The sequence below is a fragment of the Eubalaena glacialis genome, chromosome 2 (assembly GCF_028564815.1).
Source record: "Eubalaena glacialis isolate mEubGla1 chromosome 2, mEubGla1.1.hap2.+ XY, whole genome shotgun sequence".
Taxonomy (NCBI): domain Eukaryota; kingdom Metazoa; phylum Chordata; class Mammalia; order Artiodactyla; family Balaenidae; genus Eubalaena; species Eubalaena glacialis.
This window is the reverse complement of record NC_083717.1, coordinates 38,713,257-38,833,524: the sequence shown is the minus strand read 5'-3', so window position 1 is coordinate 38,833,524 and position 120,268 is coordinate 38,713,257. Positions and strand designations below refer to the sequence as shown.

General features: G+C 47.2%; 5 protein-coding genes across 7 annotated transcripts; 1 reads left to right on the top strand and 4 right to left on the bottom strand.

The window, feature by feature from the left end:
- Nucleotides 1–5,032: 5,032 nt before the first annotated feature.
- On the bottom strand, nt 5,033–21,876 carry KIF7 (kinesin family member 7). Of its 2 annotated transcripts, none has more exons than XM_061179949.1 (19): nt 21,788–21,876; nt 19,256–19,607; nt 17,783–17,983; nt 17,011–17,404; nt 16,231–16,750; nt 15,616–15,732; nt 14,816–15,043; nt 13,754–13,893; nt 13,240–13,355; nt 12,606–12,758; nt 11,165–11,367; nt 9,883–10,080; nt 9,372–9,497; nt 8,999–9,175; nt 7,656–7,871; nt 6,741–6,947; nt 6,377–6,575; nt 6,145–6,291; nt 5,033–5,941 (listed from the first exon to the last, which is right to left on the bottom strand). In XM_061179949.1, the coding sequence occupies exons 2-19, from the start codon at nt 19,581–19,583 to the stop codon at nt 5,568–5,570; spliced, it is 4,044 nt and encodes a 1,347-aa protein (XP_061035932.1). In that variant the 5' UTR covers nt 19,584–19,607; nt 21,788–21,876; the 3' UTR covers nt 5,033–5,567. The 2 variants fall into 2 exon arrangements, with proteins under 2 accessions (XP_061035932.1, XP_061035933.1); XM_061179950.1 differs by having other exon boundaries at nt 8,999–9,172.
- An 8,908-nt stretch (nt 21,877–30,784) lies between these two features.
- Nucleotides 30,785–41,726, bottom strand: PLIN1 (perilipin 1). Its single transcript, XM_061181773.1, has 8 exons — nt 41,682–41,726; nt 38,735–38,939; nt 36,988–37,070; nt 35,510–35,774; nt 35,030–35,202; nt 32,818–33,012; nt 32,159–32,404; nt 30,785–31,126 (listed from the first exon to the last, which is right to left on the bottom strand). The coding sequence occupies exons 1-8, from the start codon at nt 41,724–41,726 to the stop codon at nt 30,785–30,787; spliced, it is 1,554 nt and encodes a 517-aa protein (XP_061037756.1).
- Nucleotides 41,727–46,488: 4,762 nt separating this feature from the next.
- PEX11A (peroxisomal biogenesis factor 11 alpha) lies at nt 46,489–52,877 on the bottom strand. Of its 2 annotated transcripts, XM_061181771.1 has the most exons (3): nt 52,690–52,840; nt 50,316–50,431; nt 46,489–48,510 (listed from the first exon to the last, which is right to left on the bottom strand). In XM_061181771.1, exons 1-3 carry the CDS (start codon nt 52,743–52,745, stop codon nt 47,939–47,941), a joined length of 744 nt encoding a protein of 247 aa, XP_061037754.1. In that variant the 5' UTR covers nt 52,746–52,840; the 3' UTR covers nt 46,489–47,938. The 2 variants fall into 2 exon arrangements, with proteins under 2 accessions (XP_061037754.1, XP_061037755.1); XM_061181772.1 differs by lacking the exon at nt 50,316–50,431 and having other exon boundaries at nt 52,690–52,877.
- A 61-nt stretch (nt 52,878–52,938) lies between these two features.
- On the top strand, nt 52,939–101,402 carry WDR93 (WD repeat domain 93). The gene is made up of 17 exons (XM_061181770.1): nt 52,939–52,963; nt 61,760–62,104; nt 62,730–62,922; nt 64,774–64,838; nt 71,913–71,991; nt 73,987–74,102; nt 76,905–76,943; nt 79,873–79,957; nt 83,481–83,652; nt 85,847–85,917; nt 86,492–86,578; nt 87,623–87,742; nt 88,073–88,286; nt 90,085–90,148; nt 91,836–91,992; nt 92,356–92,557; nt 101,094–101,402. The coding sequence occupies exons 2-17, from the start codon at nt 61,778–61,780 to the stop codon at nt 101,191–101,193; spliced, it is 2,091 nt and encodes a 696-aa protein (XP_061037753.1). The 5' UTR covers nt 52,939–52,963; nt 61,760–61,777; the 3' UTR covers nt 101,194–101,402.
- Nucleotides 101,403–106,585: 5,183 nt separating this feature from the next.
- MESP1 (mesoderm posterior bHLH transcription factor 1) lies at nt 106,586–107,986 on the bottom strand. Its single transcript, XM_061181769.1, has 2 exons — nt 107,264–107,986; nt 106,586–106,938 (listed from the first exon to the last, which is right to left on the bottom strand). Exons 1-2 carry the CDS (start codon nt 107,984–107,986, stop codon nt 106,864–106,866), a joined length of 798 nt encoding a protein of 265 aa, XP_061037752.1. The 3' UTR covers nt 106,586–106,863.
- Between the last annotated feature and the right edge of the window lie 12,282 nt (nt 107,987–120,268).

Genomic DNA, 120,268 nt, shown 5'->3' with positions numbered 1-120,268 from the left:
TTAAATGCACCAACATTTGCATTATAGTGGTCCCAGAAGGAAAAGAGAAAAGGGGTCTGAGAAAATATTTGCAGAGATAATAGCCAAAAACTTCCTTAACATGGGAAAGGAAACAAGTCCAGGAAGCACAGAGAGTCCCATACAGGATAAACCCAAGCAGGAACACGCTGAGACACATATTAATCAAACTGACAAAAATTAAAAACAGAGAAAATATTAAAAGCAACAAGAGAAAAGCAACAAATAACAAGCAAGGGAGTTTCAGCTGATTTTTCAGCAGAAACTCTGCAGGCCACAAGGGAGTGGCATAATTTATTTAAAGTGATGAAAGGGGAAAACCTACAACCAAGAATACTCTAACTCTACCCAGCAAGGCTCTTGTTCAGATTTGACGGAGAAATCAAAAGCTTTACAGACAAGCAAAAGCTAACAGAATTCAGCACCACCAAAACAGCTTTACAACAAATGCTAAAGGAACTTATTGAGGCAGAAAAGAAGGCCACAACTAGAAACAAGAAAATTACAAATGGGAAAGCTCACGGGTAAAGACAAACATACTGAAAAGGTAGAAAATCATCCACACACAAATATGATATCAAAACCATCACTGTGAGGAGAATATAAATGCAGGATATTGGAAAAGCGTTTGAAATTAAGAGACCAGCAACTAAAAACAATCTTGTATATATATAGACTGCTATATCAAAACCTCACGGTAACTGCAAACCAAAAATCTACAATAGATACACAGACAAAAAGAAAAAGCAATCCAAACACAACACTAAAGATAGTCATCAAATCACAAGAGAAGAGAACAAAAGAGGAAGGGAAGAAAAAAGACCTACAAAAACAAATCCAAAACAACATGATGGCAATAAGAACATACATATTGATAATTTCCTTAAATGTAAATGGATTAAATGAGCCAACCAAAAGGCAAAGACTGGCTGAATGGATACAAAAACAAGAACCATATATATTCTGTCTACAAGAGACCCACTTCAGATCTAGGGACAGATAAAGACTGAAAGTGAGGGGATGGAAAAAGGTATTCCATACAAATGGAAATCAAAAGAAAGCTGGAGTAGCAATACTCATATCAGACAAAATAAACTTTAAAATAAAGACTGTTACAAGAGACAAAGAAGGACACTACATAATGATCAAGGGATCAATCCAAGAAGATATAACAATTATAAATATATATGCCTACAAAATAGGAGCACCTCAACATATAAGGCAAATGCTAACAGCCATAAAAGGAGGAATTGACAGTAACACAATAATAGTGGGGGACTTTAACATGCCATTTACATCAATAGACATATCACCCAGACAGAAAATTAATAAGGAAACAGGCCTTAAATGACACATTAGACCAGATGGGCTTAATTGATATTTACAGAACATTCCATCTGAAAGCAGCAGAATACACGTTCTTCTCAAGGACGCATGGAACATTCTCCAGGATATATCATATGCTGGGCCACAAAGCAAGCCTCCATAAATTTAAGAAAATTGAAATCGTATCAAGCATCTTCTCCAACCACAATACTATGAGATTAGAAATCAATTACAGGGAAAAAAAAAACTGTAAAAAAGCACAAACATATAGAGCTAAACAATATGTTACTAAACGACCAATGGATCACTGAAGAAATCAAAGAGGAAATCAAAAAATACTTAGAGACAAATGACAACAAAAACACGATGATCCAAAACCTATGGAACACAGCAAAAGCAGTTCTAAGAGGGAAGTTTATAGCAATGCTATCTTACCTCAGGAAACAAAAAATTCTCAAACAACCAACCTTACACCTAAAGCAACTAGAGAAAGAAGAACAAGTAAAACTCAAAGTTAGTAAAAGGAAAGAAATCATAACAATCAGAGCAGAAATAAATGAAATAGAAACAAAACAATAGAAAAGATCAATAAAACTAAAAGCTCGTTCTTTGAAAAGATAGGCAAAATTGATAAAACTTTAGCCAGACTCATCAAGAAGAAAAAGGGAGAGGGTTCAAATCAATAAAATTAGAAACAAAAAAGAAGTTACAACTGACACCACTGAAATACAAAGGATCATAAGAGACTACTAAAAGCAACTATATGCCAATTAAATGGACACTCTAGAAGAAATGGACAACTTCTTAGAAAGGTACAACCTTCTAAGACTGAACCAGGAATAAATAGAAAATATAAACAGACCAGTCACAAGTACTGAAATTGAAACTGTGATTTAATAACTTCCAACAAACAAAAGTCCAGGACCAGATGGCTTCACAGGTGAATTCTATCAAACATTTAGAGAAGAGTTAACACCTATCCTTCTGAAACTATTCCAAAAAATTGCAGAGGAAGGAACACTCCCAAACTCATTCTATGAGGCCACCATCACCCTGATACCAAAACCAGACAAAGATACCACAAAAAAAGAAAATTACAGGCCAATATCACTGATGAACGTATATGCAAAAATCCTCAACAAAATACTAGCAAACAGAATCCAACAATACATTAAAAGGATCATACACCATAATCAAGTAGGATTTATCCCAGGGATGCAAGGACTTTTCCATATCTGCAAATCACTCAGTGTGATACACCACATGAACAAACTGAAGAATAAAACCCATATGATCATCTCAGTAGGTGCAGAAAAAGCTTTTGACAAAATTCAACACCCATTAATGGTAAAAACTCTCCAGAAAGTGGGCCTAGATAATAAAGAATTAAAATATGACATATGACAGACACACAGCTAACATCATTCTCAACGGTGAAAAGCTGAAAGCATTTCCTTTAAGATCAGGAACAAGACAAGGATGTCCACTCTTGCCACTTTTATTCAACATAGTTTTGGAAGTCCTAGCCTCAGCAATCAGAGAAAAAAAAGAAATAAAAGGAACCCAAATTGGAAAAGAAGTAAAACTGTCACTGTTTGCAGATGACATGATACTATACGTAGAAAATCCTAAAGATACTGCCAGAAAACTACTAGAGCTCATCAATGAATTCAGTAAGGTTGCAGGATACAAAATTAATGCACAGAAATCTCTTGCATTCCTATATACTAACAATGAAAGATCAGAAAGAGAAATTAAGGAAACAATCCCATTCACCATTGCAACAAAAAGAATAAAATACCTAGGAATAAACCTACCTAAGGAGGCAAAAGACCTGTACTCTGAAAACTATAAGATGCTGATGAAAGAAATTGAAGATGACACAAACAGTTGGAAAGATATACCATGTTCTTGGATTGGAAGAATCAACACTGTCAAAATGACTATACTACCCAAGGCAATCTACAGATTCAATGCAATCCCTATCAAATTACCTATGGCATTTTTCACAGAACTAGAACAAAAAATTTTTTAAATTTGTATGGAAACACAAAAGACCCCAAATAGCCACAGCAATCCTGAAAAAGAAAAACAGAGCTGGAGGAATCAGGCACTTTGACTTCAGACTATACTACAAAGCTACAGTAATCAAAACAGTATGGTCCTGGCACAAAAACAGACACATAGATCAATGGAACAGGATAGAAAGCCCCAAAATAAACCCACGCACCTATGGTCAATTAATCTACAACAAAGGAGGAAAGGACATACAATGGAGAAAAGACAGTCTCTTCAATAAGTGGTGCTGGGAAAACTGGACAGATACACCCATTAATAAGAGAATGAAACTAGAACACTCTAACACCATACACAAAAATAAACTCAAAATGGATTAAAGACCTAAATGTAAGACTGGATACTATAAAACCTTAGAGGAAAACATAGGCAGAACACTCTTTGACATAAATCACAGCAATATCTTTTTGGATCCACCTCCCAGAGTAATGAAAATAAAAACAAAAATAAACAAATGGGACCTAATGAAACTTAAAAGCTTTTGCACGGCAAAGGAAACCATAAACAAAATGAAAAGACAGCCCACAGAATGGGAGAAAATATTTGCAAACAAAGTGACCACCAAGGGATTAATCTCCAAAATATACAAACAGCTCATACAGCTCTATATAAAAAAAAACAAACAACCCAATCAAAAAATGGGCAGAACAGCTAAATAGACATTTCTTCAAAGAAGATATACAGATGGCCAAAACGCACATGAAAAGATGTTCAGAGAAATAATCAAAACTACAATGAGGGGGGGCTTCCCTGGTGGCACAGTGGTTGAGAATCTGCCTGCCAATGCAGGGGACACGGGTTTGAGCCCTAGTCTGGGAAGATCCCACATGCCGCGGAGCAATTAGGCCCGTGAGCCACAATTACTGAGCCTGCGTGTCTGGAGCCTGTGCTCCGCAACAAGAGAGGCCGCAATAGTGAGAGGCCCGCGCACCGCGATGAAGAGTGGCCCCCACTTGCCGCAACTAGAGAAAGCCCTCGCACAGAAGCGAAGACCCAACACAGCCATAAATAAATAAATAAATAAATAAACAAACAAACAAACAAACTACAATGAGGTATCATCTCACACCAGTCAGAATGGCCATCATCAAAAAGTCTACAAACAATAAATGCTGGAGAGGGTGTGGAGAAAAGGGAACCCTCCTACACTGTTGGTAGGGATATAAATTGATACAACCATTATGGAGAACAGTATGGAGGTTCCTTAAAAAACTAAAAATAGAGCTACCATATGATCCAGCAATCCCACTCCTAGGCATATATCCGGAGAAAACCATAATTTGAAAAGATACATGCACCACAATGTTCATTGCAGCACTATTTACAATAGCCAAGACATGGAAGCAACCTAAATGTCCATCGATAGAGGAATGGATAAAGACATGGTACATATATACAATGGAATATTACTCAGCCATAGAAAAGAATGAAATAATGCCACTTGCAGCAACATGGATGGGCCTAGAGATTATCATACTAAGTGAAGTAAGTCAGACAAAGACAAATATCATATATCACTTATATGTGGAATCTAAAAAAATGATACAAATGAACTTATTTACAAAACAGAAACAGACTCACAGACTTTGAAAACAAATTTACAGTTACCAAAGGGAAAAGGTAAGGGGAGGGATAAATTAGGAGTTTGGGATTAATATATACACACTACTATATATAACATAGATAATCAACAAGGACCTACTATATAGCACAGAGAACTCTACTCAATAATCTGTAATAACCTATATGGGGAAAGAATCTGAAAAAAATGGATATATGTATATGTATAACTGAATCACTTTGCTGGACACCTGAAACTAACACAACACTGTAAATCACCTATACTCTAATATGAAATAAAAATTTTTTAAAAAGCCAAAAGGTGGCAATTAGGTATCGCAGCTTAAAGGAAATGAATGGTAGGAATCTGCATCTTTTTTAAACAGTTCTGGGCTGTGGCCCAAATGTGTTGACTCCAATTAGAAAGTCCAGTTCTGGACTGTGGCCCAAATTTTTTGACTCCAATTAGAAAGATCAGGACCTGATTCAGAGTTTGAGGTAAGGACTCCCTCACAGAAGGGAGCGTCGACATCACAACTTTCAGCAGGCTCCAAATCTCCCTCCAAGACCGGCTCTGCCCCAAGAGCCTACAGGGGGTTTTTTCTGACATCAATCATCCCTGGGCTGGTCCTTCGCAGTTCCCGCCGGGGCTTGGGCAAGGGCCCGAGGTTCCAGGGCAGACCCATCTCACCCACAGGTAGCATCCGCCCCACCAAGGGTTCAGCGGCCTCCCGCTGCCGTAGCTCCTCAGGGGAGCCCTGCTCCTCGCTGCACAGGCTCGAGCGTTTCCATGTCAACGGTAATGGGGCATGGACCAAGTCCCGCATCTCCTCACGGGCGCGGGGCACACCCTCAGTGACGGGGGGCTGCCACAGAGGCTCAGGTGCTGGGTGGGGCTCGTCTTCACTTCCAGGGGCTTGTCTGTTCTCCGGGCACAGGGTCCTCTTCTCCCCACCTGTCACTGGGAATAACAACATCCTTGTCAGAAATGGAGTAGAAGCACCGTCCTGAAGTCCTAGCTTTCCAATGCCCCAGTGCAATAAGCAACATGTGAAATGACCCAAGAGCTGAAGTTAGAGTGGTTTCTAAGCTTTCCCCAAAACAAAGAAAACCTGACGTCAGGGCAAAGCATTGGCCAGCCTGGTGACAGCACATAACAATTACCCCTGCTCTGGCTGGCAGCATTCAAACTACTGAGCTTCTGTTTCAGTTCCTGGTTGATCCACATGTGGCGGCCCAGCTCCTTCTCCAGAGCTTGAATTCTGGTCTCATACTGCCTCTTGCTGTCTGCTAACCCTTCACCAAGGTGGTCTGGAGGGAAAAGGCAGAAAGAGGTGGCAAGGGGCCACAGGCAGGCAGCAGTCACCAGGGCCTTTGGGGCAGGCCTGGGCCTCACCTCGACTCTGCTGGAGGAGGAGCTGGATGCTCTGCTCGTGCTCCTTCTGCTGCAGGGTCAGCTGGCGGTCCATCTCCAGGCGCTGCCGCTCCAGAGCCACCTCCAGCCAATAGACCAGCCTCTGCTGCTCCTCCAGCTGCATCTCCAGCTCCGAGAAGGCAATCTGCTGCTGGTGCTGCTCCTCTCGGAGAGTCACCACCTGTCCCAAGGCCCAGCCAGGCTCAGGCCCAGTGCCGGCTCCCTTCACCCAGGGAATCCTCAACCAGGGGCCGCAGGTATTTGGCCAACTAGCCACCAACGCCATCAACCTTCTCCCACCGAGTTCCAGAAGGAGGAGTCAGGGGTTCGTGGGCCGGTGACCCACCTTGTCAAAGTACTTGCAGAGTAGGGCTCTGGTCTCCGAGGACGAGAGGTAGCTGAGCTTAGCCATGAGGTTCATCTCGCACTGGGACAGCAAGGAGGCCGAGGCCCGCAGCACCCGCTGGCGGCACGTGATGGCCTCGTTCTTGTACTCGATGGCAGCGTCCAGGGCCTCGATGGCCTCGTCCAGCTGGAACAGTGTCCGCTCCTCCTGTGAGGACACGGGATGTATGGAGATGGAGTACTGGCTTCCTGCTCCACGGAACGCCCGCTCCCTGAACAGGTCCTGGGCAGGCTTGCAACAGTCACACGCAGCCATGACTCAGCCCGTACGTGTCCCCTCGTCCTAGCGCAGAATCAGCACATGGAGAGAGGGGCCCCTGGCCACTATGGCAGGAACAGGGATGCTTCCATCTCAGCCTCAGCCCGGGGGGGTGTGCAGGAGGCTGGGGCTCGCCAAGAGGCTGCCCTCTGGAGCACGTGGCCTCTGGCGTGACCTGCACTCGGGAGACCCTGCACTGAAGGGAAGGCGTGCTGGGACCACAGAGGCACCCAGGATCTGCTGGGGTCCGCTGCTCTTAACATGGGCTTTCTCTGCTGTCAGGAGAGCAAACCTGTGTGGCTATGAGGTGTGCTGACATAGTCCCAACTCTCATCCCACGTTAGGGAGCTGAGAGGTGTGAGCACATGATACATACACGAGGTCAATGTGCCGCAGGACGCGAACGAGTCCAGAGTCCAGCTGGGCAGGACCGAGGGCAGCCGTGTGTCTCAGACACGGGGGCTGGAGCGGGGGGGGAGGGCCAGTTCTGTGCGCTCTTGGTGGGCTAACACCCGGGAGGAACGTGTGCGTGTCCAAAAGCAGCAAGGCCCACACCCAGCGTGGAGCAGGCGGCCAGGGCCAGCCCGCGGGGCGCACCTCAGGCGATAGCAGGCTGCCCTGCCTCAGCTTGCCGTCAATCTCCAGCCGCTGCTTCAGTAGCGCGTCCTTCTCCTGGCGCAGGGCGTCGATCTCCCCGCGGATCTGCTGCTGGCTCTGGGCGCTGCCCTGCCGCAGCTGCCCGCTCTTCTCGGAGAGCTCCTTCTCCAGGTGCTCCAGCCGGCTGGACACACGCACAATGTCCTCGTTGAGGGCCTGGGGGCGGCACAGCTAGCGATTAGGGAAGAAGCAGGCCCCATCCTCCCCAGGGCGACAGGGATGGCCCAGCCCCACCATGGGATGCTGAGGAGGAGTGCTGCTCAGTGGGAGGCCCGACTCTCAGCTCTGCATAAGCCGGGGAGTGGGGGCCTGTGGGACCCAAGCCTCTGAAGAGGGGCCCCCAGAGACGGCCTGGAAGGAGGATACAGACAAGCTGAGGAAAGGGCAGTCCTGACAAGAAGGGGACGACCCGGGCAGAAACAGAGCGGGGTGGTGGTGGCCTGTCACTGCGATGACGTGACTCCAGCTTGCGATGGGAATTATGGGGAATCAGTGGCCAAATCCGAAAGGCCCTTCTGGGAACCTGATGTGGGAGGAAGTAAGGGCTCTAGTGGCCGAGGGAAGTTCCAGATAATCCAGCTGAACTCTCTTGGACTCCATGAGGGCAGAAGTGGGTCTGGAACCCTGTGGGAATCTAGCCTGAGCACCCGCTCCTGAAACAGGCTCTGGGCTTTGTGTGTGACATACCCCTTCTCTGATCCTCATGGCCACACTGTGATTCCATTTGACAGAGGAGGAAGGTATGGCTCAGAAGCTTCCTGCTCAAGAGGAGGCAATGAAGCCTGGCGGAGCTGGGTGGGGCCAGGTTCGTCTGCCTCCAATGCCAGTGAAGGCTCTTCCTCTCTGGCCTCTCCATACCTGTGGTTCCCTGTTCTGCCTGCACAGTCCCAGAGCAGGTGGTTAATGAGGTAAAATGAATTGTGGGATAGATACTTGGAGAGGTTCTTCTACCCACACAGCAGCACCTTCATCACAGACACCCTAAAGCCCTAGAATTCTTGAGCGATCCATAGGATACAGCCTGACCTGGCTGGAACTTACCTGGCAGGGACATCACCTAGAAGAACCGCACCTGTCTAGAACTCACCTGGCAGTGTTATCAACTGGAGAGATCTCACTTGGAAGGACCTCACCTGATGGAATCTCACCTGGCAGGACCTCACCCAGCAGAAACTCAGCTGGCAGGCTCTCTCCTTGCTGGACCTCACCTGGCAGGGCCTCCCATGGCAGGGCCTCATCGGGTAGGGCCTCATCGGGTAGGGCCTCACCTGGCAGGACCTCACCTGGCTGGACCGCAGGCGCTTGCTCTCCAGCCCCGTCTTCTCCTGCATCAGGGCCTCCTTCTTGGCCAGGATGCCCTCCCGCTTGTGGAGCTCCTCGCCCAGCTCCTCCAGCGCCCGCCGCTGCTGTAGGACCTTCTCCATCTCCTGGTCCAGCCACTTCTTCTGCTCCTCAATCTTCTGAGGGACAGTGGAGGAGGCGGGGAGGGAATTCAGCTCTCACCTCTGGCTGCATGGGTGGTGCGGGCGGCCACCCGGGTCAGGTGGGGAGAATGGTGTACCCACCAGCTGACCCCCTGGGGACTCTAGCAACTGGCCAGGCTGCCCAGCCAGGCTGTGGGTGCCCCTGGGGGTGCAGCCTCAGCCCAGGCCCCACCTGCTGCTGCTCCAGACTGACAACAGAGCCGTTGCTGCCGCTGCGCCGCTTCCTCTGAAATGCCGCAATCTCTTCTGTCTTGATCTTCAGGATCTTTTGCTGCTGCTCGTGCTTCAGCTCCAGCTCCTGGGGATGTGCAGGGTGAGAAGCTCAGTGGGCAGGGCCGTGAGTGGTACCCGCATCCTCCCAGAGCCTGTGATCCCCCAAGCCCAAAGGAGCGCCTACCCTGCTCCCAAGACAGCCCTGCACGGCAACCCCCAGCCTCGCCACCCCCAAGTCTCGCTGGGGACCCGCAAACAGAAGCAAACACTCACAAGACGCCAGTCCCACTGAATTCTCACCCTAGTCCTGAGTTTCCTATAACTCTCCTCATTTTCAAGTAAAAATACAAACTCAGGGAAGCCAAGTGAGCTGCTTTATAAGGTCACGTGGCTATAAGTGCTCCCCTGGCTGTGTGCCCCGCCTGGCCTCCTGGCTGGGACACAGGCACCCCACCGCCCAAGCGCCTGACCTTGACACGGTGCTGCCGCTTGTTCATCTCTGTCTCCAGGCGCCGCTTCTGCTCTGTCTCCTCACGAAGCCGCCTTTGCAGCTGCCCCTGCTGCTGCCGCATGAGCTGCACATTCCTCTCCAGTTCCTGCAGCCGCTTCTCGCTCTGGGCCGACAGCGACACCAGCCGCTCTGTTGCCTGCTTCTTCTCCTTCAGCACCTGGGACCAACACAGCCTCCGCTGGGCCACGCGTGGGGGCTGCCGAGAGCCTGGCATGGTGCCGGGCACTCAACAAGGGCAGGCAGGACAGAAGATCGACACATAGAGGGACAGACAGAAGGGAAAACAGGCAGATGGATGATGGACTAATAAAAATATCAAAATTATAAGAATGTCAAAATACTACGACGCTTATTATGTACCAAGCGCTACATCAAGTGCGCTCAGTATACTAAATGATCCTAACAATCTGATGAAAAGGTTTTAAGGGTTTCCTACTTAACAGATTAGGAAACTGAGGCACAGAGAGGTTAGGAAACTTGACCAAAGACACACAGCTAGTAAATGGCAGAGCTGGGATTCAAACCCAAGCAGTCAAGGCTCCAGAACCTGTGCTCTTAATCACTCTACTGTACGGTCTCTTGGACAGCTGAACTGAGAAAAGAAGGAATGAATAATGGATGGACAGCTGCAAAGAAGAATGGATGGCAGGGTGGGTGGACAGATGATGGGATCATATAAAGGTAAAAAACAGGAGGGACAGATAATGCAAGGGTCGATCAAGGGGAATAGAAAGACAAATGAATAGACACATAAATGGACAGTTAGTCATACCAACTGATAAAAGGACAATCGGATGGATGGATTAGATAGACACATGGACTGATGGGTGGACGGACAGAGGGATATGGTTTGCAGAGGTGGGTAAATGGAAAACTGGAAGAGTAGACAGATGGAGGGAGGCGGGGGGAGCTGCAGGAGGGAGGGCTGGTTTCTCCCGATGCCCACCCCTCACCCTCACTGGTCTCCTAGATGGTCTTCGGGCAGGTCCCACCTCCCTGCCTCTTCTGTGTTTAAAGCTGAGCTGACTCCCAGCACCGCCAGCTTCTATCTAATGCCAGCCTCACCCTGAGAGACCAGGAGGGCGTTAGTGCCACCAGCCGGGGCTGCGGCTGGGGCACGAGGGCCTGAGCACCCACAGGTTCCACAGTGAGCTTGGGCTCCAGGGCTCACATGTCTTGATCCCAGGACCCCAGCCTGGGAGGCTGCAACCACCACCCGCAGGATCCAGACAGGTCAGTACCTGCACTTGGCTCTGAGCGGCAGCAACCCTCTTGCGGAACTCCTGGAGCTGCGAACGCTCGCTGGCGTCCTGGGGCTCCTTGCCCTCAAGCTCGCGCAGCTGCCTCTGGCCTTCACTCAGCTCAGCCCGCACCCGCTCTGCCTCCTGCTCCAGCTCCCGGATGCGCTGGCTGTGCTGGCGGTTCAGGGCCTGGGCCGCCTTCCCTGGAAGAAGAGGCGAGGGTCGTGTCAGCACAGCCCCTCTGCCTGAAGGGCATCGTAGTTTGTTCCCCTGGGAGCTTTTCCAGACCTCTGTCAGCCCTGGACACCTACATGGATTTTGCCACGACTCTGTACCCCTAGAACCATGATTTACTTAATATTTTTCTTTAAAAATAGCCTTATCCATAGCAGTGACCCAGGGAAAATATGGGTTTACTTGTTTTACTTTTAACTAACACATGCTAAAGTAAATATGTAACTTGAGCCTGCATGCAACTAAGCCTCTAGAACTAACGTCCATTTGTAGGAAATATGGAGGACAGAGGGACAAGCTAAATGACACCACAGGAAGCTAATAGACAAACCCAGAACATTTGGGGTTTGGAACATTCTATAGGATGACTGTGAAAAGGTGAGAGAAGGGAGATTTCAGAGAACTAACGTGCAAATATAATGTGTGGACAAGCCCGGAGCTGCACACAGACACTGCTGAGGAGCTGCTCCTGCTCTGGGCACTGAGAGGGCATTAGTTCTGTTAGATGTGCTCATGGCATTTTGGTTAAAATGTTGAAAAAGAGGCATACTGAAAGGTGTAGGGATGAAATGACATGCTGTCCTGGATTTGCTTCAAAACATTTCAGCAAAGAAAAAAGGGAGAGATGAAACAAATGTGAGCAAAGCTTGGACATGCTAAATCTGGTGATAGGGACTCTCATATGTCTGTTTGAAATTGTTCCCAGTGCATTTTGGAATAAATTTATAACTATTAAAATTAAAAAGCTCAACTAGTCACTACCGAAAATCATCCCCTGCTCGTTCACCGGTATCACCAGTAGTAGACGTAGATGATTTGGGGACGCTGTTTGCTCCCCAGGACCGGGAGATTCTGTGCCCAGTGCGGTGCCTGACACACAGCAATTGATTAATAATATTGGGTTGGCCAAAAAGTTCGTTTGAAAACCCGAACGAACTTTTCAGCCAACCCAATAATAAGAACTAATGCTTCTTGAAAGCCAACCTAAGCACTTCACTTGAATTAGCTCATTTCAACAACCTATAAAGCAGGTTCAGTTACTATCTCCATTTCAGAGAGGAGAAAACTGAAGCACAGATGCGTTATCCTACCTGCTCAAGGTCACATATCTGGAAGAAACTGAGCTGGTTTACCAAACCTATGCCACCTGGACCCCGCTCCTAACCACCCTCAGGTGGGAGGCCAGCCCAAAAGCCCTCCCCCTCACCTGTGCGGACCAGCTCGCCTATGAGCTCCTCCTTCATGCGGATGTTGATGGCCAGCTCACGGATCTTCTGCTGGGCTTGGGCCAGCCACCATTCAGAGGCCATGGCAGTGGGGGCCTGGCAGGGCCGAACCAGGGCCTGGCTCCCACCAACCACTGTAATAGGCTGACTGTCAGGGCCGCTGTCCCAGCTAACAGTGGGGGGGGGGGAGGGGAGGGGGAGGGGAGGGGTGGGGGAGGGGAGGGGAGGGGGAGGGGAGGGGAGGGGAGGGGAGGGGAGGGGGAGGGGAGGGGGAGGGGAGGGGAGGGGAGGGGGGGAGGGGAGGGGAGGGGGAGGGGGAGGGGGAGGGGAGGGGAGGGGGAGGGGGAGGGGAGGGGAGGGGGAGGGGAGGGGGAGGGGAGGGGGAGGGGAGGGGGAGGGGAGGGGGAGGGGAGGGGGAGGGGAGGGGGAGGGGAGGGGGAGGGGAGGGGGAGGGGAGGGGGAGGGGAGGGGGAGGGGAGGGGAGGGGAGGGGAGGGGAGGCGTATGCCCTGGCCAGGGGCAGCCAGGGGTTGTGTGTGGACTGTCTGGGGTGGCCAGTCCAGGACCATGAAGGGGAAAAGGGGTCAGGACCCTCTCTGTGCCCTACCCAGCTTACCTCTGGGCCCCGGGATGGTTGCACCCAGCTCCTCCAGGCGAAGCTCTGGGCCCTTCCTGTTGAGTGGACTCCCTGGGCGGGCCCCCATCCTCTGGCTCCCCTTACTGATCCTATTCCTGGAGGGCAGAAGTGGGAGCCTGTATCCCTCCCCAGCCCCAGCCCAGCTACCTCCTGGGCCCAGGAGGGGAAGAGAGGCCACCAGGGTCACTGTGACCCCAGGATGTCAGTCTGGCAGAATTCTGAGGCCAGCAGCTGAGCTTAGAGGGTGCAGGGCAGCTGGGGGAACCGAGGGCCACCTTGGAGGCTGAGAACCAGGAGGTCTGGGCGCATCCCCTCAGCACACTCACCCCAGCGAGAACTCTTGATTCAGAGCCCACAGTCCCTGCCTGCTCTCCCCCAAGGGCCGGCCAGGGTGACGCAGGTGAGGGCACCCTGAGACCCCAGTGGGATCCTCCTCCTGCCCAGCCGGGGCCCTGAGCCGGTCCTTGTCAGGTGGGCCGTGGGTCCCACTCACCTGCGTGGGTGCAGGATCCGTCGGGGTGGCTCCTCCTCCCCCCCCTCCTCCTCTTCCTCTGATGCAGCTGAAGAGCCACTTCCCAGCCTCTCTCCCTCTGCCAGCAACTTGGCTCCAGCCTCCCCGCCATTTGTCACCTGCTAGGGGAATGCCAGGTGTCAGGATAGGAAGCTTCTAGGGCATTCTCCATCAGCCATCTCCCACCACCAAGTCTTTGCTCCTACCTACACCCCACCTTGCATGCTCCTCACATCTCTACCTCTTCCAGCCCTACCTTACCTTCAGGATCTAGCTCAAATGACACCTCTGGGAAGCCTTTCCAGTCTCAAGTCGGAGCAGGAGCTTCCTCCCGCTTCCCTCGCTCCTTCCTCTTCTCCCCCTCTTCTCTTCCCCCTCTCCACCCCTGCTCCGGCTCCCATAGCAAAGCTGGCACTCCTCGGGGGACAACTGGCCCTTTCTATCTTGCATACAGGTCAACTGCACCAAGTTTTATCTCACCAACAACCCCCTGCTAGAGTAGGGGGGCTGCATAACAGGCTTCTGCCAAACCCACGTCCTCCCTCTCCTCAGTCCCTCAGGCCTTTAGAGCTGAGATGACCCAGCTCTCAGGCAGATGCAGGAGCAGCCTTTGTCCAAAAGGCTCCAAGTGACAGAACTAGAAACAAGAGACCAGGCTTGAGGAGCAGATTAGAGCTCACGGAAAAGTGAACTTGCAAAGGAACGCATCCAAAGACGGAGAGGGTGTGGCCTCGGAGGTGATGAGCTCCCCATCCCTGGAGGTATGTGAGCTTTCCATTCCATACTGGAAGCCAGAACCCCCTCTATAACCTCCTCACTCTCAGCAATCTCCAGGTACTCCAGGGATGCTCAACAGCACCGGATCCTTCTGAGAAGCCCTACCCAAATTCTGGCCATTCCTCTAGGAACACCAGAAAGGGGCATCTCATAGCTGGTCCCATGAAAGCATGGGGTGAGGGACACATTCCCCAGCATCACCTTCCCCTGCCAGAGCCTGCCCAGGTCAACAGGCCCAGCAGACACCCAGCCTCGCCACCTCCTCACCTCTCCCCAATTCTCAGGGCCAACTTCATCTCCAGGAAGGCAGGCAGGGGGCACCATGCCCAGCACACAGGTGTGGGCACCCCCCAGGGGGGCCGTGTGAGGCCGGGGCATAAAGGACTCAGGAGGCAAGCCCTGCAAGAGCCCTGGGGCCCCCCAGCCAGGCCGCACCAGCTCCAGCCGCAGCCGCAGCTCTGCCATCTCCTCCTGTTGCTCACGAAGACGGTCGCTCTGCAAGACACGGTACAGGTGCTGATGGGGCAATGCGGATGTGCGAAAGGTGGGGTGCAGGGATGCTGAGAGGCAGAAGTGCAGGAAACTGAAGAGCATGTCTGAGGCCACCCTGCCCTCTCTGTGCTAAAATGGAGGAGGGCCAAATACCTCTGACCACCTCTTGGTGTCCCTCCCGCGCACACACACTGCATTAGTTCGGGTTCAAACTCACCCACCCTGCCACATCCTATCACTCCCTCCATATCCATGCCATTCACTGCCACCAGAGGGCGCCAGGAGCAATGCTGACCCAGTTACCCTGGGACAAAAGGAAAAGCCCAGCTCTGGAGTCTCATCCTGCTACCCCTCCAGTCCCACTTCCTATCCATGCTCATGACCATCCTGCACACCCACCGGCGCCAATGTGTTCCTCACCTCCACACTTTTGCTCATACTGCGCACCCCGTATCTCTACCCATCCTGCCAGAACCCTCCCCTGGCTAACTTCCTCTCATCCTGACAGGCTCAGCTCCGTTTCACCTCCCAGCAGAAGTGCCCCACCCCCACCACTGTGGAAGGGGGTGTCCCACCTGCAGTTTGTACTGCTCCATGGCGTCCTCCAGCGCAGCCAGAAAGTCTCGGTTCTCCTCCTCCAGCCGGGCCACCTGGCTCTGCAGGGCCAGCAGCTGCAGTGCCCCCTCATCTTCCTATGGGGCCGGGAGAGAAGCTTCAGGGGCAGGAGCTGACAAGCCTGCCTGTCCCTGAGACACCTCAGCCCTCTCCCTGCCCTGCCAGAGGTTCCCCTAGCCGGGCTTGCTACTCTGCTCCAAGCCCTGCCTGCAACAGGGGCTCGAGACCCCACCTGGCCTGCAGTCCCCTCCACAAGCCATTGGGCCAGCTCTTGTAATTATTAGTCATATTTTCATTAACAATAACATCACTATTATTAGGAACAACTAACCTTCACCTGCACTTGTGACACCTTCAGTCCTTACATCACCAGGAGGTAGATACTAATGCTATCCCTATTTTACAGATAGAGACCCTGAGGATTGGAAAGTTATCAAGGTCACCAGCAGAAGTGCCTCTGAATCCCAAATGTGCTCTGCTAATGAGCAAGGGGCAGGGACACAGCTAGCTGTATGAAGACTTTCTTCCTTCCCCGTCCCCTCCCCACCCCCAGGCCACACCTGACCCTTGGCCACCTTTCGTCCGCTGGGTCCCTGCATGGCCTGCTCCTCGGCGGAGGCGCTCTCGATGCCGCTGTCGGGCCCGGAGGCGGAGCTCAGGGCGCTGCGCTCACCCTCGACGGCGCACAGCCAGTCGCGCACCTTGCGGGCGGCGGCGCCGGGCAGCCCGGGCTCGGCCTGTAGCTCGCGCAAGAGGCTGTAAGCGGCGTCGGTGCGGGCCCGGTAGCGAGCGCACTCGGCGCCCAGGCGGGCGGCGGCCGCGGCGGGGGCGGCGGTGGGGCCCGCGGCGCGCCGTCCCCGGTGGATGATGCGCGTCTCCGAGCGGTGTCTAGGCGGCCCCCGCGGGCCAGCGGCTGCCTCCTCGGACGCCCGCTCTGCCTCGGGCCGCCAGTTGACAGTGGCGCGGTTGCAGATGTTCTGGGCGCGGCTGGCGTAGTTGAGGGTGTTGAGAGTCTCATCGAAGTCCGAGGAGGAAGGGCTGACGCAGGCGATCATCACTGTCTTGGCATTCCCGCCCAGGGAGTCTTTGAGGATCCTGAGGGCACCAGGCGAGACGCGTTAGGGGCCCCAACGTGCCAGGGCCAGAGGTCCAGACCCCAAAACGGGTCCGATCCTCGGCGTGGTTCCCCATGGGCCGGATACCTCGAACCGCGTGGACGGCACGCCCCCGAAGCCTGAGGGGGACCCATCTCCTAGTCACCTCCCCCCAACCCCAAAGGCCAGACAGGAGCTAGAACAGACTAGCGCGGCTCTTGGGGCCCCTTCTCCGTGGGCCTGCGGCCATCGGCGGCTCACCGGGTGATCTTGGAGTCCCGGTAGGGGATGTGGCTGCCGCGGCGCTGGGGGTCACCCAGGGCGCTGATGACGTTGCCCAGTGCCAAGAGGCTGCTGTTGATCTGGATGCTCTCCTTGAGCCGCTCGCCTGTGCTCCCTGTCTTGAGCACCCTCTCTGAGCCCGCCAAGTCCACGAAGTGGAACTTGGAGATGAGCAGCTGGCCCGCGACAGGTCGGGGGAGGCGGCTGGGGGCGCGCCCCCGCTGCTCCAGGGTCACGGTGAACACAGTGTGTGAGCGGCTGGAAAGGCGGTTGAGGTGTGTGGCCCCCGTGTGCCGCGCCGCATTGCCCATCTCCAGGAGGCTCAGCACCTCATCCAGGCCCTCCACATCCACCTCCTTCACTCCACACAGCACTGCGGGCACAGAAGGCTATGAGCCCAGGGCAGGGGCAGCCTGAGACTGACAGCCAGGAGAGCAGGCAGAGCACGGCTGGTCCTCTACAGCTCTTCCTGACTCAGGGGTCCCTTCCCCACACCCAGGGGGTCCTGCCCATACTGGCTGGGGCTTGAGGGGGCTCCAGCTTCCCCACGCTCACCTCAATGCCTCTCACTCTGGGCACACCAAAGTATACTGAACTCAGTAGAGACGGGAAGCGAAAGCAAAACTTTCCAGAGCTTGGTTTCCCAGTTAGGAGGTACCCCCACCAGACAGGTAAGCCACACTAAGCAGGTAAAGCCTCCCCAAGCCAGGTATCCCGCTCCCAGCCAGTGGAGGACCCAGGAGTTCCTCACCAACATTCCCACGATCATCTTCCCGAAGCTGGATGTCACGGCTGGCGGTGCCCACCTCCAGCAGGTCTCGGAACTCCTCCTTGTACACTTCCAGGTAGGACACGTGCACCAGACAGTCAAGCAGGTCATTCTCATCAATCAGCTTAAAGGTCTCAGCCATGGCCCGTGGGATGATGCCCTGCTCGTCCTCGTGAAGGGAGGCTGAGGAGACACCGCAGGGCCTCCTGCCACCATGCTTTCAGCTGGACATGGCGCCCAGAAGGCCCAGAGGCCCCTAGCAGCAGCTGGAGGATGGGGCTCCAGTGTGGAGAAGGAACCAGCAGAGGCCAGGATGGGCTGGGCAGCCTGAGCCAGGCCATGCCCCAGGGTGGTCAGGCAGAATTTCAGAGTTGGAAGCAACCTCTCAAGGTTCAACCAATCCCTTTCATGATGTAAGCATCCCCTCCACTATAGCCCTGCCAGGCGGTCAGATACCCTTTGCTTGATTACTCCTGGAGACTCATTACCATAGTCTATGCTCAGTTATCTAAAGGACTTCCTAAATTTATCCCAAGGAAGTAATAAGAGGATATTCAGAACACATTCTTCCTCATAACTCAATAAAAATGTAAACATCCTAAGTGTCCATCCTAACATCCAAACAGGGGATCTGGTTAAATAAGTTACCTTATACTCACAATGGCATGCCAGGCAGCCATTAAAATTTTTGATTGAAGAATATTTAATGATACAGAGAAATGTTCATGATATATTGTTAAGAAAATAAAACAGGATACAAAAGAATGGGTACACTATAATACCATTTTTTAACGTATACTAATTTTCACCCAGAAAGACTGAAATGCTAACAGGGTGAGTGATTTCTGAAAGGCAATTATCAAGTAAGTTTTATTTTGTGTATGTGTTTTCTGTATTTTCCTAATTTTCCACAACAAACATGTACACTTTTAAAACCTAGGATAAAGCAGTTCATGCTCCTTAAAAGGGGGCAGTTCCTTCAGTTGGCCCAAAGCATCTCTCCCAAAACTCTGCTCCAGAGCCTCATGGAACCAGCCTGCTTCCCTGCTATGCAGCAGCCAAAGCATATCTCTTCCAGGACAGTTCCCCTTCCAACCACTCTGACTAGAACATGGATTCCTGACCCCCAGCAGCCATCCTAACAACCTCCAGAGACAAGCCAACTTCCCATGCCCTTCCTCCCCGTGAGGTCCCCAGAGCCAGACAGCATGGTCCCATCTCTATGGAATTGAGAAGGTCACTCACCTCCAAGGACTCTTCCTGCCTGCCCAACCCAGCCCACTGACACAGCTGGTCCCACTCTGGGCTGCAGATGTGTTTAGGAAACCTGCCCCTCCCCCCTCCACCAGCATCCGCATCTTCAACAGGGAATGGCAGCAAGAGGGCAGGGGCAGAAATTCAGGAGACACTGAGAACCCTCAACAAGGGCAGGGGGCCTCAAGCAGGGTCACTCACCCACACTGGCCTCCCCCATGGTGTACGTCTTCCCGGAGCCTGTCTGACCATAGGCAAAGACGGTGGCATTGAAGCCCTCAAAAAAAGCCTCGAGGAGGGGTTGCACGCAGGCCTGGTACACAGCCTCCTGCCCGGCGTCCTCGTCCAGCACTACGTGGAAGCCAAAGTGGCGGTTCCGGCCCAAAGTGACTCGGCCGTGCCCCAGCTCCACCCTCAGGCAGCTCTGGTGCCCGTGCAGCAGCTCCTTGGGCAGCAATGGGCGGACTCGAAGGGCCACCCTCACTGGGGCCTCCTCAGCCCCTGGCAGCCTCTGGGCCTCCAGCCCCATGTTGAGGGAAGGCTGTTCCCTGCCCTGCGAAGAGAGGAAGAGGCCCCTGCCATCAGCACCTGGACTCACCTTGCAGGTGACCTGGAGCCAGATCCTGCAGCTCCTGACCTTGCAGGGATTAAAAGGGAGGGTGGTCAAAACTCAGAACATCCTCCGTGCCCCAACCTAATGCCCAGATACTACAAGGGCCACGATAAAATCCTACACAGTAACATTTCATGGCTCCCATCACTGGCAAAATAAGGCCCTAACTCCTCCACCTGACATCCAAGGGTTTCTGTGTTCTAGCTGCATTCTTCCCCTGGGACCCTATCTCCTAGAAGGAAGACACACAGACACACACACAAGCAGCACCACACCAGGGATCTCTTTTCCCTAACACCCACTGGGTTTTCCATAGTCTCTGCCTTTGTAACCTCACATTCCCTGCTCCACCTTCTTAAAAAGAGTCAGCACAGGACAGGAATAAGGATGCAGACGTAGAGAATGGACTTGAGGACACAGGGAGGGGGAAGGGGAAGCTGGGACGAAGTGAGAGAGTGGCATGGACATATATACACTACCAAATGTAAAATAGCTAGTGGGAAGCAGCTGCATAACACAGGGAGATCAGCTCAGTGCTTTGTGACCACCTAGAGGGGTGGGATAGGGAGGGTAGGAGGGAGACGCAAGAGGGAGGAGATGTGGGGATATATGTACACATACACCTGATTCACTTTGTTATACAGCAGAAACTAACACACCATTGTAAAGCAATTATACTCCAATAAAGATGTTAAAAAAAAAAAAAAAAGCAGATCCTTTGAGACCAAGCCCCCACCATCAAATACTGCCAATCCCATCTTCTAAATATCAAGTACACCTGCTTCTTTCCATCCTATTACCAAAGCCCTGATCCTGCCCACCGACATCTCGACGGAATGACATTTACCAGCCTCCTCACTGGCCTCGGCCTCCCTGCACCTCCCTATGCAGCAACCGGGGCATTTTTCAGAAATGCAAATGTGCTCACATCACTCTCCTGCTTAAACTCCCCCCAAAAGAGACTCCCCAATGCTCTTGAGATTCAAAACCTTAACAGGAAAAATAACTTTTAATGGGCCCTGCCTACCTTGACTACTTACCCCCTATACCCCACCTTTCCTCACCTTTCTCCGCCTGCAGCACACTCAGTGTTGCCCAAGACTCCTCATCCCTCCAGGCTTAGGCTGGTTCCACCTTCAGGGAGCCAGGGAGGGGCCTCTGCTCTGTGCCCCCACCACTACACACACACACACACACACACACACACACACACACACACACACACACACAATGCCCTGTGGTTCTCCCATCAGCCACTAACCACTCCCTTCCCTTGCAAAAGCCAGATTACCCGTCGTTCCCCCCCACGTCCCAATCTGGGAGCTGGGAGGCAGGCACCCTCCTGTCCCCTTCGTGCTGCATCTCCAGCACCCAGCACAAGATACGACGCTTAGTAGCTGCCCAATAGTGATGAATAATCTTCATCCAAGGAACCTTCCCATCTCCTTCCTCCCTTCTCTTATCGCAGTCCTCACCACTCCCTACCCCGACCCCCAGGTCACAGCACTTTATTTTTCACTACTTAACGTCTCTCAGCAGCTGTAACGGTTCGTTTGTTCATTCAATCATCAGCCCCTGCTGGGTGCCCGGCCCTGGGGCCACAGCGGTAACTGCCACGCGATACTGTGGGCGCCTTCGCGCACCCCTCACCCAAAGCTTTTCCAGCCCCGTGCGGTCCCGGCTTCTCCGCACCCCGGCTCGGGGCACAGTGCTCCGCGCACCAAAGGCGCCCGGACAACACCGGGGCGGTCGGGCGCCGGGGGTAGGGGAACCGGAGTCGGAGGCGCCAGGCACGGGATAGGAGCTCACGGAAAGTTCGGAGAAGTGATTACAAATGCGAACCCAACTCTCGCAGCGTGGGCGCTCGCTCCTCCTGGCCAGGCCCGGAAGGCCGGCCTTAGGCCCCCGACTTAGGAAAGGGGAGACTCCCACCCGCCCAGACACGGACCTCCAGGAGGCTGGAAAGCAAGGATGGGGGAGGTCCCCGGGCTCGGTCATTGCTCCCCAGGCGTGCCGACACCATGCCACCCGGTCCAGGCCTGCTCAGGGAGGGGGCGAGCGCGCGCCTCCTCCCTCCCACCCCGGTCCTCGACCTCCACCCCTCCCCGGCCCACACCCACCTGCTCGGCTGTGAGCGTAGTCCCCCCGCGGGGCAGTCAGGCTCTGAGCCCCAGCGCGGCGCGCGCGGATGCCGTCACCGGGACCCCCGCCCACCAAAACATCCCGCCCCTCATCCGCAACTCCGCCCACCTGGGTGCTCGGGGGCGGAGGCACGGGCTGCGCGGCGCCGCGGAGTCTGTCCGCAGACGGGACGGGGCGGGGCGGGGCGGGGCGGGGACAGGAGGGGCGGGGGATTGGGCGTGGCCTGCGCTGAAGTGCGGGGCCCCTCGCCCCTGGGCCCGCAGCCCTGTGTGGAGTCCCCCAGCACAGCCCGGAGTCGCGAGCACTACTCGCCGAATTCTGGGGACACAGCGACCAACAAGGCCGCCCGGATTCTCCGAGCTGGAGAAGCCCACCAGCTCATGGAGCGGGGAGCCTAAGTTTTATAATGCGAGTTGTAACAAGTGAGAGAATGAAAACTAACTAGGAGACATTTTCGTTCCGGGGGGGGAGGGTGGATTTTCTAACCCTGAGACTCCGGTTAAAGTGGCCTAAAAATCAACTACTCGTGGTTCGTTAGTTCGTTCGTTCATTCAAGTGCAGACCTTCCCTCCTTCCCGCCATTGCTACCTTCTATCGCAGCACTCCCCACGCCCCATCAAAAGTCAGCAAAGCCTCCACCCCTTTTTTCATCTGATTTCACTACCCCTTCTAAAGCTGAGAAGGATTCATCCCCCCTGAGATATTCGGGGTTGGGATGGGGGCCCCCTCCCGGAGGTGTGGCCGAGACCCTGGCTGCACCCTGGGCACTCACACCAGGCAGGGGGTGGATGGATGAAACCACGAGGGAGCTCCTATTCAGGCCTTCTAGCATTCTGGGCAGAGAGCAGGATGGCTGCTGCCCCCTGCTGGGGGCAGCCTCACCCCAGGGCAGGCCCTGACAAAGTCTGGCCTCACAGTTCTGGCTTGTAAGCCCCCAGTTGGGAATGGGCATGGGATCCACTAGCCCACTGGTGGATTACACTGCCACCCAGCCTTGGGTTCCTGGATGGACAACTGCCCCTAGAAGAGGCCACTGGGAGTTGGGGGCTGCTGTAGAGTTCTTAGCCAACCTCTCCAGCTGGGGAGGCAATTTTGTGGGTGAACAGCCAATGGAAATCCTGCAGAGGTATTCATCCTGCATCTACCTGGGCGGGTGCTGACCAGGAAACTGCCCCCAAACATCTCTTCCAGCATGCCCCCCACCATCCACCCCATCGCTCAAGCCATCTTTGACTCCTTTGTTCTCCTATCTACCACCAAGCCCTGATTCCCCCTCCTCAGTAGCTTCCAGTCCAAGCAAGTCTCTTCATCCTCCACATCCTTGCTGCCCAAGCCACCGCTATCTCTTGCCTGGGCCACTGCAAAGCCTTATCACTGGTCCCTCTTCTGCCCTAGTAACGCATGCCAATTTTTTAAAAATGTTTTTAAAAAGCACAAAAGTACAGAAGGAGACAGGTAAGAACAGTCATGTTTTGGAGGGTACCCTTCCAACTATTACTCTCCATGTTGCTTAGTCCACTCAGGCTGCTATAACAAAATACCACAGACTGGGTGGCTCATAAACAGCAAATATTTATTTCTCACAGTTCTGAGGGCTGGGAAGTCCAAGATCCTGGTGCTGGCAGATTCTGTGTCAGGTGAGGCCCCACTTCCTAGATGGCCATCTTTTTACAGTGTCCCACATGGCAGATGGCACAAGCTAGCTCTCTGGGGTCTCTTTTATAAGGGCACTGATCTCAATCATGAGAGCTCCACCCTCATGACCTAATCACCTCCCAAAGGCGAGCCTTCAAATACTATCACACTGGGGGTTAGGATTTCAACATATGAATTTGGGGGACACAAACATTCAGACTATAGCCCTACGATATACAAGCATGTGCATACATATATAATATATACAAGTATGTTATACATATTATAACTTGTCTTACTAAACTGTGAGGTCCTTGAATGGAGTGTGCTTTATTTATCTCCAAGTCTCTCTCCCTTGGCCCAAGACCTGGCATAGTCACTCCATGAAGGTTTTTGGTCAAGTTATTTTAGAAAGGAAGGAAAAACTGTCTGCATTAACAGAAATATGGATGTGGATCAATGTGGCTCATATTTTCATTTTGTAGGCACAAACGACAGAGTGGTATGTAGAACATTTTTGGAGAATGAGGAAGTATCCTCATGATGGCATCTCCTTACGTCAAGCCTCCAAACTGGATAACAGACATCCTGTCCTCAGTTCAGAGTCCTTTCTACACTCATCCCTGTTTTCACTCTCAGCCCTAAACCACCCCTCCGCCCAAAACCAGCAGAAACTTGCATCTCCCTACATCCAAAAATGCTTCCTCAGTTTTAAGACGCTCATTTTAACATTTCTGAAATTGAGTTGCATCTTGTAGTCATTGCCAAGGGAAACTTGGCACCAGGAGAGATGATATAGGAATGTCCACGTGCTGCCTGAAAGAGATGGTCCCTTCACCTCTGTGACCTCTGATGGATTGGTTGCATTGGGAGCATCACGCATGGTTGAATTTTAATGAAAATCTAGAAACGTCTTTGCGACTTAAAATGTCATTAGAAAAATCAAACTTTGAGGTAGTAACGAAACAATTTATTATATATACAGAAGATTGCCTGTCACAGACAGGCATTATAATTAAAGGCTGTAGAAACTGCCAAGTCTCTTAGGATAGATCTATATTAGGAAATCCTCAGCCTCAAGGAGCAGAAACCACACTTTGAAGTGGCTTGAACAATAGGCCATTTGTTATCTCGGTGAACAGAGAGACCAGAGGGAGGAGGGTTCTGGGGCAGGTTGAGTCAGTGACAAGGGACCTGGCTTTTCCATTTCTCCCCTCTGCCATCACCATCAACCATAAAACATCCAGAGGGGGAAGAGAGCATTGTGTCACACAGCACTGTCTTTGGATCAAGGGAACTTTTCCTAGGAGCCCTACCATCAGCTTTCCCTCACATCATGGCTGAGGCCTGTCCACCCCTGAAGTCATCACTGACAAGGAGACAGAATAACTATGGTTGGCTTGGAATATGCACATGAGATGAATATGCATGGATGTTGGGAAGTGTGATGGTTAATTTTATGTTTCAACTTGACTGGGCTGTGGGGTGCCCAAATATTTGGTCAAACATTATTCTGAATGTTTCTGTGAGGGTGTTTTTGGATGAGATTAACATATAAGTTTGAGTAGAGCAGATTGTGCTCCCCAATGTGGGTGGCCCTCAGCCAATCAGTTGAAGGCCTGAATAGAACAAAAAGGCTGACCCTGTTCCAAATAAGAGAGAGTTTTCCTGCCTGTCTTTTCACTGAGACTTTGGCTTCTTTCCTGCCTTCAGACTCAAACTGAAATATCAGCTCTTCCTGGGTCTTGAGCCTGCCAGTCTTTGGACTGGAACTAAACCACTGGCTCTCCTGTGTCTCCATGCTTGCTGACTCAGCCTGTAGTCCTCGGGACTTGCCAGCCTCCATAATCTTGTGAGCTAATTCCTTATAATGAATCTCTTTATATATATATAAATATAAAAAATATATATGTATATATAGTTATATATACAGTTGACCTTTGAACAACACAGGTTTGAATTGTGCAGGTCGGCTTATACTCATATATTTTTCAATAAATACATACTATATTACTACACAATCCCTATTGGTTGAATCCGCAGATGCAGAACTGCAGGTACAGAGGGCTGACTGTAAAGTTATGCTCGGATGCTCTCTTCTTTTTTTTTTTTTTGGCCCCGTGGCCAACCAGGGATTGAACCCAGGCCATGGCAGTTAAAGCGCCGAATCGCAGACCACAACACTAACAACTAGACCACCAGGGAAACTCCCTCGGATTTTCAGCTATGCAGAGGGTCGGCACCCCTAACCTATGCAGTGTCCAAGGGTCAATTGTATATATATTTCCTACTGGTATAAATTTATATACTTCCTCTTGGTTCTGTTTGTCTAAAGAACCCTAATACAGGAAGTCATCCATAATATCCACAACCACCTCCTAGGAGTTTCAAAGCTAAGAGAGGCTGGTCAACTGATTCATGTATCATGAAGAACCATCATTCTGGTACCAAACATTCATCTGTTAGAAGCTGCCAGAAGCTATGACCCTTCCTACAATATATAATTCAGTTTAGGAGAAACCAAAAATTCAAGCATGTGGGAAAAGTAGATGAAACCCCAGTGTTCTCTGATATGCTATAGAACTACACTGTTGGTCTGAAATATTCTAAAGCAGTTGGGGTCCTCAGCTGGAATGATTCGGAGCAGCCTGTTATCACACAGTCAAAAAAGATTCATTTAGACTCAATGTGAAGAAGCCTAAAACTAAACTTGGATCTTTATGTATGTAAATGTAACAAAAGGTGATCATGATCGATGAAACCTTGGTACAATTATAATTACAATTTTGTAGTACTTAAGTTTAGAGAAAAGAAAATTGAAACTTTTGTTACAGTAATTTTAAAGATTTTTGTGATGTTAGAGTTCACTGGAACTATCAATGTGAATTGATGACCTTGGAAAGAAATGCCTTTTTTCTAGCTGTCATTAGTGGGTGTGCAATGTTTTTCTGTCTATCACCAATATTCACATGGAACAATCAAATATGCATACCCAGGGTCCAAATTGTGCTACCACTATTCCTCTTTAAAAGTAGCTGATCCCATGGATTAGGTCAAGAACAGGAATAATTTTTTTGTGGTCGGAAAAAACATGCTTTTAGAATGTCTGTTGTCAACTTAAAGGACAAAGGCCCCAACTTAAAGGGGCCAAACTGTGACAATCTGAGCATCAAAAGAGCAAATAATAATTATAGTTAATTGAAACAAGCTGAGTCTGTAAATTTTCCTTTTGTAGAATTTGACAAGCTGACTTTATTATTTGTATGGAAAAGCAAAGAGCCAGAAGTTGTAAAGCCCTCCTACAGAAGGGCAATGTGGGGGGCTTGCCCAACCAGATATGAAAACAGATTTTAAACCGTTGTAAGTCAGACAATGTGCTAATGCCACAGGAATAGATAAATAGAACACATTTGGAAACTTGATCTACAAAGGAACTGAGAGTGGGGGGAAGCCAGACTATTCCATACATGAGGCAGAACCTGGTCCCTCTGTTCCACCTAGATGCAAGAAAGCATCATTCAGGCATCAGACATCAACAGGTCAGAAGCTTCCAGCTGACTTCTATGAGAAACTCTTAGCCTTCCCACAGTGTACAATTCAATTAAGGAGAAACTAAAAATTCAAGAAATTAGGAAAAGTATAGGATAATCAGTTATCCATATGGAAGAAAAAATCAGATTCCTACTTAAACCATACATAAAAATTAATTAAATGTAAAAGACAAAACTATGAAAATATTTGAAGAAAATACAGGGGAATATCTTCATGACTTCATGGTAGGGAGAGCTTTAAAAACAACTCAAAATTGCAGAACATAAAGGAAAAGAATTATAATTTTGACTAAGTAAAAATTAAGAACTTTTGTTCATTGAAAGAAACCATAACGAGAATGAAAATCCACACACTGGAACAAGATATTTGTGATGCGTAGAGCTGATAAAGGATTAGTATCCAAAAAATATTAAAGTCTTCTAAAAATCAATGAGAAAAAGAAAAACGACCAATAGAAAATTGCACAAAAGTTTTGGCAGACACTTCACAGAGGGGAAATACAAACATTCGATAAACATAATAAACAATGTTCAATATCATTGTGATTCACGGAATTAAGTCCACAAAGACATGCCATTATACACACTTCAGATTTGCAAAAATGATAAAACCAGACAATATCAAGTGTTGGTAAGAATGTTGAATAAGAGGACTCATATACTTCTGGTGAGAAGGTAAATCAGAACAACCAAGTTGGAGGACAATTTGGCAATATCTAGTTAACAGTACACATACTTTATGACTTAGCAATCCCACTCTTCATCATATTCCCTAAGCAACTCATAACAATGTTTACTGCCAAAAGTATGTAATAGTAAAAATAGAGGAACAACCCAAATGTCTGTTGACAGGAGAGTGGTGTGGCAGAGATTGTAAGTTGCCCCCCACCCCCAGAATCCACTTCCCCTCCTTTTACGACCTCAGATTTTTAACCAGATGCATAGCCACCCCAAATAAAGACTATATTTCCCAGCCTCCCTTTCAGCCAGATGTGGCCATGTGACTCTAAGTTTTTTCTAGTGAGTTATAAGCAGTTTAATTTCTTCTACCCCCTTGCTCTTTTCTGTGGCTGGACTATGGAGCTGATGACTTTTTAGTTTGTATCAACATTTAAATATTTAAAATAATTTGATTAATGCATTTTATAAGTTTGATTGAGTAAAAAGTGCTTAAATGTTTAGGAAAACTATGGCTAATACAATGAGCATTAAAACCCAAGTTGTAGAGATATCTCTCTCCAGGCTCAGAAGTCCTTTGGATATTAAGATCCTAGATAAGTATGGAAGAAAAAAGTGGTAAATAATTGCATGGATAAATGTATGTCTGTAATGGTTGTTTTTCCATCTCTAAAAGCTGTGATTGAGTTGGAGGTGCATTTTATGAGCTGGAATAGAAGAGAGGGGACAGAGTATTTCTCTGGAGAGGGACCTTGGCATCCCAGTGTGAAGGGGAAGTCTTCCTGAGGTCCAGTGCTACCAAAGATGAGTGTGGATGAGCCCTCACATCCACACGAGCAAGAACATGTTCTGTTCTCAGAACAAAGTCCCACATCCAACCTGGAGCCAATGAGGCAAATTTCTGCCATTTAGAGGAGAGGCTTTGCTCTCATTTCTCACCAAAAAGTATTCAGAAATACTGAGGGCCAGGCTCAGAGCACTTTGCCATCTATTTAATAAAAAAAGAGACTTATATGGCAAACTGTTTGCTTCCTGGGCTGTCCTGTACTGGTTCCCAGCACCCTGGCTGAGGTCCAGGACAGGGTGAGGGGTCTGTGTCTGGCTAATGGGTGTATTGACTTCTACAGTTCTCCTGGGTTGCTCCTGGCAGGAGGAGCCACAGGACTATGCAGGAGTAAACAGTCAGGAGTGTGGTTTCTGGAGCTCCAGGAAGAAAGCAGCATGGGCAGGTGAGGCCCAGGATGGCTGTGTGTTTCTCTCTACGCAACCAGGCCTGAGGCCAGTTCTCCAGCAGCTGCCCACAGGAACCCTGCCAGGGCTAGCCTGGTACTGTCTTCTTAGCCATGTCATATCACCTTCTGATGGCCCCTCTTGCCAGATCCATACCCCCTCCCCAGGAAACTGCTGAGTGTGGTGTGGATTGTGAGGGTTGGGTGGGGGGCCCAAAGCTAGTTCAAGGTTATGACCATGTCCATATGTGTATGTCCATCAACACTCCCCTCTCCTCATTCTGGGCATCCTCAGATTCCAAAACCACGGATAAAGGCCAAGGACTCATTACACCAAAGATCTGCCAGGACCCAGAGTCAGTTACAGGGAGCTGGAGTCTTAGGTGTGCCACAGAGTGGGGGCCAAGAGGGTGCTCATGGATCTGAGGGGGACCTATAGGGGGTGAGTGTGTATATATAGATGTCTAGAAGGACTGACAGAAGTGTCAGAATTATCTGTGCAGCTGCAGATGGCAAGAAAAACTGAGTTTGGTTTGGAAGGCTACTTGGCATTATCTATCAATATTTAAAATGAACGTACCCTTTCACTCGACATGTCATGGTTCCAAGTTATAAATTTACCCTATAGATATATGCACACATCTACATGAAACATTTGTATAAAGGCATTTATTGTAGCACTGTTCGAAGGAGCAAACAATTGGAAACAACATAAAAGTCCATGATTAAGGCACTAGTTTAATCAAACATAGCACATCTATATTATGAAGCACTTACTGTGTGGCTGTTAAAAAGAGCAAGGAGGATTTATGATACTGATACAAAAAAGATTTCTAAGATGTATTGCTGAGTGAAGAAAGCACTGAGTATAACCTCCCACAGCTTGTGTAAACAGTGGGGAGTATATACACATGTGCCTGCGCATGCACAGTCCGTAATCGGAAAGATACAGAAGAGACTGGCACCATGATTGCTTTGGGGAAGAGAAACCAGGGAACTCAGGGAGGAAGGCACACATCCTTTGGTAGTGTTTGAATTTTTAACTTATATGTATGCATTTCCAAATGTACCAAATATTAACATTTTCAAAAATAGGGCTTGGAATGAACTGTGGCTATAGAGTCCAAATATATGGTCTATACTGTATAACAAACGATCACCACTGTCTCCCAGCACTGGGGGCGCCAGCATTCGAGAGGTGGACGGAAGGGTGAACATGCAGGTGGAAAGCAGTAAGGGTGCAAATGGAAATGTAGCTGTGAACAGGAAGGTGGCGCTACAGAGCACAGGCCAGGACAGCCTGTGAAGAGTGTGGGGTACTCAGAAAGTGATGCTCATATGTATATAAACACTCAAGAGCTTTTGCACCTGATTGCTGTTCCCCTCAAAGTAGTCTTCTGAGAGCCTGTATACTCAGAGGAATCTCTGCATTCAGGGCTTAAAAATGTGCCAGGATCTACTGCTTGAACCTTTAGGGTGGTGACACATTCACTGGTGGCAAATATTTGTCTACAGAGGATGGATGTAAATACTGGAAACAGTTAAATGTCACTTGGCCACAAATTTGGTGAAAGAAGTGAGAGGTCAAGTTAGGCAATTAATCTTTTGGTAAAAATAACAAGGCATAGAATTAAAGCAGACTGCTAGTCTGATGCTTCTCAAAAATGGGCTCTGACAGCTAAGCCCAAAAAGGATGCTCAGAAGATGATGTGTGCCTTGGCAGCATCCTTGGAACGAGGCTCGGGACCCAAGGGGACTACTTGGAAGAAGTCAACGCTCATTTGGACGTGTAGGTTCTGTTTGTTTGCAGGAGACAGCAGCCCCAGCCCTCGGCCGGGGCGGGGCCGCGGGCCGGGCCGGGAGGGCAATGGGGACAGCGGGCTCAGCTCTTCTTGCGCAGCTGGCTGTACTGCGTGCGGCCCAGGATGGGCTCCATGACGCTGGGCCGGAAGAAGCTATCGCTGACCCTGCGCGCGGGCTTCTCGCGGGGCATGGCCGGCAAGGCGGTGCGCGGCGCGGCGGCCGTGTCCACTCGGTCCTCCGCGCCCGGGCCCCGAGCGCTGCGCAGGCTGCCGCGGGACGGCGCGGGGCGCGACGCGGGCTCCGAGCCGGCGGGCGGCGCCCCGGACCCCCTGCGCTCCGCCTCCGGGCTCTCGGCCTCGGCAGGCGGGTTGTCGATCTCCCGGAATTCGCTCTCGGGCTCCATCAGCGACAGCCTGGGGAGCTGGGGGCCGGCAACCACGTTAGGACCCCGCCTTGGCCCTCGTCCCTGCGCCTCCCACCACCGCCTCCTCTGTGGCCCTAGCGGTCACGCCTCCCGGGAGCGGCTGTCCGGAGAGCAGAGGCCGGGGTGTGGGACAGGGATGGAGGGTGCGGGGGAGACCGCTTAGGTCCTGCCCTCCCTGACAGTGTGCACAGTCCAGACCCCCAATGCAAGGCAGACAGCCACCCTCTAAAGTTTCTGGACCCCTCGGGTCTCCCTCGGAGGTTCCTCAGTGGGAGGTCAGCGGCTTTCCTGACTCTTCCTTGGACCCGCACCTTGCCCCTGCCTGGGTCAGGGTACCCACGCCTGGCTCTGTTTTGGGCCCAAGGTGAACAAGCTGGCTGCCAAGACCCCTGCCATGCCTCTTGGTGAGAGTGAGTGGCTGAGTAACCCATTCCTCCTCTACCCTCACAGCCTCCCTCAACCCTCAGCTCTAAGGGGCCTCCTGCCCTGACCAGCCCTCCTACTGACTGCTCAACCTGTAACTTGCTCTGGAAAGGGACCCAGGGACCCCCAAAGTGATAGTACTGGCACTCCTTGGGGTTTTCCTGTTGGTGACAGGTGTTGGAATTGGCATGGGGGCAGCTGCTGTCCCCTGGAACATAGCTGACCCCGCAGGGTGCCCTGGAAGCCTCCCTGCAACCCTTTCCCAGGGAGCAGCATGCAAACCTGCCAGGTCCTTCAGTTGGGAGCTGAGGGGTGAGGACTTGGCCACTGGGACCCCCAGATTAATGGTGGGTGACCTCCCCAGCAGCAGGTGGGAAGGACAGATGTGGGGAAAGGTCTCAGGCCAAGGCCACAGGTCTCTGTACTTTTGGGGCTGTGAAGGCCCCCAGTCAAGGCCATAGTATGTCAAAATGTTTCTGGGGCACTGAGGATCAGAGACTGGGGAAGGGAGGGCAGCTGCAGCCCCTTCAGTCAAATCTGCTTTATCTGTCCTTTCGGGGGTGGGGGGGGAGGGGGAGGGTTAGCCGGAAGGGTAGGGGGACTCACCGGCACATAGTGCACCACCGTGTCCACGACGTTGTCAGTAACGCCCTTCAGGGCATCAGACAGGGACATGGCCCTGCCCTTGGTGGAGGAGACAGCACGGGCTGGCATGAGATGCAGCAACCACTCTGCCGTGCCCAGCACAGCCGCAGGCGCCCACGTCACAACCGAGATGGTGCACTGGAGGGCCTTCTGCAGGGTGTGCGCCACACCGCCCAGGAGGCCTTGTGGGCCAGGCAGGGCTGCTCCCTGGGGGCCAGAGCAAGGTCAGTGCCTCCTCAGCAACTCCCCTGACCCTTCCCCTCTCCTCACCATCCCCAGAGCTAGAGGGGAAAGAACGTGGATACCAAACTGAAAAAACTATTAGCCTGGCTCTTGGGCAGGTCACTTCTGCTCTCTGAACCTCAGTTTTTTCATCTGCAAAATGGGGATGACAATCTCTGTCCTGCCTATTTTATGGGGTTGTTGTGAGGATCCTCTGAGAGAACTTTGTTAGCTGGGCGTTTGGGGGTGAGGTGAAGAGCACTGCACCCATGTACTGCATTCCTGGGCCTGGGGACAAAGACCCTTGTTTCACCCGGGGCCTCTGCTTCTCACCCCCTCGGTGGGCTGTGGGACCTCCAGGTTCCTGCATCCCACTCGGCTTCTGCTCTCTCCCTTACCTCACTGAGCTTGTTCTCCTCCGTCTCTGATTCCTCCTCCTCCACCTCTGTCTCCTCCCCCTCTGTGTCCATCTGGTCATTGTGGTCCTCCTCCCGGGTGGCGGTGAGGTTGTGCAGCCAGGGCACCCGCACCTCGCTCGACCGCCGGGACACCACCTGTATGGCCGCCGATGCGCCCCACTGGGCCAAGCTGCTCTGAGGGTGGGAAGGTGGCGGGCTGCTGGTTTCACAGCCCCTGCCAGAGGCTGGGCAGCCCCAGCAGGCAAAGCCCCTCACCCCCAGGGTCAGGGTTGGGGGAGGCAAGCAGGGCCTGGCCCCAGCAGACTGTTCTTCAAACTTTTTATGGAGTGGTAACTTACACCCACTAAGGTGCACAAGCTTTAGTATACAGCTCTGGGAATTTTTAGAAATACACACCTGTGTGACCATTACAGATCAAGATATAGACCATTTTCGACACTCCAGAAGACTCCCTGAGCCCCTCACCCAGTCAGTACCACCTAAGGGTGACCACATTCTGGCCTCTATGACCATGCATTGATTTTTCTCATTTGTAAATGGACTCACACAACGTGTTTTCTTTCATGAATAGCTTTTGTTCAACGTTATGTTGTGAGATTCATCCATATTACTGAGTGTCAGAGTAGTTCCTCCTTTTTCATTTCTGTGTCATATTCCACTGAATAAATATACCACAATATACCCATTCTACTGTTGGTGGACATTTGTGTTATTTCCAGTTCTTGGCTAAGGATAAAGCTGATAGGAACATTTCCGGTGTGTCTTTGGGGGACATAAGCTCTTATTTCTGTCGGGTGGAATTGCTGAGTCATAGGGGATATGTATGTTTAGCTTTACTACATACTCCTTGCAGACCTTTTAAAGAGTGAAAAAAATCAAGTGGGCTAGAGGATCCCATGGGAGGAAACTGACCTGGGTAGGTGGGCTGGTGTCCCATGGGGCACAGCTTGGCTCATTTCAAACCCCTAGGGAACCCCACAAACAGAGTCTCCTTGTTATACATCCTTAGGGGACACCATTATTTTCTTTTTAAGATTTTTTTTTTTTTGATGTGGACCATTTTTAAAGTCTTTATTGAATTTGTTACAATATTGCTTCTGTTTTATGTTTGGTCTTTTGGCTGCAAGGCATGTGGGATCTTAGCTCCCTGACCAGGGATCAAACCCACACCCACTGCATTGGAAGGCAAGGTCCTAACCACTGGACCGCCAGGGAAGTCCCTGGGACACCATTATTTTCTATATGAACGGTGGTGTCTGAGGCTGTGCTGTACAGTGGTCCCCGCCCACTAGGGGCTAGGCCAGGGCGCAGCGGTTAGTCTAGCCCCCATGGGGAAGTAGCCCCCCAGTGCAGGTGACAGAGGAGAACTACTACTGCTGTATCCCTACTGGAGCTACAGAACCTGGCACATAGTAGGTCCTCAGCAAACATCTGCTTGAATGAATGAGCCAGGCCTGAGGATGCTTTTAAAAGTACCACCCTCTTGATGGCTGAAAAGTGGTTATCTTGTTTGCTGACATTTATGCGTTAATGCTTTTATTTCCTTTTTTTTGTGGGGGGGTGGGAGGGCTTAGTTTCTTACTAAAGTTCCTATGAAAAAAATCCAGGCTATCTCTGCTAAAATACACAGAGAGGTGGAGGTGGGGTGTGGTGGGGAGTAAGCCCTATCTGGGCCTAGAAAAGGCAGCTTTACCTTGGGTGCAGTGGGATGCAAATTAGAAGCCTCTAGAAGGGAAACCAGAACCCTGGGGGCAGTCAGAGACACAGCCCAGCTGGGGCTCTCTTCCCAACAGAATGGGTTTTGTGCCTTGCTTATTTACAGATGACACTCCCTAGTGCCTAGAGGGCAGATGGGGGGTCTCTGCTTCCTCACAAGTGGGAGGGCCCACTTGGGAGGATGAAGGCTGGGGGGAGTGGGGGGGACTCAGAGGGAGAATGGGAGAGACAGAAGAGGGTGGGGGGCAGGACCACCCTAACAAGCAGGCCTGCCCTCTCCCCTTGCATCCTAGAGGACTAGCCCACCACCCCACCTAAGGCCTCTTGTCCTTAGACCTAAAGTCCCCACCCAGGCTGGAGGAGAGGAAGTTCCTAGGACAGGAAGCAGAATTGGGTAGGGGATGGGAGGGACCAGGAGGCCCACAGACAGGGTTCCCAGGCCGTGGGTCAGTCAGAGCTCAGGGCAGACACTCACCAGGGGCGCCACACCTGGGATCCACATGGCCAGGGCCTGGCCCTGTTTCAGCACCCGGGCTGTGGTCTGGAAGGTGTGTTGAGAGAGAGTGTTGGCCAGGGTCCCAACCCTGCTCACGAGGTCCGGCTTGGCCTGGGGAGGTTTCTGGGCATGCTGGTGTCCTGGAGCAGGGGCTAGGTAGGATTTTGTGAGGGGAAGGAAAGGAAAGCTGATCAGAAAGGCGCTGGGCAAAGCTGGGTTGTGTCTAGGGTTGGAAAGTGGTCATCCTAGCTCCACCACAAGCTCGCTGGTGATTTGGGCAACTCACTTTCTCCACTTAAAAATGGGGAGAGAGGGCTAGGTGAGGATGGATCCATCTGAAAATCTTGCTGGGCCATCCCTGTTCCAGAGCAGGGGCTAGATGAGCCCTGGCTGCCTCTTCCTAATTCCCAAGCAGCATGGGTGGCCAACTCACTCCCCAGGCCCCCTAATGGCAGATACCTGACTCTTCCTTGGCTGGAGGGAGGAGGAACTCTACCACCTTCTCAACACCACCCAAGGCCAAGTCGGCCCCTCCAGAGGCTAGCTGGCCAGCTCGGGTGTTGGCAGCAAATTCGGCAGTGTCTTTGACCATCCCCCAGGCGAGCTCACAGCCAGCCAGAGCGGCCCCTAGGACTTTGTCTGAAGTGCTGGCGATGGGCACACTGATGCTGTTCCTGGCACTGCGAAGGCGGGTAGAGATGGTGTCCTTCAGCTCAGAAGCGATCTGGAGGAAGTGGGGAGGGAAGTCAGGCATGTGGATCTGGCAGACCCTGAGCCCAGCTTCAGGAAAGCCTCATTTAAAGGGGACTGGCACCAATATTTGGGCAGCTTGATTAAGCCGAACTTAAAAGGAAAAGGGCTCCAGTCCTTCCTGTGCCAACCACTTAGATCTCCTGGCTTCTTTGCACCCCATTTCTACCTGTCAAGATCCTAACCATCCTTCAAGAATGCCCCCCAAAGTCCACCTCCTTGATAACACCTCATGCACACAAGGCATCTCCTCTTCCAAATTCCTCTACTGTCTGCTCTGTCTTGCCCTCAGAACATTGCTCACATTCCTATCTGCACTTATGTGGACTTATAGATGTGGTTGATCTTCCTACAGGTTCTGCATTGAAATAACGACTTTCTCTCCTTTGCCTTAGGAGCTCCTCTGTGACAAAGACGTTGCCGTTTATCTGGAAAAATAAGTGAAGAGCAAAGGCCTCAGAGCCAAATAGACCTGCTCTCATGTGGCCTCCACTTAAGGCTGTGTGGTCAGGGGGAAGTCACTAGTTTTCTCATCTGTAAAATGGGGATACCCACCCCTATACCAGAGGGTTGACAAGAGGATTAAATGAGAGGGCTCTATAAATCATATGTCATGACCCCTGTCATAGGGTAGGGCTCAGTAAATGTTTGTGAGATGGGTGGTAGTTTGTCAGTGAGATGGATGGCGTCTGAGAGTGCAACTTATTCCCCCAAAGCACCAGACACGGCCCTTACCATGGCAAATGCCCAATGAATAGCTATCCAGGTGAAGTGACATTTTCAGTCTCATGGTCCATAAAGTGTTGGATCTTGAGGACATGGGACTGCAATCCTCGAATCTGATGAGTGTGACCCATGATCTTAGGTGGCTGTAGTCACCAAACGGTCCAATGCAGGCCAAAGAGCAGGGAATCAGAAGCAGTGGGCCCTACCCCAAGCTCCTGTTTGAGTTTGCCTCTGGGCTGTGCCTGCTGGTTTCAGAAAGCCTGCCTTCATCTGGCCCCACAGGGAGAGGAAGAAGCCCATCGTGTGGTCTTAGGGACAGGCAGCTGCCACCAGCCTTGGAAGGCATTTGCCACAGAAACAAAAGACTCACATTTATGCATCATGGGCTCGTGCCCTCTCCTCAACTGGGAGGCAGTGACAACAGAATGTGGGGAGCCTTAGAGAAGAGGGGAGGGGCTCACCTTTTCAGGAGGATACTGGAGGGCCGGGATCTTTTCCTCCAGGTGGTCCAGGCCTCGGCAGGCCAGCTCGTTGGCAGCTATGACTGGAAGCAAAAGGCCATGGTCGGGTGAGCCCTGCCCCCACTGTGAGAGCCCAGCAGGGGCCTCTGTGCCAAGGAAGGCACCTTGGAGCCCTCAAAACCCCCAGCCCTGCTACCCCCAAAGCATCTGGGAATCTGAGGCCCTCTGCCACCTTTAGCCACCATCCACTGTGACTCCTTGAGAGCAGGATGTTTTCCCTCTGAGCAGGAGCTCTGGAGTCATGCAGATCTGCACTCAAAGCCCAGCACCTGCGTCTGCAGTGTAGCTTCAGGCAGGTCACAACCTGGCTGAGCCTCAAGTTCCTCACTTGTAAAATGTGGATTAATGTGGACAAACCTTGCAGGGTTGTTGTGAGGAGGAAGTGACAGAACCTTTGTGAATCACCAACAGATCCTGGTCTCTCCTCCTCCTACAACCCCTCTTTGGGTGAGTGCTGGGTGAACACAAGCGAGGAGAGCAGAGGTGTCAGGGTGGAGGGGCAGCCGGGCCCTAGGGTGGGAGCAGGCCTGGCACTGCTTAATTCTAGAGATGAAAGGCTGTTCTAGAGTTCCAGATAGTCCATGGCCCTTCCTTTTAACCTCTAGGAGTGAGATGGTCAACACTGGGAAGAGGGTCACAGGGAAGAGAAAGGGGCAAGTGCCAGAGGATGCAAATGTTCCCGGGAGGTACTGCCCAGGGGCTGCCGAGGACATCAGCTCTGCAGACATGACCATGGAGATCACAGTTTTAAAGGATATCTATATATTCTTTTTCATATTTTCTTTCTCCAGATATCCTAGGTTTCTTCACAAAATTCTCAAGCAGCAGAGAGCCCAGATGACTTGGCTGACTTCCGATTGGGCAAAATGAGACCCAGGGAAATTATTTAAGGAGTTTGCAGGCAGGGAGGTGGACCCAGGCCCAGGTCTTCTTTATAGCTGTCCTCTCCCGTTTGCTGTGCCAAATCCTCAGATACCCATAACTCTGTAATCAGGACTGTGGAAGGTCCTAGACTTCTGGAATTTCCCTCAGCCCTGTCAAGAGCCATGCCGTGGAGACCATATTTTCCGATGGGGCAGAACAATTTGAACAGGGGCAGGTCTGGTAAGTTGTCCTCACCTTCAGGGCCCTGACTGGTAGCTCTCTGCTGCCCCGGCCTGTCATGGGGCCGATACCATCAGCTGCTGGACCCAGAGGGCTTCCCCTCCCCCTCCTCTCCCCCCATCCCTGCCAGGCTAGCCCTAGTGCCCACTGCCTCTGCCTCTGTGCCAGACTCTGCTAGTTCCTGCTGCTGCTGCTGGATTTGGAGCCAAAGTGGGTGTCTGGTCTGCCATGGGCCCCCACTCCCACCACCGCCCTCATAGCTCTGCCCACCCCTTCTCCTGCCAATTATGTGGCCCATCATTGTCATCCTAGGAAAATGCCAGCTGGGCTACAGATGAGGCGTCTATAGATGAGAAGAGACCTATATCTATATCTACATCTACATCTATATTTATATCATCTATATCTATAGATGAAAAGACTATGTAATGGGATGTAGATAGTCAGGAAGGCAGTCAGACAAACAAAAAGGCAGACAGACAAGCAAGCTATCAAATAGACTGATAGATGGAAAAAAGATTGGCAGGCAGGCAGTGAGCATCAGTGAACAGGCAGGCAGCCTCTGAGTGCCACAAGGACTCACACTGGGTGGACAGCCTTCGGACCACCGGCTCCATGCTCCAGGCTGCCAAGCTGGTGGCGCTCTGCACGCCCTTCTCGTACGCACTGCATACAGAGGTCACCAGGGGGTGGGCTTCCTTGGTGCTGGTGTAGGTCTTCTGGAAGCACTCACAGGTGCTGCTCACCACCGGCAGCTGCAGGACCCGCTGCAGCACGTTCTCCTGCTCCTGGAGAGGAAGGAAAGCAGGTATTGAGGTCATCCCACCTCCTCCTCCCACCTCCTGGGGAGGCAGCCCCAGGGCCATGGAGCCCATTAGGGCTGGCCTGGGTCCAAGTGACCTAGGAGGAACCCAGACTAGAGAGGTCTCTGGAGGCCCCACAGCGAAAACAAGAGCCAGGCTGCCATGCTGTCCTGGTCACAATCCTGGCTCTGGAGAGCTACTGGGCAAACTCTGGCCTCCAGGGCCCCCCCACTCCCCGCAGCCACCCCACTTAAACTTAATGGTAGGAGCAAGTGTGTCGGCGCACCTGCCTGGAGTTTGAGTCCACCTTGGATTGGTAGCTTCATCTGAACATCTTTCTGGTCTTTTTGGGAGACTGCCTCCCTGCCTCCAGTGCTTGTCCCACTGCCTAGGATGCTCCCCTTCCCTCCCACAGTCCCTTCCGTCTGGCAAAATGTCACTCCCTCAAGACACGGCTTGAGCATCGCTTCTTGTGTGAAGCTTCCTGACTCTCCTCCTTCACATCAGAAGCCACCACTTCCCTCCCTGGGTTGTTTCCGTACTCATACATGGTGCTCGTCTTGATCATGTGTGTACTTGGCTCTCTCCCAGGAGACTGTCATCTCTGTATCTCCAGGGCCTAACCTAAAGCCTGCACAGTAATGTTAGTTGAATAGGTGAATCACAGTCAGGGCTGCACCTAAGGTGTTAAGTTTAGATCTGCCCAACCGCACAGAATCACAGAATCTTAGGCCTCCAGGGGCCTCTGTAGCAAGAGTGCTTCCCACAGTCCCTCTGGGAGGCTTGTATTTGGATGTCTCCTTGCATGGAGCTCACCCCTCATAGAGTGGCCTATGCCCCTTGTTGGACAGCGTGGCTGAGCTGAAATCCGCTCCACTCTCTGCCCTGTGGAACAATACTGAGGAAATCTGTTTCATCATTCATGGGCTGGCCTTTCACACACTTGAAGACAAATATTTCTCCCTTTAGTAGTCCCTTCTCCATTCTAAATAGCTCTAGTTCCTTACTTAGCTTACAAACGGCTCAGCGCCCTGATCTGCTGATTCCCTCCTCTGCACACACTACAGTTTGACATCGCCTTTCTGAAAAACATAGCACTCAGACTTGAAGACAGCGTTCCAGGTGTGGTCTGAGTGTGTGGGGTATAGTGAAACCATCACCTCTCGTTATTGGGGTGCTGTGCTCTTATTAATGCATTCTAACCTCAACAGCAGGCACTTAATTAAACTTTAGATCACCTAAGAATCTTAGTGGAGAAACACTGATTTTTGAGGTAAAAAAAAAAAAAAAAAAAAGTGGATTCTAATCCTGCAGAGGGTAACAACATTTACGCAGTGCCATTATGCTCCAGGCACTGATTGGGGTGCTTTCGTGATATGACCTCATTTAATTCTAACAGCGACACTCTGAGGTCAGCATTATCTCCAGCACTTTGCCAATGAGACAAAGACTCAGAGATGTGAAGTGACTTACCCAAGATCACACAGCTAGTAAGTGGCACTGCCAGGCCAACTCAGGCCTGAAACAGCATGTCTGAGATTTGCTTCAAAATAACACAAGGTTGGGGAATGAATGGGGTGAGGATGAGGCACAATTGTCCATGGATTATGGTTGCTGGGGCTAGTGAAGGGTATTATATTTTTCTGTTTGTTCTTAGGAATATTAAGAATTCTCCACATAAACATCCCAGGTCTGACTCAGATGTTCGAGCTCTTTCTGTAGCTTTGAATATGCACTGTTGCATAGTTCTGCTCTAAAGGTGAGGACCTAGCTTCTTCTGTTTGTAGGCGGCTGAGTTAGAAGACCCATCAAGGAGACCTGATGTACACTAGACAGCAAGCTACAATATTTCAGCTTTTGGTCTTGCAGGTGAGTTTGAAATTTGAACTAGAATAAGATTATGACTGTAAATAAGAAAACATTTCTTTAACATTTTGGACAGAACCTTCAGGAGTTGTTTTAGGCAAAGCCAAAGAAGGAGAGAGGTCCTGGGACAGCAATAAACTATCGATACCTCTTAACTATGCACTTGACCATTTTATGCCTCTCTGTGTTCTATGATCCAATAAAAAACTTAACATGGCGATTCCTAGTACAGAGGTTAAAGCCTAACTTGGGACAAGATGGGTATTATATGGGTTCACAATTTTTAAGTTTCACTATTTGAACTGTACCTAAATTAGAGAGGCCTTGCCAGGAGGCATCAGTACACCTAAACGTGTCAAACCACTCTGAGTCACACTGAAAACCAGGTCAGACACACAAACTGGACACACTGCCCCTCTAACCCCTTCCCACATACATAATGTGCACCGCGTAACTCTAAGAGGTGCCATTTACATAGACTGCACCATACAAGAAGCCTCTGGAGTTACAAAATGCAGAGGCTCCGTCCCAAATATACATTTCGCCTGGGTGGACAAAGCATGGGCTTCTGTTTCAGGCTTTAGAATATAGTAGTTCCCTTCCTCTCCTTTCCCTCCCAGCCAATTTTTCTGTGCTTTTTCTCCGAGGTACTTAGTTTTTAATAGACATCTTTTTTCCCCCTCACATTCTCTAACAGCCTTCTGCAAAAGGTAGTGAGGGCAAGAATAACTAAGACATAATGATCAATGAGTTACGAATATAATCTAGACATATCTTGCTCTAAGCCCCCTGAACTTCTCCTCCCACCTCCTTCCTCCCCACAGAGTTGTCCACTGTCTCATATAAGCCCAAGTTACTTACAGGGCGGTCTTCATCCAGCAAGGTTGGACCCTTGTTAACTGCCATCGGAGCTCTTCAAGCTGCAAAGCAGAGGGTTCCAGGTCCATGAGAAAGTCCTCAGCCTGAGATTCACAGGGTCAGTCCCCTACCTCTCATGGCCATCAGGGGGGCCCAGGCTGTCTGGGAACTCAAGTTCCCTGAAGAGAAGGTATTTGGAGGATGAATGTCACAGACAAGTGGCCAGTCCTTAGAGTCCCATAGGGATGAGTTGTCCCGCAGCCCACTTGTCAAGACCGTAGTTTCTTATAAGGATTCAGGGTAAGAAATAAAAAATGAAAGTAGCTTTAAGAGATAAGAGGTTGTAGATGAAGTTTAGGAGCTCTTAGATGAGGGTCCAAAAGAGACGAACAAAGTTTCAGATTTAGTCTCTCTTTTTTTTTAAATGAAAAAGTTCTGCATTAATTCCTCTTTTTAAACAAGCAAATCTGTCAGTCATTCCCTCTGTGCTCAACCAGAGGAGAAAGTAGTCATTCTTAAAACCAGCAATTTCAGCTCTGTTCTGGAAAACTAGTGGCCCCAGAATATCTACTCTACACTCTTGGTCATTCACCCTGAATAATCTCTCCCTTAGTGGTTTCCCTGCAGGCCTCTTCATCCTCAGTAAAATTCCCAGAAGACCCTTACCCTCAACTTCTTTAATTCTCAGAAACAAACCAGGTAAGGTTGTCCCAGGATCCCCACACTCACTCCAGCTGATGCCACCTCAGTCCCACGGAGCCCAGGCTGCAGAGCGTCTCCTCCGGTGGAAACAATTCCAGTTGCTCTGGGGAGTCTTGAGCAAAGCTACTAACACCTCCCAGCTAGAGGAGGGCAGAGAGGAAGAGAAAGCTGGGTCATGGTTATTTGACCTAGCGTCCCCTGGGCATATCTTAACTTCTGTAAGGAGGTTTAGCCAACTAGGAGTTAGATTGCACAGCTGTAGGAAACCAGACTCAAAGGAGTTATTATTCCATGAGATAGCTGTTCTGTAACATATTTCTGGCCCCCAGTTCTCACGAAACTGTTTTCCAGAAAGAAGATGTTGGGATATATGTCATTAAACTCATAAGCTCTAAAGTTTTATAATCTTTGGCTCCTTTTCCATTAGAGGGTCCTACGGAACCGTTTTCAACCCATTTCCCTCATCCTTATTTTTTACTATCAAGAATGAATTTTGAACAGTAAGATTTAAACCGACACAGGAACACAGTTTACCTGAATGTATTAGTCTTTGATTATGAAGATGAATTGCTCTCAGTAAGAAGAGAACCAGAGCTGTGGTTTACTCCTTGACAATCTAGGCTTTGAGGGAGCAATTTCAATCTCTGCAAAATCCTGGATTTCAAGAAAGTTTATTGAACTCTACCTGGTCTAAGATGCCACCAGAATATGCAGTGGGAAAGCCAACTGGATTTTGTCAAGTTTGGAAAAGTGACAATGTTGACCAAGGTTCTGTTACTGATCAACAGCATCCAGACAACCACCTATCACCTCTCATCCCTTCCTTAGCGATGAATCAGGCAGGAGCCCAGGTGCTAATTCCTGGCTTCAAAGATGATGGAGGCTGTGGTTTTCAGCCATCGTTTTCAGATTGTCTAATAAGGGCTTTTTAATTAAAATGGGTAATAGGACAAACCTTTTTTTCCTTATTTTTTGTAGAATCATATCTAGTGTTGACTCTCTGCTAAGTTGTATACTGTGGGCAATAGGAGAAAGAGGCAGGGAGTGGGGAGACTGATACAAAGGATCTATTTGGGTTTTTTTTGTTTTTATTTTTGGCTGCATTGGGTCTTCACTGCTGCGCACGGGCTTTCTCTAGTTGTGTTGAGCGGGGGCTCCTCTTTGTTGCAGTGCGCGTGCTTCTCATTGCAGTGGCTTCTCTTGTTGCGGAGCTCAGGCTCTAGGTGGGCGGGCTTCAGTAGTTGTGGCGCGCAGGCTCAGTAGTTGTGGCTTGGGGGCTCTAGAGCGCAGGCTCAGTAGTTGTGGCGCACGGGCTTAGTTGCTTCACGGCATGTGGGATCTTCCCGGACCAGGGCTCAAACCTGTGTCCCCTGCATAGGCAGGCAGATTCTTAACCACTGCACCACCAGGGAAGTCCCCAAAGGATCTATTTGTGGTAGATCCTTTGTATCAATCCTGTATCTAGGATACTGATAAAGCAGGAGAGGGAGGAAAGAGTCAAGCAGAGTCTCCAAAAGGAGTAATAAATATGTGATACATTTAACACTTATTGATCCAACCTGGGCTTTTAAAATATAAGACAATAATGGAGAGGAAGAGAAGTATCGAAAAAAAGTGGCCTCAGCCCTCACCTCACTTCAAGGTTCAGGACAAATTATCTGTGAGGCTGTGTCGGGAGAGTACCCTGGGCCAAAGGGCAATGTTAAGATTTTGAAGCCGTGGCTTTGGGCCAGAGGGCATACAGGGCTCTGTGTCTGAAAGCTCTGTTGACAAAGCTCGTTCTTTGGCCGCTTCAGCTGGGCGTCCAGGATGTGGGTGAGAGGTGAGAAGTAGTGAAAAGGTCTAAGGGAGTCCCTCAGGAAGGGTCCACTTTCCAGCAGCAGCTTGAAGGACATAGGTACCTTGTTTTCTTCCCCAACCCTACATGGCCCTCCCAACCCCGTCCAACTACCACATGAGCACAGGGACCTTGGTCATCTTGTGCACAAATGGATCCCAAACAAATCTAAGAATGGCACTCAAGCATTCGTTGTTGAATAAACAAATTCTCAGGCAACAATGTTCAGTTGTCAATGTGCTGGCCCATACATCTATTAGAAATGTCTCTGGACAAATATTATATCACTTACATGTGGAATCTAAAAAATAATACAAACAAATCTATATACAAAACAGAAACAGACTCACAGACATAGAGAACAAACTTATGGTTACCAAAGGGGAAGGGGGGTAGGGATAAATTAGGAGCATGGGATTAACAGATACAAATTACTATACATAAAATAGATAAACAAAGATTTACTGTATAGCATAGGGAACTATATTCAATATCTTTTGTAATAACTACAAAAATATTAGGTTTGTAATAACCTAAAGTGGAAAATAGTCTAAAAAAATACATATATATCACTGAATCACTTTGCTGTACACCTGAAACTAACACAGTATCGTAAATCAACTATATTTCAATTTAAAAAAAAGAAAAAAGAAAACAAAAAATACACTTAGTAAGAATACCTACCATTTGGGGTGGGGATGTGTGGGGAGGAGAGAAATAGGTGAGGGAGATTAAGAGGTACAGACTTCTTACAGTTACAAAATACTTGTGTCACAGGTATGAAATGTACAGCATGGGGAATATAATAAATATATAATATCTTTGTCTGTTGACAGCTGGTACCTAGATTTATCATGGTTATCATTTTGAAATGTACAGAAATATTGAATTACTATGTCGTGCACCAGGAACTAACATTGTGCTGTAGGTCACCTTTACTTCAAAAACAAACTCATAGAAAAAGAGATCAAATTTGTGGTTACCAGAGGCAGTGGGTGGGGAGAGGGGAAATTAGATGAAGGCAGTCAAAAAGTACAAACTTCCAGTTATAAGACACATAAGTGGGCTTCCCTGGTGGCGCAGTGGTTAAGAGTCTGCCTGCCAATGCAGGGGACATGGGTTCGAGCCCTGGTCTGGGAAGATCCCACATGCCGCGGAGCGACTAAGCCTGTGAGCCACAACTACTGAGCCTGCGCGTCTGGAGCCTGTGCTCCGCAATGGGAGAGGCCGCGACCGTGAGAGGCCCATGCACCGCGATGAAGAGTGGCCCCCGCTCGCCGCAACTGGAGAAAGCCCTCACACAGAAACGAAGACCCAACACAGCCAAAAATAAAATATAAATAAATAAATAAATTTTTTTAAAAAAGATCATATTTAAAAAAAAAAAAGACACATAAGTACTAGGGATGTAATGTACAACATGATAAATATAATTAACACTGCTTTATGTTATTTATGAAAGTTAAGAGAGTAAACCCTAAGCGTTCTCATCACAAGGAAAAAAATTTTTTTCTGTTTCTTTAATTTTGTATCTATATGAGATGATCGATGTTCACTAAACTTACTGTGGTAATCATTTCATGATGTATGTAAGTCAAATCATTATGCTCTACACCTTGAACTTACACAGTACTGTGTCAATTATATCTCAGTAAAACTGGAAGAAAAAAAAAGAAATGTCCTTGGTTTTTAGAATCCCTCATGAATGAATGTGGAGGCCTGGAGGTGGGGATGGTTAGTTATAAAGGACAAAGATGCACAGGGAAGGAGGTAGCAGGGCACCATTTAGGTTTTCACAAATTCTAGAAGAGGTGGCATTTCCCAAGCTCTCCACCACCCACCCTAACTTGCAGAGGACAAAACTACCAAGATGGACACCACTGTAAAATGCCATCACAGATTCAAGGCCAACTTCTCCAGGCAGAATCAAAAGCACCACTGACAGGGATGATATAGAGGACCCTCTCCTGGCTAGCAGTCTGGATGAGATTGTCTTAGAGGTCTCTTTCAACCTGGACGTTCTACATTTAAATCTTCCTTCATCCTTTTCCTGAGCTTGGATCTTCCAGCCAAGAGCTTATTTTACCAGAACTCACTCTACCAACTGTGTAGACTCTGATTATCTTTGGATCACCTTATTTTTAACTCTTCTCCATTCCCAGAACACATTCACAGATACATGAATAAATTTTGTCTATAAATTTATTAGACATAATTTATTACAGAAGATCTGGACAAAGCAAAAATAGTTAAATTTTTTATTTGCCCTGATCTAGCAGCTTTTATTTCTCTTAAAATTCCTGAAATGTTCTTTCTCAAATCCCATATCTTGATTGGACACTTTAAAAATAGAGAGCCAAGGACCTGAGTCTACTTTTTAAGAATCTCAATCACATTTATGGGAAATTTACTTAGTGCACATTTCTTTTCTCCTTTCCATCCAGTCCTGTCAGATGGCTTTACTGGCAGGACTGACACTGACCTCTTACCTGATGGTACCCTATTTCTCTACCTCACTTGCCTCAAATTAAGAGGATCTGTAATCACAAATAAGAACCCAACATCCAAGATGAGAAGTAAGAACACGAGTAAGTGGCATCGACTCATCGTTCTACTGTCCTCTTCTCTTGCCCCTTACTGCTCTTCTCCACCTCCCCCAACCACCCTACATAAATAGGGTGGTTGTCGAATATAGTAGAATTTCATCATATTCGTGAAATTTCTTAACTGCACAAATTTGGATGAAAATTAACGTGTAAGTGCCCAAAATGTTATATGGTTTTAAATAAAACAATCCTGCTGGTGGATCTAGATATAGTTTTAATTTTTGTAGAATAGAATATAAACCACTGACCAACAAAGGTTCTAAAAAAGGCTTTTCGCACAGGATTCTGGAGAGTCTTGCACTTCCACTCAATCAGGAAGGCAGTGAAATATGGAAAGAGCACTGGATTGGGAGTCAGAGAAATGAGGTTCTGTCCTCAGTTTTAACCTCAAGTCTCCTCATCTGTCACAGGGAAACCTGCAGGCACCAACTGTAACTTTCCACATTATTTTTACCTCAAGTCCTTTCTATCTGCTTCTGATTTTTTGTTTCCTTACTGCGCTACCTAAAGACACAATTTATACCATGAAGGTGCCTGATGCACTTCTGATTTTACTACTGGACAGAGGAAAGACAGGAGCGCAGTGATGTAAAAGCCAAGTTAAGAGGCTATAAACCCAGCTCTCCTCCATCCTGGCACTGGCAGCTATGGAGGAAGTGGGATAACTGATCAGAGAATAAGGGGCCTCTACTAAATCTGAGAGAGGGTGTGTATCAGACCTACTGTAGTTGGGCAATAGTGAGGCACATGGCCCAAAAGTCACTTATATTAGTGCCCACTTGTTAGTTTGGATCTTTTTCAATTTTTCTCTTAATTTTTATCCATTCAGCAACCACTAAGTTCCTAATATGCACATAAGAGATGCTCGATAAATGTCAGATGAAGGAAAAATACTCAGAAATTCAGAAGTCACTCCAGCACTCTAGAAAACACATAAACCTTCACGTTCTTCCCTCCACCGTTCTTGGCCCCACCTCTGTTCACATCACAGGTCACTCAGTGCTCATGTGACTAAGTCTGTAAGCACAGTATGACATGGCTGTGCCTAATGCAAATGTCCATTTCACTAAAAGGTTGTCTTCAAAGCAGGTACTAGTCTTCAGCCTGAAACCACCTCAGTGGGTCTTCAGTTTCATCTGAGGATACGCCACAGTGATGATGCCTGCTATAGAGGACACGAGACCTCCAAGGCCTATGATGCCAGGATTGGACTTATAGATCCCCAGCTGGTCCAAAGGGTTCAGGATATCACAGAAGTTCTTCACTGTGTCCAGGAGCAAGGGAGGATGCTTCTTCAGAGATCGGAATAAGAGAAGAAGAAAGGACTGGAGCCATTCTGTTTCCTCATCAGCCACGCTATACACAAGAGGATCCTGGGATGGTGATTTCTCCTTCTTCGCTCTGTCGTGTGCAACCTGTTCCATCTGCAGGGAGATTTCATACAGATCCCTGACCAGGCTCAGCAGAAGAGAATAGTAGTAATGGCGTGCAGCCCACATTCGCCATTTCTCTTTGTTAATGCCAGAGGCGAGCCCTACGCTCCTCACAAAAAGGATGGTGTCACAGATGAAATAAATCACACGGTTCAGGCTGGCTAATATTAGGCAGATGCGGGGCACTTGGTCAGTGGCATGAATGCTCTGCTGAATCGTCTGTACAGCATGTACCACATTGCCTAGTCTGAACCCTGCAAGAAGAACCCACAAGAGTTAACAGTTATTTAATCAGTATTTAATAGGATTTTACAGGCAGAATCCCTGTATCAGGGTGAGAGGTCAGCACTGTTTTTTTTAACAACTGACCGTCCTCTGAGGCTCAGTCTTTGCTCAGGAAAGGAGGACTGTACAGTATGTTAAGGACACCTAAAATGATCCTGGAATGTAAAAAAGACAGTGACTCTTTAAACTTATTGCCTCCATTTCAATGACTACATTAACAATGACTTACTACACACTTTAGGCAAAGGTCAATCATAAGTGTGAATTGTTACATATGAATATCACCAGCTACATTTCTTTAGAAGGAAGGTACTGCAAACTACATGAACTCCAGATGCAACATTCTTTTGGAGAGTCTGATACCTTACACTGTACTTACTTTCCAGTTAAAAGATTGCTTTAAAAAAAAATACCATTATCATACTGCCATTTCTCTGGTCCAAAGCCCCTTTGGCTCCCTACTGTCAAAAAGACAAAGTAGAGATGGTACGATTTAGTGGATAACACAACTAATAATACTGTCATATGTGACTCCTAGTTCAATTAAATCAACCATTGCAAGGGCATGTCCTTTATCTGAGCATGTAACTCAATTAATCAGGGACGCATCAATCAATAAATATTTACTGAGCACCTTCTCAGAATAAGTTATAGTCCTAAACATTATGGAGGATACAAAAGAACTACTTTCCCTAAGTGACTATATTTTAGACTCAGCAAACGTTCAGAAGTAGCTACCCTCAGGAAACTTATGATCTCAGAAAAATGTTTTGTATTATTTTATCAAAAATAACACAAAATATGTAATGAATAATCCTGGTTTCCAGTTCTGGCTGTTGCACTAACTTAGTGACCTTGGGTAAGTCCTTTCTAGACTTCAGAGACTAGTGATCTTTAAAGGACCTTTGAGCTCCAACATTCCAAAGAGCCTGAGAACTTCTAATCTTGGCTTTCCAAGCCATCCAGAAAAGCTCCTTCCCATCCCTCTGCTTGACAATGTAAGTCTTGTCTCCATCAAACTAGTTTTCTCATTGATCCTCAATACAATGGTTTGCCCAGAACAGTCCTGAGCCTCCACTAGAGGAAACCACCCTTCAGGAATGTTCTCCTAATCCTACTCTCTCTTGCCACACCTCAAGTTCCACCTCCTCCAAACATCTTTCTTTTTCTCTACCCCAACCAACATATTTGGTACTAAATCTTAGATCGTTATACCATGTGATCTTAGTTCTCCCATAAAGCTCAGGGCTGTATCTATATGAAGCAGGTACTCAAAGTGAATTAAATGAGTACAAAACACTGACCACTTTTTGGCATTAACATGAAACAATCCCACAAATGACTTAAGAAAATGTATCCATCCATTTCCTCTAGCAATCCCTTAAGAGAAGGGAAAAAGGCAGGGGGTCAAGGATATAGCTACTCTATTCTTTGAGGGTTCCCAGGAGCCAGAAGCTCATGTCAAAGATTGCCAGAACATTTTGTGATTCTAAGAGCTAAAGGGGAACTAACACATTGTATGTCTCACTGGTTACGATTAAGCAGAAAGATATGATGTAGCACCAAATGTGAACATAGGAGGGTGTTTGTGAATGGTGTGCAGCAAAACATTCAATCCTTTTGACCTGTCGTTCCATGAGGGCAGCCTTACTGGTGAACTTCATCAATAAAGTTGATTGACTAGAAAATCGTGACCTAGGAAATATTTTGTGAATTACAAGGTCTGAGGATTCTAAACCAGGAGCCACTGTCCCTCAAGGGACAGGGTACTTACATTTACGGCCAGTGCTCACACTGGACTCCAGTTTCTTGAGCTTCATAACAACCTCCTGTTTGTCAGCTTTAGGCTCTAACAAATATCTAAGCAACATGCATGTGTACTGAGTGGCTCTGAAATGGAAAAAAAATGAGGAGAACGATTTACAAACCAAATAAGATTTGACTCATGAAGTAGGGGAAGGAGAAACATGTCCTGCTAAAAGCAAAGTTTCCAAGACAATTTCTCATGTAGCAGCTCTTACAACAGCAAAATTCTGCAACAGTCACTCCACAGGGCTAAAGGGTAGAACATGTCATGGAAATGCAACACAAAGGTAATGAAAGAGAACTCTGCAATAATCCAGTGAACAGCTCTTCAGAAGGCCTCTTGCTGGCACAGAGAAATGGCTATAGTCAAAGCAGTAAACTGCACAAAAATCGACCTCATGTTAAGTCTGCAAAGATCCATATTCTTTATTTCTTCCAGTGTAAATTTCTAAAAGATTTTCAGATTTCTAAAAGGAAATTTTTTTACCAACTACTTATGTGACAGGTCACACACTCAAACCAGAGCCAAATGAGAAGTCCACCATTTGCATATTGCTTAACTTTTTATAAAAGGACCAAATACACACCAATACATAAATAAGTACAGATTTGTCTTTCAAAACTAATTAGTATTTTATATAAAATACAGACTCCTGTTTAATAATACTAAATATTCAATAGTGATTATTGTCATGAGTACAAATAGCAATGCCTTACCAACAGAAACATAACAAATAAAAAATTCTGTATCACATAAACATCTAAATGTATTTGGCAGTCTAGTAAATAAAGTAGGTAGATGCCTGTTTCCTACTGTCCTGTAACCGCATTTGAATCCCTTTATGCTATAAATATTATTCTCAATAAAAATATAGCACATTTTCCAAAATGGTGAACTTGTTATTGTGCATGAAGTAAAAAGAAACAATCTCTCCTTCTCTTTTAAGTATGCTTCCTGGATACAGGGCTCAAGCTGGTCAGGTCAATGAATCCCCCTTTTTCAGATCTGGTCTAATAATAGGAATGTGTCCAAACACAAGGCATTATTTTCTGAATGCTAGTGTGTTCAAAGAAGCTATAGATCACCAAGAGGATTAGGAAATGAATACTAGAGATCTCACATCTTGCTGAATAGGTATATACTAAACAATTAATTTAAAAAAAATTTTTTTTGCCCCACCACACAGCATGTGGGATCCTAGTTCCTTGACCAGGGATCGAACCCGTGCCCTCTGCAGTGGAAGTGCGGAGTCCTAACCACTGGAACGCCAGGGAATTCCCCTAAACAATTATTTATTAACCAACCTCACTGATAAAATTTGCAGGGTACATTCTAAGTACATTGGATTTGTAGGCTTCTATTTTAATGAAGTTTGTATATAATGCAACCATTTTGAAAATCTATCAAATTAATTAGAAAGATAGTATGGCTTGGTAGTTAAAGAAGTGGGCCCCAAGTCAACTGTGTGGTTTTAAATCTCTCAATTCAGTCACTTAGTCCCTATTAACCTCCTTCTGCTTCAGTTTCCCCATTTCACAGAAATGGGGATGATTTAGAGAATTTAACCTAATAGGGTCGTGTTGAGGGTTAAATGGGTTAATAGTTGTAACACACTGAGAACAACGTCTGGCATTAAGTCCGCTTCCAAAAGTCTCATAATTATTGGGGCTACTATTGATCTGTGTGTATTAGCACTTGCACACCCAGAAGAAGGAAAAGCTGTTAAATAAAACTGCAACTGTGACTAATTTCTTATTATTGAGCAAGACTCAACCAAATTCCTAAAAGAAACATTATGAATTAGTATTAAAGCCGTAATCTCTTTAATATTTTCGTGTACCTTAGAGGTGCAGTCAGTTCTTTCTGAGGCTCTCCACACTGTATTTTACAGTTCACAAAACTATTTCACATGCGCTATCTCAATGAGATAGACGGGACAAGAATGGAAGATAAATACAAGTGTTGGCTTCGCTAGTCATAAATGTCAACCCAGAGTTTCTCTTAAATAATTCCTCGGAAGAATGTTGGGCGGAGAAAACCCAGTCTTTCTCAGGTTAGGAGAGGAGGGTTCGTCGGCTGGTTTAACACTGCCAGCGCCCCCGAAGCGGCTGCGGGACTTTGGGGCACGAGGCTCGGGACCGGACGCGGTGCGTTCGGCCCAGCCCCACTGAATTTAGGGTGAGGAGGGGCTCCAGGACCACACTCCCTCCGGGAGCCGGCAGCGTCCTTCCTGCTTTCGTCCACTGGGCTACTACCTCCTTCTCCGGATGCCGGAGAACAGGGAACCTTGTACCGGGTTGAGGGACGGAGAAGGGCTAGAGGCCGCGGGCACCAGACTCACCTGAAGAGTCGGTCCCGGCCCTGGGTCTGGTTGGTGAAGCGGATGAAGGCGTCCATGGCACCCAGCCCAAGGACAAGAGTCGCACTGGGTTCTTTTGCGAGTTCTCAGGAGCTGCTGACGGGTCCCCACGGAACTGTCGGTCTCTGCCAGCCCGAGGAGCCGAGTCTCCCCACCCCCGTGGGGGCGGGTGCACTTTCCGAAGAGCAACTTCTCGGGCTTCCGGTTTGGGGCCGGAAGTTGTGGTTACTAAGGCGACGTCAAGCTGCCGGCCCAGGTGAGCGAAACCTCGGCTTTTGCCCTCGGGTGCAGCGGCTCCTCACTTGTCCCAGGACTCTCCTCTATCTTTAGCATCTCCTAGAGGGGGATCTGAGGGACCCCGTCTCCTCAGCGTCGGCTTCCCTGGGACGCCCCGCGCCTCCCCGCAGATCCCGGGTACCCAGGGACCCCCAGCGGAATCCCGAATGGAGATTCCAATGAACTTTTGCTTGGGAACTGAGGCGCTTAATCATTTCCCAGCTCTGTGCCTCCGTTTCCCTTGAACACCACCAGCTCCAGATCTGGGGAAGGAAATGGTTAGAGCAGAAATAAGCCAATTCATGGAGTGTATTTTAGCAGGAGAGCTGGGTAAAGTGAGAGAATTTTCTGTTAGGATTATTAACACTGAAAGAAGATTGCTACTTGAGGAAATTCTAAAAGGGTTAACGTGAACAAAGTGGGGGCAAAAAGAGATTAAAATGAAATTGCACCACTGAACGTTCCTTCTGTGAGGGCTGAAGACATGAAGCCCCACTCATTCCATAGCAGTAATTTTATAAAATGTACAACATATAGTCACAAAGTAAGGTCATCTATTTTTGTAATCTTTATTCCCGTGGTCAGGCCTGCCCCTAACATTTGCAGGCCCTGGGTAAAAGTACAAATAGAGACCCACAAACCATATGTTTAAATGTTTAAATTTTTAAATCAAGGTAACAAATTGTTGAATAAGCTATGTTCTTTTCTCCTACCTGGACATATGTACCGTCATAATGATCAAGAAGTCCAGTTTCACATTCAGGATTCTTGGACTCCTTGGAATACCTGGAAACACAGCTAGAATATGGTACTGTGGGGAGAGCTGATCTCCAGTCCTTTCCCAGCCCTTTCCACCCCATTTCTGGCTCCCACTTACATCACTGAGAGGGGCCTTGCATACATAGTGTGGATACTCCAAGCCACATGCAAGTTCTGCCCATTATCCTGCAAAGCGCCATGCCTTGTCCACCTTTCAGGTCTAGGGGTGCCCATATTAGCACCCATTTCTCTGCCCTCCAGAGAAAGCTGGGAAAGAGGCTCATGCAGAACCTGGCATCGTTTGGGCAGTAAATTCCAGGGGTACAGGTACCCTGAACATGGTCTAGACTCCAGAAGAGGGGCAGTCTAGGCTTTGGGTGGGGATAGCCTCTTTACCCCACGAATTACTCATCCTTTGCAGAGGGGAGTGCCTGGAAGAGAGCCAGAAGTATTCTCTTAATTCATGTCCCAGAGCAGGGCAATACTGCAAGCAATAAGAATTTCAGTGCTAGCACTGTACCAACTACAGTGCTAAGCTCTAGGCCTAGGGCAATAGATTAATGAGGGACACAAGAAAAATAGGAAAGTACAACACAGTGATGCGTTAGATGATAGAGTTGAGCACAGGATGCTCCTAAACACAGATTTATATAGTTTGTTTTCTATACCTACAATTCTGCCTTTTCCACTGTATCATAAATTGAATCATTTAGTATGTAGCATTTTCTGATTTCTTTCACTTAGCATAATGCATTTGAGTTTCATCTATGTTGTGTATGTCAGTAGTTTGTACATTTTTATTGCTGAGTGGTATTCCATTGTATGGATGTACCATACTGTGTTATCTCTTTATCCACTGAAATACATTTGTGTTGTTTCCAGTTTGAGGCAATTACAAAGCTGCTATAAATGTTTAAGCACAGATTTTCATATGAAACATGTTTTAATTTTTCTTGCATAAATATGTAGGAATGGGATTGCTGAATCACGTGAAGTGTATATTCAGCTTTGTAAGAAACTGCCAAGCTGTTTTCCAAAGCGACTCTACTATTTCGTGTTCCCACTGAATATGGGATGTGAATATGTAGGAGTTTATCTATTCACCTACGATAAACATTTGGGTTGTTTCCAGTTTGGAGCTCCTACAAGTAGAGCTGTAATGAATGTTCATTTACAAGTCTATGTTTGGACATATGATTTCAGTTCCCTTATATCACACCTAGGAGTAGAATGACTGGCTATTGTGGTAGGTGTAAACTTAACTTTTTAAGAAATTGCTAAACTGTTTTCTACACTGTACTCTTTTACTTTCCCAGCAGCAGGTGGAAGAGTTCCAGCTTCTCCTCATCCTCGACAACACTTGTTATGGTCTATCTTTCTAACTTCAGGCTTTCTAATACATGTGTAGTAGTAGTATGGTCTATCTTTCTAACTTCAGGCTTTCTAATACATGTGTAATTATAATTTGCATTTCTCTGACGATTGACCATGTTGAACATCTTTTAATATGCCTGTTTGCCTTATGTGTATCTTCTTTGGTTAAGTGTCAATGAAAATCTTTTTTCCATTTTTAAAAATTGCGTCATTTTCTTATTACTGAGTTTTAAGAGTTTTCAAAATATTCTGAACACAAGCACTTTATCACATATATGACCTACAAATATTTTCTCCCAGTCTTTGGGCTACCTTTTATTCTCTTAAGTGTCTTTTGTAGAGCGTAAGTTTATTTTTGAAAGGTTTAAATTATCAATTTGTTCTTATAGATTGTGCTTTAATGTCGTATCTAAGGAATCTTTGTCTAACTGAAGATTGCAAAGGTTTTCTCCTGAGTTTTCTTCTAGAAATTTTATACTTTTAAGTTTTATATTTAGGCCTGTGATCTCCTTTGAATTAATTTTTGTATATAGTGCAAGGTATGGATTGGAGTTCTTTTTTTCCCATATGGATATCTAACTGAGGCAGCATTATTTATTAAAAGGATTATCCTTTTTCCACTGAATTATCTTTGCACCTTTGTCAAAAATAAACTGTCCATACCTGTGTGGGTCTAATTCTGTATTCTCTATTCAGTTTCATTGATCTATTTGTCTTTTTTTTGTGTGTGTACCTCTTCATTTCCCTCACCTATTTCACTTATCCTCCCACCCCCGTCCCTTCTGGCAGCCACCTGTTTGTTCTCTGTATCTATGACTCTTTTTTTTTTGTTTTGTTTTGTTTTGTTTGTTCACTTGTCTTGTTTTTTAGATTCCACATATAAGTGAAATCACACAGTATTTGTCTTTCTCTGTCTGACTTACTTCACTTAGCATGGTACCCTCTAGGTCCATACCTGTTGTTGCAAATGGCAAGGTTTTATTCTTTTTTATGGCTAATATTCCATTGTGTATATCACATCTTCTTTATCCATTCATCTATCGGTGGGGACTTAGGTTGCTTCCGTATCTTGGCTATTGTGAATAATGCTGCAATGAACATAGGGTGCATATATCTTTTCAAAATAGTTTTTGTTTTGTTTTGTTTTCTTTGGGAAAATATCCAGAAGTGGGATTACTGGATCATATGGTAGTTCTATTTTTAATTTTTTGAGGAACTTCCATACTATTTTCTGTAGTGACTTCACCAATTTACATTCCCACCAACAGTGCATGAGGGTTCCCTTTTCTCCACATCCTCACCAACACTTGTTATTTGTTGTCTTTTTGTCTTTTTTGATGCCAATACCACACTGTCTTGATTACTCTGGCTTTGTAAGTCTTGAAGTAGGTAGTGATGGTCCTCTAATTCTTTCTTTTTCTAAGTTATCTTGGCTATTCTAGGTACTTTGCATTTTCATATGAAGTATAACATCAGCGTCTTAATTTCTAAAAAAAAATGCCAACTGGGATTATCATAGGGATTGCTTTGATTTTATAAATCAATTTGGGGAGAATTGACATCCTAAAAAAGTTGAATCTTCCAACCCATGAGTAAGGTCTCTCTCTCTCCATTTATTTAGGTCTTCTCTTAGCGGTATTTTACAGCTTTCAGGATACAGGCCTTGTACATCTTTTGTCAAATTTAACCTTAAGTATTTCATATTTTTATACTATTATAAATAGTATAATAAATAGCATTTTTAATTTCAATTTTTTATTGCTTGTTGTCAGTATGTAGAAATATAGGAGGTTTTTGTATATTGAACTTTTATCCTGCAACCTTGCTAACCTCATTTATTAGTTCTAGTAGATTTTTTAAAAAAGATTACATCAGGTTTTCTCTATAGATAATCATATTGTCTGATTATAAATAAAGACAGCTTTACATAGTTCTTTCCAGTCTGGATAAAACAGTCCCACACCACCCAAAAAAATTCCCTCATGCTGTCCTTTTTAAATAACATCATCCCTCCACTTATAACTCCTGCCAACCACTGATCTGTTCTCCATTACTCATTTTGATTTTCAAGAATGCCTTATAAATGGAATCACTGCACATAAATTTTTAGACTGGTTTCTTTTATTCAGCATAATGCCTTTGAGATTCATCCATGTTTTTGTATGTATCAGTAGTTCTCCCCTTTTTATTACTGAGTAGTATTCCATTATGTGGATATAACACAGTTGGTTTGTCTATTCACCTGGTGAAGGACATTTGGATTGTTTCCCATTTGGGGTAATTATAAATAGAACTGCTATAAACACTTTGTGTACAGGCGTTTTTATGCCCACAAGTTTTCTTACTCTTAGAGTAGATACTCAGGGGTGGTATTGCTGGGTCATATGATTAATATATGTTCAACTTTATAAGACACTGCCAAACCCTTTTCCAGAGTGGTGGTATCACTTTGCATTCCTAACAGCCATCCATGTATGACAGTCTGATTGCTCTGCATCTTCACAAGTATTTCATACTGTTAATATTTTTTTAAAAATTTGAGCCATTGTAGTAGGTATGTAGTAGTGATTGATAAGTTATTAAGAAATATTTTCCAATATTTTGAGGTTTTGTATACTTCTAAATATCTATCTGTTATTGATTTCTAAAATAATTTCTGTATGATCAGAGAACATAATTTGTATGACTTGAGTACTTATAAATTTATTAAGACTTGTTTATGGCCCAGAATATGATTTTTCTTGATAAATGTTTCAAGTGTACTTAAAAAAGAATTTGTATCCTGCTGTTGTTGGGTAGAGTGTTCTACAACTGTCAGTCAGATCAAATTCGTTAATAGTGTTCAAGTTTTCTGTATCCTTGCTGATTTCTTTGTCTACATGTTCTATAAATTATTGAGAGAGGGTATTGAAATCTCTGACTATAATTGTGGATTTGTCTATTTCTCATTGAAATTCTATCAGTTTTGCTTCATGGATTTCAAAGCTCTGTTATTAGGTTCATTAACATTTAGGACTGTTATGTCTTCTTGATGAATCGACCCCTTTATTGTTATAAAACATACCTCTTTATCCCAGGTAATATTCTTTGCTCTGAAATGTTCTACATATGATATTAATATAGCGACTCCAGCTTTCTTTAGTGTTAGCGTGGTACATCTATTTCTACTCTTTTAGTTTTAACCTGTATGTGTCTTTACATTTAAAGTGGATTTTTGGTGGCAGCATATATGAGTCTTTCTCCTTTAACTAATCTGACAATTTCTATTTTTTGACCGGAGTCTTTAGACTATTTACATTTGATATGATTATTGATATGGTTAGGGTTTCCTATTTGTCTCATCAGTTCTTTGCCCTTTTTCCTCTTTTTTACATTTTTAATTGAGTATTTTTATGACTCCATTTTTCCTCTTTTGTTGGCTTATTAGCTATAACTCTTTGTTTTATTACTTTAGCGGTTGCTTTAGGGTTTATAGTATGCATCTTTAACTTATCATAGTCTACCTTCAAGTGATATCGGTATACTTCTGTTTCTCCCCTCCTAGCCTTTGTACTATTATTGTCATATATTTTTCTTCTACATATGTTATTAACCCCACACTACATTATTATTTTTGTTTAAACATTTTAGATATCTTTTAAAGGAATTTAAATAGTAAGAGAAAGTCTTTTATATTTACCTACATAGCTATCATCCAGTGCTTTTCATTCCTTTGTGTAGATTCACATTTCTCTCTGATGCCATTTTTCTTCTGCCTGAAGGCCTTCCTTTAACATTATTTCTTATAATGCTGATCTGCTGCTGATGAGTTCTTTCAGGTTTTATATGTCTAAATAGTCTTTATTTCACCTTCATTTATTTATTTATTTATTTATGTTTGTTTGTGTGTTTGTTTGTTTGGCCTCACAGCTTGCAGGATCTTAGTTCCCCAACCAGTGATTGAACCCGGGCCCTCGGCAGTGAAAGCACAGAGTCCTAACCACTGGACCGCCAGGGAATTCCTTCACTTTCATTTATTGAAAGATATGCTTTTTGGCCTGGAATTCTTAATTGACAAATTTTTTGCTGTCAGTACTTTTAAGATGTTGCTTCACTGTCTTCTCGCTTCTGCTGTTTCCTTCAGGAAATCTCTTGTCCTTTACTTTGTTCCTCTATGCATGCCTTTCTATCTCTGGCTGCATTTCAGATTTTGTCTTTATCACTAGTTTTGAGCAGTTTGATCATGATGTGCCTTGGTATAAATTTCTTCATGTTTAATTTGCTAGGATTTTTCTTCTTAAATCTGTTGGTTTATAGTTTTCATCAAAATTTGAAAATTTTTGTTCATTATTTCTACAGCTTTTTTTGGTCTCTTCCCTCCTTTGGGAATTTCAATCACACTTATACTAGGCTACTTCAAGTTATCCTACACCTCACTGTCTTCATTTTTTTTCAAAAAATTTTTCTCTTTCTTTCATTTTGTTTCTATCGCTATGTTTTCAAATTCACTATTCTTTTTTTTGGCCCATCTAATCTGTTTTGCTCTGAAATCTTGTTATTAATCTAATCCAGTGTATATTTTCATTGCAGACATTATATCAATAGTTTTCATCCTTAAAAGTTCAGGTTGGGGTTTTTTTTTAAACATCTTCCACATCTCTACGTAACATGTTCAGCATTTCCTCTTGATTTTTGAACATGTGGAATATACTAATCTAGATATATACTAGAATTATATATCTGCTAATTCTAATGTTCTGTGTTGATTATGAGTAAGCTTCAATTGATTGAGTTTTTATTATGGCTTGTGTCTTCTTGCCTTTCTGCATTTGAGGTAATTTTTTTAATTGGATGTTAGACATTGTGAATTTTACTTCATTGGATGCTGGATATTTTTGTAACCAAGCAAGGGCTTATGTGCCTGTGGCGCAGAAAGTCAAACTCTGACAGTGGGTGTTTGCAGCAAAGTAAGGGTTTATTGCAGGGTACCAAGCAAGGGAGTGGTCTTTGAGATAGGGATATTTTAAAGGGGAAGAACAAGGAAACTGGGTTTAATCATCATCTTGTGACATTTCTTAATCAGGGTTTCGGGAGTCAGGATGTCTCTGGTTTATGATTCTCTGGCCAGGTGGTCCATGGCTCGGGGGTCTGTGAGTTCATCTTGCCCTAGAGAAACAAGCTGAGTTTATATGTTAATGATGATATCTATAACAGCAATTTTAGTACATTTACGATGTTGTCAACAACTGCAATCTTAGTCATCTGTTCTGGTTTATTAGTGTCCAATTAGCACAAGATTGAGGTCAGGGAGGACAAGAAAGGGATTGAGGTCAGAGGAGACAAGCAAGGGAATAAAGTTTTGGATAGATTAATCACAAACTCAGTAAGGGAACTTGGTTTGAGGGGGGCTCGGTTTCATATTTGTATTCCTATAAATATTCTTGAGTTTGTTCTGGTATGTAGTTAAGTTACGTAGTAAGTTTGATCTTCTGACTTCCAAGATTTGGTGGGCAATACTAGAGCAGCGTTTATTCTAGGGTTAATTTTTCCCACTACTTGGCTATGCTCTTCGGAGTACTCTAACCCAATATTTGTGAATTATGAGGTTTTCCGTTCTCACTGATGGAAACAGGCATTATTCCTGGCCCTGTGTGAGCTCAGCTTACTGTTCCCACTGATGATTTCAGGTGATTCTTTCTTTTCAGACTCAGACCCAGATAGTCTGTCCTCACTTTGCACTGGAAACATCACAAATGTACTCTAGCAGGTGAGAAAAGATGATGGCAGCAGGGCCTTTATAAGACTTCCATGGCCCCAGGGTACTCCGACAGTGTAAGACCCTATGCCACTACCTACTAAGCATCTTAAAATGTACCCCATGTTCCACATTAAATGCCTTTTTTAAACTGTAACATTTGAAAATCTTTTTATATTGTACAGTTTTGAGTTTTATAAAGTATAGGTTGCTTGTTCTTTTCTTATAGACTTAAACATTATGCACACACAGAGTGGAGTTGATAAGTTGTAAATACTTTTGTAAATATTTAATTATTTTGATTTTGTGGGGGTTTTTTTCTAGTATTTTTTCAAGTCTCAAACATTTCTGCAGGCCCTTGAAGAATCTCATAGGCTCTGGGCACTGTGCCTACAGAGCTCCTGGATGGGAGCAGGGGGAGTAGAGAGGAAGGAACAAATTGGACAGCAAGGATTGGATAATGCTTGAGCTGCATCTGATTGGAGGGGAGGGAAAAGGAACTGGAGAAGTTGTTGCTCCCTACCCAGCTAGCTTCAGCACAACCATTTGCAGAGATGGAAGAGCCAGGAGAAGGCACAAGTTGTAGGAGAAAGGGTGTATTCTATTTGGGACAGAAAGACAGCCACTGTCTTATCAGGAGGTGAAGAAAGGCAACAGGGTGCCAAATTCCTTTCCTTTTGTCATAGGGCACATCGTCTTGAGCTGGTCTGGAAGATGTGAATAGTCAATACCTGTCTCTGCTAATACCCTTATTAATATGAAGAGCATATCTTAGAAATGTGGCAATAAGGAAGATGCCAATCTCTAGAATAAATAGTTCCCATAGGCTAATATGCTAAGGAGGATGATGCGCTGTCTTATGATAACTTCCCTTTTTCTCAAAGTACCTTGGCTTACTTCCTTGATCAGTTTTTCAGAATTTCATAGATGTTTCCAGCACCACCTTCTGTGATGACATCTCCCAAAGGAAGTCGAGCCCAGAAGCTGAAGCTGCCCACTATTACACGAAAGGGGACTCTGGAGGTGCCGTCCCCTACAGAGAAGGACTGGTCTAAGGATGATGAAGAGGATTGGGTCTTCAAGGGTCCAGATCAAGAGCAGGATTCCCTACCTCAGCCTTATCGAATGATCAACAAGCTAGTGAACTTTCTGTTTGACCACTCGTGGGAAATTATTGAGGAGAGGGAAGCATCGAGGAAAGCTGAGCTCAGCCGCATCCAGCCCACCATCTACCCTCCACTTCTAGAAAGCAAGGTATGGAGCGGCTGACAAGGCGGCCTTGTTTCTGAATTGAGTGTTAATAAATGATAACACCTGATTCAGGGAAGGAATTACTACCAGGAACCTTCATTCAATAGGACAGTGCATTTTTGAAAGATTATAGGCATGCTGGTGTTGATTAAAATAGATCTAGTAATTGCCTGGGGAAATGGGTGTTCTGGTTAATTGAAGATTATACAGATGTATCTTTTACATCCTATTGTTATTTAAAAATCTTTCAGAGTGTATTAATCACTCCCTTGCTTGATGGTTGAAAATCTGCCAGTGTGTCAGTTATAGCTCTTACCAGTGTTGTAGATGAATAAAGTGAAGGGAATGGGGCCACTGGTCCACTCACCACAGGGCCTGTGGTCACGCTTAGTGTTGTGAATGAGCATTTATTCTCAACTTCTTTGTTTTCTCTGGCCCCTTTCCCCTAAGAGTAGAATGCTATGACTTTCTTGATGTTTGGGCAAGATATTTAGATGGGCACTGTGTTTGGACATGATACTATAACTAGGAGGGACCTGCTTCCCTCTTTGAAAAGTTAGCTCATATTACTTGCAGATGGCGATAACTGAAAAAATCATTCCTTTTTTCTATGTTTTTCTTTTCCCAGCTCAACAAAATGCCAAATTGTATGGCTATTTCCCAAGACTATGTGTTTATTGGAGGAACCAAAGGATTCTCCATCTATAATCTGTACAATGCTAAACGAATATATGTTTGGGAGAAACTTAAGGTTGATGTCACTTCCATCTGGGCCACAGATTTGGGGAGTGAAATACTTATTGCTTCTGTGGATGAAATGGGTACACGTTCTTCATCTTCCTTTTTAGCCTAATTTATAGGTACCTGTAGACTGTTGTTCAACTTAATCTCCTTTCCAGGCATGGGAGGGGCCAGACCTGGAGAGTTCTCCCTGGTCATGTAGTATTAACTAACATCTGCAGGACAGTATGGTGTGCCAGGCACTATTCTAACATTTCACACATGTTGGCCCATTTCACCGTCACAACAGCCTTAGTAGGTAAATACAGTTTATTATTCTTGTTTTTCAGAAGAGGCAACTGAGGCATGGAGGTTAAATAACCTACTTGAGGTAATGCAGAAAGTAAGTGGCACAGGCAGGATTTGAACCAGGCAGTGTGGGCCCAGAGTCCACATCCTTTCCAGCACTCAGCAATCCTGCTGCTCATTTAAGCCAGGTTTGCTTTTCTTCCTCAGCCTGAGGATGACCAAGGCATGGGGACCATAGTATAGAGAACTATGGACAGTGTCCTGGAAGATACGTGTCTGCAGGAGAGTGACCTGACCCAACTGGCATTTTAGGAAGAGCACCCTGATAGGAGTTTGCAAAAGTCAAATGGAGAGGTAGAGAGACCAGGAAGAGCTAGTGCATTCATTTAGGAGAGAAATTAGGAAGGTCTGAACCAAGGCAGGGGCTGTTAAAATGAAAAGAAAATTGTACTGTAGTTCTGTAAGATGTTAACATTAGGGGAAATGAGGTGAGGGATTATAAGGGAACTCTGTACTATTTTTGCAATTTTTCTCTAAGTCTAAAATTAGTTCAAAATAAAAAGCTTAAAAAATGAAAAGGAAAATATAGTGGAAAAACTTGGTGAGTGATGGAATATATGTATGGGGTCAGGGAGTAGGGCGGTATGTGAGGGTAAGTGAAGAAAAATGACTCCTTTCCTCCTTAAATAATGGGGTGGATGATGATGCCATTACTTGATAAGCAATTTTAGGAGAATAAGATTTCAGGGGTCTGTTGAGAAATTCCATTTGAGCATGCACAGCTTTGAGGCACCTGGAGGGGGAATGTTGATACTCAGGAGGAGTTTGGTGTAAAGATAGGACTGCATTTATCACACTGCATTATATCTAGTTAGTTTCCTGTCTGTGTGATTCTCAATGTGATGAATTTGAGGGCAGAGACTGCCTTGGTTGTCCCTAGCACATTTGTGGTCATGGAGCAGATATCCCATGAATGTTTATTGGGTTGAGTTAGACTTTCACCCACAGTGATCCAGATACCTCTGCAAGGTCGGTATTATGGCTGTAGGGGCAGGTTATGAGTGTCTCGGAGGCACCTAAAGAAAGAGTCAAGAAGTCATGGTGGATGATGATCACATACTAGAGCCCTTAGGTTAAATGAGAATGAGAATGACAAAATTACTTACTGTATCAACAAAATTAACTGCATGAGGAGCTTGTTGGGCTGTGAGAAATGAGGCACATAGAAGAGTAAGATGTGATCCTTTCCCTCAGAGAATCTGTGAACTCACTCGAGGAATAAAAAACACTCACAGGAAGCAGTTGGATAACAATGTGAAACACTATGGGATGATGTGCTAAAACAGATGAATAGAAATCACGAGTGGATTGGTGTGGCCAAAGTGCTTACAAGAGGACTCTAGAAGAAGACGGTAGGGCCAGTGTAGACCGAGATGACCCAAGAGGAAGAATAACTTGAACATTTCAAGTGAGGGGTGGAAGAAGACAAGGAGTCCAAGATGATCATGGGCAGTGGAGGGGCCAGGGAGGAAGCCTAATAATGCATGAGTTTATCATGATATCTCAGAAAGTCAAATATAAAATTTCAACTTTTCTTCGGTTCACCTGCCTGTCTTTCATTCTTACTTATTTTTCTGTTTCAGGTATCATTAGACTATTTTATTTTTATAAGGATGGTCTTTACCTCATCAAAGCCATCAATGAAGTGGTAAGCTCATGTTCTTTCATCTGTAGCTGGGCCAAAAGCTGTAGCAAATCAAGTTTACTTTTAACATGGAGGCAATGACAGCCATCCTAGAGTAGAAAGAAATAGAGACCTCCCTGGCCAGAGAGCCTCCTCCAAAATATCCAATTAAAAGATCCCTCACCATCAGAGGGTACATACTGAATGCCTTGGATTCATTTTCCCGGTTGTCAAGAGAAGAAAATTACCAAGGAACTCTGGTCCAGATTGAGCACCAGACCAACATGTCTAATAACTACTTACCAGTCCCTAAATTTTCCAGGCTGCTTCACGTCCTGTTCCCTTGTCCATGCTGTTCCCTTTGCATAGAAGGCTCTCCTTGTCTCCCTACCTACTGTGTGTACCTCTTAAATTTCTCTCATTCTTCAAGACCAGCTCAAATATCCCCTCCTCTGAGATGCTTTCCCTGATATACCCAAGAGAAGTTGATCTCTCCCTCTTCTGTGCCACCACCATATAGGAAAGAATTTCCATCACAGTGTTTTCTCTACCCTCCACACTTATTTGTTTATATGACTGCTTCTTCTCCTGGATGTAAGTTCCTTGAGGGCAGAGGACATGGCTTATTCACCGTATATTTCTTGTTCCTAGTACATTGCCTGCATACTATAGGTTCTTAGAAAGTGTCTTTTTTTTTTTTAAATTAATGAATCCAAAAAAGAGGCGGTATTGCTCAGAGTATATTTTTAGTTGTAGTTTGTTTTATAAAAAATACTATTGATGGGCATCAAAGCAATTCAGTGGGAAAAAGAAAGTATTTTCAACAAATGATGCTGGAATGCTGGATAAACAAATGGGGGAAAATGAACCTCAACCCTACCTCACATCATATATAAAAATTAATTTGAGATGGATTATAGACCTAAATGTAAAGGCTAAAAACATTATCCTTTTTGAAGAAAACACAGGAAATGTTTTTTGCAACCTTGGGGCAGGCAAAGATTTCTTAGGACATAAAAGACACTACCCATAAAAGAAAAAAACTGAAATTGGACTTCATCGAAATTAGATACTTTTAATTCCTCGTGCCATATACAAAAATTAACTCAAAATGGTCACATATCTATATGAAAAATCTAAAACTATAAAACCTCTAGAAGAAAACATAGGAGGAAGTCTTTGTGACCTTGAGTTAGGCAAAAATTTTCTAACTACAACACCAAAACCACATTCCATACAAGAAAAAAATTAATAGATTAGACTTCATCAAAACTAAAACCTTGTGGGCTTCCCTGGTGGCACAGTGGTTAAGAACCCACCTGCCAATGCAGGGGACACAGGTTCGACCCCTGGTCCGGGAAGATTCCACATGCCGCGGAGCAACTAAGCCTGTGTGCCACAACTACTGAGCCTGCGTGCCACAACTACTGAAGCCCGCGCGCCTAGAGCCCATGCTCCTCAATAAGAGAAGCCACTGCAATGAGAAGCCCACGCACACCAACAAAGAGTAGCCCCCGCTCGCTGCAACTAGAGAAAGCCCGCGTGCAGCAAGGAAGACCCAACACAGCCAAAATTAATTAATTAATTAATTAATTAATTAATTTAAAAAAGATGCTATTAGAGTTCGATCAGTATCAGGGGCAGAGAGCGGACCCCAGAGAGCTCTGAGAAAGCCCACCGCCGCCCTGCCTAGTGGCCCTCACACCCCAGGAGGAGCCACAGCTGTCACAGCCGGCCCCAGTCACCATGACCACAACCCTGAGCAAGGAGGTGGAGACCCAGCAGCCCACAGCCCTCCACACTGCCCACACCTGCACCACCCGTGCAAGGAGCTGCGCCTGCTGGTGGGGACAAGGAGGTTATGGCAACAAAGGTTTGGGGAACAGTCAGATGGTTCCTGTGAACAACAGATACGGTTTCACCACCAGCAAGGACACCAAGGAAGATGTACTTGGACAACAGACTGCCATAAAGAATAACCCAGGAAGTGCCTTTGCCGTGTAGGAGATAGACCGTGGAGTGTGATGTTGTTGAAGGAGAAAGGGTGCAGAGGCCCTGTATGATTCCAGTTACATGAAATTTAAGGATGGTTGAAACTAAGCTATGTTGGTGAGGAAGAGCAGAATGTTGGTTGCCTATAGAGGTGTAATTGACTGAAACAGGGCACTAAGGAACTTATACCTTGACTGTGTGTTAGTTACATGGATGTATACATATGTCCATATCCATCAAGTTGTACATTTAATATCTGTGCCTTTAACTGTTTTTATTTTTTATTTATTTATTTTATTTAACAAAGTGCTTTATTCTTTTTATTTATTTATTTATTTATTTTATTTATTAATTTTTGGCTGCGTTGGGTCTTTGTTGCTGCATGCAGGCTTTCTCTAGTTGCGGCAAGCAGGAGCTACTCTTTGTTGCAATGCGCGGGCTTCTCATTGCAGTGGCTTCTCTTGTTGTGGAGCACGGGCTCTAGGCGCATGGGCTTCAGTAGTTGTGGCATGCAGGCTTCAGTAGTTGTGGCTCGTGGGCTCTAAAGTGCAGGCTCAGTAATTGCGGCGCATGGGGTTAGTTGCTCCGCGACATGTGGGATCTTCCTGGGCCAGGGGTCGAACCGTGTCCCCTGCATTGGCAGGTGGGTTCTTAACCACTGCGCCACCAGGGAAGTCCCTTTAACTGTTTTTAAATTTTATGTAAAAAGAAATCTCTCTAAAAAAAATACAGGGAATACTCATCAACTGATTTTAGGATACTAGCAAAACTGTGATATCCAAACTTGACAGGGACATTACAAAGAAAGTAGTGTTGGTGGATTAGAACACACCAAAAGTGTTAAAAAAAAAAAAGTTAATTCATTACATATATTTTTTTTAAGGACTTCATTATTACCTCTGGAAGTTGCTAAGGTACAAACAGTATTCTGAAAACTGATTAGAGAGAGCATCAAGCATTTATCTTGACTTTCCCATATAGGCTGTATTTCAGGGTAATCAAATAGTTGATGATGGAAAAATGGAAAGATTTTCTTTATAGAAGAATTCTAACAAATGCAGAAGGAATGATAGAATTGGGGGATATCAGTTTTGTAGCCATTTTGAAGAGTAATGGTCTAGGTAATGACCAGTGCTGATGGGGGACTTTATAATTGATGAGCCAGGATGACACCTGTTGTCAATGATCACCATGAACATTATTAAAAGAAAGAACAGCTAGCTATTATGAGCCTCCTCATGTGATGCCGGAGGGAGACACCAAACACCTGTGGAGTATTCTGGCCTTTTGTTTTAATTGAGCCTAAATCTAATCAAACCTCTAGAACTGGTTGCTGGTTTACAGGAAATACATGTAAACAATGCCATGGGATGCAATCAGTCCAATCCAGAAAGTGAAAAATTACACAGGACAAGTGACCTGGTTTATTCAACAAAAAAATGGTGGAAAGAAAAACAAATAGGGTAACATTTATAAATTAAAAGAGACTTAAGAGATAAATTAACTAAATATTGGGTTGGCCAAAAAGTTCATTTAGGTTTTTCGTAAGACGTTACAAAAAAACCCGAATGAACTTTTTGGCCAGCTCAATACAATACATGGACTACATTTGAATCCTGATTTCTCAGTTTTGATAGTGACTTTTTAAAAAAAAATTTTATTGGAGTATAGTTGATTTACAATGTTGTGTTAGTTTCAAGTGTACAGCAAAGTGAATCAGTTACACATGAATTCTGATTTGAACAAACCAGTTGTGGAGAGGTATTTATTAGACAATTGAGGAAATTTGAAAACAGACTGGATAGTAAGTGGTATTAAGGAACTAGGATTAATTAAATAGAAATAGTTAATGAAGTTGGGAGATAATAAAACAAGATTTGTCATATATTGATAACTGGTGAAGTTGAGTAATGGATACATGGGGTTCATTACACTATTTTTTGTCTTCATGTGCATTTGAAATTTCTATAACCTACAAATTGATATTAAAATACATAAATAAAAATATTTTTTTAATGACCATACTACCCAAGGCAGTCTACAGATTCAATGCAATCGCTATCAAAATACCAGTGGCATTTTTCACAGAACTAGAACAAATAATTTTAAAATTTGTATGGAAATACAAAAGACCCCGGATAGTCAAAGCAATTTTGAGAAAGAACAGAGCTGGAGGAATCACAATTCCTGACTTTATACTACAAAGCTACAGTAATCAAAACAGTAGGTATTGGCACAAAAACAGACACATAGATCAGTGGAACAGGATAGAAAGCCCAGAAATAAACCCGTGCATGTATGGTCAATTAATCTATGATAAAGGAGGCAAGATTGTACAATGGAGGAAGGACAGTATCTTCAGTAAGTGGTGCTGGGAAAACTGGACAGCTACATGTAAAAGAATGAAATTAGAACATTCTTTAACACCATATAAAAAAATAAACTCAAAATGGATTAAAGACCTAAATGTAAGGCCGGATACTATAAAACTCCTAGAGGAAAACATAGGCAGAACACTCTTTGACATAAATCGCAGCAATATTTTTTTGGATCTGTCTCCTGGGGTAATGGAAATAAAAGCAAAAATAAACAAATGGGACCTAATTAAACTTAAAGGCTTTTGCACAGCAAAGGAAACCATAAACAAAATGAAAAGAATGGGAGAAAATATTTTCAAATGATGCAACCAAGGGATTAATTTCCAAAATATATAAATAGCTCATACAACTCAACATCAAAAAGACAAACAACCTGATTTAAAAATGGGCAGAACAATTGAATAGACATTTTTCCAAAGAGGAAATGCAGATGGCCAACAAGCACATGAAAAGATGCTTAACATCACTAATCATCAGAGAATGCAAATCAAAACCACAAAAAGATATCACCTCACACCTGTCAGAATGACTATTATCAAAAAGAACACAGGGACTTCCCTGGTGGTCCAGTGAGTAAGACTCTGCGCTCCCAACGCAGGGGGCCTGAGTTCAATCCCTTGTCGGGGAACTAGATCCTGCATGCATGCCGCAACTAAGAAGTCCACATGCTGCAATTAAACATGCCACAACGAAAATCCCGTGTGCCGCAACTAAGACTCAGCGCATCCAAAATAAATAAATATTTTAAAAAAACAAAACAAAAGCCGTTTAAAAAAAAAATAAGAGCACAAACAACAAATGTTGGCGAGAGTGTAAAGAAAAGGGAACCCTCATACACTGTTGGTGGGAATGTAAATTAGTGGAGTCACTGTGGAAAACAGTGTGGAGGTTTCTCATAAAACTAAAAATAGAACTACTGTATGACCCAGCAATTCCACTCCTGGGTATATAATGGAAAAAAACCCAAAAACCCTAATTCGGAAAGATACATGCATCCCAATGTTCTTAGCAGCATTATTCACAATTGCCAAGATATGGAAGCAACCTACGAGTCCATCAACAGATGAATGGATAAAGACATACACACACACACACACACACACACACACACACACACAATGGAATACTACTAAGCCATAAGAAAGAATGATATTTTGCCATTTGCAGCAACATGGATGGACTTGGAGGGTATTATGCTAAGTGAAAAAAGTCAGACAGAGAAAGACAAATACTGTTTGATATCACTAATATGTGGAATCTAAAAAATATAACAAACTAGTAAATATAACAAAAAAGAAGCAGACTCACAGATATAGAGAACAAACTAACACTTACCAGTGGGGAAAGGGAAGTGGGGAGGAACAATATAGGGGTAGGGTACGGGATTAAGAGGTACAAGCTATTACATATAAAATAAGCTACAAGGATATATTGTACAATATGGGGAATATAGCCAATATTTTATAATAACTATAATTGGAGTATAAACTTTTAAAATTGTTAATAACTATATTGTACATCAAATATACTCCAATTTTTTAAAAAAGAAAGTGAGGGACTTCCCTGGTGGTCCAGTGGCTGAGACTCCGTGCTCCCAGTGCAGGGGACCCGGGTTCAATCCCTGGTCAGGGAACTAGATCCCACATGCCACAACTAAGAGTTCACATGCAGCAACTAAAGATCCCATATGCCACAACTAAAGATCCTGTGTGCCACAACTAAGACCTGGCGCAGCCAAATAAATAAATGAAATAAAAATAAAAATAAAATGAAAGAAAAACAAAAATTAAAAATGTTTAAAACTCATTCTCCTTAAATAATTTAGCGGGCTCACCAGCCTAATTAGTATAGCCACCTTATGTTGCTAGTCTTAGAGCTCCTTAAAGGTATAGCACAACCGTACACATTGAGTCTTTTTCACCTGGCCCAAAGTTTGAGCAGGTTTCATTCTAGGGTTACATTCAGTCTCTACTTAATATGGACTGAATGTTTGTGGCCCCCTAAAATTCATGTTGAAATCCTAATCCCCAATGTGGGAGGTGATTAGGTCACGAGGGCAGAGTCCTCATAAATGGGATTAGTGCCCTTATAAGACCAAGAGAGCTCCCTCAACCCTTCCACCATGTGAGGACACAGCCACAGGTGGCAGGCGGTCTATGAGCCAGGAAGCTAGGTCTTACCAGACACTGAATCTGCCAGAAATCCTTGGAAATCTTGGATTTCCAACCTCCAGGACTGTGAGAAATAAATGTTAATTGTTTATGAGCCACCCAGTCTATGGTATTTTGTTTTAGCAGCCCAATCAGACTATGACACTACAGTAGCCTAGACAGAGCCTTTTTCCAAGCAACTGACCAGAGTTTTCAGTGTCATGTAGAACTTGTTTCAGCTCATTTTGAATACCTGAGTGGTGGCATAGGTCTGTAGGGTTTGCAAACCTGACCAGGAGATCAAATAGTATGAAATCACTACAAATCATCAGGAGTATTTAAGAAACCAGGAAATAAGTCCAAAACCCTTTAGACAGAAAACTGAGTTCCACTTCTTTACTTACAATCTTGTCTAATTCCTGTACAAAAGTGGAAAGTTTGAAGCAGTTTGAGGCATCTTTTTATGCCTCAAGTTTTAAAAGGATTTATTTCCCTGGTGTGAACTACCAAAAGCCCTGAAATAATTCTCTTCTGTCATCAGGCTGAACTTCCTCTCTCAGTATCTCTCTTCTTTTCAGGATGATACCAGCAAGCAAACCATCTGTATAAAGATGGAGATTTCTGAAGGAGGGGACTTTGCAGCCTTCCTCCTACAAGGTAAGATTAACCAAAGGCTCTTAAGAAGATTCAGATTTGCAGTCTCTTCCAGATAATCACTTTCTCCAAAACCTTTTAAACTTCATTTATTTATTTAGGCTGTGCCGGGTCTTACTTGCGGCACGCCGGATCTTTGTTGTGGAATGCGGGTTTCTTAGCTGTGGCATGTGGACTCTTAGTTGCAGCATGCGGGATCTAATTCCCCGACCAGTGATCGAACCCGGGCCCCCTGAATTGGGAGCGCGGAGTCTTACCCACTGGACCACCAGTGAAGTCCCAAACATTTTATTTAGAAATAATTTACAGAAGAGTTGCAAAGATAGGACAGAGTTCCCTTATACCCTTCACCCAGTTTCCCTAATACCAACATTTAACAAAACCATGGTACAGTTGTCAAAATTAAGCAAATAACATTGGTATAATACTATTAACTACAGTTTTTTTTTCACGTTTTGCCAGTTTTTCTTCTAATCTAATTTTTTTTGCTCCAAGGTGCAATCCAGGATATCATATTGCATTTAGTCATCGTCATATTAGTCTATACCTATTTGTGATGTCTTGACCTTGCCTTGTTTTTCATGACCTTGACACTTTTGAAGAGTACCAGTCAGATATTTTGTGCAATGTCCCTGAATTTCAGTTTGTCTGAATTTTTTCTCATGATTCAACCAGGGTTAAGGATTTGGGGGAAAGTCCCACAAAGGAACTTTTTGTTGTATTATATCAGGGGTGTATGTGATAGCACTACTGCTGATGTTAACCTTGATCACTTAGTTAAAGTGATCTGCCAGCTTCCTCCACTGTTGAGCTACTGTTTTTCCCTTTCCATACTCTAAGTCCAGACCACACTCAAGGGGAGAGGATGTAAACACCATTTCCTGGTTGTAGGAGGATCAAAGAATTTTGAGACATGTTGAAATCTCCACAGTGATTGATAAACAACTGGGGGGAGATACTTTGAGACTATGCCCACCATTAAAGTTTAGTCTCTAAACTTTAGTCTCTAAGGAGACTATGCCCTCCTTAAAGTTTTGCCCACCATTTTTAGCATTCAATGTTGGATCTTGCCTCTTGCAATTATTCCTGTGGTGATAGAACATATTTTATTCAAATGATTGTTAGCTTGATTTTTAATTTTTAAATATTTAGACATGCGGTGTATGGGCCTCCATGTATATTCTTGCCCCAGGCCCCTCATATGTTAGGTGCTGGAGAAAGATACATATTTTATAATGCTTTATGCATCAAAGGAAACTTATATACTATCTGTAGTGGTTTCCTCGGGCTGCCGTAACAAAGTACCACAAACTGGGTGGCCTAAAATAACAGATATTTTTTCTCTCACAGCTCTGGAGGCCGGAAGTCTGAAATCAAGTTGTCTATATAGATTACTTTTTTAGGAAACATTTAGCCAGAATCCCATCATAGGAAAGTAACCTTTCCCAGGTTGGCAGGAGTTCAGTATAGAAGCTGAGCATGTTTCTTTGATGAGATAGTCTCACAACCACCCCATGGGTTGTCATCTCCTCAAATATTGGTCAGAAGAATTCTCTGGGGCATCTCTCACAATTCTAACCCTTTCTCAGCCATACCCCTCTCAGTTATTGATTCTATATATGCCACTTTCCTCCCCAGACGGGAATAGCTGTGAGACAAAACATCAGTGGAATTTACCATTGGAACCTAGAAAACACGGAGACCAGGCAGCACAGACAGTTTGGTTAAAAACTGTTACCTCAGTGCTGTGAGTGAGAGGCCCGTTTCCTTTAGAGGCAGTGGCCTGAGGAGAGGAGCTCTGTAGCTCTCCGTGAGTGAGGACTGGCAATAACCATTGCAGAACTACATCTCCTTCCATTTGTCAAAGTTGCTGTTCTGAGGGTGCCCGCTGGTCTCTGTGCCAACCTTCACAGAGGTTCTGTGAAGACGGGCCGTTTCTCAGGGGAAACTTGTTGCCTGCTTGCAGTTGCTCAATGGTTCCTTGGTTTCCCAATGCAGGAGCCGGGGATATTTGGCTGGATGTGTATAAATTGCCTAAGGAGTCTTGGCTCAAGGAAGTGGAGCACCCCCAACTCACCATAAATCCAAAGAAAAAAGTCAGACAGCTGCAACTGGTAGGCAACATCCCTGTTTTCAACTGATATGTTTCTCCCTACCCTTGACCCACATCTAGCCTAACTCCTCCTTGCAATTTCAAGATGAAGGAGGCCTTCTGGAGGCCATAAGAGAAGACAAGAGGCACACTGGCCCATGTCTCTCAAATCAATTTGCTGTGGTTAAAATAAGATGTTAAAAAGCAGAGGTGTCATTGTATATATGTACCACATCTTCTTTATCCATTCATCCATCGTTGGACATTTAGGTTGTTTCCATGTCCTGGCTATTGTAAATAGTGCTGCAATGAACATTGGGGTGCATGTGTCCTTTTGGATTATGGTTTTCTCAGGGTATATGCCCAGTAGTGGGATTGCTGGGTCATATGGTAGTTCTATTTTTAGTTTTTTAAGGAACCTCCTTACTGTTCTCCATAGTGGCTGTATCAATTTACATTCCTACCAACAGTGCAAAAGTGCAAAAGCGTTCCCTTTTCTCCACACCCTCTCCAGCATTTATTGTTTGTAGATTTAAATGGGTGGGATGGTGGGGGTGGTGGAGAGGGAGGTCCAAGAGGGAGGGGATATAGATATACATATAGCTGATTCACTTCATTGTACAGCAGAAACTAACACAACATTGTAAAGCAATTTTACTCCTATATACATACATATATATATATATATATATATATATATGAAAAAAAAAAAAAAAGCAGAGGTATTAGAATCTGGTATCTCTCTCATCTAGGTGTTGCCTCTCCACCAAGAGCACTCCCAGGCATTTCTCTGGAAGAGTCTTTTTTTTTGACTCTAATAGATTTTTTTTTTTCCCTCCTGGGTTGAAATAATCCTTTCATGTCTCCCATTCCACTAAATTCCCCAGATTATGGTATAAAAGGGTTGTTCTAAATATACAGTAAGTCCCCTACATACGAACCTTCAAGTTTTGAACTTTCAAAGATGCAAAAGTGTGTTCACACATCTGGTGTACATTGTCCTATGCGTGCATCCTTTACAAGTGGTTGTGCTTTTGTGTACTTTACTGTACAGTACTGTATAGAGTACAGTATCTTTATTTCAAGCCCAGGATGTCCGGAAGCAAGAGTAAAAGCAGTGGAGATGTAGCCGGTACTACTGTACTTTTCAAGGTACTGTACTGTAAGATTAAAAATGTTTTCTTTATTTTTTGTGTTTGTTTTTTATGTATTATTTGTGTGAAAAGTGTTATAAACCTATACAGTACAGTACTATATAGCCAATCGTGTTAGTTGGGTACCTAGGCTAACTTTGTTGGACTTAACGAACAAATTGGACTTACGAACATGCTCTCAGAATGGAACTCGTTTGTATGTAGGAGACTCACTGTATAGGAATACATGCATTCTTCTTTTATTCTTAGAAGGTAGGAACTCTACCGTTTCAGTTTAATTATATGTGATCCCTGGGCTTCATGCCATCTCTTTAAAATATAGTTTTTCAGTAAATATTATTTTAAGATGTAATTTTCTTTTTTTTCTTCTTTTTCTTTTTTTTCATTTTGGCTGCACTGGGTCTTCATTGCTGCACGTGGGCTTTCTCTAGTTGCGGCGAGCGGGTGCTACTCTTAGTTGCGGTGCGCGGGCTTCTCATTGCGGTGGCTTCTCTTGTTGCGGAGCATGGGCTCTAGGCGCATGGGCTTCAGTAGTTGCAGGACGTGGGCTCAGTAGTTGTGGCTCGCGGGCTCTAGAGCGCAGGCTCAGTAGTTGTGGTGCACGGGCTTAGTTGCTCCGCGGCATGTGGGATCTTCCCGGACCAGGGCTTGAACCCGTGTCCCCTGCATTGGCAGCCGGCTTCGTAACCACTGTGCCACCAGGGAAGTCCCTAAGACAAAATTTTCTCATCTATCTGATATGCACTTATTTTTTTAATCAACAACAACAAATATTCATTGAGCATGCCTTTAAAACATACTGTATTAGGTGCTAAAGAATTAGTGAAATTATTAATATAGGAGACCAAGATTGAGACTCAATGATGCCGAGCTCATTGAGTGGCTGTGAATAAATGCCTTTTCTCTCCAGTGAATGTCTTCATAGCAGGGTGTGATTTTGTATCCCTGGGAGAGTTACTGGCCCAGAGACCTTCCTCCTCTAAACTCTTACAGAATTTATTCTCTATACCTCTCTTTGACACTTCTCACATACCATCCGGTTGTGCATAGGAGTCCTTTTCTCCTAACTAGATGATAAATTTCTAGGTTGTTAAGACCATAGCTTCTGCTTCTTTTTATCAACCAACCACATGGTATCCTACTTGGTGCCCAACAGATACATTTTTTGAGGGATTAATTTATTATCCAAGTGGGAAAAGCACCTTGGAATGGGGGTGGTTTCTTGCCATAATTCACTGTTTCTATACACTGAGAAGCAATCAACTAATGCCAGTTACAGTGGTAATTCGTGTCCTATGAATTGTATTTAGAGTTACTTAAATATAATTGTCAACATCACTGATATATTTTGCCAATCAGACACATTCGCTTCAACGTAGATTTTTGTAATAGTTTCCTAATTGATCTCCTCCCCTCTACTCATATTTCCTCTTAACGTCGCTAATGATTTCTTGTTTCCCCAAATACATTTTAAGATACTAGAGGACAAGGATCATGTGTTAAAATCCGCAGGCCAGAGGACCACACAAATATTGGTCCTCCAGTCTACGGGATGAGTTCACATCTCACGAGAATAATTGGGGGGAAGAAAGAGCATCTCAAAAGATTAAAGGAAGAAGGGGAACATATACCAAACCTATTGTGAATTAATTTCTCATTTTTCTCCTCAGAACACTCTTGATCCCGTGACTGCAGATAATTTAGAAACGGTAAGAAACTTCAAAGAAAATCTCCAAAGAGATTTAAGTTACATGTTAGAAATTTTTATTTTGATTTGAAATTTACCTTAAATATCAAATATGCTAATAAAATGTTCTACCAGGGCACTATTTTCAGATTCTCTGTGACTTAATCTTGTGCCTCATTCCCTTGAAGATAGCCCCCTATCCTTGAGGATAATTGACCCAAGTCATTTGTTCAGAGATGGGTTTCCCTGAAGGTAAAGGAGCTTAAATTTCAGGGCCCCTCACTTGTATGACCCCTTCCAAGGCCGTAGGAGGGGCCCTAGCAGTGTGTTCACATGACCACGTACTTTTGTAAAATTGGAAAAAGTAACATGTTTTAACCATAATCACGTAAGACCACCATCTCTTCTCACTCAAACTTCCCCTCTGTCACAATTTCCCCCAGATTGAGTGGTATTAGGGTGGTCATGGGCATTTTGTGTTCAAACTTTTGTGTTCTCTTTCTTACCAAGACCCCTAAATCATATATACTTCAGGCCCCATGAAATCCAATTTGCCCCTGCCAAAGTAACAGCCCAATCCACCAAACTGAGGGGTTTTTTTTGGTGTTGGAGGTTGTCTTTGTATTGGGATACCGTAGAGAACAGAGTGGCTTCCCTGGAGCTTCCTGGCTCTCCCTCTGAGGCAGAGAGCATACCATACTTTCCAGAGGCTTAGCTCTTGGGATTCTGGCCTATCAGAAGAGCAGTGGTGAACTTCCAAATGGAAGTCTCTTTCTAGAGTCCTTTCCTTTTTCCCTTCTAAAATTACATTATGTTTCAAATTATACAAATAATATGTGAACACATCACTCTGGGAAAAGCCAAGTAATTCAGATAGAGCAGCCCTCTCCAGAGGTCATCACCATTATTATCTTGGTGTGTGTTTTCTAGGTCTTTAGTGTATATTTTTATTCTGATATCAGTTTATTTAGAAAAATATAGTTTCATTTTATGGGAATTTTCTTCTATATAAGTGGCATCATACTATATATATTTTCTTACAAATTTGCATTTTTGTACTAATCAACTTATTGGCAAAGTTTTGCAATGTCAGATAAACCTGCCTTATTCTTTTGACATCCTGTGTTCTATTCCTATTAAGGATGTACCATAGTTTACTTGGCTGTTTGTCCATTGATGATACTGAGGGTGGCTGTTATATAATGCAATGAAAATCTTTGTAAATTCTTCTTTGTATACCTGAGTGCTTCTGAAGGATATGTGCGTTTTTAGTTTTAATGTAGATACTGTTAAATTGTCCTCCAAAAATGGCATGACAATTTACATTTAATCAGTATTTCTCCACAGCCTCGATAAATTTGATATTAATTTTTTGTGTGTGCAAACTGATGGAACAAAATGGCATCTCATGTTAATTTTCATTAACCTCCTCATATTTTTATTGGCTATTGAGGTTTTGTCTTCTGTGAATTGCCTGTGAATTCTTTGCCCATTATATATTTTCTAACACTCTGTTGTTTCCCTTTTTACTTTGCTTATGTGCTTTTTTGTTATAAAGAAGTTTTAGATTTTGATATAGTCAGAATTTTTAATCTTTTCTTTACAGCCACTGCACTTAAGAAGGCTTTCTCCATCTCAAGGTTATAAATAAATTCTCCTGTGTTTTCTTCTAATACTTTTCATAGTTTTTTTTTTTTTTTTGGACATTTCACTCTTTTATACACATGGGAGTTCCTTTTGTGAATGGAGCAAGGAAGAGATCAACTTTTATCTATTCTTTTAAAATAGCAATTGCCACACAAATATTTTTGAGTAATCCTTCTTTTCCCATTTGTTTCCTGACCTTATCATTCCTGTGTATGGCCTTTATCATTCCTATGTCCTTGCCTACACCAAGACCTTATGAACTTTGCAGAATGACACAGGCATTTAGTGCTATAAACTTATATCTAAGTGCTGCTTTAGCTGCTTCCTTTAAATTTTGATATGTCATATTCTCATTTTTGAAAATACTTCAAAATACTTCCTAATTTGCTTTTTTATATCTTTTTTGACCAATGGATTATTTAGAAGCATGTTATTTAGTGTCCAAATACTTGAGATGTTCCAGACATCTTTCTTTTCCTTTTATTGGTTTCTAACTTAATTCCATTGTGATCAGAGAACATACTTCATATAATTTGAAACCTTTCAAATTTATTAAGACTTGTTTTATGCCCAGAATATGGTTTATCCTGGTAAGTGTTCTATGTGCACTTGAAAAGAATGTGTATTCTTGTTGTTGTTGGTCCAAGTTATTCAAGTCTTCTATATCCTCACTGCTTTCCCTTCCGATTCTTACTGATTTTCTGTCTACTTATTCTGTCAATTATTGAGAGAAGAGTTTTGAAATCTGTGGGATTGTAGATTTATTTATTTCTGCTTTCACACCTAAGAATTTTTGCTTCCTGTATTTTGAAGCTCTGTTATTAGGTGCCTAAACATTTAGAATTTTATGTCCCCTTGAGAATTGACCATTTTATCATTATTCAATGACTCTTTTATCCCTGGTAATATTCTTTGCTCTGAAATCTATTATGTCAGATATTAATACAGCCACCCCAGCTTTCTTTTGATCAGTTTACAAGATGTATCTTTTTTCTATACTTTTAATATATTGGTGTCTTTATATTGAAAATGAGTTTCTTTTTGACAGCATATCGTTGGGTCTTGCCTTTTTATACAATCTGTCAATCTCTACCTTTTAATTGGGGTGTTTAGGCCATTTATATTTAATGTGATTATTGATATGTTTAGGTTTAAATCTACCACTTTGCTATTTACTTTCTATTTGTCCCACCTGTTTTTCTTCCTTACTCCTCTTTTTCTGCCTTCTTTTGAAATGAGTGTTTTTAATGATGCAGTTTTATCTCCTTTGTTGGCTTATTAGCTGTGCCTTTTCCTTATTGTAGGATATAAACATTTCTTTTAGAGAAGATGTTAAGTTGAGTCTTCCAGTTTACATAATGAAAATCAAACCACCCAAACCAGTTGCAGGTAGGTATAACTCAATGAATACTCTCTTTCCTTTTGCCATTGATTTCTTAGTTTTTTCTTTCTCTGTCTTTCTCCACATTTCCCATCTTTTCCATTTATTGGCAGCAATATCTAATTGACAAGTATAGTTCTGAAGATAATTTTTTAATTCATAAGCTCTGAGACCTAAAGATTAAAAATATAAATGTTACAAGGTACAGTTAACTAACAGAATTGGGATATCAGGAAAGAGACATCTTTCCCAAGTGCTAGTGGAGTTCATTCATTCCTACATTCCTGTGTTAGTTCATTCATCAGTGCCAATACTACACCAAGCACAAAGATGAGTAAGAAAGATACATCTCCTGTGCTCTAAAAGCTGCTAGTGTACCAAGAGAGAATAGGAGGAAACCACCATAGTAGGATATGATAAGTGCAACAGTGGGGAACATCCAGGGCCATAAAAACATAGAGGAAGGAGTAACTAACTCTGCCCAGGGAATAGGCAGAGGCTTTACCAGAAGAAGGGACATTTGGGAAGGTTTTGAAGAATAAGTGGGAGTTGGTTAAGAGGAGCAGAGGGGAAGTCCACTGTAGACACGGGACATAGAGTCTATCCTCTCAATATTCACATATGACCTCAAAGATATACCTACAAGAATGTTCACTGCAGTGCTATTTATAGAGGCAAAAGACTGGTTACATAAATCTGGTACACTCAGAATACTTTACAACCATTAAAAACAAAGAGAGAAATGCAAAACACCAAGAATAGCCAATTCACTCTTATAAAAGAACATGGTGATATGATTTGCTCCATCAAGATTTATTATAAAGCCACAGTAATTAAGACAAGGTAGAAAAAGAGATGAGTGAATAATAGAAATATATATAAAATACAGAAATATAAATAGATAGAAATAGTAATAGAAAAATAGATTAATAAAACAGGATAGAGAGGCCAGGACAAACTTAAGCATAAATGGACACTTGATACCTGACGGAGGTGGTGCTACAGAGTAGTGAATGGTCATTTCAGTAAATGATGCTGTTGTCCATATGGAAACAAAAGTGAAACTTGACCCCTGCCTCATATGATACACAAAATTAAATTCCAGATGAATCATAGAAGTAAATATGAAAGACAAAACAATAAAACTTTTAGAAAATAAGTCAATATCTTTATGACCTCTGGGTAGGGAAAGACTTTTTAAACAAAACACAAGAAGTACTTATATATAATAAAAGAAAAGTTGATAAGTTTGATTACATTAAAATTGAGGACTTCTAATCATCCAAAGACATCATTAAAAACATGAAAGAACAAATCGTGTATTGGGAGAAGATATTTGCAAAACACGTAAAACTTATGAATGGTCCACATCCAGACTATATAAAGAATTCCTACAAATTGTTAGGAAAAAGACAGATCATTCAGTATAAAACAGGCAGGAGATTATTCAAATGGCCAATAAACATATAAAAAGGTGCTCAACAAAATTAGTTATCAGGAATGCAAATTAAAACCATAATGAGATACCACTCCACACCCACCAGGATGGCTAAAATTAAAAGAGATTGATCATACCAAGTTGGTGAGGATGTGGAATAATCAGACCTCCCATACATTACAGTTAGCAATGAAAGTCAGTACAACCACCTTGGAAAACAGTTTAGCATTATCTGGTAATGTTGAAGGTAAGTTATATCCTATGACCCAGCATTTACACTCCTAGGTAGGGCGACCAAGAATATCATTTTGCCTGGGACTAAGGTGTTTCCCGGGATGTGAGGCCTTTGGTGCTAAAACTGGGAAACTCCTGCACAAACCAGAATGAGTTGGTCACCCTACTTCTAGGTGTATACCTGATAGGCTTGCAAGTAAATGTGTACAAGGAGGCATGTACAAGAATGATAATAATGACATGATTTCCAATAGCCCCAAACCATGAAACAACTGAAATATCCATCAATAAAAGGACAGATAAATAAACTTTAGTTCACTCAATGGAATATTATACAGCAATGAAAATGAACAAACTACAGCTATACACAACAAAATGGATAAATCTCACAAACAATATTAAGCAAAAGAGGGCACATATAGAGTTAACACTGTGTAATTCCATTGTGTACAGCTCAAAATCAGGCAAAACAAAGCTGTAGTGTTTAGATGCATATTTAAGTAGCAAAAGTAAAATAAATGTCATGAAGTGATTACATAAAAGCCAAGAGAATGGTTGCCGCTCTTCCCAGGGGGTTATGACTGGAGAAGGGCCCTTGGGAAGCTTTTAGGGAGGGGTGATAATCTGTTTCTTGACCTCAGTAGAGACAGATGTTTGCTTTATAATAATTTATTAAGATATATTTTTATGCTCTATTCTGAATGTGTTATATTTCACAACAAGAAAAAGATTTACTAAATGAAAATAAGCAACGAACAACGAAGAAGATCTATAGTACTGAAATGAAGAGATCTCCCAAGACATTTTGTTAAGTCAAAATGCAAGGGTTCTAGTGTATGACAGCAATTCTCAAACTTTAGCTGGATCAGACTCACTTGGAGGACTTGTTAAAACCCAAATTGCTGGGCCCCACCCACCAAGGTTCTGTTTCAGTAGGTCTGGGGTGGGGCTTGAGAACCTTCATTTCTAACCCTGCCAGATCCCTGCTGATCTGGGACCACATTTTGAGGACTGCTAGTTGATATATGCTATCATTTGTTTATAAAATATATACAAATGTACATGTAATACATATAAAAAATATAATACTGTATATATTATATAATATAATAATATATTGCCATCTAGAAGGGGCCTCTTTCTAGAAATTTATGCAAGAAACTGATAACAATGGCTGCCTCTGGGGAAGGAGACCTGGGGCACAGTGAGACCTCCTGGGCAACTTGAGGGACCTGGGCACTTTCAGAAGTTCTGAAAGTTGGGCTGTGAACCCAGAAAATAAATCACTTAGTTTTACTGTGGATTTAGGAGCAGATGAAAAAGAAGGGAATGCAAGGTTATTGGCAAGGAGAGTGATAAGAAAAGTGATTGGCAGAGAAAGGAGATTTTTTTAAAGGAAGGTAGTTGGATAAATGTAAGCACAGAAGGAGGCTGGGACTGTCGAATGTAGGTCCGCAGCAGCAGCTGAATAGCACGAGTAATGGCAGATTTGGGGCCTTGCTGAGCTGGGGAGACAGCAACAGTGATCTAAGGCCTCTAGTGACTCGTGAACATGTCCTTGGCCTCTGGAGATTCTGTAGTCTGGAAACAGGAAATGACGGCAGGATGGAGATGGAGAAGTGGGAGGAGGAGAGCAGCTGCCCTTTGCCTGTGCTCCGTGAGCTGGTGGAGTAGGAGAGAGGCTGGGAAGAAGACTGAACACCTGGGCAAAGCAAGAACAGATTTCTGAGGATGAGGGATTCTGCAGGAAACTGGGAAGCATGGAGGAGAAGCGGGAAATCAGGGAGGAGGAAGTCCTTCCTGATGGTTTGACCAATCAGGAAGATGGTTTGACCAATTCTGGAATATTTTCCACCTAGGTACCACATTTAAAAGCCCCCTGGAAGTCTTTGCAAAGATAGAGGACTGCTGTGGGCTGGGCTCTGGGCAGAATCACTTCATCAAGGACAGTCAGTGGGAGCAGCAGGCGGCAATCTTCAACGCCACCTTCAAGAAGTACCTGGATGGGGAGTGGGAGGAGGAGCCGCTCAGGTGAGCCATGGAGGGGGCCCAGCCAGAACGCCTCCTCCCTGGGAGCTTCTCCTCTCTGGGCACATGCAGGAATCAACCCAAGGACCTGAATTAATTCAAGGTCTCAAAGCTCTCGATGGTTTGGGGGACTTTTCTGAGAACTTCAGAAACGTCTTTTGAAAAGTTGTATGGAGGGACTTCCCTGGTGGCGCAGCGGTTAAGAATCTGCCTGCCAGTGCAGGGGACACGTGTTCGAGCCCCGGGCCGGGAGGATCCCACATGCCGTGGATCACCTAAGCCCGTGCGCCACAACTACTGAGCCTGCTCTCTAGAGCCAGTAAGCCACAACTACTGAGCTCACACACGTAGAGCCCATGCTCCGCAACAGGAAAAGCCACCGCAATGAGAAGCCTGCACACCACAATGAAGAATAGCCCCCGCTCACCGCAACTAGAGAAAGCCCGTGCACAGCAACGAAGACCCAACGCAGCCATAAATTAATTAATTAATTAAATTTTTTTTAAAAAGAAAAAATTCCTTAAAAAAAAAAAGTTGTATGGAGATTGTCTAAATATAGCTCGAACAAAGGCTGATAACATAGATTTTAAAGAAGGCATAGACATCTATGGAGATGAGAAGTAGAGTTTATTTTAGAATTTTTTTTTTTTGGCCGTACCACGTGGCTTGCAGGATCTCAGTTCCTCGACCAGGTATTGAACCCGGGCCACGGCAGTGAAGGCACTGAATCCTAACCACTGGACCACCAGGGAACTCCCTATTTTATAATTTTTTGTATGATAGCGTCTCCTTAAAAAAATTTGTTTTCCTGATTATCTAGACAGCACAGATGATCCTCAAGAGGGAAATAAAAGTCACCACTATTTTTTTTTTTTCGCAATTGACAAGGAAATTTAGTTATTTCTGAGATATACATTTTAAAGTAATAACTAGAATTATGACTTATAACATTATACCAGAACATTTAAGATTTTTAGAAATTTCATGTAATGTCTGAAACATTTATATTAACATATTTCCATACAAATAACCCAATGAAAGTTTAGTATTAGTTGTTTTGTTTGTTTTTTTATACTGCAGGTTCTTATTAGTCATCAATTTTATACACATCAGTGTATACATGTCAATCCCAATCGCCCAATTCAGCACACCACCATCCCCACCCCACCGCGGTTTTCCCCCCTTGGTGTCCATATGTCTGTTCTCTACATCTGTGTCTCAACTTCTGCCCTGCAAACCGGCTCATCTGTACCATTTTTCTAGGTTCCACATACATGCATTAATATACGATATTTGTTTTTCTCTTTCTGACTTACTTCACTCTGTATGACAGTCTCTAGATACATCCACGTCTCAACAAATGAAAGTCACCACTATTAATATTTTTCTCCATTTCCATCCAGTCTTTCTAAATGTAATACATTAATGTGTAATTATTAAAACATTACTTTCTAATCTCGGTCAGCAGGTAGGCCTCAGTGATTGTAAAAACTGAGCCCAAGTCCTTGAAGTATCTGGTGGAGCAGGTTCAGGAACCAGCTCTCCTCACGGCGACTGTGGGTGTCAGGGATGTTCTTGCTTCACATGGGAAGTGAAACCTCTCATCTTGCCGTCAAGTGGGCCTTGAATTTTCTCACTTCACACAAAGTCCCAGGGCTAGGCCCTAACAGAAACTACCTGAGGCCTGAACTGGAACCCAGTAAGGTTCAGTGCTGTGCTGCCCAGCAAGGTATTTAGGAATTTTGCAAGCCAGTCATTAAACCACTGGTAACCGTCCATAATGGGAGTATTTATACCACAAAAAGCTACGAACCCTGTAAATCAGGAAATCAGGGTTTTTTTTAGTTTTTTTTAAGAGTGCCAACTTATCAGCACACCACTGGTTGTACTGCTCCCAGGACAGGAGCATTTATGCACTTCACCCAAGTCTGGCATTAAGGGATCTTCCCCAAGATCCCTTGGGGAAGGGATCTGCCCACACTGGGTGCTGTTCCCAGCCTGGGAATAACTCCCACCGCTCCACCTGCCCTGCCCTCACCAGGACCAGCACATAGAATGTGATTTGCCTCATGGTCCTGAACTCCTGGGAAGGTCCATCTGAACTACCTATTTCTGGTCTTACTACCAAGACTCTCCCAGCATTTCTCCTTGCCAAGGAGTGTGCCATGGCTCTGACCAGTGTCTCTTTCTTTCCCAGTATGGCCACGTTCCACTTCCTCCTTCCTAGCTGCATAATTGCAATGCCAGTGGAAGTCAAGAGCCCCCCAGGTAAATGAACGTGAAGCAGGTGGTCACCTTGGGGGAATGCTTGGCAAGCCCTCCTAGGGAAGTTCTGCACAGCACACCCTGCCTGCTGGGAGGGAATGAGGTGGAAAGTCGGCTGCCAGCTGCAGCTTAATGGTTTCTGGTTGGACCTGTGGCCCCTGAGCCCAGATTCCCTGATCTGGAGGCTGGCACTGTCTTCAGGGAGTGAGCTGCCACAGAGGACGGTGTGCACACACGTCCTGCCAGGCTGCTTCTGGATATGAATTCCTTTTGTAGAAAATGTTATTTAAAACACTGATAGCCAAGTGGACATGAATTATCTAGAAGATGTGAAAGCAGCTGAGGGGCAGTTGTGACCATCCTCCCTGCACTCCCTGCACAGGAAGGTGACTTGGCCCTAGGAACACCCCTCCTGGGGGTGTGCCCAGCCCCTCATCTGGAAGCTCACCCTTCAGTTGGGTGCTGCCCATTAGAACGAACCATTTCAAACTGACTTCCTCTTGGGCAAATCCCTTCACACAAACCAAAGGCCACCCAGACTCCTTACGTAATGCCCATTTCCTCTCTTCTTTCCCAGGGGTAGCCTGTGTCATTGGCGTACACTGGACTGGGAGTCACAACTTCTTCCTCTATTCACTTAACCGAACGCTGAAGGATAAAGCTGGTACTTTACTGCCGAGATGGGAGTGGCCTAAGCTCAGCGCTCTGAGAACACGTCCTTCTTCAGCTTAGCTGAGAGCACGTGACTGACACAGCAGCGTGGCTTTAGGGGACCAGAGCTGTGCAGGCAGAGTGGGTGGCTTGGCAGCTGTGGTGTGACCCCAAGGCTCTGTCTCTGAACTGTCATGTTTCTTAAAGATGACAGGTCCATAGGGACAGAGCCCCATCAGGTCCACAGGGCTCCTTAGACAACGAAGGTAAAAAGAAGGTGGGCTTGGCACCAGAGGGCCCGTCCCAGCACAACTGTCTGTGAACTGTGTAGTCTCAGGCCAGTCACTTCACACCCCAATCCTGTTTTCTCATCCAAAACAGAAAACTACTCAATTACACCATTGTTATCCACTGCATGCATTTGTTGTGAATAGCAAAATTCAGAGTTTCTGTATGTGAAAGCTCTTTGAAATTGAAAGGCACTTAGGAAATATGGGTGGTGGTGGTTTTTTACAAACTCATGGAGGCAGTTACATGAGCAAGTTCACTTTTGTGAGAATTCCTTGAAGCACAACACTATGTTGTACTTCAGAGTTATATCTCAGAAGTAAAGTTTAAAAACTCACAAGGGAAGAATTTCTTTCCTTCCATCCCTCTCCCAGGCAACCTGACTTCTCATCTCAACTTCCGTACTAACCGGGCTTATATGACCTCCGGCAAGTCACTTACTTCTCTGCCTCAGTCTCCTCATCTGTAAGACAGGGGTACTAATAGACCCCACCTCATAGGATCCTTGTGAGAATTAAATGAAATGATGCATTAAAGTGCCTACCACGCTGTTTAGCACCTAAGTACTCATTCAATGTCAGCTGTAGTATAATAATGGTATAACTTGTTATATATATTATCCTGAGGAAGGAGACAGCATTGCACAGAGAGGAGAGAGATGGTGAGTCCAGACAGGCAGACTAATCTGGGTCTCATGTTGTCCAGGTGGAGGTGATGGGTGGGGGCGGGGTCTGGGGGGCAGCCTGGTGAGTGGTGTCCTCCCCACTAGACCCCGAGGGCGTGTGGCCCTGTGCTGCACCCATTGCGGTGTCTCAGCTCAGCGGCTGCTACTCCTACCTGGTGCTGGCCTGCGAGGATGGTGTGCTCACACTGTGGGACCTAGCCGAAGGTGAGCCCCACTGCTGCCTAATACCGCCGTCCCTCTGATACACATTTGATGGCTACAGTCAGTACCTGGCTGCATTGTAGATTCCTTCCCTCCGCTCCAGTGCTGACCCTGCCCCCCTCCATCGGTTTGGTTCCCCCAAATACTTAGAAGGGGCCCCCCTGAAGAGGGCTCCCCTCGGACTTTGGGGTTTATTGCCTTCACCCTCGGGGGATGCTCATTGCTTGGTTTTGCCCTCACATCCCTCACACTCTTGCTGGTCATAGACCCTGCACCCATGTCTGCCTCCCTCTTCCCCCTTTTCTGACCTGCTTGTGCGTTTACTTTCTCCAGGACTCTCTCTTGGGGTCATCGCTCTTCCTGAAAGATGTCTCTGCCAAAGCATTCACTTCCTGAAATACTTCTTAGTCCACGAAGGACAGAACATGTATCCTGAGGGTCCAGTGAAATCCCAAATGAAATGTGTGGTACTGTGTACAGATGCTTCTCTCCATCTGGTGGCAGCCACGGGGACCCAAAGACCCACCCTCAGTGTGCTGGTGGAGAGGTCAGTGGCTTGAGGGCAGGGTGGGTACATGATCTGCCAGACAGATGATGCTATTTAATGGTAAAAAACTGACAATCTCTCAGCCTAGAGTCCACTTTCCCTCTAGTCATCACTTTCCCAGTGAGCTTCTCAAGATCACCAATGTCTTTTACATGTGGGTGTATATATATATGTATATATAAATATATATAAATGGTATGATGGCACAAATGACATCTTTCATATCCCACATGACCAGGAAGAGGGTCATTTCTGCCAAAATAGTTTTTTATCAGTTTCTCCAAGGGTCTCTTTCTCTCTTTTAAATTGTGAACTATTTTATGCAGGCAAATGATCTGTACAATATGTGTGAGGGGGTGTATTTAGCATACATATGGGGGTGGTGAGAACTCCACTGTACCCATCACCGAGCTTAAGAAATAGATCATCTCCAATTCAGTTAAGGCCCTCTGTGTGCTGCTCCCTGATCACATCCTTCTCTCTCCTCCTCCAAGTTAACCACCTTTTAATTATCTATTGCTACATATAACAAACCACTCCACAACTTAATGGCTTAAGAAAACAGTCAGTGTTTAGTCTCTGATGCAGTAGGTCAGCACTACGGGCTAGTCTCGCCTTGGCTCTCACAGGTGCCTTTGGGCAGCTGGCAGCTCGGTTAGGGGCTGGATGTCTAAGCCGGCCTCACTCACGTACCAGGCGTTGGCAGCTGTTGGCTGGGGCACTCTTCCTTTCGGCCTCTCCTGCAGGCCATCTCAGTCTCTGTCACCCGGTAGCCTGAGGGCTCCCAGCAGCCAGCGAGGTTCACTGATGCTTTCCAAGCCTCTGACACTGGACAAAGCATGTCACCTGGCCACACCCACATTTAAGCAGCAGAAAAATAGACTCCACCTTTTTAGTGGGAGTTACTGCCAAATATTATGTCTACTTTTTTTTTTCAATCTACCACATTGTTTTCTTTTTTTTTTTTTTTACTTTATTTATTTTTGGCTGCACTGGGTCTTCATTGCTGTGCGCAGGCTTTCTCTAGTTGCGGTGAGCGGGGGGCTACTCTTTGTTGCTGTGTGCGCATTCCTCATTGCGGTGGCTTCCCTTGTTGCGGAACACAGGCTGTAGGCATGTGGGCTCAGGAGTTGTGGCACACGGGCTCAGTAGTTGTGGCTCAGAGGCTCTAGAGCACAGGCTCAGTAGTTGTGGTGCACGGGCTTAGTTGCTCCGCAGCATGTGGGATCTTCCTGGACCAGGGATTGAACCCGTGTCCCCTGCATTGGCAGGCAGATTCTTAACCACTGCGCCACCAGGGAAGTCCCTTTTTTCTTTTTTCTTAAATTTATTTATTTATTTATGTTTTCCTAAATTCATCATTTCTTTGTTTTCCTTTAAGAATTAACCACATCCATATGACTGTATCTCCAAGCAATATATTGTTTAGCTGTGCATATTTTAGGGGACCTGTAAGTGGAATCATATTATGTATATTCTCCAACTTGTTTTTCAATGCTATTTATTCTGTAACTTGCTTTGTGATATTGTTCATGAGAGCCATACATGTTGTATGTAGCTCCAGCTCTTTTATTTTCATTGCTATATTGTATCCCATTGTATAATGTAACACAATTACTTAAGCATTCTCCTACCAATGATTTATTTAGATTGTTCCCAGTTTTCACTACTGTGAACATCTCTGACATACCTCCTAATGCTTACAGACAAGAATTTCTCCAGGATATATGCCTAGGAGAAGATAGCAAAACTTGAAAAGTCTTCAAGTCTGGATATCTGTGTGTCTTGTTTCCTATAGGCCTGTGAAGCACCTGGATGAAGCCATCTGTGCAGTGGCCCCAGTCCAAGCCTTACCTGGCATGGTAGGTTCCTCAGGCCCCTCATTGCTCTTTAGTGAATGTGTTCTTTATTCCTTCCAAACATACTGGGCTGGCCAAAAAGTTCGTTCGGGTTTTTCATCCCATCTTAGGGGGAAACCCGAACGAACTTTTTGGCCAACCCAATATTTGTTGAAGGCCTATCGTGTGCTGGGCACTAGACTAGCTTTGGGCACTGACACGAAGGAGAAAGCACCTGCCCTCGTGGAGCTCACAGTTCAGTTGGGAAGACAGGCGAGCCCCCAAGCAGCCGCCCTAGAACCTGACAAAGGCTGTGATATATCATGCAAAGGATACTGTGGAACGGAGAGAGAGGCCTCCTAACTCAGCCTGCAGAGGTCGGTGGGGAGGAAGTGATGGGCAGTGAGCTGAGCCACGGGCACTAAGAGGGCAGCACCATGGAGGCGAGAGAACACCATGTCCCAGGCCAGCAGGAAGTTCAAGGAGCTGCAGGATCAGACTCCTGTGGGGTGTGGGGAGGGAAGAGGCTGGGGGGTGGGGGCAGAGGGGCCCTTGTCTGGGATGGAGTTTGAAGCTTAGAGGGGAGTTGGAGCCAGGGAGCTCCAACTGTGTCCAGGGCAGGGCGGCGAGTGGAGCGGCATTAGTGAGGAGACGGGCCCCACAGCCCAGGGCTGCCTGGGCTGCAGCCAGAGGTCAGGGAGGCACTGAGGCTGCTCTTGGCTTGTGGAGCTGATTCTCTAATCCCTACAGGGCCACTGAAGGAAACACAGGCCTGGAGGGAAAGCCTGTGATTCCCTGTGTGGCCCTGCCAGGAGTCAGGGGCCTACAGGACCCCCAGAGGAGGCTCTGAGAGAGTCCAGGGCTGAAAGCGTAGATTCTGTGCTCAGTAGCCGGTTAGCGGTAGTTAAAGCCGTGGGGAGCAGCGCGGCTGGCCAGAGCGAGGAGGTGCGTAGAGAAGAGGTTCCCGGGGGCGCTACCATCACTTACACTGTAAGTCTTCCGGGACAGGGAAAATGAGCTCACGAAGTGACGGACAGGGGCGCCCCAGGAAAACCAGGAGGGGGCTCCTGGCGGCTCAGGGAGAAGGACTGGAAGAAAGCGAGAGCACAGGGTCCTGTGCTGAAGAGAAACCGAGTACTTTGTGGAGACCAGTGTCCATGGCAAGGGGGACAGCAGGGGAGGTCGGGGTGCAGGGAGGGCGAGGAGAGTCTCTCTCAGGCGTCTGAGTGTGTGGCAGCGGGAAGAGGATGTAGGGTCAAGGGGGGTTTTAAAGATGGCGGTGAGTTTAGTATGTTCATCTACAGAGAGGAAAGAGCCCAGGCAGGAGAGAGGCCTCAGCTCCATCCCAGGGCAGGAGCGGCCGTTGGCTTGAACAGTCCCTGAGGAGGTGGGAGGAAAGGGTATGGCACAGATGCAGAACTGAATCCTGGCCGCGTGGAGGGGGAAGTAGCAAGAGAAGCAGGGCCAAGTGGGGAAGGACGGGCCCGGAACAGACACAGCCCTGGGGCTGGCCAGCTGCTGCTGGAGGCTCCATAGGAGCAAACACGCACATTGCTGCTGTCCCCTGAACGGTCTGGCTGGGGCCACAGGCTGGGTGCCAAGAGTGAAAAAATTCTCTGTTCGTCTTTTATTTCTACCTGCTTTTCTTATTTCACACGGGGGTGAGTGACAGAGTGGAGAAGTCCCCATTCACCATCTCTTTGCTTCCCAGGTGCTGATCTTTTCCAGCAATGGCTCTGTGCACCTCATGGATGTGGCCAAGCCGCAGATCGTCTGCGCCTTTGCTCCCCCAAGGTCCTACCACCTGGCGGTCCCCTGGAAGCCAGTGTTTGGTGTGTCTTTACACCACCCGTGTTTCCTGCTCCGAGGTACGGAAGGGGGATCGTGAGGGCTGCTGCCCAGACCTGTGGCCTGCTGACCGTTTCCCTGAATTTCTCAGTCCTCTCAGAAAGCATAGGGTGACCCCACCCAGTCTCCTCCCCACGCCTCATCCCATCCACCACAGGCCAGCAGGACACCACCGCTGAGTCCTCACTTGGCACTTAGATAAAATGCCAGACAAGGTCTCCTCTCTGGACCCCTGCTCCTCCAGATCAAGTGAGCCCCTCACAGCTCAACCCCAGTGACCCCGGCTTTGTAAGCAGAGAGCGGCCCCTCATGCCCGCCGGGACTACAAGGCCACAGAGAAAGGGATCACTGTAACAGAACGCGGTGTTCCTGTTTCGTCCCAGGAGACCATCCAGATGAAATTGGATCTGCCAGCCAAGCCGAGGACATCCCAAATTCTATTTTCTATTTTAATTTCGAGGCCTACCCACTCCTGGAACAAATCTCAAGAAATTGCACCATTCCTCAAGCTAATGTGTTGGATGACACAACTTTCCCCCAGGTGTTGCCCTTGGAGGAAAGATGCGAGAATTTCTTCCAAAAGAGGTAGAGTTCTGGGTCTCTCTCTCCTCCCCGCACCCGGGGTTGTCTCTCGACTAAGGAATAGTGGTTTGCTTGATGGTAAGATCCTTTCGGCATTCAAATCTCATTCAGACTGGTAGAAAAGGAGTAATGAATTCAGGCTGGTAAGAAAAGAAGGGCTGCAAGTTGGTGTTTTCTTCCTGTCAAGACTGTCTTTTCTTTTTGCTTTCTCAATTTTTTTTTTTTAAGTATATTTGGATTATCAGACACAGTCATCTAAGACAGGGGTTGGCAAACTACAGCCAAATTTGGCCCACTGCCTGTTTTTGTAAATAAAGTTTCACTGGAATACATCACGCCCACTGCTTTATGTCTCATCTACTTATGTAAGTGCTACAACAGCAGAGTTGAACAGCTGCAACAGAGACCCTATGACCCATAAAGCCTAAATCATTTACTATCTGGCCCTTTATAGAAGATGTTTGCCAGCCCCTAGTCTAAGACCCCTTTCCTCTCTCCGTCATCCAGATAAACGATTATGTGATACATCTTTCCTCTTCCCCTTTCTGTAAACCCCAGCCTCACAGGGACTCTGCTTGTGTTCCTTCCTCCTATAAAAGCATCATTAATGGTACTCAGTCCATTCTGGGGAAGCAGGGGTCTCTTCCAATCCATCCACAACAAACTTCTAGGGGTTTTCAAATTCTTGTTGACAATTTCTGCCATGATCTGACCATACCTGTCAGGTGGAAGAGGGTTGTCAGTGGAGCCGTGGACTCTCACACCACCTGCCACTACAGAGCTGGGGGGCTTTGGTGGGCTCTCCCTGCCAGGGTCTCAGTGTCCCTCGAGGAACGAAGTGAAATGGCTAAGATACTCAGATTTGAGGGGTTTTTTGGTTGCGCTGGGTCTTAGTTGCGGCAAGTGGGCTCCTTAGTTGCAGCTCGCTGGCTCCTTAGTTGTGGCTCACTGGCTCCTTAGTTGCGGCATGCAGGCTCCTTAGTTGTGTCATGCAAACTCTTAGTTGCAGCATGCACATGGGATCTAGTTCCCTGACCGGAGATTGAACCTGGGCCCCCTGCATTGGGAGCGCAGAGTCTTATCCACTGCACCACCAGGGAAGTCCCAGATTTGAGTTATGACTCTATCACTTACTAACTGGGGGAGACGTTGGGTGAGTTACTTAGCCTCTGAAGGCCTCAGTTCCCTTAGTCATTCAAAAATATTTATTGAGCACCTACTATGTGCCAGACTGTGTTCTGAACATTTTTATGATGCCTGTTCTCCAGGCTTCGTAGGTATTCAGTGAGAAAATACATGTAAAGTGCTAGGCACAGGGTGGTCGCTCAGTAAATGGTAGGTACAAAAATGGTGATGGGTCCCCTCTGAGTTCAAATTCACGCCTGGGAGGATTGTACATATCACCACGAGGGGGCACCACAGCTCTCCTCCGTGACTGCATTAACCGCCGCATTCAGTTCCTCCCTGGGTTGTGATGTGTTGCTGAGGCGGCTTCCAGTACCTCATGGGGGGAAGCATGCCCACCCACCAGGAGGGGAATATGGTCCATGGGTCTTGGGGGAGGAGGACAGTGAAGAAGGGGTCAGTTGACATTTCCCCTGATTAAAGATTTACCAAGAATGCTCAGCTATCCCTCACCTGGAAGTTTCTTATTTTGACCCTTGATGACTTGACTTGTCCTTAGGAGATGCAGCTGAAGAATTTAAGGGTCAAGTATTATGATGTCTACAACTTACTTTCAAGTGGTCTAAGAAAACATTTGTAGAGAGAGACAGAAAGAAAGAGAAAATGTTAACAACTGCTGAAACCCAGGAAAATATTTATAGAGAGAGAGAGAAAGAGAGGGAGAGGAAATGCTAACTGGTGAGTCTAGGTGAAGGCTCGTTGTACTACTTGCAGCTTTTCTATAGGTCTGAAATTTTTCTAAATAAAAGATGGAGAGAGATTATATTATTTACAGTAGAATCCTGATTTTGAGTAAAAGAGAGAAGACTAGAAATGTATACACCACTAGTAACAGTAGTTATATTTGGGTAATGAAGGATGTGTGATTTTTTTCTTTGTGTTTTTCCTCTTTGCTCTTTTCTATCAAACATGTGCATGATTTTGGAAAATTTCAAATACTGGTTTTAAAAAAAGTCAAGAGTGTGAGGTTAGGTCATGGCTGTAGTGAGGCCGTTCTCCTGGGTTGGAGGTCATGGTGTGGAGCTTTCTGGTACTCTTGTTTGATGAGGCTCAGAGAACTTGTTTAATGAGCGTGTTCCCATTTCTGTCCTTTCTGTGGAACCCCCTCCTTTTACTGGCCTAGGAAGGGTGAGCCTCTCCACTTCACCCAAAAGCCAACAGGCTGCCCTCCTTTTGGGAATGGACCACAGGCCAGCAGCTCCAGCTCTGGGCAGCTTACCTCCTGGCTGGCAGCCGAGGGCCCAAGCAACTCAGGACATTCAGCCCCTAACTGACATTTCCCGCCCTCAACCAGGGTGCCAGGTGGACGTTACCACTCAGACACCTGCTGAACTCTGCTTATTAGCCCAATAAGGTTGCTTCACATGTAGAACTACTACCATAACAGAGTAATTCCCCACTGCAAAAAATGTTATTCATTATTTCTGAAATATATATATGCACTTGTAAAATTTGGGAAACAGGACAATACAAAGAAGAAAATTTAAATAACCCACAACCCATCACCCCAAATCCCAGCACTGCCATTAATGTGTTAGTACATTTCCTTAAGGTTTTATCCTTAGCATTTTTACTAAGTTGAGATCGTGTTCACTTTTTAAATCTGGCTTTATGTCACTCCAGAATACAACTTAATGACTTTTTAATTTTAAGAAAAACTTCCTTGTCACAGTGGTTTTTAACGACTATGTAATTTCCGTGGGAAAGGTGTCTATAATATCCTTCCCCACCCCGCTATGGTTGGGTCTGCTCTCATGAGAAGACAGTCCGTCTGCCCTGACCCCCTCCAGTCTCTGGAACCCCAGAGACCTATCCTGACCCCCAGTGGGAATTGGGAGGGATTCCTCCAGTTCCCCCTTCCCAACTGTCTCCCTTCCCAACCGTCTCTCTTCCCTGTCAACACAGCTTAGCCCCTAGGTCCCACACCCCAACCCCTCACCGGGAGGGACCCCAGAGGCTGGGTGGGGTGGAGGGGACTGCCTCCCAGGGAACCTTCTGCAGGGAAGAGGGCTGGAGTCAGCAGGGCTGACCAGGTGGGGCGCTGGGGGCCAGGGACAAGGCTCGGGGCTAAACAGGCAGTGGGAGCTTGGGGAAGGGAAGAGCTCAGGGAAGTGCTCCCTGGCTCCGAGGACCCAGCAGGAGCCGGGAGGGGCTGCACTGTGTGGGTGGGGCAGGCCTAGCTTGAAGGGACATTTACTTGGGCCTGATCACAGTATTCAAATCATATTCCTCACGGCAACCCATTTTCTGAATTGGGTCCCAGAGATAAATTAGGAAACACTGATTTAAAGAAGGCTCTTCCTGTTCTGCTTGCTCTGAGGTCTGACACCTGGGGCTTTTCCAAAGAGTACCTCGCCTCCAACATTTTATTATGTTAAATATACAGCAGCTTTGAAAAAAGTCAGTAAACATCCACATACCCACAACCTAGATTCTGTCATTAACATTTTACTATCGTTTCTCACACATAACCATATATGTCCGAGGATGTTAATCTTATCTTTTTTTTTTTTTTTTCTCTATTTACTCCTTGTGTCTGAAACAGTTTCCATTGGCCCTAAAACTAGGTGAAACTTTAAGGCAATGGATTCAGAGTTTCAAACTCGCGATAGTCTGTCCAAATTGTTTTCGCAAAACCTGCACTTGGGACTTTTATAAATAGCCAGTGTGAAGGAGCCTGCCTTTAGGACTTTGAAAGGAGCCCAGATAGTACCCAGTGTGCCCCCCCCCCACCCCCGCAGGCCTGGCTTCTGCTCCCATCCAGCCTGGGCCTCCAGGGCACCATTTCCATCTGGCTCCACTCCCTGTTGTAGTATCTGCCATCTCGGCTGGCTCAGACTTTTGATCACAAGACAGAAATTTCAGGACACAGGAAGCTGACAGAAACAAAATGTCTCTCTCTCTATGTCTCTCTCTCTCTCTCTCTCTCTCTCTCTCTCTCTCTCTCTCTCTCTCCCCCCCCCGAGCCCCCTTTGTTCCCTATGGCCAAGCAGAAGGTGGGCTTCTGGGCTGACCCAACAGTCCCAGCTCCACAGGGCACACGCCCCCTTGGCGAGGGGGTCGGCAGGCCCTGTATGGACACCAGGTGACATTTCCCTTGAGGGTGGAGGAGGAATACCCTCCCACCCCACCCCACCCCCATTTTTACTATCCCTGGGAGGGAAATTGTGGGCCTATCCTAACCTTCCTTTGCCTTTCTTGAGAAACAAAGGGACGAATCCCTGGAAAATTATTTATAGACTCATAGATCCCAAATGTGCATGCCATCGGGCTATTGGAATTCAGAGGTTTTGTGGGAGGCCTTACAGATGTTCCATCTCCTCTCCCACTTTGCAGATGGACAGTCCATCTTTTTGGAAGATGTATGCACACACATTGCTTCAAAACAATAGACAGCAGTCACATTTGTTGTGCCATCATGGGAAGGAAAACCCTTTCCTTGCTGATGGTGGAGGGAGGTTGTCTCAGTCTCCAGAGAGGGCTTTCCCCAGGGGGCACCTGACAGTCAGTGCCCAGCCTCACATGAACAGGCATCCTCCCCTGTCCCTCCTCACCGCTGAGCACTGACTGCCAAGGGGAAGCACACGGGAGATGTGCCGGTACCACGTGGCAGGCGGCTCCCACCACCCCTGCCCTGGCCGTTGGTGGATAACCTCACCTCCCACTTCCCAGAGCACGCCAGTTCCTTGGCTGCCCTCTCATCCGGGTCTCCTGGGTCACCCCCCACCCCCTGTCTCCCTCCTGATGCAGAGAAAGAGGCATCCTGCTCATACCCAAGGCCATCTCCTCCCCCAGGACACCCAGACCTTACTGTCCATCTGGTTGGTGACCTCTTCCCCTCCACTGTCCTAATCACAGGCATGTGTCCCGACCACATTCCCATGTTAGAAAACAAGCAAACGCCTTCCCAGTTCTGCAGCCGCCTTATTTCTCCTCCGCCCAGAGCGCGGCTCCCAGCAATCAGTCCACACCCCACTCCCGTGTCCTCTTCTCCCATCTGCGCCCCAGCCCACTGCAGACTCATCATGGGTGTCACTCTGGCCCCACTTTCCCAGACAACATCCTCAACCAGTCATTTTTGTGAGTTTTTCCTAATATTTCTGTAGGGTAAATTAGAGGTGGACTTTCAGAGTTACGGGGTAGGCATGTTTGGACTGGGATAGTTGTACCCACCAGCCCTCCAGAGACGGTGGATTCATTCTGCATCCTCACCCCTTCCCCATACTGGCCAAGAAATGAGGGATAAAAATTGATAGCTCATTACTATTTTAATTTGGAAATTAACAAGGTTGAGCATCTTTGTGTTACATCTATTGTACGTTTCTCTCTCTCCTGTGACCCCACCTGGGTCTTTTTCTTACAGGTGAGTTCATTTTCTTTTGATTTTAAGAGTTCTTTGTTAATATGTTGTGAATAATTTTTCCTGCTTTGTCTTTGGATAGGAGTAATTTTGGTTGCTTGTTTAGCCAAACAGAAGTTTGGTATTTTTCCATCTTCTCCCTTAGGCTTTGCTGAGGGGCGGTTGTAAAGAGCCTCAAATTCAGGGTGCAAGTCTGCAATGCGATGGGGGGTAGACGAGGGCCTCTAGCTGTGTGACGGGTCAGACCTCAGTGTCCTCATATGTAAAACAGTGACAGTCCTATCTCCTCATAGGACATTGCCTGGCACATTCAGTAAAGGTTAGCCATTATTTATTACTAGATCATAGAGAAAGCCCTTCTACACTCCAACATTATATTTTAAAAGTCACCCACGTCTTCTTTGAACAGATTAATGACTTTATTTTCAGTCCTCCTTTTAAAACTTGCCCTAGTTCCATCTATGCGCTGCCTCCTGGCTGGTCGCTCACTGATTCCACGTTGTCCTGACCCCTCCGCCCAGCAATTTTACTTCCACTTATTTAGCAGCAGCAATAGTGTTATTATAATTAACTTTTACTGGAACTCTCCTACACTGTTGGTGGGAATGTAAATTGGTGCAGCCAACAGTTTGGAGGTTCCTCAGAAAACTAAAAATAGAATTACCATATGATCCAGCAGTTCCACTCCTGGGCATATATCTGGACAAAACTATAGTTCAAAATGATAACATGCACCCCTATGTTCATAGCAGCACTATTCACAATAGCCAAGACATGGAAACCACCTAAATGTCCATCGATAGATGAATGGATAAAGAAGATGTGGTACCTAAATACAATGGAATACTACTCAGTCATAAAAAAGAACGAAATAATGCCATTTGCAGCAACGTGGATGCAACTAGAGATTATCACACTAAGTGAAGTAAGTCAGAAAGAGAAAGACAAATACCATATGATATCACTTATATGTGGAATCTAAAATATGACACAAATGAACCTACCTATGAAACAGAAACAGAATCACGGACACAGAGAACAGATTGGTGGTTGCCAAGGGGGAGGGGGTTGGGGGAGGGATGGAGTGGGAGGTTGGGGTGAGCAGATGTAAGCTTTTATATATAGAATGGATAAACAGCAAGGTCCTACTATATAGCACAGAGACCAGTATTCAATATCCTATGATAGGGACTTCCCTGGCGGTCCAGTGGGTAAGACTCCGCGCTTCCAATGCATGGGGCCCAGGTTTGATTCCTGCAGGAACTAGATCCCACATGCATGTTGCAACTAAGAAGTCAGCGTTATGCAATTAAGACCCGGGGCAGCCTAAATAAATAAATAAATAAATATTTTTAAAAAATATCCTGTGATAAACCATAATGGAAAAGAATATTTAAAAAAAGAATGTATATATATGTATAACTGATTCACTTTGCTGTACAGCAGTCATTAACACAACATTGTAAATCAACTATACTTCAATTTTAAAAAATGAAAAAAAATTAACCTTTACTGAGCACCTACTGTGTGCCAGGTACTATGCTAAGTACTTTGTGGCATATCTTGTTTCTTACTATGATTATTATCATCCCCACAGTACAGCGAGGAAGACAGAAGTCAAATTGCCCGTCCAGGGTCAGCACCTTATAAGTGAAGGAGCTGGGTTTGCACACAAGCAGTGAGGGGCCAAGGCCGAGTTTCTAACCTGCACACCCTCTGCCTGCCCCCTGCCCATCCGCTCCCCCCACCAACACACACATATACACACACACACTGTATACTGGAATCTCCAAGTGTCATCAGTAGGGAAAGAGAATGAGGCAGATCTGAGTGCCTCCTGGAAGCAACTGCCAGGATACATTTTCAGTGAAAAAGGCAGACGGCACAACAGTGTGTTGCACACTTCCATTTAAATTTAAAAAAAGATTATATGCATGTCTGTACTTGTGTGTATGAACAGTATTCAAGGATTTATAAGGAGTTGTTAATTACAGTTGCTTTGAGAACAGAAAATAAGGATCTGAGGTGAGAAGGAGATTTAATTGTACACTCACTTGTATCCCTGATTTTTTTTTTTTAAAGCAAAGCATAGGTTACTTCTTTAAGTTATAATGCACTGTGTACCAGACATCTCCATGTGACTGTCCCATAGGCAGAGCCGCAAAAAACTGCAGTCCTTGTCTTTCCCCACAAAAGTGTCCCTTCTCCCGTTTGCCCTAAGCTTTTAAACATTTTTTAAAACATCGCTCACTCAGGCACCAGAGGCGGAAAGCTGGCAGCAGCCTGCATCCTCTCCCCAGAATGAAGGCCTCCTCCTGCCTGCTTGCAGTGGCCAGCTCTACGTGCAGAATGAGGGGTGACCCTGGGCTTCTCTGATTCTTCCACACTGACTATGCATTTATTTGTTATTTTTTAAAAACCTATTATTTTTTTTAAAAAAACCTCAACTCAAAAATCTTATCTTCTGAGAGCACTGCCCAGGCAGGGAGTGCTCCTCTCTGCACTTTACCTCTATTGCTCTTAAATGCCTCCTATTACAAATGTTCTTTTCCTCTTGTCCCTCTTACTAAACTGGGGGGAGGGGCAGCTGTTTTAGTCACTTTGATCTTTCCAACACGTCCACCAGTGCCGGTCACTAGTAGATGCTCAAGGAATGTTTGTTAAATGTAACTATTGGCATTCGGATGTATTTAACGTTGGTCCTGCAAATGGACTTTTAGTTCGTAAATTCACCATGCCTTCTATCACTGTACATTTCCTAGTTTAGGATGCTAGACCTATATTGTTCCTTCAGTGAAGTTGTTTCGAGTGCCTTCTGTGCACCAGGCTGAGTCCTGAGAACACAGACAGGAAGCAGATGTGTCATTTGGAGAGCTTCTTATATCAGCCCAGGATGGTCAGGGTCTGCCTTGGGGACCTAGGAGCCCCCGGGGGGGGGGGTGGGGGGCAACGCAGCACAAAGCAGGTTCCTCTCATCAACTGTGTGACCCACAGGTTTCAGAAGCCGGTGAAGAACAAGGTGAAAGAACAGGAGCACTGGACCCGGCTTCAGAGGTATTCCTTGCTTCTCCAAAGAGAGAACCTCAAGAAGTGACAGGGCTGCTGCTCTGGGCTCTCTGAAAAGGTTGGCAGCAGGCAGGCTTTGCCCTGGAATGCTGTGAGGTCAAGAGACACGGTGACAAAGGGCTGCAGCTCAGTAGGCCTAAGGGGCCTAGACTTGCAGTCTGGGACCTCTGCAGAGCCAGCAAGGGGAGAGGCCCAGTTTGGGGGGCCTTCAACCACTAAGCCACTTGGAATCCTCAGGCGGGCAGATGTGTCACCTAAATAAACAGCGATATTGTCTCCAGACTCCAAAGCTGCTGTGGTGTGTAAACTTCATTCCCACCCAGTCCAGACCCCCAGCAGGGCCCAGGCAATGATGTCAGCCAGAGTCCCAGGCCTTGTGAGGACCACTTGCCTCATAGGACCAGGAGCCACTTTGTTCAAATGAGCAAGACGCCCAGTCCACCCCAGCTACTGTGTGGCCTCCTTTTCTCTCCGCCTACTTCTTTTCCCTCTCTTTGCTGTCTCATAACCTTATGGAATCACTTTGGAGAGGCTGAGGCTCAGAGAGGTTGAGTGACTGCCTGAGGTCACACAGGTATGAGAGGCAAAGTAGGGGCAGGTGAGGAGGCAGGCAGGAACTGTGCCACTACTGCCTCTTGCCTTCTGGTCTGGGAACCCTATAGGAGGCTGGGGTACCTAGGGGCACAGGAAGAGGGCGGAGAGGTGCCTTTTTCTTTTCTAGAAACTGCCCTTCCCAAGAAAACTGGGTGGAGGAGTCCCCTGCAGCTCAAGGCCTACGTCTGACTCTCCGAGGACACCGTGTGGTATCTTTGAGAACTGCAAGTGGTTAGTGCCTCCGGCCGTCTCCCAAGACCGCCCACCAAGGCCAAATGCTTGCATTGTTTTGTGACCGCAGCTGCTTTTGTGTCCCCATCCACCTTCTCCCCTGGGTCACACACACTCTTTGTTGGCACGACACCGCCCTCATGGTGCTGATACTGACTATAGCTGAATGTCCCCTGGATGAAGAGGTCCCCGCATGAGACACTCTGCCCCTTGCCCTCCCCCGGATGGGAATGAAAACACAGCAGCAAAAATAACTTTCTACAACAATCCTTTTCCACAGTAGGCATGGTGGCAGCTCTCTCTGAGATGAGGAAGGAAAACTTAGGATGATAGTCTTGGCCTTACACGGCACCTAAATGTGACGGGGAGCTAACATTTACGGGGCATCTACCGTGGTCTGTGTATTTTTCATATAAGCTTTGTGAAATGTAGATATCATTACCCCCATTTTACATGAGAGGGAAATTGACACACAGGTTACACAGCTTGGAACAGCCTGTATCAAATCCTGATGGAATTTTTCAACAGAAAGTGTCAGAAACCCAACTCAAACTAACTTTAGCAACAAGGGGAATTTGTTGGCTCATGTAGTGTAAAAGTCCAGGCGTAATGTTTTCCATGTGGCTGGACCCCGGTGTTGGATAAGAGCAGAAATCCTTCTTGGCCTCTCAGTTTTGACTCCCTTTCCAGGTAGGCCCTCTGCTTGGGCGGCAACATGGCCACCAACAGCACCCACAGTGAGTGTCCCTTTCTCAATGGTTCCAGCAAAGTCCTGAGCCTGCTCCTCACCGGCCTGCATGTGGTCACATCCCTGAACCACTCACCGTGACGACCTTGCCAGCCTGTGCACGTGCCCATCCCTGGGGGGGCATGGAGGTCATGGCCACCCAAACTAAGGAAGGGGGAGCTGTCTGGAGAAAAGAAAATGACAGGCTGCAAGGGATGAAGGCAGGAGGGGTGCTGAACAGGCCGAGACAACGAAGGTGCCCTGTCCACCCTTTCCAAAGTCACATGCAGGCAACACCAGGCCACCTCCTCATTTCCTAGTGTGCATGGGGGGAGCGAGGAGGGCTGGGGCATTCACAGGGAGCCTTAGATGCTGGGGCCCACAGAGGGATGAAGGAGAAGGAGCCAGGGCTGGTAAAGTGCCAGAAGATGGGCAGAAGAGGCCCAGGTGGCACTAGGCTGGGGATCCAGGGCACTAGCGCTGGTGCACCACTGGGGCTGTGCCAGTGGCCCCCAAAGAGGTCCTTGCCCACTGGGAGAAAGGGCCCCTTAGAAGCAGCATCAAGAACCTTGGGTCTTCTCAGGGGAGTGTTGGGACTAGGGTGAGGCAAATGGGTGCCTGGGGTACAAAGTTGAGGAGGCACTTACCCTCAGCGTTGTGCAAATGCAGGGTCTGCCACTGGGGGAGAGTGGGGGAGAGCGGGGGAGTGGACAAAGTGGCCCTGGCCTCGCCCTGGGATGAACAGGGGCTTTGCAGTTAGGGCTCACTTCCCTCCCCAGCCCTGTGCCAGCCTGGTTCTCCAGGTAGGGGGTATTTCAGAATCCTGGGGCATCCATGTGCCCCTCAGATGGACCTGTTTATTTAGCAACGCATGGCCAACGCACGGCCCTCCTCCAGGTGCACCACCTGCCCACCCACGGCTGAGCCCAGCTCTCCAGCCCTGCTACCAGGACAGTCTGCCATCTGCCGATACAGACAACTCATGACCACCAGCCCTTCCCTCCGCCCCTGGGTTCATACGGTGACCCAAGTGCCGTGTCCTTGAATAAATGTCTTGCATGTCGACCAATCAGCTTAGCTGCCCCTCCTTAAAACACTGGCCCGGCCAGCATCAGCATCTACACAGTACAGCTGTCTCAGCGGGAGCAACACGTGTGGTCAGCAGGCAGTGGCACGTCCCTGCTGGCAACGGCGCTGGTGGTCCATGTGCTTTAGGAGCTTTATTTCACACCCCCAACATGCTCACACACTTGCCTGCCAGGCTAAGGCAAAGACCGGATTTGTCGACTACCACCCACCGTTGTCCCCACCCCAATAGCCGCGTACTAGCTTTGTGAAAAATTCCTTGACCTTTTTCTGTGCTCCAGTGTCCTGATCTGTAAAATTGGTATAAGCACCACCTGCCCGCCTCACCTGTGGCTCTGAGGCTAAAATGACTTGAAATTGCTGCTCCATATATGTCTGTTTCTCCACCATGTGGGTTCTGACCCCTTGGGCTTCGAAGGTGGAAAGGAGGGCAGCATTGTTGACTGGCGGCGACCAGCGTGCAGGCGGATCCGCAGGCCAGGCCTCTGATGCCATCCTCCCCCTCCTCCCACTTCTAGCAGGACGGTGCCCAGACCGCTCTGGACCAGCCCCAGGTGAGGTGAGGCGCCACCCAGCACCCTCTGTCCTTGCTCAGCTGTCGCAAAGGCAGTGCACCATCGGGGAAGCACACAGGCAGGCCCTAGAGTCACACCCGCGTCCCAGTCCCAGCGCTGCCCCTGAATATCTGCATGGGCGTGTTAGTTAGCCTCTTCCTTACCTAACTGCCCATCCTCAAGATGGCCCTGCTAACTGGGGTTAGCTCACAGGTTAGCGGAGAACTGAGAGCGAGCACTCGCCCAGGGCTCACCTACCTGGACGCTGCTTACGGTCCTCCTCCCGGTGGGTGTGAGTGCGGCCAGCCCAGGAAGGGGGTGGGGGCGTGGGAGTGGTGGGAGGCGCCCCCTTCCCATCTCCAGACCTCTCTTATTAACAGGGACGTGCTAATGAAAATTCACACCCAGGTGCTAATAAACAGTGGGCCGCTCCTGGGCTCAGAGAGCGAGGGGAGGCTCTCCGCAGGGGAGGGGGCTGGCCGATGAGCCCCACTTATCTGTGAAAAGACTTGCTAATAACTTTAATTCCCCGTCCTAAACCACGGGGCCTTTGCCATGTAAATAGATTTTCTAAACTGGGCTGGGTCCTGGAAAAGACTTCCCGTTCTGCTCCTTAGGGCTCTGGGAGGGGAGAGCGCCTTGGGGGTGGAGGTGCGGGAAAGGGGGCGGATCAGCGAAGGTGTGAGGTCCCGCCCCCCTGCAGGGCCTCTGCTTTTGCATCGCACTCTGTGCAGCCAAACGCTGGCCAGGGTGCGCCTGGGCTTCTGAATTATACACAGTGAGCCCCCCACCCCACTCTGAATCACTGCCCCTCCTGGCCTGGGCCAGAGCACTGGAAATGATCTCCAAAGTGGTTTCAAAACAAACCTATCAATATCAATGGATAAATAAACTGTGGTATATCCATACAATGGAATATCATTGAGCAATAAAAAGAAACAAAGTACCGATACATGAGAAAATATGATGCCAAGTGAAAGAAGCAAGATGCAAAAGGTCTCATGTTATATGATTCCATTCATACTAAATGTCCAGAACAGGCAAATCTATAGAGATAGAAAGCAGATGAGCTGGCTGGGGTGGGGAGTGGGGGAACGGAATAATGGGGAGTCACTGTTAATGGTTACAGGGTCTCTTTTGGGGGGTGATGGAAAATGACCCAAAATTAGACAGTGGTGATGGTTACATAACCGTATGAATATACTAAAACCATTGAATTATGTACTTTAAAAGAGTGAATTTTATGGTACATAAATTATACCTCAATAAAGCTCTTATAAAAAATGCCAAGGCCAGTATTTCAAAGATACTTGAGCGGGGCAGAGGGGAAGAACTGAGTATCCATAGATGGCTGAGGAACCCTCGGACAGAGAGGCTACACCCCTTACCCCACGTCACCACCCCCCAGGCTTGACTGCTCACCAGACCCCCTGACTGAGGCCAGGCTCCTTCTGGGCTCAAGGCTCCCCCTTCCCCACACAGCACTTCCCTAATCTGAATCCAAGCCTGGTTCCAGGTCAGCTCTGTGGATTTGGATGCAACCAATGGACCTCTCATCTCACCCTAGCCAGGCCTCTAGGAGGTCACAGTTACTTAAACTTGGGGCTGACCACTGATATTATTTCATGTCTCTAAACCACATGGGAGAGAAACCAGAGTGAAGGGAGATGGGAAAATCCCAGGGTCCAGGCCTAACGCTCCAGCACAAGGGGAATAAGGACTTGGGACACATGCAATGAGCCCTTGGAGCTGGTGTCCCCTCAGACCCCAGAATGAATGGAGCTGGCAAAACCCTACCAGAGCTGAGAGCCCGGATTCTGAAGTCATACCTAGGCTTGAGTGCTGATTCTTGGCTTATCCTTCTGCAAAATGATTACTTAGGTATAAAATGTGTAAAGGACCTGGTGCACAGTAAGTACGCACTAATGGAAATGCATTTTCTACAGAGATACTTGGTTTTATTCAGCTCCCCACCAGGTTCAAAGAAAAGATGGACAGACTCCGCTCGCTGCCACTTTCTCCAATGAATCTCCTCCCCCCTCAGGCTAACCCATCTGGAACAGGAGGTGCTAAGCCAGGGCTGAGGGAAAGGAGGAAGGGGTCTGAGCCTGTGTGCTTTGGGGGCTGAAGACTGCAAGAAACCCTCCCAACTCTCCTACGTCCTTTGGAGGAGGGGAAGGGAGCTTTGTGCCCCTGTAGAGAAAGAAGAACTTGCCAAGTGACACCAGCACAAAATTTATTCACAAATAAATAAACACGTACTAGGCAGAGCCTCCTGCCTGCCTCGAAGTGTCTACTCTCTGGGTCCCTTCATCACGGGAGGGGTTGGGGAAGTCCGTCCTGGGTGGGGACAGGCTCTCCCTTTCAGCAATGCCCATGCCAGTATCGCCGGTGCCCTCTTCCAGGAAAGGGAGTCTGGAGTGGGACCTCTTCGAAGGCGCAGAGGCCAAAAAGGCGTCGGTGTTCACAGAACGGGGTGCCAGATGTCCACCGTCACTTCAACTACTCAGGCCGGCGGCCACTCCAGGGGCGAGAGGGGCATCCAGGTCTCCAGCAGGGCCAGTACGTCGCCGGGAAAGAGCTTGAGGAGAGAGGGAACAGCGAGGCCCTCAGCGTTGGACACCGAGCGTGGGTGTCCGCCTCGCGAGCTCCACTTTTAGGGCGCCTCTGGCGGGGAGCGGGACCCCGCCCCCTGCGTGTACTCTCCCTCCCCTCGCCGCTCGAGCGCCCCGGGCACACCAACTCTGTTGCTCCGGAGGGCGAGCAGGCGAGGCCGGGCCGTCAGTGGGGGAGCCGCACGGGGGCTGGTCCCCGCAGTGCGCGCCAGGGGGCGTGAGACAGTAGGTAGCGCCATCCACTACTGCGCCGCGCCCGGAGGGAGCTCCGCGCGGGAAGGAGGTACTAACCGGAGATGAGGGGCCTGGCTCCATCGCCGGCCCTTCCGGGCACGCCGCCTCGTCGTAAAGCACCGGCGGATCGCGCGGCTCGGGCGCCGCTAGGGCTCCGGGGTAGGCGGGCGGGGACCCCCAGGACACCACTGCGCTGGCGGCTGAGCCCAGGTCTGGGCCGCACGCCTGCGCCTGAGTCTGCATCTGCGTCTGCGTCTGCGCCTGCGCGGGGCCACCGTCGGGGCACAGCGGGCAGCCTCGAGGGAGCGCCGCGTCGCTGTGGCGCCGGCGCCGGCGCTGCAGGCTCTCCTCGCTGAGGCCCAGCACGGCCGACAGGTGGCCGATGTAGCGGATGGCCAGGCGCAGTGTCTCGATCTTGGTCAGGCTCTGGCCGGCGGGCGCCACTGACGGGGGCAGAAAGCGGCGCAGCTCGTGCAGGGCGCGGGCGAGCGTGCGCATGCGCAGCTTCTCGCGCTCGCTGGCGCTCTGCCGCTGCCCGCTGCCTAGGCGGCTGCCGCGGACGCCGCGCCTCCCCGCAGTCGGGGCGCGGAGGGCGGCGCTGGTGACGGGCTTCCCGGGGCTAGACACGGGGCTGCCGGCCGGGGCACTGCCCCAGGAGTCCGGGGACGAGGCGGGCGAGCAGCCACAGTCCCTGTTGGAGGCCGGCGGCGGCCGAGCTGGGCCCCAGCCCGCGGAGAGGATCCAGGACTCAGAGAGCGGCGGGCACAGGGACTGGGCCATGGCAGCGGCGGCGCGTCTGGGGGCCGGCGGCCAGCGACCGCTTTATCCTGAGCCCGAGGTGTGAAGTGGCCCCTTCCAGGCCGCATCAGCACTTCAAAGCGGGCTCGGGGCCTGGTGGGGGCGGGGCTTGACCCTTTGAACCAACGGGGGGCAAAGGTGCCTGCCCGTTGACTGCGCCAGGTTGGCCCCTCCTGGGTCCTCGCATGGGCACCTGACCCAGACACTCGGGCCTCCTGCCTGCGCCAGTGCGGGCGCTGTCCAGGGTGTTGGGCCAGCTCAGTAGGTTAAAGGAAGCAAGGTCGGGGAACTGGAGGTTCAGTACTTAGGTTTGGGTCTGCCTTCACCTGTTGGGGATCTTATGCAAATTCTTAAGTTTTCTTGTATCTTCGTTTCCAGTTTGAATGATGGGAGCCTCAGGGCATAGTGCAGCCAGGTCTGTGGACTCGTATAGTGACCGGGAGTGGGGCCCTGATTCCTGCCAGAGGCCAGAGTAATCCGTTCCTCCTCTGAGGCAGGTTGGTCCTGGGTGCACCCCTCCCTGGTGGTGGTGAGTGGGAGGGACAAGGCTATCCTAGGTAAATCCAACAAGCTGGCTGAATCTGGGCAGGTTGCTGGACCGTCTTGAGTGGAGGGAGAGGAAGCCTGCTGCCCTCCAGGCCACCTTCAGCCTGGCAGGATCAAGGGCTCGGCCTGTTGCCACCGCTGCCACCACTGGCCTCTAGCTGGTATTCTGCCACTTTGGGGCAGGTATAACGGGACTTGCCAATGAAATGTGAGTGCAAATGACACAGAAAAAAAGCATTTAACAAAATCAGGGGAATTCCCTTGTGGTCCAGTGGTTAGGACTGGGCTCTCTCACTGCTGGGTTCAATCCCTGGTCAGGGAAATAAGATCCCACAAACCACAGCGGAGCCAAAAAAAAAAAAAAAACCAGCACCTCTTCATGATAAAAATTCTCAGCAAACTCAGACTAAAGGAGAACTTTCTCAGTCTGATGAAAAGCATCTACAAAGAAGCTACAGCTAACAGCATACTAAATAGTGAAAGACTGAAAGATTTCCCCCTAATACTGAAAACAAGGTGAGGATGTCTGCTCCTACCCCATGCCTCTTCAACGTTGCCGGGAGGTGGGGGGGGGGCATCTAGCTTGTGCAATAAGGAAAGAAATAAAAGGCGTACAGATTGGAAAGGAAGAAATAAAAGTCTCTCTATTTATGGACAACATGATTGTCCACATGGGAAGTCTCAGAGAATCTAATACATTGCCTGCCTGACCCCTTGGGTTTGAGTTTGCACATTGTCAAAATAGCCACTTCATGCATGGTTGTCTGCTCTCCAGCTAGACTGTGAAGTACCTGGTGTCTGGTATCATGTCTTCAAAAGAAGTGGTAAAAAAAAAATTTAAAAAAAAGAAGAAGAAGAAGCGGTATCTAGGGTCTCTTTCAGTGCCGGCGGTCTACTGTTTTGCATCCCCCATGGCTTCCAGTTCTGTGAGATTGATGGGTGAGCTGGTGTGTAGCAAAGCCAAGTGGCTTGGTACCTTCTTCCTGGGCATCTCTGCTCACCACCTCCCCCCTCCCCTTGTCTCTTTTTTCTTCTACTGCCTTTGGCCTTTTCTAACACCCTCTATACCCTCTACCCTGCAGTCTGTCCCAGCAGCCCCAGATGCTTATGCCCATGGTCACATCCAGGACAGGCAATGCCAACCCACCGTTGGGGAGAAGGGGAGGAGCCCACTCCATGGACACATGCCATAGGGCCCATCTGCTCCCTATGAGAGCCTGGCCTAGGCCTGCAGCTGTCAGCAGGGTCTGCCCCTTCTGGACCCTGGCCAATGGATGCCTTCCTGGGGTTCCAGATCCAAGCCAAGAACCTGGCATTAGAGCCCAGTGATGGCCCCTTTGATCCACTGGACCAGAGCTAACAAATGGTGAGAACTGGTTGTGCACCCAAGCAGGGGGAGGTGCAGCCTAAAAGCTGGACAGGCAGGAGGGGTGGGATCTCAGAGGGCTCTGGGCATTCTGTTGCCAACCTCTGAATGTCAAAAAATTCCTCCAATTCCCACATGATTCTGATTTCCACTTTGTAGCTAATAATTGAGAAAACTCAGAATGACCAAAAACTCCTAGACAATCAGCCACCCTTTTGTTATATTGTTATATATTTGAAAATATAATACATGCATGTGATTAAAAGTTGAACAAGTACAGAGGGTATAACAAATCTCTTTACTATTCTCCATCTGAGGCCTCCAATTCCCGGTCCAGAGGAAACCACCATTACTGGTTTGTGGGCATCAATGCTCTGAAGTGAAGTTTTATTAAGTACGAAATCAACTAGACATTCTTTAAACAAGAGGCCATATGTGTGGGAGGCAGACTGTTTATCCTGAAAACACAGCTCTGGCCCCTGAGGATTCTCAGATCTGGGACCGAACAGTTAACATTCATTGCTCACTTACATGGGAGCCACTGAGAGATCTGGAGCAGGAGAGAGACACCATGAGAGAGGGTTAAAAAGACCCAGGGGTGTCTGTGGAGGCAAAGAACTCACAAAAATGTCATGAGAGGCAGGGCAGATGGGAGGGTTCCACCCCCAACCCCAGTCCTTCAGTCTTCAGCCCTAAGGCTGACAAATTGGATGTGCCACGTGGGAGTCCCTCCCTTTCCTGTTGCCTCTGAGTCTTGGGGCCCAGAGTGTGCAAGGGCTGTGGTCAGTGGGCCTGATGAAGCCAAGTGGGGGCAAAGGGGGGACCCCCAACCTAGATCCTGGGCTCTACCCCCTCCCGTCAGCCAGCCTCCCTCTTCCCTTGCCCCCATGCCTCTCTCACCTTTGATCTCCTTATCGCCAGCCTCTCCGGTGGCTTCATTAGGGAGCTGCCCCAGTTAATGAGTTCTCCGGGCGGCACGGCCCACACGCCCTCCCGCTGGGGTGAGGACTTCACACCTCTGGGGCCTGTGTTTTGACAAGTGCCGGAGCCAGTGGCTCCTGCTCCCCTGGCCCGAGCCTGCCATCGCCTGCCAACGTGTAAGGCTGGGAAATGAGGCCTTGGGGCAGCCCCACCGAGCGGAGGTGAGAGTTCAGTCGGGGTCCTCGGCCAGGGTGGGGGCAGGCAGGACAGGGCAGCACCCTCTCAGGCTGGGGCCCCCGTCTCAGCCTTCCTGCTAGGAACCAGCCGGCTTCCTCAGGCCAAGCCTGGGTCCTGGGCGCTCTCCCCCTCCCACCTCCCAGCCTCAGCGCCCTCATTTTCCCGGCCAGCCCCTCTGACATAGGAGTGCTAATCAAAGGTGCAATGTCAGTACTGCCCTTGCAGCCCCTAATCCCCATCCCCTCGGGAGCCAGAGGCCCCAGGAGAAGGAAGCAGCTCTCTGCTACCGCCAGCCTGTTTAGCATCAGCAGGCGCACCTCCTGGGAAGCTCCTAATTTGGGTGTTTCCTACTGCCAGGGATTTTCCCGCCACACCTCGGCACCAGCCTGAGAGGCAAGCCCTTTCAGGGGAGCGATTGTTATTCAAGAAGTCCCCACCTTTAGACAGCCTAGGACACCCCTCTTGGGTGTGGCCAGTGTAGCTTAGAATAGAACCCCTGCCCTGCCATGTACCACTTGTGTCACTTGGGTAACTCACTCTCCATCTCTGGGCCCCAGCCTCTGCTTCTGTGCCATGAGTAATACCTACTGTGCTGACGTGATGTGGGTGTCATTGCCTCGCTTTGTAGTTAAAGACATGGAGGAGCAGAGAGGTGGTCCTATGTCACATGGCTAGTAGGGGTAGAGCTGGGATCCATTTGGCTCTGTCTGGGACCAAAGCCAGTGTTCTGTCCTACCACCAGCTCCCCTGTCTCCTCTGGAGGACTTGATTGTCTCCTTTCCTCCTGGAGGGCCGCCTGGAGAGTGAGGGTGCCGAGGTGGGGACGACGGCCCATAGTCCTCAAGCCCCCTTGAAACCTCACTACAAGTCACTGGGACCTGTTGAGATGTAAAAAGAAAAACGTTTCCAGACCCACCCTGGAGCTGCTTGAACCAGAATCCCTGGAGGAGATTCTGGGTATGAAAAGTAAAATCTCCCAAGAATTATGAAGCTTGGCCACTTTTGAGAAGCAATGCCCTATAGTGAGCACCCCCCAATCCAGAGAGTGGAAAAGGCACGGGGAGTGCCCAGCCCCCTACCATGGAGCCTAAGCCCCACTGGGTCGTGGATAGATGAGGCCGTGCTTGTGCTGGAGAGGGGGCAGCAGCCACCTGGAGCCCAGAGCAGTCAGAGGGCCCAGCAGGAAGGCTCCCAACTTCTCCTCCACCTCCCTCCTTCCCCATCAGTCTCCCAGCTAAGGCCCCGGAAGCTCCCAGGAAGCCCCTTCCAACTGAGATCAGCCCCTCTCCTCACACCTTTAGCTCCCGGAGCCACCGAGTTGGCAAGCCATATGGAATAGATTATTCTGGACCCATGATAATCTGATTATCTTGGTCATGGATCAGCTGGATGCGCAGCCAGTGGAAGTCACAGGAGGCAGAGGAGTGACGAGGAGGGAGGGGGTGGGAGGAAAGGAGAGAGATTTGTCAGATTCCGGGAAAGGCTCAAGAGGAAGTGCCAGAATCTCCCCTGTTCTGGGAGCTGGGCTGAGAATGCAGGGTAAGTAGATTGTGCCTTTCTCCTTAGGGGTGTCACATTTATGCTCCTTCACTTCGTCTGGGTAAGTGGAGGAGGGTCTAAGCCTTATAGTGAAACATGGGGAAACTGAGGCATAAAGGGGTTAAGTAGTTGAACCAGCCCAGAGCAAAGATGTAGACAGGTGAATGTAGGGAAACTTGTCACACGGCTCCTCAGTTTCTATGGCTGTAAAATGGAGCAGGGACTCCCAACTGCCTGCTGAGCTGTCCTGGGAGACTGCATGCCTTGATTGCAAGGCACCGTCTCAGGCCAGAGGGCTGCCCCTGTGTGTCCAGTGTCCTTGCGATCCCAGCCACAGACAGCAGAGGGCGCCACCCAACCACCTAGGATCTTGGGATCTGAGCTGGGCAGACCTCCTGCCAACCGGTCAGAGGCCTTTTTTTTCTGGGGCCAGGGCCAGTGCGGGTTGGGGGTGGTGGGCACTGGGAACTAAGCAGGTGTGGCAGAGATGCTGGGGCTGGCTTAAGAAATAGGTGAAGCCGGCTTAGTGCCAGTGTGATGGGCCGTGTGACCCTAGACAGGCCACTTGCCCTCTCTGGACCCCAATTTGTTCATCTGTCCACTGGGAAAAACATACACCTGTATGCAGAAAGGCAGAGCAAGATGGAGCCCAGAGGAATGAGGAGAGGGGGACGGGCTCCGGAGGGCAGGGGCCAAACAGGGCTCAGGTCTCCCTACCTTCCCTGCACACCTCTGGAAGCAGAGGTTGAAAACAATCAGACCACAAGTTGACCGAAACTCTAGGCTTGCCAGCTCCCCAGTGGGGATTTGCAGGCCCAGCTCAGCTGCCAACTTGGGGCGCATCCAACACCAGCACCTGCTGAAAGCACAGGATGGAGCTCCCTCCGGGCAGGACGCACAGGTTTCAGGCTCCTTCTAACCCCACCCCTGCCCTGGCTGACTGCACAGCAGAACAGTGAGGTGCCAGGACAATGATGAGGCTCCTGCCAAGTCACTGGGTGGCTCAGGCTCTCAGCCAGCTCCAGGTCGTCCTTCCCAAGGTCAGGGGAAGGAGCGCACCTCTGCCTCCCCTCCCCCGAGGTATCTGTCTTCAGACCCAATAAGAAGCAGAGTGGGTCTAGGACTGAGCTGGAATGCCTAGGCAGGACCTGGGAGAGTGAACAGCCTCTGGGCATAGGATCCTTTACCAGAGGCTGGGGGACAGTGACATCCCTGGACAGAGTGGAGAACATGTTGGGGGCAAGGATAAAGCTTAAGATGACCAGATAATAGATCAAACAGAAGAAGGGTCTTAGATGGTCAGTACTGATTATGTGCCGAAGACTAAGGATAGGATGAACTCAGTCCTTGGTTCTAGAGGTTTCCCCACCAAGAGAAATCCAAGATCCAGCCCTTGGCTGAGCCGAGGAAGTTTCCTTCACCCTGGGAGATTACGCACCACCCCAGGCCCTGGGAGTTCAAGGTCAGCGCCCGGCACAGGTGGCCAGGCTGGCTGAGGCCCCTGGGAGTGCCGACATGTGCCGCTGGCTGCTCACAACCAGGTTGGCCTCAACAACCCACCCCCAGGGCTCCCCAAGGCTGGCCTGAGGCTTCAAAACAGCCTCAGCATGCCCTTTGCCCAGTGGGTTCCCTGATGGGGAATTCATCCTGACAAGAAAAAATTAAAGGTGCAAGTGAAGACGTACTGTTGAGTGACAGAACCAAACTGCAGAAAAATCCCTTCAGTATGACTCGATTGATATAAGGAAAAGCAAAAGAAAACAAAAATCTAAAAACCAACCCCTACACCGAAAGGCATCAGATGATACCATGCATTTTGTAAGGCTCTACTGTATCTATGTGCGTAAATGCATACTCACCAAGTCTGTGATAATATACCAGGACTTATTTGGTGTGGGGTGGAAGAAGGGCAGGTTCTGAGGGGTGATAAAGGGAGACTTTAATCATATCTGTAATGTCTAAAATTTTTACAAGGAGTTTGCATTCATATATGACATGTGCAATTTAAAAATAACTTTGAAGGGGCTTCCCTGGTGGCGCAGTGGTTGGGAATCCGCCTGCCAATGCAGGGGACACGGGTTCGAGCCCTGGTCTGGAAGGATCCCACATGCCGCGGAGCAACTAAGCCCGGGCGCCACAGCTACTGAGCCTGAGCTCTAGAGCTCACGAGCCACAGCTACTGAGCCCGCGTGCCACAACTATTGAAGCCCATGCACCTAGAGCCCGTGCTCCACAGCAGGAGAGGCCATAGCAGTGAGAGACCCACGCACCGTAACAGGAGTGGCCCCTGCTCACCCCAACCGGAGAAAAGCCCAGTGCAGCAGCAAAGACCCAATGCAGCCAAAAATAAGATAAATAAAATAAATAAATGTAAAAAAATAATAATAACTTTTAAAATATAGGTATAAGGATACACCTATGTGGAAAACTTTAAGGCATCTCAGTATATGCTAGAGAATTTGTTACCTAAACTGTTACTGCCACACCATGGAGTACTAGGCATGCCTTAAAAAATCTCATTGCAGAAATAAATACAGCTACTGATATGGAAAAGTTATTCATACATTAGTGAGAAAAGGTCACAAAACAACATGCTCTTTATATATCCAAAGAATTGAAAGCAGGGGCTAGAACAAATATTTGTCCGCCAACATTCATAGCAACATTATTCATAATAGCTAAAAAGTGGAAACAACCCAAATGTCTATCAACTGATGAATGGATAAACAAAATGTGGTATAAATGTACAATGGAATATTATTCAACCATAAGAAGGAATGAAGTTTGGGCACATTCTACACTGTGAATGAACCTTGATGACATGAAATAAGCCAGACACCAAAGGACAAATACTGTATGATTAGACTTATATGAGAGGTACCTAAAATAGGCAAATTCATAGAGACAGGAAGCAGATGAGAAGCTACCAGGGGCTGGGGGCTGGGGGTAAAGGGGAGTTTTTGCTTAATGGGTACAGAGTTTCTACTTGAGATGATGAAAAAGTTTTGGAAATAGAAGTGGTGATGGTTGCACAACATTGCAAATGTAATTAATGCCACTGAATTGCACATTTAACAATGGTTAAGATGGCAAATTTTATGTTATATATATTTTACCACAATTTAAAGGAATTTTAAATGTAACATAAAAAATATTGAACTGTACACTTCAAACAGGTGAATTATGGTATGTGAAGTATATCTCAATAAAGCTGTTATAAAAAAGAGAATATATATTACCAGAAGCTTCAGAAAGTGGGAAGAAGAACTCAACATGCTCCCTCAATGCCTCTGTCTCCATACCCTGTACTTGTAGGGATGCTCAGAAAAGGTTAGGATACAGAGATATGGACCAACATGTTAACCTGGTTCTCTCTGGGTGGATGGAAGTGGGGGCTTTAAAATTCCCTTCTTTTTGATTGTCTGTATTTTCTCACTTCTTTGTAATGATTATGCATTGCTTTTATAAATTAAAAAAGAAAGAAAAGGAAGGAAGGGAGGGAGGAAGGAAAAGACTTTGCAGCCCCCCTTCCCTCCCTTGTTTGCATTCCAGTAGTAGAGCTGGTGGACCCAAGCTCCCTTATAGCTTTTGGAGATCAGGCTGGGGAGGCTGGGTCTTCCCTCGCAGAGCCTGCAGGAGTGAGCACCACTCATTCTCCTCCTTTGTCCCTCCCTAGAGCTGCAGGACCACAGATGGTCACACCTCTCCAGCAGGGCAGGCAGGCAATACTCATGTAGTCCCACATGCTGAACACCTGATGCTGCATCTAATCCTCCTGGCAAGGACACCCATTTCATAGATGAGGAGACTGAGGCTCAGATGGGGACTGAGCCCAGGCACGGATGGTCCTAGGCCTGAGCCACCTCTACTGCGCCTTGTCGCCCAAGGAGATGGACCAGGCAGCCCTGGGGCCTCTGCAGGCCCTTCCACACCAGCCTCCTTGGCTCAGCCTTCTTGTTGGAGGAAGAACGTCGAGTCCACCTCCATCCCCCCGGCCTGCTGGGCAGCTCTCCGGATGCCTGTGGCCCCAGCCACTAGTGGCCACGTCCTTCCCACTTTTTCCCACGTTCCCTCCTATCGGATCCTCTGCCCACTCCCAGTGCCCCTGCCCGTGCTCCAATCTAGTCAGCCCTTGCCATGACGTGACTGCAGTTTCCTGACTGGTTTCCTGCCTCCAGCTCTTTACCTCCCAGCCCCTCTCCCTCCTCAGAATTTCTGTGGTTCTCACTGTCTCCCTAAGAGTCCAAACTCCTCATTCAGCAGGACTTTCCAACCCCATCCGGCTCCCACTTGCTTGTCCATACCCCTCCCACCCTCCCCACCTCCAACCCAGGGCTCCAGACCGCTTGGCATCACCCAAATTAACCCTGGGCTTCCCTGCTTCCAGACTTGGGCTCACACCTTTCCCCTCGGCCAGGAATGCCCCACCTCCACTTGGAGAAAATCCACAATTTCAGGTCCCTCCCTTCCTCCTGGGACCCGCACTGATCATCTGGCCAGGTGGCTCCGCTCTGTCGCCCATGGGCTCCCCGCACACCAGGGCCCCACAGACTCAGAGCCAATTTGTCTTTCTCCTCCTCCAACTCTCAGCTCCCAGAGGGCAGCAGAGACTCCTCCCTCCCTGGAGCCTCAGCCCCCTGGTTCGGAACAGTGTTTCCCAATGATGGGGTACATGGCCTTTGTGGGTTTGAATTCTGGTTCTGGGGGACCTAAAGCAAAGGAAGTGGCCTCTCTGGGCCCGGTTTCCCTAGCTCAGCAAGCGGGGAAGAGCAGGCTGTCAGGCCTGGGGTTTGAGCACGAACAGGCTGCTGCAGGCACCGCGCTGGGTGCCATGCGGTGTGGAAATGCTCGGAGACCAGTAGTCTGAGGCCCGGTCAGGGTGAATTCAGCTCCAGGGGCTGCTCTGTGACCTTGCCTGGTGGCTGTCAGCCTCTGGTGACACTGATGGTGCCTGCCTGGCAGGGCCTGGTCATCGGGCTTCCCTGGCTGTGCCCAGAGTCACGCACCAGCCCCTGGGGCCAGGGGAGGGGAGTATCCCGGCAGGCTGACTCAGGGCTCCCGGAGCGAGGGGCCCATGCAGGCCCCCCTGCACCCCTCTCCCTGTTCCAGGGACACAGGCTCTGCCTTTTCCTTAGGCCTCCCAGGATGGGGACCTGCAGCCTCCCACCCCCACCCCAGAAGGGCTTTCCAGGGTTTCTGAGGGGACCTGCTGCCGGTCTGTTTTGGAGGCCCCTGCACACCCTCGTTCCCAAGTCGACACCTTCTGCCCCGGGGGAGGCGGCCTTGTGTCAACAGGCAGACGGGAGGTGTGAAGGCAGCCACAGTGGCCAAGGGGGAGGCTGGGCTGGCCCTCGCCGCTGGCTGGTAATGAGAATACCACACGGCCCCTGCATGCAGCCCCCTTCCCTCCCATGTTCCCACAGCCTGACCACCCCCAGGGCCTGGCAGGGACCCAAGGGGAAGGAAGGGAAAGAAGACCTACAGGGCAGAGGCCAGCCCTTAAGCTGGCTCCACGTCCTTGGGCCTGTTCCCGAGGGCCCTGCACCACCTGCCCAGGGAGAAAGAGCGGGTGGAGAACTTCCTGGAGCAGGGCTGGGGGTAAACAAACACAGGTGAGGCCTGCGCTAAGCCACCGAGAGCAGGCTGAACAGAGGCAATGCCCTCCGCAGCTCCTCGCAGGGCCGGGGCTCAGGGAGCACATTCTGACTCCAACCTGGGCCTCTGCCCTTCCCATCTGACTGGTGGTCTGGGGCAAAGTCCTGGGAAGTCGATCAGGGGCTGATGGGGCGGGGGCCCCCATTTCTTCTCTTGTATAATAGGAATACTGATGTGGACACTGCCTGCCTCGCACTGCCAAGCTGACTGGTGCCACACCAGCAAGCTGAGCCAAAGATCACGTGGCCCTGTGGTTCCGGCCCTGAGAGCAGGCCCAGCTGAGCCCGAGCTGCCGGCACAGAGAAGAACGGGGGTGGGAGTGTCATGAGCGCTGAAGCACATGTGAGGCCTTATTCTGCCCTCCCCCCACCCAAGAAGCCAAGGTCTCCTGTGGCTCCCTCGCCCTGAGACTCCCCAGGGGACAGCTCCTGTCCTCTCCCTGATTCTTGGCCTCAGCTCTGAAAGTACCTCAGGGATCATCAGGTCCAAACGCCTCGTTTTATGGTACTTGTCAGTGTTGGCAGAGACAACAGCAGCCATCCCCTCCAGCTCCTGCATGTACTCATCCGGCTCCTACTCGACCACCTCCATGTACAGGCCACTCACCCCCTCACAAGACAGCCCCTGTGATCTTAGAAAGTCCTTCAGACTCTCCCTGGAGTACCCCATCCAGGCATCTGGAGACAACTCTCACATCCCCTATGTCTTTTCCTTTTTGGATGAAACATTCCCAAGTCCTTCAGCTATTTCTCTGGTGACCCTGCTTCAAGCCCCTCACTAACCTCCCTCTCCTGAACTAGGGTTTATCCCCTGCCCTCATAAACTGTGGCCCCCAGATTTGACCACTTACCCCGCATAGGCAATAAGAGACCACTGCCTCCTTGATTGAAGATCCCCTGTTTCTTGCAAACGTGAATGGGATCACATCTGATTTTCATGCCCTTGGTGCCTAGAAGGCAACGACTACCATGCCCTTTCCACAGTTGCTGCTGGTTACATGACGTCTCCTAACCCTCAACTTAGAGGGAGGGTACATAGGGCTCTGTTGATTCTACCTTATTAGTAATTAGATCCGATCAGTTGTTCCAGCCTGCCAGAATCTCTTTAGATCCTGGCTGTTACCCAGTTAACTTCTTGGGTTTGGATCTTACCCCCAATTAGATCAGTTCATATCTTCATTCAAGATCATAACGCTGGGGCTTCCCTGGTGGCGCAGTTGTTAAGAATCCGCCTGCCAATGCAGGGGACATGGGTTCGAGCCCTGGTCCGGGAAGATCCCACATGCTGCGGAGCAGCTAAGCCCGTGCGCCACAACTACTGAGCCTTCACTTTAGAGCCCGCGAGCCACAACTACTGAAGCCTGTGCACCTAGAGCCCGTGCTCCGCAACAAGAGAAGCCACTGCAATGAGAAGCCTGCACACCTCAACGAAGGTAGCCCCCGCTGGCCACAACTAGAGAAAAGCCCACGCACAGCAATGAAGACCCAACGCAGCCAAAAATAAAAAAATAAAATAAATAAATTTTTAAAAATAATAAAAAATAAATAAATTAATTAAAAAGATCATAATGCTGCCCATGACGAGGCTGGGAATAGAGTTGGTGGCACATCACTAGAGACCTTCCTCTAGATGAACATCCATCCATTCAACTGTGGTAACATTGAATCTGTTATGAATTCACTTAACTTAAGCTCACATGGCCCCATTTGTTGACAAGGATAATCTAGGAACTTTTTTTTATAACTTTAAAAAAAATAAATTTATTTATTTAATTAATGGGCTCTAGGCGCATGGGCTTCAGTAGTTGTGGCACACAGGCTCAGTAGTTGTGGCTCACGGGCGCTAGAGTGCAGGCTCAGTAGTTGTGGTGCACGGGCTTAGTTACTTAGCAGCAGTTGGGATCTTCCTGGACCAGGGCTCCAACCCGTGTCCCCTGCACTGGCGGGCGGATTCTTAACCACTGCACCACCAGGGAAGCCCTGAACTTCTTTACTATGTGG

What these genes read in the sequence shown, in the direction of transcription:
- KIF7 (XM_061179949.1), bottom strand. Translation starts at nt 19,583, where the DNA reads ATGGGGCTGGAGGCCCAGAGGCTGCCAGGGGCTGAGGAGGCCCCAGTG. An exon ending in CGGATCCTGCACCCACGCAG is followed by an intron (nt 13,356 to 13,753) that starts GTGAGTGGGACC and finishes TCTGCCCTCCAG; the next exon opens with GAATAGGATCAGTAAGGGGA. An exon ending in AGGCGAGCTGGTCCGCACAG is followed by an intron (nt 11,368 to 12,605) that starts GTGAGGGGGAGG and finishes CTCTTCTTCCAG; the next exon opens with GGAAGGCGGCCCAGGCCCTG.
- PLIN1 (XM_061181773.1), bottom strand. Translation starts at nt 41,726, where the DNA reads ATGGCAGTTAACAAGGGTCCAACCTTGCTGGATGAAGACCGCCCT. An exon ending in CCGAAGGCTGTCCACCCAGT is followed by an intron (nt 37,071 to 38,734) that starts GTGAGTCCTTGT and finishes TTTTGCTTCCAG; the next exon opens with TCATAGCTGCCAACGAGCTG. An exon ending in AGGAGAACAAGCTCAGTGAG is followed by an intron (nt 32,405 to 32,817) that starts GTAAGGGAGAGA and finishes TCTGGCCCCCAG; the next exon opens with GGAGCAGCCCTGCCTGGCCC.
- PEX11A (XM_061181771.1), bottom strand. Translation starts at nt 52,745, where the DNA reads ATGGACGCCTTCATCCGCTTCACCAACCAGACCCAGGGCCGGGACCGA. An exon ending in GGCCGGGACCGACTCTTCAG is followed by an intron (nt 50,432 to 52,689) that starts GTGAGTCTGGTG and finishes TTTCCATTTCAG; the next exon opens with AGCCACTCAGTACACATGCA. An exon ending in TGTGAGCACTGGCCGTAAAT is followed by an intron (nt 48,511 to 50,315) that starts GTAAGTACCCTG and finishes TTCTTCTTGCAG; the next exon opens with GGTTCAGACTAGGCAATGTG.
- WDR93 (XM_061181770.1), top strand. Translation starts at nt 61,778, where the DNA reads ATGTTTCCAGCACCACCTTCTGTGATGACATCTCCCAAAGGAAGTCGA. An exon ending in TGCTTCTGTGGATGAAATGG is followed by an intron (nt 62,923 to 64,773) that starts GTACACGTTCTT and finishes TTTCTGTTTCAG; the next exon opens with GTATCATTAGACTATTTTAT. An exon ending in CTGCAGATAATTTAGAAACG is followed by an intron (nt 76,944 to 79,872) that starts GTAAGAAACTTC and finishes TCCTTATTGTAG; the next exon opens with GATATAAACATTTCTTTTAG.
- MESP1 (XM_061181769.1), bottom strand. Translation starts at nt 107,986, where the DNA reads ATGGCCCAGTCCCTGTGCCCGCCGCTCTCTGAGTCCTGGATCCTCTCC. An exon ending in AGCCAGGCCCCTCATCTCCG is followed by an intron (nt 106,939 to 107,263) that starts GTTAGTACCTCC and finishes TCTCTCCTCAAG; the next exon opens with CTCTTTCCCGGCGACGTACT.